A 121896-nucleotide genomic window follows, 5' to 3' on the forward strand; every position below is an offset into this window, starting at 1 on the left:
CCCGGAACGCCGGGATCACGCCCTGAGCCGAAGGCAGATGCTTAATGACTGCGCTACCCAGGCGCCCCGAGATTTCATTCTTTTTTATGGCTGAGTCATATTTCATTGTGTGTGTATATCTATCACATCTGCTTTATCCATTCATCTATGGACGGACACTTGGGTTGCTTCCATATCTTGGCTATTGTAAATAATACTACAGTAAACATAGGGCTGCAGGTATCTTTTTGAGTTAGTGTTTTTGTTTCTTTGGGTAAACACCCAGTAGTGGAATTACTGGATCATATGGCAGTTCTATTCTTAATTATTAAAGAAACCTCCATACCGTTCTCCATAGTGGCTGCACTACTTCACATTCCTACCAATAACGGATGACAACACTAGTTATTTCTTGTGGTTTTGATACTAGCCATTCTGACTGTTTGTTTCATGTACTTTGAGGCTCCTTTGTTTGGTACTTTCATATTTAGGATTGTTTTGTCTTCCTGGTATATTGGTCCTTTTATCATTATGCAATATCCTTTGTTTTTACTAAGGTTTTTTTTTTAAATCTGATATTAATATAGCCACTCCTTTTTAAAAAATTAATGTTTGCATGGCATACCTTTTTCCATCCTTTTACTTTCAATCTACCTATATCATTGTGTTTGTAGGAATTTCTTGTAGATATTATCTGATGTGGTGCTCAATGTATGTAGAGAAAAGATTTAAGACAATTAAATTTAAAAAGTGGGAAAGGGGGCACCTGGGTGGCTCGGTTAAGCGTCTGCCTTCTGCTCAGGTCATGATCTCAGGATCCTGGGATCAAGCCCCACGTCGGGCTCTCTGCTCAGTAGTGATTCCGCTTCTCTCTCTCCCTCTGTGCTCACTCTCTCTCAAATAAATAAATAAAATAAAATAAATAATAAAAAAGTGGGAAGGGTGAAAGAAGTAAGGTTTCTATACTTCATTCAGAGTAGTAAATGCTGATACCAATAGATAATTACATACCTACTGGTTACCTAGAGAAATCACTAAGAAATCTATACAAAGAGATATACTCAAAACACTATAAAGAAATCAAGTTGGAATCCTAAAACATGTTCAAGTAACCCACAGGAAAGTAAGAGAAAGAAATAAGAAACAGAAAACATGCAAAAAACATATTAACATGGCAGACTTAAACTGTAACATATCTATAATGCCCTTAAATGTAAATGATCTGATTCATCAATTAAGAGAGATTGGCAGAGCGGATTGAAAACATGATCAAATAACATGCTAGAACATACAAGAACTCTCAAAACTCAACAGTAAAGGGGCGCCTGGGTGGCTCAGTTGATTAAGTGTCCAACTCTCTCTTTTTTTTTAAGATTTTCTTTATTTGTTTATTTTAAAGAGAGAGAGAAAAAGAGTGTGAGCTAGCAAGGGGAAGAGCGGAGGGGGAGGGAGAGGGGCAAGCAGACTCCACGCTAAGCGTGAGCCCATTGCGGGGCTCGATCTTATGAACCTGAGATCATGACCTGACCAAACATCATGAGTCAGATGCCTAACCAGCTGAGCCACCCAGGTGCCCTAAGTGTCTGACTCTTGATCTCAGCTCAGGTCTTGGTCTCAGGGTCATGAGTTCAAGCCCTGTGTTAGGCTCCACACTGGATGTGGCACATACTTAAAAGAAAAAAAGCCTCAACAGTAAAAAAAAAACAATCCCATTAGAAATTGGGCAAAAAGTATGAAGAGACATTTCACTGAATGGGATATGCAATAACAAATAAACACATGAGAAGTTGTTCAACACCATTATCCATCAGGGAAATGAATATTAAAACCGGAATGAACTATCACCACACACCTCTCAAAATGGCTAAAATAAAAAATAGGAATACCAAATGTTAGCAAGTGTGCAGAGAAACTGGATCACTCATACACTGCAGGTGGGAATATAAAATGGTACAAGCACTCTGAAAAACAGTAGGGCAGTTTCTTATAAACTAAACATGTAATTACCATAGGACCCAACAATTGTACTCTTAGGCATTTATCCCTGAGAAACAAAAACTTATGTTCACATGACAAAATTGTACACGAATGTTCACAGAAGCTTTATTAGTGGGGCGCCTGGGTGGCTCAGTCGTTAAGCGTCTGCCTTCGGCTCTGGGCGTGATCCTAGAGTCCTGGGATCGAGCCCCACATCAGGCTCCTCCGCTAGGAGCCTGCTTCTTCCTCTCCCACTCCCCCTGCTTGTGTTCCCTCTCTCGCTGGCTGTCTCTACTTCTGTCAAATAAATAAATAAATAAAATCTTTTTTTAAAAAAAGAAGTTTTATTAGTAACAGTGAAAACGTGGAAACAATTTAGATGTCCTTCGACAAGCAAACAGGTAAACGAACTATGGTACATCCATATTATGGAATACTACAGAGCGATACAAAGGAACAAAATATTCCAAAAGGAAAACACAACTTGAATGAATCTCCAGGGAATTATGCTAGATGAAAAGAGCCAAACCCAAATGGTCGTGTACTGTATGATTCCATTTGTATAACAGTCTCGAAAATGGCAAAATGATAGATGTAGAGAACAGAGTAATGTCAGGGGTTAGGGACATGGAGGAGGGGATGGAGGGTGAAAAGGTAGCGGATGTGGTTATAAAAGGGCAGTAGGAGAGATCCTGTGAATTATATCGCTGTCAATTCCCTGGTTGTGATATTGTACTATAGTTTTGGAGGGTGTTACTATTGGAGGAAACCGAATAAAGGATCTCTCTGTATTATTTCTTGCAATTGCAGGTGAATGATCTCAAAATAAACAAGTTTCATTTTTAAAAATGCACAGCTCACATTTGATGGTCGTGTATCTCTGGTCATGGCTACAAAATAGTAACCAGAGGGTAGTGAGAATAAAGTGGAGAAGGCAGAAATCTTCTAGAAGCAACAGAGAAAAACAAGCAAGCACATGGCGGCAGGAGCCACATGGCTTGGGCTAGAATCTTGAGTCTGCCACATACTTGTTCTACAGCCCTGGCTAAGTTACTCCCTCCTCCATGCCTCAGTTTCCTCATCATATAAAATGTAAATGAGTTACTGTGGGTAAATCACTTAGAATGGCACCTGATACATAGTTGGCACTCAAGGATTTCTTATTATTTCTATTATTTCACTTAGGAAGGATAATGCTCAACTTCTGACATTGATTCTCCAGCACACTAAAAAAAATGCTAGGTTAACATCTTAAAATAGTACCGTAAAATCACATCACATGAATATTTAACTTATGAGAATTTCATTATTCATGCTCTGGGGATAACTACCATATATTATATATAACCATTAGTATGACTATTCAGATTTGCTGTCTTCTTTTTGTATTACTTCATTCTTCTCCGCCTTTATCCTAATCTGTATGATAAAAACAGTATTAAATTTTAAAAATCAAAATAAATAATAAAAGTAACATAACTCATAGAATAAAATAGGGCATCATGAGCCGGTACTGATACAAATACATGAACAAATTAAATATTTGATGAGGGAGAGGATATCTGCATGATCTCAAAGTGACTCTCCATAAATTGTGTATTAATTACAAAGCGGAAAAGAGTAACTTTACAGTGGAGAAGCCTGACAGATCCATTTTAATCAAGCGATTGCAATAAATCTTATCAGTAACAGGACAAATTGGGGACAAAAGGGATACATTGACATTACGTGCCACCTGATTGGATGCATGCAGGACACAGCATCGCCTCTGTGCTATCCCTGACAAAGATACATAACTTGAACCTGATCATGAAGAAACATCAGACAAATCCAAATGGAGGGACATTTCACAGAATAACTGCCCTGTAATCTTCAAAAGGTTATGAAAGACAAAGACAGACTAGAGAACTACTCTTGATTGATCAGCACCAGTAGACATGAACACATACTCCTAAACTGGATTCATTTGCTGTAATGAACACTGTTGGAACAATAGGTGAAACTTGATGGGGTTTGAGGATTAGATAGTAGGAGTGTTAATTTCTTAATTTTGCTGGCTGTCCTATGGTTATGTAGGAGAAGGTCCTCGTTTGTAGAAAACACTGAAGTATTCAAGGATGACGGGGCATCACATTGACAGCATGCTTTCAAGGGGTTCAGAAAAAAGTCATTTTTATTGAACTTGCAGCCTTTCTATAAGCTTGAGATGGTCTCGAAAAAAAAACCCATTACAACAAAGCAAAATAAAATCTATTCATCTAAACACCATCAAAAAATGAAAGGAAAAGCCACAGACTGGGAAGAGATATTTTTTATGCATCTCATGGACAAAAGGTTAGAAAATATCCAGAACATAAAATGTCATTTAGAAAATAGATGGACAAGGGCACCTGGGTGCCTCAGTCGGTTAAGTGGCCGACTCTTGGTTTCCGCTCAGGTCATGATCTCAGGGTGGTGAGATCGAGCCCTGCATTGGGCTCTGGGCTCAGCACACATTTTGCTTGAGATTCTCCTTCCCCCTCCTCCTCTGCTCTTCCCCTTGCTCATGCAGGCGCTCTCTCTCTTTCTCTCTAAAATATACAAATACAATCCTTAAAAAAATAAAAGAAAAAAAAAGAAAACCTGCATAAAAAAAAAAGAACAAGAAATTGAAATGGGCGATTTTCCAATACCATGAAACCTACTAAAGAAGAAAGGATTATTTTCATTAGCATACATATAAAAATGATTCATAATTAGTATATTCAATGTCATATATGAGTCCATGTAGCTACAGTGTCTGACAATAGTTTAATCTTCATAGTGATCCAAACCTGTCCAGCAATATGTTTTTGTTGTTTCTCTTTTATTTTTATTTATTTTCCCTAGCTGTATTGAGATATAATTGACACGTGACATTGTGTAAATTTCAGGCGTAGGATGTGTTGATTTGATACATTTATAAATTGCAAAATGATTATCACCTTAGTATTAACTACGACCTCCATCCCATCACATAGTTACCATTTCTGTTTGTTTGTTTGTTTGTTTGTTTTACCATTTCTGTTTTGTGGTGAAAACATTTACGATCTACTCTCTAGGCAACATTCAAATATGTGATACAGGATCATTAGCTTGAATCACTATGCTCTACCTTAGGTCCTTCGACTGTTAATCTTATAACTGGAAGTTTGTACCCTTTGACCAATATCTCCCCATTTCACCCACCTCTCTACCCCTGGTAATCAACACTCTACTCCGTTTCTCTTTGTCTTTTTTTAGATTCCACATGTAAGTGATATCACAACAGTATTTGTCTTTCTCTGTCTGACTTATTTCACTTAGCATAGTACCCTCTAGGTCCATCCAGGTTATTGCAAATGGCAGGATTTCCTTCTTTTTATGGCTGAATAATACTCCAGTGTGTGTGTGTGTGTGTGTGTGTGTGTGTGTGTGTGTATTTTTTCTTTATCTATTCATCCACTGATGGACACTTAGGTTGCTTCTATGTATTATAAATAATGCCGCGATAAACACAGGGGTGCATAACTCTTCTTGAGTTAGCGCTTTCATTTCCATAGGATAAATACCCAGAAGTGCAATTGGTGGGATCATATGCTAGCTCCAGTTTTAATTTTTTGTGGAGACTCTATGCTGTTTTCCACAACAGCTGCACCAATTTATATTCCCACCAACAGTGCACAAGGGTTCCCTTCTCTCCACAGTCTTGCCAACACTTGTTCTTTCTCAGCTTTTTTGATAATAGCCACTCTAACAGGTGGGAGGTCATATCTCATTGTGGTTTGATCTGCAGTTCCCTGATGCTGAGTGATGTTGAGCACCCTTTCACGTACCTGGCGGCCACCTGGATGTCTTCTTTGGAAAAATGTCTACTCAGGTCCTCTGCCCACATTTAAATTGGATTGTTCATTTTTTCCCTTTTGAGTTCTAGGAGTTCTTTATGTTTTAAATGTTAATCCTTCATCAAATACATAATTGCAAATATTTTCTCCCATCCCATAGGTTGCCTTTTCATGTTGGTGGTGGTCTCCGTTGCTGTACAAAAGCTTGTTAGGGGCGCCTGGGTGGCGCAGTCGTTAGGCGTCTGCCTTCGGCTCAGGGCGTGATGCCGGAGTCCTGGGATCGAGCCCCGCATTGGGCTCCATGCTCCGCTGGGAGCCTGCTTCTTCCTCTCCCACTCCCCCTGCTTGTGTTCCCTCTCTCACTGGCTGTGTCTCTCTGTCAAATAAATAAATAAAATCTTTTTAATTTGACATAGTTCCGCTTGTTGATTTTTCCTGTGCTGTTTGTGCTTTTGGTGTCATATCCAGGAAATCACTGCTGACCAATGTCAAGGAGCTTTTTCCTGGTGTTTTCTTATGCGAGTTTTATGGTTTTGGGTCTTCAGCTTAAGTCTTTAATCCATTTCGAGTTCATTTTTGTGAGTGGGGTATGTCCAGGAATATTTTTTTTTACCCAACAGCTTTACCTCGCAAATGGGTAAAGGAAACACATATGATAGTTAGCGGCCTTCCATTCCGTTGTTCAAGACCAGAGAGCAAAACTTACTTGTACTATTATTTCAAATGACTCATCTCTTATAGACTCAAGATGAAGGCAGTGAAAGCCTTTTTCTGCCTTACCAACTTAGAGATTTTGATGCCAAAATAGCATGTATTGGGTGCCTGGGTGGCTCAGCCAGTTAAGCGTCTGTCTTAGGGTCAGGTCACGATCCCAGCGTCCTGGGATCGAGTCCTGCATCGGGCTCCTTGTTCGGCGGGGAGCCTGCTTCTCCCTCTGCCTGCCGCTCCCCCTGCTTGCGCTCTGGCTCGCAAGCTCTCTCTCTCTCTCTCTCTGACAAATAACTAAAATCTTTTAAAAAAATAGCATGTATTGCCAGGTGCTGTGGCTTTTCCCTACTCAAGTAATGTTCTGACATGCTTCTATTTTGGGTGGTGATTAATTTAATTGCCTGTTCTGTGGGATTTCTTCCTCTACATCTCACTGCTTATAAAACAGCAAATATTCACAGGGTTCTGAAAATTTTCTTTGATGAAAAGTCTTCACTCTTTTCCCTATATGCTATTTTCTGCACAAGTTCCAATGAATTTCAAATATTTCTAGCGTATGTAGTAGTTATTTGGGGGGAAAATGAAAACCCAAGATCTATCTTAATCCACATACCAACAGAAATTCCGTTGGGATAGAAGCTTTAAATGCTAAAAACAAAACAAAACAAAACAACCCAGACAAACCTAGAGAAAAAAAAAACACATTGGAAGTATTAAATTAAAACAAAGGCGAAGATTTTTATAACTGACAAATCAGATGTCATGAAAGAAAAAAAAAATCGCTAAATTAGGCCTCCTAAAAATATAATTGTGTATGCTTCTGAGCATTTAGCTTTTTTATACCAACATAATTTTTTTAAGAAAATGAGATCAGTGAATGCTTATTGCTTTGCAACTTATTTTTATTCACTTGGCAATAAAATAATGACATCTTTCCAAGTTAGGGCCTTTGTTTCAATGGATGTAGAAATATCTCATTACATTGAAATCGAGAATGTATTCTCTTTCATATTCTTCTCTTTTGTTAATATCTTAACTAACTAGGTTACAGGACAAGCAAAGAATAAGCCTACTCCAATATTTATAATGCCTAGAGAGTCTTGTCAAAGGGTTTCAAAGCACCTAGTCCAATGGTTTTGTGACATCCTCTGCTCCAGTGCATGGCCAGAGATAAAGGATTCTGAAAAAAAAAATGTTGAGTCACAGAACATATATTTTTTTTCACCACCCCCAGGTGGATATGAATTTTAATATTAAAAAAATAGTAAGATTCTGAAGACAATAAAGCGATGAATGTTGGAAAATTACATAGTTTTGCTTTCCAGAGTGATGATAAAAGTGTGCCATTTTAGTTACTAACTTTGAAAAAGAAACAACACATCAAAACATGTCAGGTGTTGCTAACAAACAGGAGAGAGGGAAAATGAGCTAACTTTATGATCTAAATATTGTATCCTCTAAGCAGTTTTCAAAATGCTAGCAAAGTCAAACGAATACCTCATTGTTTTCTTCGGGTCTTGGAATTTTTCCCTTACGCTGGCCATGGCCAGTTTCTTTCCAGAAAATTCCCTGGATGGGATTTTGCACATAGCCCAGTAGAGGGCCCCGTGTTCTGAGCCGCTATCAGGCCTATATTTAAGACACTGCAGACACCAGTTAGGAACTCGGGAATGAGGGCTTCTAACCTCCCACACTCCACCCACAGGGCTATCAGTTTTCAGTTCCAGCTGTTCGGCTAACAACAGATGGCTTCTGCGCTTCCTTTTAATCAAGGAGGCAGAAGAAATGGTTTCTAAGAATAACTAGCAGCTTGGGAAAATATCCCCATTATGTGAATTACCATGCAAGTATTTTATATTGCGGCTTTTATTCCCCTAAGATTCCTGGCCTCATTTTAAAATGTATTTGAAAGCTATATAGACACGTAATATGAATGCTTAGGAGAAATACATTAAAAAGGAAGACATCGCAATGGTCAAGGATGGTCATTACTGAAGAGATTATGGCTGATTTTTGCCACATTCTTTTCGTTTCCTGATTTTAAAGGTAGCACATTTCTTTTGTTTTGAATATTCCATTTTCCAAAAGAGAGAACACAGAAGAAGGAAAAAAGCAAGTCAATTCAAGGGTTTCCTGGCTGGCTCAGTCGGTAGAGCATGTGACCTTTAATCTCAAGGTCATGAGTTCAAGCCCCAGGTTGGGCGTGGAGCCTACTCCAAAAATAATAATAATGAAATTAAATTAAATTTAAAAAATTCACGGGGGCGCCTGGGTGGCGCAGTCGTTAAAGCGTCTGCCTTCGGCTCAGGGCGTGATCCCGGCGTTCCGGGATCGAGCCCCACATCAGGCTCTTCCGCTATGAGCCTGCTTCTTCCTCTCCCACTCCCCCTGCTTGTGTTCCCTCTCTCGCTGGCTGTCTCTCCCTGTCGAATAAATAAATAAAATCTTTAAAAAAATAAAATAAAATAAAATAAAATAAAAAATTCAAAACATTTAGATCAACTTTTAAAAATGTTTATTAAAAGCATTTTAAGAACAGCATAATATATTGCACATGAGAATGATTCATTTAGCCTTTATTTAATTGGCCGTTTTTAATTAATTAATTTATTTATTTCAAAGATTTTACTTATTTGTTTATTTATTCGAGAGAGAGAGAGAGAGAAGTGCAGAGGGAGAGGGACAAACAGACTCCGTGCTGAGCACTGAGCCCTACCCGGCTTCATCCCAAGACCCTGAGCTCATGACCTGAGTGGAAACCGAGAGTCCGCCACTTAACTGACTGAGCCACCCAGGCGCCCCTAATTGGTCATTTCTATCCTTTCAGCAAAAAAGTGGAAGAATGTGCTTATGTGAAGAAGGCATGGATCGCTTTTCCAGAAGGACATTTTATCTTGATTTCAAGGAGGGGGGAAAAACTGTCTGAGGACTTTCTGTCGGTAAAGTATGTTTTGAATTACAAGATCATTTACTTATTTTTTCCACAAATATTTACAAATTCCTTTTATGCACCAGGGACATTTCATTCCATTAATTCTCTCCCCACCCCTACCCCCCAAAAAGATTTGCCCGCCTAATCGAGATCACAAGCCCTACTTCTCAGGAAACTAGCAGTTACTATTTTCATTCCCTCTGGTAGATCTTCCATCTCCCCAACCCCAGCTGTCACTTGGCTAAGGCCCCTTCATTCCTTAGTTCTTCAACTATTCTTCAGGGAGAACTTTTCATGTCTCCGTCGCAGCTGGCTTCTGCCCTTCAGGCATTGGCTTTCTCAGTGCCCCTGGATAGGCGCCTTCATCAAACTCCTTGCAGCCACCAGGTCTTCTGCTTAACTCTGGGCACCAGGAAGGAAGGCCAGGAAACCCTGGAGCCCAAGCTACTGGCATGGAAGTCCCATGTAGACATAAGTGGGCTGTACTTACAGAATGAGTAGCTTTGTAGGCATTCCCTAGTTCCAGGATAGGATAGTTCTCGTTCCCACCATATTTTATTTTACATTTTTTAAAAAGATTTTATTTATTCATTTGACAGAGAGAGAGAGACAGCCAGTGAAAGAGGAAACTCAAGCAGGGGGAGTGGGAGAGGAAGAAGCAGGCTCCCAGTGGAACAGAGAGCCCGATGCGGGGCTCGATCCCAGGACCCTGGGATCACGCCCTGAGCCGAAGGCAGACGCTTAACGACTGAGCCACCCAGGCGCCCCTATTTTACATTTTTTAAGAAGATTTTATTTATTTATTTGAGAGAGAGAAAGAGAACGAGCCGGGGGGAGGGACAGAGGGAGAGGGAGAAGCAGGCTCCCCACTGCACAAGGAGCCTGATGTGGGGCTCGATCCCAGGACCTCGAGATCATGACCTGAGCCAAAGGCAGACGCTTAACCAACTGAGCCGCCCAGTCGGGTGCCCCTATTTTACATTTTTAAATGTTTATTTTGGAATGATTTTAAATTTAACAGAAAACTTGCAAGAATGGTCCATAGACACTTTGATAATGAGTAGGATGTTTTGTAGACTCAAACTCCTCCCTCCCACTTAGTATTCATTGATTATTCTTGCATATTTATTTAAATTTTTGGTTTGCCTTATACCTTTTTTTTTCTTTTTTAATTTAAAATCAATTAGCCAACTTATAGTACATCATTAGTTTCAGATGTAGTGTTCAATAATTTATCAGTTTCGTATAACGCCCAGTGCTCATCCCATCACGTGCCCTCCTTAATGCCCCTCACCCAGTCCCCCATCCCCCCCCCCACCTCCCCTCCAGCAACCCTCAGTGTGTTTCCCAGAGTCAAGAGTCTCTCATGGTTTGTCTCCCTCTCTGATGACTTCCCCTTCTGTTTTCCTTCCCTTCCCCTGTGGTCCTCTGCCCTGTTTCTTATGTTCCATGTATGAGTGAAACCATGTGATAATTGACTTTCTCTGATTGACTGATAACTTTTAAATATCCATATGGCCTGTTTTTGCATTTTTGCTTTAGGACCCGCTAGGAGTGGGCTTAGATTGTATAGATGTTCTTCTTGCAGAAGAGCAAGTTTGGAAGACTTGTTCCGCCAGATGTCAGAATGTATATAAATTAGGGCAGTGTGGTAATGGTGCAGGAATAGACAAGCAAATAAACGAAGCCGAATGGAAAGCGAGGCAACACGCCCAGCATAGAACCTTGATCTGTGATCAAGGTGTTACTACAGAGCATTGGGGGAAGGTAGGCCTTTTCAATAAATGGTTCTGGGCCAATTGTGTGTCTATATGGAAAAAACCCGAAATTGGTTCCCTATTTCACACTATCTGCCAAACATCAACTCACAAGGCATTATAGATCTAAATAAGGGGGCACCTAGGTGGCTCAGTCAGTTAGGCATCTGACTCTTGATTTTGGCTCAGGTCGTGATCTCAGGGTCACAAGATAGAGCCCTGCATCTGGCTCAGCGCTGACCGTGGAGCCTGCGTAGGATTCTCTCTCTCTGCCCCCGCCCTTCCCCACTCATGCTCTCCCTCTCTAAAACACCCCCCCTTCCAAAAAAAGATGGTAACTATGGAAGGTGATGGATATGTCACATAGCTTGGTTGTGGTAATCATTTCATAATGTATAGGTATATCAAATCATTACGTTGTCCATTTTAAATATATATAATTTTTATGGTCAATTATACCTCAATAAAGCTAGAAAAAGTCCCCAACCCACCTACGGTGGATACTCTGATGTGTGCCTAGATGTCCCTTCAAGCAAGAACTTGTGGCCCCAGCCACTGGGAGCGCTGGGTGCACAGTCCTCAGCCAACAGCCCCTGCAAGGGTGCTCATGGCTGCAGAGAGCCACGTTGTGCAAAGCCATGCCCTCCCTAGGGCTGTCCACACCCAGTCACTGACTAATGAGGGGGTAGAAAGGCCTGGCTATCTTCAGCCCAGCTCTGGAAATCTCTGATGGGCCACCCTCCATCCAGAGCTTTCCTGCGTGATCAGCCAAGGCTGTCCAAGGGACTGCACATAACGGCTCAACTTGTCCTTCAGTCCAATCCGGCCTCTCCCATCTCTTCCATGTGCACCGATGCCAAGAACATTCCTGAATAAACAGTCTGCACGCTGAACTCCACTGCAGGGCCTGTTTATTAGAAAACCCAACTTGCAAGATCACTTTTCGATCTTGCGGACTATGCTGTCAGATTTTAAAGGAAAGGACAGACATTGTGACTACCTGATCAGATGGACGACTCCTTGGCTTCAAGGTATATGGTTTCAATACATTTCTGTATATAATACAGTTAGTATTGTGTATCTAGATTGTACCTCAAGCTGCAAAGCTTCAGCCTACTGTGAAATGTGTGCATTTTGAAAGAACACATAAATGGAAAAACCTTTAACCTAGTTTAGATTAATATTAGTTTGCACAAATACTAAGGCACACGGACTCTTGGATTAAACATGAAAATTTGCCTGGTAATTGTGAAGAATGTTGGTGCTCTAGAAATGTTTGTAAGGGTTTTATATGAATTAAAACCTCATATGCGGGGCGCCTGGGTGGCACAGCGGTTAAGCGTCTGCCTTTGGCTCAGGGCGTGATCCCGGCGATATGGGATCAAGCCCTACTTCAGGCTCCTCCGCTATGAGCCTGCTTCTTCCTCTCCCACTCCCCCTGCTTGTGCTCCTTCTCTCGCTGGCTGTCTCTATCTCTGTCAAATAAATAAATAAAATCTTAAAAAAAAAAAATAAAACCTCATATGGAGGGGGTCCTGGCTGGCTCCGTCGGTGGAGCATGCGACTCTTGACTCTTGACCTCGGGGTTGTGAGTTCAAGCCCCACATTGAGTGTAGGGATTACTGACAAATAAAATCTTTAAGAAAAAGCCCTCAGGATGCCTGGGTGGCTCAGTTGGTTAAGTGTCTGCCTTCAGCTCAGGTCATGATCTCAGGGTCCTGGGATCCATCCCTGCTTCTCCCTCTCCCTCTGCTGCTCCCCCTGCTTGTGCGCGCGCTCTCTCTCTCTCTGTCAAATAAATAAGTAAAATCTTTTTTTAAAAAAAGAAAAAACCCTCATACTGAGGATAAAAGTGGTTTTCACCATCTTAGCCTTTTTTGTTTCTTATTCTTTCATATGACATAAAATTTAAAATTGAATAGAAATGTTTAATATCAGAGTAAAATATTTGCATCTTCTTGAAATTGTATTTTAGTACAATACACATGCAATATAAATGACATATTTTGTGCAATATAAATATATATTTATAAAAATATAAATTTTTAGTGCAAGTCTCTTGAAATCTTTCAATAGTGCCACTAGAGGGCCTACCCTGAAGCAAACATTTGGTACCATAAACGTTGTTAGGTTTAGCAATTGCTGGTTTTAAGAGCCTTAAAAGCTTTTTTTTTAAAAGATTTTATTTATTTCTTATTTATTTGAGAGAGAGAGAGAAAAAAAAAGCACAAGCAGGAGGGAGGGGCAGAGGGAGAGGGAGAAGCAGACTCCCCACTGAGCAGGGAGCCCGATGTGGGACCCAATCCCAGGACCCCTGAGATCATGACCTGAGCCCAAGGCAGACACTTCATCAACTGAGCCACCCAGGCACCCCCTTTCTGAATTTTTCTAATAGTCCTTTTTAGAAACTTTTAAAATTTTTTATGTTTTTAATTCCAATGTCATTAACACACAGTGTTATATTAGCTTCAAGTGTACAATATAGTGAGTCAACACTTCCATACAACACCTGGTGCGCATCGCAAGTGCCCTCCTTAATCCCCACCCCCTATTTCACCCATCCCCCACCCACCTCCCCTCTGGTAACCATCTGTTTGTTCTCTATAGTTTTTTTTTTTTTATAATAATGATTTTTTATTATATTATGTTAGTCACCATACAGTACATCCCCGGTTTTCGATGTAAGGCTCGATGATTCATTAGTTGTATATAACACCCAGTGCACCATGCAATATGTGCCCTCCTTACTACCCATCACCGGTCTATCCCATTCCCCCACCCCCCTGTTCTCTATAGTTAAGAGTGTTTCTTGATTTGTCTTTTTCCCTTTGCTCATTTGTTTTGTTTCTTAAATTCCACATATGAGTGAAATCATGCTTATTTCACTTAGCATTATACCCTTTAGCTCCATCCATGTCGTTACAAATGGCAAGATTTCATTCTCTTTTATGGCTGAGTAATATTCCATTGTATCTATGCCACTTCTTTATCCGTTCATCCATCAATAGACGCTTGGGCTGCTTCCATATTTTGGCTACTGTAAATAATGTTGCTATAAACACCAGGGTGCGTGTATCCCTTTGAATTAGTGTTTTTGTATTCTTTGGGTAAATACCCAGTAGTGGGATTGCTGGATTGTAGGGTAGCTCTATTTTTAACTTTATGAGGAACCTCCATACTGTTTTCTGCAGTGGCTCCACCAGCCTGCATTCCCACCAACAGTGCGCAGTTGGGAAACTCAAACCTTCAAAGAGAAAGTTTTGACAGAAACTCGTCCTTCTGAGGCGTTCTCAATAGCTTTGGCACCATTTGTCTTTAACACCAATTAAAATTCTTCGAATATTACAATACAAATTACATTACGTTCAGAGCAATACTGGGAATAAAGGAGTGGACACACATTTAGAGACGTGGGCTCGGCTCCACTGGGAAAGGCAAGTCTAGGTCCCCTCATTCTGTCCTTGGCAAGTTCAGCTTCCTTATCCTTGAGACCAGGGAGGGAAGAAGAGGGGTCTGATTTTCTCATTTACCTTTGCCGGCCTCTGACTGGACTGATCCCCAGTTGGGACATCTCACTACATTAATGCCACAAGACATCTCTTTTCCTTCTGTATTGGAAAAGGGTGCCCATGAGATAGAATGATATTTAGACTAGAAAAATAGGCATCATCTATAAAATTGTAAAGATTTTCAAATGAGTGTGCATTTGTGAGTATCAAGAACATGTTCCTTTTTAGTGATTTCCCAAAAGAATCACTGATAAAAAGGCGTTTTGGGGACGCCTGGGTGGCACAGCGGTTAAGTGTCTGCCTTCGGCTCAGGGCGTGATCCCGGCATTCTGGGATCGAGCCCCACATCAGGCTCCTCCACTGGGAGCCTGCTTCTTCCTCTCCCACTCCCCCTGCTTGTGTTCCCTCTCTCGCTGGCTGTCTCTATCTCTGTCAAATAAATAAATAAATAAAATCTTTTTAAAAAAAGGCGTTTTGAATAGTTTCCTTCCATGCCATTTCATAATATTGTCTTTGCTCGCGTAGGTATTGGGAACGTGAGTCTGAAACAGGAATGTGTAATCTAGAGGAAAGAAATGTTCCCAGATTCCCATCCTTGGATGAGAAAGATGGTGTATCAGTCTTCTGGAACCGCCATACCAAAATACCACAGATGGGGGGGGGGGGCGCTTAAACAACAGATATTTCTCTCTCACAGTTCTGAAGCTGGGAAGTCCAAGATCAAAGCATTGGCAAGGGAGGTTTCATTCTGAGACCTCTTCTTTTGGCTTGTAGATGGCAGCCCTCTCATTGTGGGCTCACAGGACCTCTTCTTTGTGAAGGGGAGAGAGGGAGGCAGGCAGGGAGGGAGGGAGAGGGAGAAGGCTGGGGGTGGGGAAGAGAGTACATGAGTGTTCTCTGGTGTTTCTTTCTTCCTATAAGAACACTAATCCATCAGATCAGGGCCCTACTCTTACGACCTCACTTAATCTTAATTACTTGCTTAGAGGCCCCATATCCAAATACAGCCACACTGGGGGTTAGGGCTTCAGCATATGAATTTTAAGAGGACACAACATTCAGTCCACGGCATACAGTGAGGATGCCCACATTCTCTTCCATAAATAAGTCGAATGTAGCACATGTGTCTGTTCTCCATAAATAGATTGGTAAGTCTCTTTAAATATTAAGGCTGATGATGGAATTCCACAACATGGGAGCATTTTTTTCAGAAGGTTCAGAGAGTATTCATTCTATGCCTAAAGGTATTTGTATTTCAAAATTGCTGATGGACAGAAATATCATGTGGAAGCATATGGTACACCTAGACTATTTCTTTCTTTTTTAAGATTTTATGTTTAAGTAATCTCTACAGTCAACGTGGGGCTCAAATTTACAACCCCGAAGTCAAGAGTTGTACCCTCCACTGACTGAGCCAGACAGGTGTTCCTAGACTATTTCTATATCAAACATTAAACTGTGAACTCAGAATTAAACCCAGGGATGACAGACAGGTCTTCTCAAGAGGAAGAATGTTCTGTGTAGAGAAACTTCTGCCAGTGGGGGGGGGGGGGGAGAAACAGTTTCGGGGAAACAGCAGCTTTTAAAGAAACTGAAGCCCATTATATCATTATTTTGGAAAAAGCACCCAAGCTCTTGGTTTTGGGGATTGTGTGGAGTCATTAAGAAAAGGAGTAAACACCTCTGTTTCCAAGCAAGATGAAGTCACAGGGGATAAATATAACCTCCCATCTGAAAGAGCCAAAAAATCCCAGACAATATAAATAAAACAATGGTTTTTGAGATACTGGACATCATGAAATGAAGGACAGTGATCCCCAAGAAACAGGAAATAAACAAGGTGAGCCCTGGGATTGCCCCAGTTTACTGTCTTGAGAGTTTCCAGACCCAGCAAAGGGCCAGGGAATGAGATGGAGCCCAGTGGACTCCTTGAGCTGAGGAGGTCCCCTGCTTCCGATAGTATGCTATAGCTTTGCGAGGTGTTACCATTGGGGAAAATTGGGAAAAGGGGGCACAGATCTCTCTGTACGATTTCTTACAGCTGCATGTGAATCTACCGTTATCTCTAAATGAAAACCTTAAAAAAAACCTTAACTTTAAAAGTAGGAAAGTGGTGTCTGGGTGGCTCAGTAGTTTAAGCTTCTGCCTTTGGCTCAAGTCATGACCCCAGGGTCCTGGGATCCGAGCCCCGCATTGGGCTCCCTGCTAAGCGTGGAGTCTGCTTCTCTCTCTGCCACCCACCCCCGGCTTATGCTCTCTCTCTCTCTCTCTCTCTTAAATAAATAAATGAATAAATAAAATCTTTTAAAAAGTAGGAGAAATAAAGTTGCTTTCAGATATACAAAAGCTGAAAGAATGCATTGCCAGCAGACCTTCACTACAAGAAATGTTAAAGGATGTCCTTCAGGTAGAAAGCAAATGATACCAGATAGAAATCAGGACCCACACAAAGGAATGAAGAGCACTAGAAGTAATGACTATATAGGTAAATAAACAAGATTTCATATAGTTAAATCTCTTTAAAATGTTATTTAAATCTCTTATTTTTTTTTAAGATTTCATTTATTTATTTGATGGGGTGGTGGCGAAGGGAGAAGCAGGCTCCCCACTCGGGGAGCCTGATACGGGACTCGATCCCAGGACCCTGGGATCATGACCTGAGCCAAAGGCAGACACTTAATCGACTGAGCCACCCAGATGCCTCTACTTAAATCTCTTTAAAAGATAATTGCCTGTTTAAAAATAATCATAATAATGTGTTATAGGGTTTTTAACATATGTAAAAATATAATGAATGACAGCAAGAACATAAATCTCAAGAGGGGAGTAATAGAAGTATACTATTGTAAGGTTCTTGTCCTGTGTATGAAGTGGTATACTGTCACTCAGAGGTAGACTACGATAACTTAAATATGTTTATTATAAAGCCTAAAGCAACAGCAAAAATAATAAGTTCATAAGTCTGCAAAGGAGACTAACATGGAATCATCATGAAAATACTCAATCCATGGGGCGCCTGGGTGGTTCAGTTGGTTAAATGGCTGACTCTTGGTTCCAGCTCAGGTCATGATCTCAGGGTCATGGGATCAAGCCCCACATCAGGCTCCGAGCTCAGTGGGAAGTCTGCTTGTGGATTATCTCTTCCTGACCCTCTGCTCCTCCCCCTGCTCATGCTCTCTCTCTGCCTTTCTCTAAAATAAATAAATAAATAAATAAATAAATAAATAAATAAATAAATAAATCTTTAAAAAATACTCAATGTGGGACACCTGGTTAAGTGTCCAGCTCAGATCATGATCTCATGGATCATGGGATCGAGCCCCCCAGTCAAACTCCAGACCCAAAACTTCATGTTTCCCCAATTCAGTACTTTCTAAGCTTGTAAGATTTCTAGAAACCTGTGAGGCCAAGGATACCTATAATTCTTGACTTCTCCCAAGCTTAAATCCTTCTGTTCTGCAAGGAAAGAATCCCTGTTCTCAGAGACCCAGTCCCAAGTCCTCAGAGACCCAGTGTCCTATCCACAAGATACCCGCAGCTCTCCAGACCCCAAAACCCAGAGTACCCTAGTTTCCCCCAAAATGAGCCTCCAAAACCCCTTGAGACCCAGAATTCCCTCAGCTTCCCAGCTCCGGCCCCCAGATCACCCCATTCCTGTCCCTCCAGATTATCTTTATGGTGGGCCATGGCTATCTGTCCCCGGACCTCCCCTCACTTGCTCTCTCTCACTCTCTCACTCTCTCGAATAAATAAATAAATCTTTAAAACATCTTGAAAATATTCCTACAAGGAAAATTCCAGGCTCAGGTGGCTTCACTGGTGAATCTACCAAATATTAAAGAGGAAACAATAATTCTATGCAAACTCTTCCCCAAAATTGGAGAGGTGGCAAGACCTCCCAACTCATCCTATGAGGCTGGTGTTACCCTCCTACCAAAATCAGACAAAAACATTACCAGAAAAGGAAAAAAAAAGAAACTACAGACCAATATCCCTCATTAATATAGATGCAAAAATTCTAAACAAAATTTTGGCAAATCAAATTCTATAATATATTAAAATGATAATACATTATGACCAAGTGGGTTTTATCCCAGAAATGTAGAACTGGCTTAGCATTTGAAAATCAATGAATGGGGGCGCCTGGGTGGCTCAGGTCGTGATCCCAGGGTCCTGGAATCAAGCCCCAAGTGGAGCTCCCTACTCAGTGGGGAGCCTGATTCTCCTTCTCCCTCTGCCTGCTGCTCCCCTTGCTTGTGCTCTCTCTATGTCAAATAAATAAACAAGTAAATAAAATCCTTAAAAAAAAAGAAAATCAATGAATGGAATGCACCACAGTAAACACAATAGCAAACTAAAAGAAAAAACCATATGGCAGAAAAGCATTTCACAAAATCTAACACTTATTTTCATAAAAACTCCCAGAAAACTAGGATAAAAGGGAATTTTATCAACCTTCTAAAGGGTATCTTCCAAAAGGAAAAGGAAAGAAGAAATGGAGCAGACCTTCTCAAGGCTGTAGCACAGGCTGAGCCAGTTACCTGAAGGCCCCCAGAACGGCTCAAACGTCTGTCAATGCTGGAACTAAGCTGTCTGAAATGAAACTAGCATTCATATTGGATTCTTTCGGATGTTTAATCTTCTGTAATCCTGTCAGCGTCCTTGAACTTGGGTCATACAAGTTCTGCCAGGGGACATAGATCTTTGCTTTAATACTCTAATAATACTGATGGTAATGATAGTGATAACAGGAATAGCTAATAATTACTGCTTAGTCGCTGTGCATCGGGTACTGTGTAAAGTTTGATATAGATTAGTTCACAGAGGCTTACAACCTATGACGGAAGTACTTAAAAAATATTAAAGATAAGCCTGAGACACGTGGAGAGAGGAAACAACTTGTCCAAGGTCACACGGTTACATAGCAGGACATGGGGATACTGGCACACTCTAACTAGACAAGTGGTCAAATCCTAAGGCATTCTAGGTAATTCTAGAATTGATTTTCTCAGACCACATGACCATACATAACATTTACGGAAGTGGCATAAAAGCTATGAGGAATTTTTTTTATATATGGAAAGGACTATATATAATATGCGTATTGTATCAAGAATGATATAGTAAAGACCATATATGGGTCATTTAATGAAAGAAATAATGAAAACTTACTTGGAGTACATTTGTGTGAAATCTCATTTACAACAGTTTTAGATATTGACTAGAAATTTATTAAATATGTGTGACATATAATATCATTATATTAAAAATTTTTTCCACCTATGATGGGCTGGTAGTTCAGTGTATATGTGCTTGAAATAAATGTATTAACCTTGAGAAAATTTTTTCCAGATGCATTTCTGATGAAATCCAAAGTAGACACTTCTGAACCACTTCCTTTGGGGAAATTACTTTTTGTTTGCTCCTTCTTTGCTTCTTCTTTAATTAATTAAAAATTTAAAAATAATTGCCAACCATATTAAACTGTGGTCCCTACCTAGGGAGCTACCAAGGAGGACCAGAGGTGTATGTTACTGTCCATGGCACCTCTAAAGGTGGTTCCATCGCTCAGTTTGTGGGTTTATATTGATCCTTTTGCTTGACTACTAAATATTTTCATACTTGACTTTTGTTTTATTTCTAAGAAATAAGCACACTGACCAAAGGATTCCCTCATCAGAGTAAATTTTTAATAACAATTACAGGACTCTTATTTGCTTTAATTATTTTCCCCCTTTATCGAGAACTAATTGACTTTTTTTTTTTTTTTACTCCTCTGATCCTTAGATTTGGAGATTGAAGATACACAAACCTGCATGTTTGCTTAATTTTATGAAAGCATGGAAATGCCATATGTAGCATATAATGAACTCAAAAACTTTTTTAAACACAAGAATCCTGTGTTGGTTTAATGCTGTGTTTTTCATCAATTTGGATCACAGGGATAGCAAATTCAAATTCCTGCTCGATGCATTTTGTTAGAAAGATTTTTTAATGAGGAAAATTTATGTTAGAAGTAATGTTCTGGTTCACAGGTAAATTCCCCACACTTCTTACCCCTGGGCTGTATATTAAAAATCTCTTCAAGGAATATTCGGAAGTGGAAACTTCCACACTCTGCTTTAGATGGACCGATTACAGCTGCATTCGATTACAGCTGCATTGCCATTAATTTAAAAGTAACGTGAAGTTGCTGGTTTGTAGCACGTCTCGGGCTTGCATCACCTCCCATTGGCTGGGATGGCCCTAAGCCCACCTCCTGTGCGTGGCTATTGGTTTGTCAGTGGCTCCTCGGCGTCCGGACGTCCTCTCTCTTCTCATTCTTAAACGCCCAGGGTTGCGGTAGAACCTATCAATGCCCGCGGCATCCCAAAACCCACCCTCCTCTCCATTGCCATTGGCTGATCTCGACGCCTGCCGAGGGCCTGGAGCGCCGAGTGGCTCCCCGCAGACCACCAGTGGCCTAGGGGAGCCGGTAGGTGAGGGTCCTGAGTTAGGCCTGTGGGGCGCCTAGCGAAGTCTCCCTCCTCAGTGAAATGTGTATATACGTGGTCATCTCTTCCCAAATGGATAGCTGAGAGGGAGGCATTGCGATCAGGTCTCAGAGATGGCATTCTCCAGGCGGCGGCAGCGGGGGAGGGAGGCGGGGGGGGGGCAAGGGCGTTGGCTTTGGGAAATGGGCGTGGCAGGTTCTAGACTCGGGCCTCAGGCCGTCAGGACTGCTGGGGTGGATCCAAGATTCCTTAAGGAGGTGTCCCTGACCTGCATCCCTGTTAAACAGTTTTTATCAAACTTGAATTCCTGGACTGAGCTCTCCTCCCTCTCCCTCCAGTTAGGGCGGTCTGAACCTCAATTTGCTCAGCTGGAAAATGGGTAGCATTACAACAGCAGTTGGTGAACACTTCAAATTTTATATATAGTTTTATTTTTTTAAGATTTTATTTATTTATTTGAGAGAGAGAGAGAGCACAGAGGGAAAGTGAGAGGGAGAAGCGGACTCTCTGCTGAGCAGAGCCCCATGTGGGATTAGATCCCAGGACCCTGGGATCATGACCTGAGCCGAAGGCACACGCTTAACCGACTGAGCCACCCAGGAGCCCTCTAAGTTTATATGTTTGTAGACACGTTTCTAAGACTTCTAAATCAACAATAATAAAAACCAACAACCACTTTAAAATCGTTTAAAATTTCTAGCTGGATAATTTCGAAAAAATCATAATCAGCTAGTTCTGGTTTTAATTTTTGTTTTAACACATGGTGCTTCTGATGGTTTTAAATGTATGATGACGCTGATGTGAAAAACCCAAATCACTTTAAAGGCCTTCATGGCTTGTCAGGTACCTGTGAAATACTTGGCTGAAGTCATGCCAGCTGGGATGGGTTCGAAGTGAATCTATGAGTCCTTGGGAGAGAAAGGATTGCCCTCTTTCCACCATCCGTCTCCTCCCACCCCCACCCCCACCCCCACCCCACCCCCAGCGCCTGCGCAGTGAGTTTATGGAGGGATTTTTTTTTTTTAAGATTTTTTATTTATTTATGTGACAGAGAGACAGCCAGCGAGAGCGGGAACACAGCAGGGGAGTGGGAGAGGAAGAAGCAGGCTCCCAGTGGAGGAGCCCGATGTGGGACTCGATTCCGGAACGCCCGGGATCACGCCCTGAGCGCGCTTAACGACTGCGCTACCCAGGCGCCCCCATATATATATATATTTTTTTTTTGCAAAGGTCGTGCAACACAGCGAGAAGTCTGTCTTCAAATACTGTCTAGAAATTAACATTTTTAAACAAATTAAATAATACATAACTAATATTTCAATGAATTGAAATTTAAAATGTATTCCCGGGGCCCTGGAAATTATTCTTAGTTGGAGTGAGTATTTTGGGCTGTGGCACTGAGGTGGCTGCCAGGGCTCTTGCACTGAGAAATGGAGATTGGGGCCCAGGGATTCAATTTCAGAAAAGAGAATTTTTAAAAACTTCTCTAACCAATAAGAATTTGTAAGAAATCAAGATGTTTGGGATTATATTTGAAGCCACTTTTTTGCCATGCGTTTTTTATGAGGTATGTTTTACATACAATAAAATGTCCCGTTTCAATACAGACTTCAACGAGTTTTGACAGATGCATACTGAACAGTCCAGTCACCTCCAAAAGTTCCTTCCTGCCCTTCCCAGTTATTCTCCCCTAAGACAACTAGTCTGAAATCCCTCATTATAGGTTAGTTTTGCTCGACTTAGACTTGCATACAAAGGGAATGATACAGTATTTCTCCTTTGAGTCTGGCTTCTTTCACTCAACTCTATGTCTATGAGATTCGGAGACAAAGGAAGTAGTTTGTTTCCTTTCATTGCTAAATAGTATTCCACGATCCCATTGTTGCGTTTCTTGTCAATTCTTCTGTTGCTGGACACCTGTGCTGTTTCCAGTTTTTTGTTATTATGAATAAGCTAATATGAACATCTGAGTGCAAGTTTTTGTGTGGGCATATTGCAATCACATGCTGTGGATGGCTCGAGCCGATTTTGCAAATCTCAGCTGTGGTTCAGTGATGTCATATTAGTAGCTTGAAATAAGTCATGGTGGGAGTGTTTACACCATAGTTGGCAAATGCTACAAAGCAGAAGTTGTTTTTTTTTTTTTTCCTGGAGAGCTGGTTGTTAAACATTTACCAACACATCACTGGACATATGTTCTTTTTTTTTTTTAAAGATTTTATTTATTTGACAGATAGAGATAGCCAGCGAGAGAGGGAACACAAGCAGGGGGAGTGGGAGAGGAAGAAGCAGGCTCATAGCAGAGGAGCCTGGCGTGGGGCTCGATCCCAGAACGCCAGGATCACGCCCTGAGCCGAAGGCAGACGCTTAACCGCTGTGCCACCCAGGCGCCCCTGGACATATGTTCTTATTCCTTTGACTACCTAGGAGTCAGATTGCTGGATTGCATGTATTTACCTTTATAAGAAGCTTCCGATCTGTTTCCAAAGTGGTTCACCATTTTACACTCCCAATAGCAATGCTTGAAAGTTCCAGTTGCCCCACATTCTCAACGACATGTGGTATTTATTGTCAGTCTTTTTGACTTTTGCCATTGAATGGTGAAAATCCAAATAGAATGGGGTGATGGGAAATGGAGGTTATATGACAGCCCAGTAAGCCAAACTTTTGTCTCTCTCTTTATAGGCAGAGAAACATTAAATACACATTGAAGCATGTTGACGGCTCCATTACTAGTGACTTTGCTCTGCTCTTTCCCATTTCACCACATAAGGAATGCTCAGGATCCAAACAGGAGAATGGAGCCAGTTCGAACACCACAGGCCGTTCTCACTGTCGGGGAAATGATTAAAAAATTAAATCTTGTGCCAGCCTGTGAATCCTCTCCACAAAGGTAGGAAAGAATGAAACAGTTTTATTTTCGAATAAACACTAAACCAGATGGCAGTGTGCAACTCAAGCAACGCGCTTAGGAGCTTTCAAAGACAGAAAGAAACCTTATCTTTTACGTCGTCGGGCAGCTATAACCCGTTATATACATGTTCTCAAGAACGACAATAATTTGTCCTCGAGCATTTGCTATACATGGTTCATCTCCAATTTACCTGGAGATCGAGGTAGCCATCTGCCTTGACCCAAAGGAAAAATAAAACACCTATCTCTTCGACGAACAGGTAACAACTCGGGGCCAAGAGCCTAGGTCAAATTCCTACGGAGACGAGGAGATGAGGAGATAAGGGTGCTAGACTAGTTGATGTTTACATTTCAAAGAGATGGCTCCAAGGCCCTTCGGAACAACATTCCTGGGTAGTGAAACCGACTGGAGGCCTATTTAGCTTTTTACAACGTTTACATACATCAGGAAGGGACAGGGAAAATTTTTACAAGTTTTCTAAAGGAAATGCTCTAAGAAAAGGGAGGATGGAAAACCTCGTTCACTTTTGACACCAGGGAAAATTCAACTGTTGAAAAATTTGTTTTGCCCTACAGTTGCCTTCACACATTTCCCTGCTCGGTGCCCTATTCCAGGTCCACACTTCCCTCGCCTCTTCAACAGGGTCATCTATGACTATAAGCTCTCAAAATCCTTAGCAACTCCATTCCTAAAGTAAACTGCCCAGAACAGCAGGCCGCTCCTCCCAGGACCAGACACTCCAGCCCCGGCCCCACCAGAGATCCGCTGTTATCAAAGGCTATGACTACAAGTTTCTTAGAACTGGCAGACGTTGCAGTTCCGCGGTCTGATTGCTACTCATTTCAAATACGGTAAAACCGACACACAGGAAAAGCCCAAATGGGTACCTAGGGCTTCGGGTCCCTGGCCAAAAAAAAGGGCACTTAAGGATTCCCCGCCCAGATTCAGGAACCCCTCAAGTCAGCCCCAAGTGACTGAAAAAAAATTCGGGCTTTACTCCCCCACGGTACGGTTGGGGTTAAAGTCCGCGGCACGCAAGTCTCCATCCGACTGCGCCTGCGCAAGTCAGGACGTGCGAATTCGCCTCCGACCCTGACGTTTCAGGTGGCCCCTCCTAATCCGGAACACGACCCACATTCCGCCGGTCCTGCCTTGACAGGCGTGACCCTAACCCAATAAGGATGGAGGGCTGAATCCAGCGGAGCCAATGGTGAACGTCCGAGGGGCGGTGGAGGCGGACTCTGCAAGGAAACAAGAAGACAGGCCCAAGATGGAGGCGGCGGTGGCCGTAGCGGCGTGACAGGTGAGGGCGGGTCCGGCGGGGTTAGGTTTCTGGAGCGACCGCCGGGCACGGGCAGGGAGCCGGGACCGAAAGCTTAGCCCCAGGATGGCTTCGCGTGGGCCCCGGCGCCCCCCGCCCGGAACCGGAGGAGTGGTTTGACCTGGGGCGAGACCATCGTCGACAGCGGGGGTGGGGTGGGTAGACAGGAATAGGGGTGCAAGGCTGCGGGGGATGGTTTCGCCCGTCGCGTGTGGCAGTGCGCCTGCGCAGAGCTGGAAGGCCCTCAGTAGGCGGGGCCGGGCTGAATGGAGCCTGGGCTGTGGTGTGGTGCCCGGTCTCCCTCTAAACCTCCTTGAGGTCTCTTGATGACCCTGCCTTGCCGGCAACGGGGAGTGCGTGGAGCTGTGGTTCGCTAGTCGCGACCCATTAGAATGTTTGAGGATTCCCCCGTTACTTCTCTTTATCCCTCCCCAGCCTCCTTCCATTGTCACCAGTAATATGTCCGTGACCCCTTCGTTAGTTAGGGGGGATTTTCGACCCCTCCACCCCCGCTTGAAACCTGTTTATCTCACCTGCACAGTGTTCGGTAATGCACCCTTACCCTCCATTCCCCCGTGACAATGTCTGGTGATCTCCATTATCCACTCTTCTCCCCATTACAGTCCCTTCAGCACAGTTTCTGCTGAGTCCCCATCAGACTGTCGGTAGCCACCTAACACAGTGTTCCAGAGCCTGCCATCGTGACAGCCCAGGGCTTAGGGATTCCTGCAGGGCCCTTAGGAACACTGTTTGGTGCAATTCGCATTTCCCCCCAACTAAGGGCAGTATCTGATGATCTTCCATTTCTTTCCCATCATCCGGCTGTGACTCCTCCCTCACCACAGTATCTGGTAACCACCCTTTCTCCATTAAAAACCCAGGACAGCCTGTTCGGGTCCTTTCTGTACCTGACACACCCAATTGCAGTGTGGCTTGACTTCCTTGTTACCCCCCAGCACAGAGTCTTGGTACTCCTGTGCCCTCCAGGACAGTGTGTGCTGCCTTTCCTTATGTCGTTACTACCCCCCTCCTCTGCCCCCACCCCATGCAGCGAATCCTAGACCTTGACCCTTAAGAGTGAGACATACAAAAGGAGAGGCTGAGCAGAGACTGGATGAGTTCGAGGTGTTTACAAGATCCCTTGGCTGTTGTGTGTAGATTGGGCAATGGGGGTGGGGTGGGTGGGTAATGTGGAGCCTGGAGATTGAATTTTTTTTTGTCCCCGCCACTTTGCTTCCAGACTTTCATTACTGGACCTCTGAATTCCTCCTGTGTTCTAGGAGCCCCATGGCACCTGCTAAGCCCCGCCTCAGCCCATCTTGACAAAGTCCTAGGCTCCATGGAGCCACCACGGGGCCCCCCTGCCAACGGGGCCGAGCCGTCCCGGGCAGTGGGCACTGTCAAAGTATACCTGCCCAACAAGCAACGCACAGTGGTGAGTCTGACCGGGGCAAAGTTGGCAGGGGGTGGGAATGGACCCAGTTCTAAGTCTTGGATCAGAACGCTGACTGGGGGTGGGGGGAGGAGGCTTTTGCAGAGGCCCGGGAAAGTCAGCTGGGTCCCGTGTTGGGCACTGACCGCCTGTCTGCACACACAAACGCACAGGTGACTGTCCGGGATGGCATGAGTGTCTACGACTCTCTAGACAAGGCCCTCAAGGTACGGGGTCTCAATCAGGATTGCTGTGTGGTCTACCGGCTCATCAAGGGGTAAGTGTGCCCCCCTCGCCACTTCGCCTCCCTCCACTGGGCACCCAGCCTCCCATCCCCTCCTCAGAGGCATCTGACTCCTTCCATCTGTCGTGTGGTTTCCGTTAGTCTTCCCTTAAGCTCAGGGAATCCATGAGTGCGTGCAGCTTTTGTTTCATGACTTTATTCGTTCATTGGCCTTTGAGGCCAGCAGCTCGTCTCTCCCTGGCCCTCAGGTCCTCGCCCTGCTCCCGCACCTCATGCTGGAGTTCATCTGTGGTGTTCTTTCACGGTTTCATCCATTTGCCAGCTCTCTGCACCCTCCGCTTCCTCATTCTCGGTCTGCCAAGCTGGGCCACGCTGGCCTTCCATTTATTCCTCTGGCCTGGGCTTCCTTAATTGTTTTATTCAGCGCACACGTGGTTTTTTATTTGTCGTCTCAGGGCCGCGTCAGCCACTTTTTCAGGGGCTTGCTGAGTGCTTCTGAGATTTCGTGGTTTATTCACTGTCTCCTTTGCTCCTCGCCTTGTGGTTAAGAGCATGGACTCTTCATGCTGGCCAGCCACTCAGTCCTTTGTGGTCTTGGGCCAGTCACTTTATCCCTCTGAGCCTCAGTTCCCTCATCTGTAAGTTGGGGGCCAGGATAGTAACTAGTTCCCAGAGTTGCCATGATGAAAATTAAACACGTCAGATGTTGCTCCATGGATGGTGGGCGTGGAGGGACTTTTGGGGGTTCCCTGCCTCCCATGATCCCTGTCCACCCTCTCACTCCCTTCCATGCCTCCTACAGGCGAAAGACAGTCACCGCCTGGGACACAGCCATTGCCCCCCTGGATGGAGAGGAGCTCATTGTAGAGGTCCTTGAAGACGTCCCACTGACCATGCACAATTTTGTGAGTGTGGGGTGGAAAGTCGGGGCAGACTGTGGGCATGGGACAGGGAAGGTCCTTGACCAGTCCTCAACCTTCCCTGCTCTGTGGCAGCAGGTACGGAAGACGTTCTTCAGCCTGGCTTTCTGCGACTTCTGCCTTAAGTTTCTGTTCCACGGCTTCCGCTGCCAAACCTGTGGCTACAAGTTCCACCAGCATTGTTCCTCCAAAGTCCCCACAGTCTGTGTTGACATGAGCACCAACTGCCGACAGTGAGCCTGGCCTGGCGTGGGTGGGGCAGTGGGGACGACAGAGGCCACAGGGTTCTTATAGATAGCTGACCCTTGTCCCCTTGCTGTATCCCCTCAATGCCCTCAAGGTTCTACCACAGTGTCCAGGATTTGTCCGGAGGCTCCAGACAGCACGAGGCTCCCTCGAACCGCCCCCTGAATGAGCCGCTAACCCCTCAGGGTCCCAGGTAGGGATGCCTTAGGTGAAGGCCCGTTGTGGGGAGAAAAAGATCTGGAGGCCTTTGTAGACCACAAGCCATACTTGATTCTTTTGTTTATTTGCACACACTTATTGAGCACCTATAGGTGTGGAGCTGTGGGACCTTGGCAAGTCACCTAATCTTTCTGGGCCTTTGTTTTCTCATCTACAGAGAGGGGATAATGATACTTTTTCCACATAGGGTTCTGGTGAGAATTTAAATGTGTTAAAGCATATCCAGTGCTTAGAATGAGATCTAGTACAGAATAAGAAGTCTTTATTAATTACAAGTACATATATATAAGTATCTAACTGTTCCGTTAATTCTTGCAGTATGACCATGCTCAAGCCTTTCCATTTTGAAATATGTATTGTTTCATCATAAATTCCCTTTTATTTCTCCTTTATGTTAAGTATTATAATACTGTAGTAGTTCTATATTAAAGTATATTACTGCTCTAAGATAGCATAGGTTTATAAAATATGCATTTTATCTGTCTACGTGTCATAGAATGTATACGGTACATTCTATCACTACATCATGTGTTCTATTTATCCTATTTTTATATAATATAAAACACATTTTTATGTAACATAAAATGGTAAAGTTAGGATGTTATGTTATTTTTAATTATGGGCATATGTGGATTAATTGCATACGCATTTCAGGATAGTGAAAGGTACATTTAAAATACATTTGTGACATTAAAGTATATATAGTATATATCTTTATATATTAACATGGACATCTATGTATAGCATATACAGTTGACCCTTGAACAACATGGGCTTGAACTGCGTGGGTCCACGTACACGTGGATTTTTTACATGCAGTACCATAAATGTATTTTCTCTTAACGATTGTCTTAGAAACATTTTCTTTTCTCTAGCTTATTTTATTGTAAGAATACAGTATATAATAACCTAGAACATACAAAATATGTGTTAATTGTTTATCGATAGCGCTTCTGGTCAACAGTAGGCTCTTAGTAGTTAAGTTTTGGGGGGAGTCAGAAGGTACACATGGACGTTCAGCTGGGCAGGGGGTCGGTGGTGCCCCTCATCCCTGCGTTGTTCAAGGGTCAGCTGGTTAATAACGTTAGTGTAATATGCATATTCGGAAACGTTGGCATTTTAATACAGATAATATGCTGTATATTCTGTAACAATATATCTGAGTAGTACACACACTTAGAAGATATTATGTATAACTCTTTCCCCCACTATCTGTGTGGCTTGCTGCTCCTCCGTTAGGTCTTTATGCAGACGTCCCCTCAGGGAAGCCTTCCCAGACGTCACCCGTGACACTTTCTGTCTCCTCGTGTTGCTTTATTTTCTCCTTTATTGCCCTTGTCACCAACGGACATATTAAATGCTCTTTGGTGGTTTTTGGCACTCTCTCCTCACTGGAACATCAGCCGCACGAGGGCAGGAACTTGTTTTCGCTTTGCCCACAGTATTAGTTCCACTCTGTAGGATGGGCTCCGCCACAGGGCAGGCGCTCCGTAAGTGTTCCCGAGGAAGTGAATAGCAGTGATAACAGCAGACAGTGACTCTGAGCTAAACATACGTTTACCGGGGTGGGGGGCGGCTTTGCTTGTTCTCTCCTTCGTTCGACAGTGATTTCACAGCCTTTCCCCTGCCAGCTCCTGCACCCCGCACCGCGACCCTGAGCACTTTCCCTTCCCTGCCCCTGCCAACGCCCCACTCCAGCGCATCCGCTCCACGTCCACTCCCAACGTCCACATGGTCAGCACCGCAGCCCCCATGGACTCCAGCCTCATCCAGGTTGGTGTTGGGGGGTCATTCCCCGAGGGCGCCAGGCGGAGGGGAGAGCCGTTCCTCTTGGCTCCCGTGTCCCCTCTCTGACTCCCGTCCGTCTTCTTCCAGCTCACTGCCCAGAGTTTCAGCACCGATGGTGAGTCCACCCCCCACCCCATGCCTGGGCCCTGCGCCCCCTCACGCCACCCCCCCTTGCCTCCACTCACATCCCCTCCATGATTGCAGCTGCTGGTAGTAGAGGTGGTGGCGATGGAGCCCCCCGGGGGAGCCCCAGCCCGGCCAGCGTGTCCTCGGGGAGGAAGTCCCCCCATTCCAAGTCCCCGTCGGAGCAGCGGGAGCGGAAGTCCGTGGCTGATGACAAGAAGAAAGTGGTAAGCTCCGGGGGAGCCTTTGGCGGGGGCGCCGCAGGCCGAGTGATGAGGGAAGCGGGCAGGCCCCTGAGATGCCGCCCGTGTGGCCCACAGAAGAATCTGGGGTACCGGGACTCGGGCTACTACTGGGAGGTGCCGCCCAGCGAGGTGCAGCTGCTGAAGAGGATCGGGACGGGCTCGTTTGGCACCGTGTTTCGCGGGCGGTGGCATGGTGATGTGGCCGTGAAGGTGCTCAAGGTGGCCCAACCCACAGCTGAGCAGGCCCAGGCCTTCAAGAACGAGATGCAGGTGCTCAGGTGAGGCTGCACATGGGGGGGGCGGGGCAGCTTTGGCGCCTCCCCGGGGAAAGGCCGCGCTCGGGGTGCTTCCCGCACAGGAGTCGTGTTTGTGCTGTGTTACAAGCATCATTGAGAGCTGTTTCTCAATCGGGGATGTCCCTTTCCCCTCTGGGAAATGGCTCTGTTTAGAGGCCCTCTGATGATACTGTTGTTTGGGTTTGGGTTGATACTGATATTAATTCACGCCTCCGCCTCCAAAACGTGGGTCTTCTCATTTGCCTGGCATGAGGTGGGTATGGCCGTAGGCCATCGACGTTACTGCGTGCCCTCGCACTGCCAGCGTGCTGTTAACCACAGTGCCAGGAAGCCTCCGCTCCCTCCTTCCCCTCTGCTTGTATTACATCGTTAGTATTAGGCTTATGTGTTGGATTCCTGTTATTAATCCTAGTAATGCCATGATTGAAAGAACAGTACTATTTAACGTAATTGAGTCATTGTTTAATTAACGGCTGTAGTTGCTCTACTTAATACATCATTAATACTATATTAGTTAATTTGCACTGAGAAACCCTGGTGTTCCTTTTCTGCCACTCTAGTTACTACCACTCCTGGGGTTGCTGATGTGGACTTGCCCTCTGACAAATGGGCACAATTATGTTACAGAGTTGATGTTATCATAATTTCTTGTGCTATTTTAACATTTATCCTCGTTATGGACACTGCAGTAAGAAAACTTTTATTCTCTGCTCCTCTCTGTGAAATTATTTGAGCGCGCTGTTAGTTTGCATTGTATTAATATTTTAACCATAATCGGACCACTGTGAAGAGCGCTCCTGTCCTCTGTTACCCACTCTGACGTGAGCAGAATTGCAGAGCATTCTCGATGTTGTTTGCATTTGTGTTACCATTATACCTGCAGTTACTCTCCTGTAAGGAGGAAAGGTTTTCTTCTAAACCAGAGGGGGATCTGTTCATCCGTGACGGAGTTTCTGTGAGGTAGACTTAGGTACCCAGTAGCAATAACAAGGACAGTGACATTTTCAGGGTGCTTAGCTGTGGTGGGTGCTGTTCCAAGTGCCTTACAGATTATTTGGTAACTGTTCTTGCCAACATCCCTGTAAAGTAGCTAATATAACGATCACAGTTTTGCAGTTGAGGAAAATGAGGCACAGAGAGGTTAGGTGTCGTCCCTGAGGTTGCACAGTGAGTACCTGGGGAAGCCTGGCTTGGAATGCAGGATCTAATCTGAGTCCTAACTCCAAGCTCTTTACCTCTGAGCTTCTCATGGTGATTAACAGGATATAATCACACGTCGCTGGTATTTTTACCGGCGTCTATCAATATTAGGCTGCCGTATCAATGAAGGTTGGCGTTCCACTTTCTTGTCTGTAAAATGGTCACAGGCCCAGGTCATGGTCAAGGTCAGATGTTGGCAGGTGTTGATGATGGAGAGCCACTGGTCGGTAGAGGGGTAGGGGGCGGTAGGCTCTCCCTCCTGCTTTTGTTGGGAGACTTGGCTGAGGAGGCTGGGGACATAAGCCCCCGGGACGGAATCCTAGTGCATCAGACTCATCTCACGAGTGCATCGAGTCTGGCCACGGTCTGGCCCTTAGCTCCTGATAGACAGGACAGAGATGACGACAGAAGGCAGCAGTGCACAGCACTATTCCTGATGCTCCGAAAATGCATAACAGTTGCTCTTTCTCCTTCCTGCCCTGGTACCCCCCTTCCCTGCCTACAGGAAGACGCGTCATGTCAACATCCTGCTGTTCATGGGCTTCATGACCCGGCCGGGATTTGCCATCATCACACAGTGGTGTGAGGGCTCCAGCCTCTACCACCACCTGCATGTGGCTGACACACGCTTCGACATGGTCCAGCTCATCGACGTGGCCCGGCAGACTGCCCAGGGCATGGAGTGAGCCTCCCGGCCTGGGGACAAAGGGAGGGGGCCGGGAGGCTTGGGGTGGGGAGACGAGGTAGCACCCGGCCGATTTGCCCTCTGCTTCCACCCCTACAGCTACCTCCATGCCAAGAACATCATCCACCGAGATCTCAAGTCTAACAGTATCTGCCTGTCCCCGTCTCCGGGCTTGGGTGGGGCGGGGGCTTAGCGGGGTTGGCTCTTGTTGGGGCCTTCTGGAGATGTATGGGGAGGGGCAGGTGTCACGTGACTTAATAGGGGCTCTAATGAGGGTCTCTTGGTCAGGACTCAAGGTTGTGGCTGGTTCGGGTGCTATTGTTGGGGACTTTGGTCAGGGTCTGAGGTGTGGAAGCTGTGGAGGAAGTGGCAGGCCCAGGTGCCACTCGGGGCTTCCTGGTCAGGAGTCCCGGGGTGGGGGCAGGCGTAGGGGGCATTAGTTGGAGTTCCCCACCTAAGTCAGGATTGTAGCTAGTTTATGCGGTACTGGGGGGCTTCTGGTGAGGGTCAGAGGCACGATTGGTGTGGGGGCATCAGTGGGAATCGCCCAGTCAGGATGGGAGATGTGGCTCTTGGGAGCTCCTGTAGTGGCCCTTGACCCTGGTGGACATCTTCCTACATGAGGGGCTCACAGTGAAGATTGGTGACTTTGGCCTGGCCACGGTGAAGACACGGTGGAGTGGGGCCCAGCCCTTGGAGCAGCCCTCAGGCTCCGTGCTGTGGATGGTGAGTTGGGCCAGGCTGGACCGGGGCCATCTAGATAGGGGCCTGGGTGGCTGGGGCACGATATGGGGAGCTGAGTGGGGATGGGGATGCTTGGGCCAGATGGGGGTGTCAGACGGCTCGTGTTTTACCTCACGTGGGTGCTCTGAGTTGTACCCAGTGTGGCTAGTGGGATCTGGGACTATGGCCGGCCATCTGCTGACTTCCATGGTCCCCCTGCCTTGTCTTCCCTATTGAAGGCGGCTGAGGTGATCCGTATGCAGGACCCGAACCCCTACAGCTTCCAGTCGGATGTCTATGCCTACGGGGTTGTGCTCTATGAGCTCATGACCGGCTCGCTGCCTTACAGCCACATTGGCAGCCGTGACCAGGTGAGCCCCACACCTTACCCACAATCTCCCAGGCAGAGGAATCCCTTCAGCCTCCAAACTCCACATTGCCTCCTTTGTAAAGAAATGCCACACTTCCCCCAGAAACCCAAACTCTTTTGGGCTGAGAACTCTCAGAATTCTCTGGTCTTCCCTACCTAGAATCCCCTCCTTCTCTGCACATCTGCAGTCCTCTGGGTCCTTGAAGTCCAGAATCTCCTGAATCCCCTCTACCCAGAATCCGCCATGGCCCCCAAACACCCAGAAGCCCTCTGGAGCTCTGGATACCTACCGTCCTCTGGCCTGGGTACTCAAAATCCCCCAAGTCCCAAAGCCCAGAATCCCATTTGTCCTAGCGACAGAAGCCATCTGTGCTTCTGGAATACTCACAGATACCCACAGTCATTCAGGCCTTGGGTATCTGGCAGGCTTTGGGGGCCCTGGAACCCATGATACTCTGGGCCCCAGGCTCTCCTAGTTCTCCAGGTTTAAGGCATGGAGTCTTCCAGGCCCTCAGAAACCTGGGATCCTCTAGGGTCTGAGCACTCACAGTCTTACAGGCCATGTGGACCCATAGTTCTCTAGGCGCCAGAGCCCTAGAGAAATACAAGCCCCTGAGGTTTAGACTCCTTTAGCTCCTTCCAGACCCAGAACTTCATGTTTCCTCTGACTTAGTACTTTCCAGGCTTGTAAGCCCCCTGTGAATACCAGGGGGTACCTGTAATTCTGGACTTCTCCCAAGCTTCAGTCCCTCTGTTCTGCAGAGGATCCCTGTCCTCAGAGACCCAGTCCCTGTCCTCAGAGACCCAGTGTCCTTGGGTCCACAAGATCCCCGCGGCCCTCCAGACCCCAATACCCAGAGGACCCTAGTATCCCCAAAAATGAGCCTGTAAAGCCCCTTGAGACCCAGAATTCCCTCAGCCTCCGAGCCCAGGCCCCCAGAACACCCCATTCCTGTCCCTGCAGATTATCTTTATGGTGGGCCGTGGCTATCTGTCCCCGGACCTCAGCAAAATCTCCAGCAACTGCCCTAAGGCCATGCGGCGCCTGCTGTCTGACTGCCTCAAGTTCCAGCGGGAGGAACGTCCCCTATTCCCCCAGGTGGGCCGGGTAGGGGGGCTGGACATGCTGGGAAGGGTGAGTCTGAGGAGGAGGAAGACTCCGGGATGTCCGTGGGAATTGTGCGAGTCAAGGCTCAGAAGTGTACTGTGTGACGGTGTGTGTGTGTTTGTGCGTGCGCGCGTGCTCGTGCGCTCTTCCCCCATAGGCTGGGGTTTGTGGGTGTTGGGGTGCCCATGTGGCGCTGGACACCCCCCCCAACCTGCCCCTGCCCCCAGATCCTGGCCACGATTGAGCTGCTGCAGCGGTCACTCCCCAAGATTGAGCGGAGTGCCTCCGAACCCTCCTTGCACCGCACCCAGGCTGATGAGTTGCCTGCCTGCCTACTCAGCGCAGCCCGCCTTGTGCCTTAGGCCCTGCCCCCCGCCACCAGGGAACCAGCGTCAGCCTGCCATGCCAAGGAGCCCTGCCCACCAACCAATCAATGTTCTGTTTCTGCCCTGATAACTGCCTCAGGACCCCCATCCCCATCCTGGGAGATGAGGGGGTCCCCATGTGCTTTTCCAGTGCCTCTGGAATTGGGGGACCCCCAGAGACCGAGACCCCTGCTTCCTCCATAATTTGGTTTCCTCTTGGCTTTGGGGATACTTCTAAATTTGGGAGCTCCTCCATCTCCAATGGCTGGGATTTGTGGCAGGGATTCCATTCAGAACCTCTCTGGAATTTGTGCCTGATGTGCCTTCCACTGGATTTTGGGGTCCCCAGCACCCCCTGTGGATTTGGGGGGGTCCCCTCTGTGTTTTCCCCACCATTCAAGGACTCCCCTCTTCACCAAGAAGCACAGAATTCTGCTGGGCCTTTGCTTGTTTATTTTGCTTCCCGACTCTTCTCATGGGGTTCAGAGCCGCTGAAGGGTGGGGGTGAGTCCAGGCAAGGAGTGGTTGGGGGGAAGTGCGGACCACACAAACAGCGCCACTGCACGCATCACCACAGGCGGCACGATGAACGAAGACCACATATGCCAAGCACGGCACGAGAGGAGGCCACGTCAGTCACAGACACAGACATCACGGCAAAGGTGGGAAAGTGGAGGACCGCTGGCACTCCATGTGCAAAGGATTCTGGGAGGATGGGTGGAGTTTGCATATTTAAAGATAGCTGTCAGAGGCAGGAAAGTGGGAGTATGGGTCCCTGGGGAACAGAAGGGTCCTAGCAGTGGGAGGACCTCCCAGTGTGTTGAATGCGGTTGGGGGCGGTTTGGAGATATTCTTGGGCTGGATAGTGGCATCTGAGGAGGTGATCTCCAGAGATTGGAGGTCTGTGGAAAGGGGCTCCAAGGCAGGGGTATCTTAAGGATTTCGGAAATTCTGATGCGTCCTTGAGAGACGTCTCAAGGTGTCCTTGAGAGATCTGGTATCAGGTGTACGGTTTTCCAAGAATTTCAGGGCTCCAGGAGGGGACTCGGTGGTAGGGCCAGAACGGGTTGCCTGGTGTTTGGGAGCTTCTGGGAAGGAAAGTGCACTCTGGGGGGCCAGGAGTAGAGGTCTTCAGGAATTCGGAGGTTCTAAAACTGAAAAGTAAGTCTTGAGGTGTCCAGGAGTGGGCTTTTAAAAGGACTTGGGAATTCCAAAAGTGAGAATTGGATTTAGGACCAGGAGTGAGGTTTCCCCAGGGACTTGGGCATTCAGCCGCGTGAGAAGAGGGAGCTCGGTGGACCAGGAGAGGGCTTCTCAAGGGATTTGGAGACTCCAAAAGTGAGAAATGGATTCAGGGCCCAGAGAGGGGTTGCCCAGGAGGAATTAAGGGTTCTCAGGGTGGGGTGTCAGTCGGAGAAGAGGCTGGCGAAAGACTTCCTCAGGCTGCGGATGGTCTCAGCTTTCACCTCGTCCTGGCTAAGGCTGGGCCTGGGCGGGGCTGGCTCTGGAAGGTTGAAGGCATTGGTCAGAGACTGGGATTTGCTAGAGAGAGACAAGGTGGAGGCATGGGAGGAAGGGGGGGTGGAGGAAGGGAGGAAGGGGAGAGAAACATAATGTTACCCCAGGCCCGGCCCAGCCCTGCCCCTCTAGTCCTGGGGCTGTGCCTGTGACCCTCCCACCCACCATCACAGGCCGGGACCCTGATGGATTCTCGGGTGGAGTGGGGAAGCCCTGGGCCAGGCTGGGACGACTGGGTCCAAGGTGAAGCCTGGGCTTAGGGGGCAGAGTCCCGGGCTGAACGTCCTCTGCACATTCTAGGCCAGACTGGGAGGAGTGGGAGGTGCAGGTGAAGATGGGCGGGGAGTTTTCCAGTCTGGGTGAGGAGTCTCGGAGGGACCACGGTGGGGCTGGCACCCAGAGCAGGCTGGCAGAGGGTGGGGGGTAAGTCTAAGGGGGAGCAGTTGGATGTGGGGGGGAGGTCTGGAGTGGACCAGTAGAAGTCGAGAGGATGGTGTGATGAATTGGGGGGAGACTGAGGTGGCCCAGAAAGGAGCCTAGGCTGTAGGGAAAGCGTGAGGGCAGCTGGGAAGAGTGTGAAGTGACAGGAGGACTGTGAATTGGGCCGGGAAGAGTTTGGGGGTTCAGCTGGGAGGAGTCCGTTCGGGCAAGAGAAGGGTGCGTTTTGCTGGGAAGGCTCCAGACGGGCGGGGAGGAAGATGTGCTGGGCAGGGCGGTACTCAGGGAGGGTCAGCAAGGCGCCTGGGTTGGGCCAGGAGGGGCTGGGGAGGGGGCTTTCCCAGGGGCCTGTTTGGAGGACTCGGAACTAAAAAGGGGTTTCTCTGGGATTCTGGCATGAGTCTGTGGGATGGAGGGCAGGAGCCTCTGTGAATGGGGGCAGTCGGCTGGGGGTGGGGGGGTGGTGTGGAGGGGTGGAATAGCTCGGAGGAGGGTTCTGCCCAGGCTGGAGATGGAGCTCTTGGGACTCCCGTAGGGGGCCTGGGTCCGAGAAGCCTGGGAGCTGGGGCCACTCTCCTGGTGCAGGAGCCTGTTTTGTGAGCAGCAAGGCGAGGGCTGCCGTGGGGTCCTCTTACTTGAGCTGGGGGTGCGGGGGTCCCCCGGCAGTGGCGGGTGGTGGCACGTCCTGGCTGGGTTTCTGGGCCAGCTGTGGCTTGGTGGGTCGTCCAGCAGGGCCCGGACCACTGGGCCGCGGCTGCTGCGTGGTGGGTGGCCCAGTGCGGGGCATGGGACCCGCCTGGCTGGCCTGGCGTGTGGGGCCGGCAGGGCCCGGGGGTTTCTGGGGTGGGCCCTGGCGCTGCTGACCGCTCGGTGGGGCCCCCGAGGCCTTTGGCGGAGCCTGACCCGAGACGGATGTCTGACGGGTAGCCTGTGGGGGGCCCGCCTGGCGCTGGGGAGATGGGGAGGCGGGTGGGCGGGCTGCTGGAGGTGCCCCAGGTCCTCCTGCCACCGGCCGGGATTGGCGGCCTTGACCCTGGGTCAGCGGTGGGGCCTGGGACACAGGCTGCTGGGGCGCCGATGTGGGACTTGGTAGGCGCTGGGGCAGGGGACTGCCAGCTGGGGGTCCAAGGCCCGAAAGGTGCTGTTGGCCCTGCGGGGGCGGGCGCTGCTGCAACGGGGGTCCCTGGCGTTGGGGGCCTGGGACCGGCTGTGGAGGGCCACCTGAGGGACAGAAAAAGCACACACGTGAGAGGTCGGGGGGTGGGGGTGGGGTTGCCAGTCCAGTAGGGGCCCAGGAAGCTGGTCCCCCCCACTTACCCTGTGGTGGGGGTCGTTGCTGAGCCGGAGGCCCCGAGGGCTGCTGGGAGGTCTGGCGGCCCAAGGGCAGGGCCCCTGGGGACGGAGTCTGCGGCAGAGGAGTGGAGCAGGAGAGGTTAAAAATAGTCACCGGCCCGCCTGAGCCTCGGCCAATCAAAATGACCCGGGCTGCCCTGTGCTGGGTGTTGCCGCCTCTGTGGCTGCGCGGAGGGGCTGTCAGGCTGGGTGTGGGGCAGGGGGGACTAGTTCCCAGGGGTGGCGGGAGGCACTCTGAGAAATCAGGAGAGCGGCCCTTTGATCAAGTTTTACAACCACTGCTAATCGCTGCCGCACGTGCGGCAGGGCAGCGCCCGGGGCCTGGCCCCCCGCTAGCTTCCTCGGGCCGCCTGGGGCCTCTCTCTGCACGGGGAGGGGGTGGTGGGGGGGCTGACCTGGCTGTGGGAGCCCCGGCCGGGGGAGGCGTCCCGCTGCCGCTGCCGGGGCAGGGCCTGGGCCATCTTGTTGACCACAAGCTCCACGATGAGCTGCTTGTCTTCATCCTGGTGGTCCCCGATGAGCGGCATGGAGGAGCCCACCACCTGGGGAGGCAAAGGGGTCCAGTGAGGCGAGAGGCTGGAGAGGTGCCCGGGAGGGTGACCGTGACCAAGTGCCTTCAGTTGGGGAAGGGCATGGCTGCTGCCAAGGAAACGGAGGCTCAGCTGGAGAAGCAGCAGTTCTGCAGTGTGAGGAAGGCTTGTCCTTCACAAGGTACCTTACCACTCAGGAGGGGGTCCCCAGCTTAGAGCAGAGTTGCTCGGATCAGGGCTGCTGGGCCGCATGCGGGATGGCCCCTGAGCTAAGGGATGGGTTTTACATTTTTTTAATTGGTGGGAAAAAACCAAAAGAGCTCAAGTGAAAATAGATAAAGTTTCAATTGTTATGTCCATACGGTTTTAGGCGAACACAGCCATGCTTTTTTTTTTCTTTAAACATCATGTCTTTGGCTGCTCTTGCCTAAAACGTACGCTGTCTGGCCCTCGACAGAAACATTTACCAGTCCCTGCTCTATACTTTGCTAAAATAGGTGCCCTGTAGTTCACGAAGAAGTTGTGGCTTATGCAGTACTTGACAGTTCACAAAGCTGTCCTTTTTCAAGGGACATGGGGATATATGGTGTGTTGAGAGTTTGGAAAGTGCTTTGTTAGGGCACCACTGTTTACAAAATGCCTTATCACGTATAAAGCGCTATGGGTTACCAAGTACTCCGAATTTTCAAGGCACTTTAGAGTTTATAAATGGCTTTACTGTTTCCCGGGGGCACCGCTGTCTACAAAGAACTTTGGAATGTTGAAAGTGCTTTGCTTCGATAACAGGGACCTCCCGGTTTACAGAGCTCCTTTTTGTAGAAAAAAAAAGTTGTATAAAGCACGTTGCCATTCACCCAGCACTTCCTGCTTTAAAGGTACTTTACAGCGCACAGAGCCCTTTAGTAGCCGCCTTCTGCGCCGTGGAGAGCGGCGCAGTTCCCGGCACGTCGCTGCCGTGCACCTGCCCCTCCCTCCATACCCTCCGCTTCCTGGGTGCTCCCACCTCAATGATGTGATCCCTTCCGTCCTTGCCATGCAGCGCTTCCACCGCGCAGATGTCCAGTCCCCCAAAAATCTCCGAGCAGGTATCCACCCACAGCTTGTACCTGCCGACACAGGGGGCAAGGCAGCTGGTCAGCGCCCAGCTTGGGGCGCGCCACGCTGCCACCCGACCTCCCCTCCGGCCGAGCCCGGGCCACCCCCACCTGTCAGACATGGCAATCTGCTCGAGCATCGCCGAGCCGGTGTTGGTCTTCCAGTTTCCTGACACGGACGTCCTCCTGCGGGGAGGGGGAAGAGCAGAGAGGACCGAGGCTCAGGGGAGCCTGGGCTGCACGGGGCAGGGGACCCCGACCCCAGCCCTGTTCTCTCTGCTCTCACATGTAGGCTTTGTAGTTCTGCCCAATCTTCTGGACGCGCACATCATATTTGGCATCGATGAAGGGCTCGGCGGTGGCATACGTCTTGGTCAGGGCCACGACACTCGCGATGTCCTGGAAGTCGTGCTGGTTGTCCACCTTGACCTGTGGGGGTGGGACGGGAATCGGGGCGGCTGAGGACAGGGCAGCAGCGGGCGGGCGAGGGGGCGTTGGGGTGGGGGCGTCCACACCGATGACCCAGGGGAGCTGAGGACGTCACAATTCTGTGGCACTCAAGCATGCAGGAGTCTGGTCTCCTGGTCTTCACATGGACACAGCAGACACATGGGGTGCAAGTTGGAACACAAACGACTGAACTGTCCACTTCAAGTGGGTAAGTGGTATGGGAGGTGAACTGTATCTCCGTAAAGCTGTGGAAAATGGTGTGTACACACAGTCTGCATGTGAGCACACAGACCCGAAGTCGGTGGTACACACCATAGGAAAGCATACAGAAGCACAGACACAAACGTACACATTCCAAGTTGGCTTCCTACATACACACAGCCAGCTTCGGGGGGCTGGAGAGCATACAGGACTTCAAGAGCCTTGAACATCAAAGATCACATCGTGTGTGGTCAACACAGAGCCATGCATATACACAGACACCATGCCGGATACACGAACAAAATAACAGGACACACAAAACTGGTTGAATGTCTGGCAGAAAATTGGGCTAACAGAATCTAAGAATGTGAGGGGAACAGTACACGCCGATAAAGATGCCCCAGGACACACAATCATACAGAATGACAGGTGTGTGTTGGAGACGCAATGTACACGTACGCACGCTGCCAGGAGCGTGCACCATTTACACACACACACACACACACACACATCTCATCTGGGGACTCACCTTGCCCATCCCGGAGTGCGCATGCCCCATCTTCACCACCACAGGGTACGTAGTGCTGCTGAGCTGGTGGGGGGAAAGGCAGAGCACGGTCAGGGCGGGAGGGCCGATCGCCAGGGGTGGGGATGGTGCTGAGAGAAGCCCATCCAGTGGGAGCCACATCAGGAGCCATTTCCCAGAAGAGGCGAGTCAGAGACAGACAGCAGCCGGGGGTCACACAGCGTCTCTGAGCCCAGAATCGAACTCAGAGCCCTGCCTGCCTGTCCCCCCCCTCCACTGCCTCCAAGTGCCAGACATCCGCCTCTGCTTTCCCGGGCAGAGGCATGGGATAGGGGTGGGGGACTTTTCCGGAAAAGGGAAAGTTTGTTTAGACAGTGAATGGATGATAGAGAAGTGAGTGTGTGCCTGTGTGTGCATGGGGGTGTGGTGGTGAGCACATAGTAACCGGACCCCTCAGCCAGGCCTCGTATGTGAGCCTCATTCATACACAGACACAACCTACAGACCTGCACACAAACCCTCAGAACTCAGCCCTACACAAGCAAACCCAGAGATTCCCATGCATGTCGAGACCCACAAGATGGAAAGACCCACAACCAGCAAGGCTCAGAGCACACCCTGCTCTCCGGCTGCAGAGATCCACACAGTCGTTCAGCCAGCCAGGTGCTCGTGGTGTGGGGCAGGGGCCGGGGCTCGTGGCCAGCCTCATTGCCCAGCAGTGTACACACACACACACACACACACACACACAGCCCCTTTCCTCTCGCCCAAACCCACACGGCAGAGGGACGCACAGCATGGAGGATTACCCATGCAGTGCAGAGACACCCCTCAGAGGCACGGCCACAGAACACAGAGGCACACACGACTCTCGGCAGGCGTGCGCGACAGAACTGGGCACATGCTCAACAAGGACGCACATGCAACACTCCGAGGCATCCGCACAACGACCAGGACCCACGCCACATGCAGAGGTACCCACGCTTCTAGGTGTTCATATAACCACCACGACTCACACCACGCACAAAAAAAGTACATCTAGGGACACACGCATACACAACATGCCTTGCCATCTATACAAACGGAGAGGCACACACACAGCCAGAGACGCCCACAACCTGCCTAAGTCGAAGACAGCACTCCTGGGTGTGTGTGCGTGCGCGCGCGCGCACACACACACACACACACACACACACACACACATACACATTCGGGTGTGGGGCTACAGCGAGGGCCGCGCGACCCTGGGTGGGGGAGGGGGCCGGGCGCCCCCAGCCCCAGCACGCGCCGCCCCCTCCGCGCAGCCGGCGGCCCCGCGGGGCACAGATGGCATTCCCGGAGGGGCTGCTGGGGCGGCGGCGGTTCCCAGTTCCCGACAGGCACAGGAAGCCCGCAGGCTCAGGGTGACCGTTTGACCTTCAGGCCTCACCCTCTCTCCCCGCACCCCCACCTTCCTCATTTCCCAAATGACTGGCGTCATGACGGGGCCCTGAAAGGCACGGTGTCGGGACAGGGGTTACGGGGATCCTCTGCTTAGCATTCCAGGGCGACAATGCAGAGGCGGCGCTTGACGCAAGGCTGGGCGCGCACGCAGCTCAGAGGTGAACAGCACGTCCACAGTTATACGCGCAACCTCGGCCCGCTTTGCAGAGACTGACATGCAACTCCCAGGAGCGGCACGGAACACACAGGGCGACACCCAAGCCCCAGGTACACACGTGCACCACGCAGAGGGGCACACACCACCTAAAGGCACGCGCGCGCGCACACACACACATACGCGCGCGCGCGCGCGCGCACACACACACGATTCTCCGAGTCAGAGACTCAGGAGAGCTGCTCACTCGTGCACGCGCACTGCCCCCCGCCCCCCGAGGTTTCTAGGCCCCTCTTTTCATAAACACTCCTCGTTTCTGCGGGACCTGAGTCTGAACACAGCCCGTGTGTATGTGTGCGACTGCACCCGCACATGTGTGCAGGCGGGGAGCTGTGCACTCTAGGATCCCCTGGAGAGCCCTAGGTTTGACCCTGGGCCTCTCCTCTTCCTCAGGCCACGTGGAACCCCAGGCAGGTCGCTTAACCTCTGGGCCTCAGTTTCCTGATCTGTACAAAGGGCACCACGAGGCACAAGCACTTGGCATGCTATGGAGACGGTCGGGCCTCTGCTCTGCACACCCAGCCGGCCCCCACGGTCCCCCACAGCACCCCGCCACCGCCCATCCAGGTCCCCAGGTGGTCACACATCTGGATACCCCTCCTCAACACCCCACCAGTTGCGAAACCTGCACCAAAAGCCAGCTGCACAGAACCCCTCACGTGTGGACAGTCAGCCCAGCCCGGTGCTGACTCAAGCTGGGGAGTCAGAGCTGGCCTGGGAAGCAGGGTCCGAGGGGGGCTTTCCCTTCCTTGCTAGGCTCCCTCGGCCAAGCGCCGACTTACTCAGCCCCTGCCTCATTCACTCTCCCTCCCCACTTTCACAACCGGCTTCCCCAAATTCCTGGTTTACTTCCCTTCCCCCCATCAGGGTCATTTCTTCATTCTCATTCCTGGGTTGGTGGCTCTTGACCCCTTGGTGTGTCGCACTTTCCTCATCTGCATGAGGAGATACGCAAGTCTCTCACGACCCGGCAGTGGGGAGGAACAGATGAGTTATTTCAGGGAAAGAGCTTCGCGCAGTATCGGGCACACAGGAAGCCTCCAACCTCAAAACGTGCGGTGCCGTTATCAGCGCGGGCGCAGGCGACAGTCATTACCAAGGAGGCACTTGGGATTGGCTGAGAGATTAAGGCACTCAGAAAGATTGGAGAACAGGGTTTGACACCCATAAGAGCTGCTGCTGCTGGTGGTGGGCGAGCCAACCTCCCTGAGTTCAGCAAGCTTGGGGGGGGGGTGGTCAAGAAGACCGAATGGGAGAATCTACATAAAGAATATAGGGCACGGCGTGCAGTAAGTGCCCAGTAAGTGGCTGCTAGCGTCGCTCCCATCACTGTTATTATTGGTCTGCCTTCCCTGAGTAACAAAGGATGTTAATGAGCCCTTAGAGCCCTTTCCCAGGACCCCAAGGAAGATTCAGGCAGCATCTGGAAGCTGGTGGGCAGGGATTGCCTCACCAGCTCCCCCCCACTCCCTCCCCTCCAGAGGTGTGGGAGGGTTGGTGGGGAAGGGGCAGGGCAGGATGGGAGGGGATCTGTTTTCTACTGACTCACTGCCCTCTTTCCCTACCAGTGAACTCCCCCCCACCCCAAGGCTCACTAATTCACTGGCACATTCCCCACTTGCCAGGGCTGTGCCACACCTGAGGGTAAGATGCTGGCACCAGTTAGCCTGGGTTCAACTCCCAGCTGTGCCCTGCAATCCTGGGAAAGTTCTTCAATCCCTCTATGCTCCTATTTCTTCGTCTGTAAAATGGGAATAATACTGGTACCCTTCTCAGAGGTGTGCTGTGAGCTTTAAGTGAGAAAAAATATGCCGAGTGCCTGGTACACAGCTGGTTCTATATAAATGCTGACCATTTGCCTGTGTGGTTTTTTTTCTTAAAGATTTTATTTTAAGTAATCTCTACACCCAACGTGGGGCTGGAACTCACCACCCCGAGGTCAAGAGTCACAGCTCCGCGGACTGAACCAGCCAGGCGTCCCTGCCTGTGTTTTTTGAGAGGGGTTAAGATCCAGGCTCTGGCTCCAGGCCACCTGAGTTCAAATCCCAATTCTGCCACTTACTAACGGTGATCTTGGCTAAGTCGCTTAACCCCTCCGTGCCTCAGTTGTCCCACCTTGTACTCCTCCTCCACTCACCTGCCTTATCTCTCTTCACTGCTTCTACTCAATTTGTGTCCTCTCTGCCTCGCTCCCCCTTCCCGGGACTGTCAGATCTCCCAGGAGAGGGAATTCTGTGTGTGCTTGGCACACAGTAGGTGCACAAACAATGTTTATTAAAGGGACGAACTCATTCGGGCTTCAGCCACGGGGAACTGGGGGGAGGGGGTGCGGGTGATTGGATAGACCTTGGAGAGAGTTTGGAGACTTCAGGGAATGGCCCTGGGTGGGGGGGTAGTCCTGCCTCTAAGCCCTCCACAGAGGCTGCCTGGAAGGACTGGTGACTGATGTGGAGATGGGGGTGGGTGGCCAGGGCGAGGCCCAGAGGGAGGGGGAGGAGGAGGGTGCATCTCCTTTTCGGCAGCCCTCGGCCCGCCCCTTGGCCTCCACCGAGGGTGGGCGGATGAGTAATGCATCCAGGAAGCCTGGAGGCCTGCGGTTTCCGCACCGCTGCCACCCCCGCCCCTCGCGTGGACATTTATCCCCCGCTGCTCGGGCCCTGCCGCCATCGCCGCAGACCCAGCGCCCCGAGAGATACGCCGGAGGTAGGCTGGGGCCCCGGGCCGCCCCGCAGGGCCTGGAGCCAGGCCGGAGCTTTCCTGCCAGACTTCTGGCTGCTCAGCCGGCCCGGCGGGTTCCAGGATCCCGGGCTGGTCAAGGGGAGGAGGGCGGGAGGGTGCTGGAACGGCTTCCCCGATACCCGCACTCCAAACTGTTTGGAACCCCGACCTCTATCCCCGAATCCTCCGAACTTGTGAGCGCCTAATAGCACAGCTGCCTTCCAGGCCGCCAACTCCCTTAAATTCTGCTCCCCCCAACCCTCCAGACTCCTAAATCCCCAACTCCACAACTTTCTCTGCTCCCAAATCCCTCAGGCACCCCGCCCCCTTAAGTCCCCAAACTTCCTGAACCCCCAACCTCCTCCCAATTCCTCCAATTCACTCCCCATCTCAATATGCACAACCCCGAAACCCCAAATTCCTCCACCTCCCCAAACCCCAAATTCCTCACCCCCAGCTTCTCGACCTTCCAACTTTCCAATGTCCCTAAATCCTGCAACCCCTCTGCCCCCTTATTCTTCAAACACCACCATCTCGTGGCCCCCGACTCACCCGGTCCCTAAAATTGCTCAGGCTCCACAACTCCTAGACTTTCCCAACCCCCAGCCCTCTCAGCTCCTCTGGGCTCCCAAATCCCCACCGCCCGCTTAAAGTCTCCACACCCCCCCAATCCCTCAAGCCCAGAGTGCAGGGGCTTAATCCCCTTCCAAGCTGGCTGTGTGTGTGGGGGGGCTGCCCACGTCCGCAGAGGACCACTGACCCCTCCTCCCCGCCCCGCAGAACCCACCATGGCCCCCTTTGCGCCCCTGGCCTCCTGCACCCTGTTGTTGCTGTGGCTGACGGCCTCCAGCAGGGCGTGTACCTGTGCCCCGCCCCACCCGCAGACGGCCTTCTGCAACTCCCAGATTGGTGAGTGCACCCCACTCTGCCCTGCACACTCTGCGCTCTGCTTTCCCCTCAGTCCCGCGGGGTTCGCAACGGTGTCCGCCTCTAGAACGATCCCACTCAGCCCTGCACTGACTGCTGCAGCCACACCGGCATCCTCGGGCTTCCTTGATTACTCCAGGCCCAGTCCCACCGCAGGGCCTTTGTACTGGCGGCTTCCTCGGCCTGGTACACCCTTCCCCGAAGGTATCCACATGGGGGGCGGCCTCGAATGTCAGGATGGCCTTCCTGGACCAGCCCGTTCGAAACTTCAACCCCTACCCCCGAGTACTCCTGATCCGCGTCTCTAAAATTGCTCATCACACTGAATATCTTGTAACATTCCATATACTTATTTATACTTATTGTGTTGAGTCTCCTCCTGGTTAGAATGGGAGCTCCACAAGGGAGGGGGGCTTCTGTGTTTTGTTCACTGTTGTGTTCCTAACACCCAGAACAGTGCCTGGCACACGGTGGGGCTCCGAAATATTTGTTGAGCGAATGAACACACGAGGAATATATGAGAAAGGCTTAAAGCAGCTCCTGGCAAAGAGTAGTCACTCAATATACAGATTAATCAATTAGCCAGTGTGTACGTCGCTTAGCGTGCCATCTGGCCTTCCGGCGGCCCCTATTGAAGTATGTGCTTATTTTATTTTATTGGCTCATGCAGTCCATTTGACTCGTCTTCTCTCCCCCCCACCCCGCAGTCATCAGGGCCAAGTTCGTGGGGACCGCAGAAGTCAACCAGACCGATTTAAACCGGCGTTACGAGATCAAGATGACCAAGGTATCCCTCCTGCCCTTTCCGCAGCACTTCCTAACCTCTCCCTTCCGTCAAAGTCAAAGCCGAGGAAGTTAGCCGTGACGTCAGGATGCTAGCGAGGACTTCAGGGAAGAGCGTGGAGTGGGAGGACAGTGTCAGTAAAAGAGACTCTTGCCCTCATCCGACAGATGTTCAAAGGGTTCAACGCCTTGGGGAATGCCTCTGACATCCGGTTCGTCGACACCCCCGCCCTGGAGAGCGTCTGCGGATACTTCCACAGGTCCCAGAACCGCAGCGAGGAGTTTCTCATCGCCGGTGAGGCCCCGCCCCTCGCCCCGTGCCACACCAGCCCGTCCCTCCGACGCTGCCGGGCGCCGGGAGGGGGCGAGGCTCCGAGGGGCTGGTCCCAGTAGAAATGGGGACCGCCCCGATTTCAGCCTACCAGAAAAGCCGGGGCTTTGCCCAGCGGGGGTCTGTGCGCCCGGGAGGCCAATCAGGCGCCGCCCTGCCCCCCCACCCCGGCCCAGCCAATCAGCTGCTGTCTTTTGCCTGCCCCCCCCCCGCCCCTCCCCAGGAAACTTGAGGAACGGACACCTGCAGATCAACACCTGCAGTTTCGTGGCTCCCTGGAACAGCCTGAGTAGCGCTCAGCGCCGGGGCTTCACCAAGACCTATGCTGCTGGCTGTGAGGAGTGCACAGTGAGTGCCTGGGCCCTGCCCGCCGCCCGACAGCGCTCCTCGGGCTCTTCCCCAAACCGTGGCTTGTTTCTTGCTCCCTCTGGCCATTCCTTGTCCTTGTGGCTGCTCCCCCAACCCTAGTGCTGTCCCTGATCTCTCTTGCTGTTCCCCCAAAGCTGACACTGTTCCCTGGACATTCTGGTTGTTCTTTGCTCTGATTCCCAGGGATTCCTCGTCCCCTGGACTTTTCGGGCTGCTTCTTTCCCCTTCTAAATCCCCCTGTGACAATTTTCTAGCTCCTCTGGCTATTCCTGACCCCCCCCTCCCCAGGGATTGTTTCTTGGTTCCCTAGAATGTTCTCCAAGAACTCAAAGTGCGGATCCCCCAACCCACTGACTCTTCCCCAGCACATCCGATTCTTGCTCTGCCTGCCTCACACACAAGGGTGTGGTGCTTTGCCCCTGTGACTATTTCAAGGCTGTCTCCTGATGGCCCTGAATGTCCTCTGGTCCCAGTGGCTGTGTCTGAGCCCCACGGCTCTTGCCTATGCCTAAGTCCCCCCCTAGCCAGCTGTTCCCTATCCTATGGGATAGGTTCCCTGGAAGCCTGCCTGCGCCCCCCCCTCCATGACTGTTCCCCAACCAGCATTCCAGGAAACTGATGGCAGTTCACTGGATTACCGTCACCTTGCCAAGCCCAGTGACTGTTCCTCCAAGGGAGGGGCTGTTCTTGAGCCTCTCCCCAGGTGGGGCAACCCCAGGTCTCCCTAGCAGTTCCATGTCGAAAACTGAGGAGGTGGAAGGTTCTGCTGTGTGGGGGAGGTAGGGGCAGGGGGAGAGGCCCTCAGAGTTGTGCCTCCCTCCCCTCCCCTAGGTGTTTGCCTGCTCATCCATCCCCTGCAAACTGCAGAGTGACACTCATTGCTTGTGGACGGACCAGTTCCTCACAGGCTCGGACAAGGGTTTCCAGAGCCGCCATCTTGCCTGCCTGCCAAGAGAGCCTGGGCTGTGCACCTGGCAGTCCCTGCGGCCCCGGCTGGCCTAAATGCCACCCCCAGCGGAAGCCGAAGCCTGCACAGTGTTCACCCCATGTCCCGCTCCTGTCTTTCTTTATCCCACAAGACCATGAAATAAAGAACTACCATCCAGCAGGCGGTGTCCCTGTGTCATGTCTGGGAGCAAACCCATGTCGTTGATGGCCTGGTGGGAACACCCGGGGAACGAGGCCGAGGGGGAGGGGGGATGGATGCAAAATGTTGGCTTTTTGATTTTCACCTAAAATTTCAGGTATTGGTAATCACTCTCTACACTGGCATTAGCGTTGGTGGTCAGCTGCATGGGTGAGGGCCATTTGACCTGCATTAATCCACCACAACGTATGGGCTAATCTCTCTGCTCGATACTTTAGAACATTTTACCAGACTAATTTATGATTCTTATTTGTGCAGTGCTCTCTAGAAAATTATCCCACTACTGACAAATCACTACCTCACTGGCAAATGCCTCTATTCACAAATCCCTCCAGCTGACAAGCTCGCGGACAGATGTCTTATCTGATTGGCAAACAGCTCTCTTCCCCTGGGCACTGTCCTGCTGTCATCCGGGAGGCTGCCCTACTCCATCCACACCTGCGGGTGTTACCGTCCCCACCTGTAGGTTTTGTACTGTGAGTCTGACTTGAGTGAAAGAGAAAAGCTCCAGGGGGCTCAGAGCGCCCCCCTTCCTCTCCCCTCCCACCACATAACCCAGCCAGAGACTCTGGAACAAGGGGTAGCCCTGGCTCCCCACCCATGGCCTGCTGGAGATTCCTTGGAAGTGGCTGTTTTGGAGGGATGAGGAGAAGGTGTGATCTGGAAATCCCCAAGCTCTGCCCTTCTCCCCCTTCCCCTGCCTCTCCTCCCCTCCCTTTTTTTTTTTTAAGATTTACTTATTTGAGAGAGAGAGCAAGAGCAGGGAGCAGCAGGCAGAGGGAGAGCGAGAAGCAGACTCCCCTCTGAGCAGGGACCCGATGCGGGGCTCGATCCCAGAACCCGGGGATCATGATCTGAGCTGAAGGCAGACGCTTAAGGACTGAGCCACCCAGGCACCCCTCCCCTCACTCCTTCGACTAACACTGAAGGCAGTAGGGCAGTGAAATACAGATAGCGTTCAAAGTCAGGGCCAACCAGGTACGTCAGCTTACACGGGCCACATACCTCCTATACTGCGGCTCCCTTGCCCAAACTGGGGCCTCTAGACCCAAGCCTCACCTTTCTGGTTCATCTTGCCCCATAAAACCTGCGTGACAGAGCCTCCAAACACTCCCTTCCTCAGGCCTTCTTGTTCCCCAGCTGGGCCCTTCCCAGTTCCTGCCTTCTGTCCCCTGTACCCCAAAGATCCTGACAAGTGAGCCCCTGGGACTCAGACTGGTGCACACATTCGACAGAACACTCGAGCGTCCCGTTGACCTGAACCTGCTTGCAAAAAGCCTCCAACGCATCTTCTTCGGTGAAGGAAAGAACCCCCAATTCCCTCCCATCAGACTACCCACCACTCCTCACAAGAAGCCAGGTCTCTGGCAGGGAATTCCAGGTCAACGACCTGCCCCCCCCATCCTCTGGGGCCCTGTCCTCTCGCACTCCTGGGAGATGCCCCCAGGGCCCAAGCTAGGTCCTAAATCTGGATGGGTAGATTTTGAGCACTCAGGGCCCCTCTCTCTGCCTGTGCAGGGGACGCCCACGGCAGCGACAATTTCTGTGTCAGCATCTGCACCTTGGCTGTGCCCTGGCAGGATCTAAACCCGGTCCACTAAAAGGGGCAAATGGCAGCCTTCGCTGGTGGGTATGACCGTAAGGGCCCTGGTGGCCTTGTTGCTATTGGCTCAGCTCACCAAATCCTAGTAGCAGCTCCCTGCATTCTTACGCTGCTGTTCCCGGACCCCAGGGCCCATTCCCTGAGCCGTCAGCTACTTTGATCCCTGGGAGGAAGGTGAAGCAGAGTGAGGCAGTGGAAAGGGACGGAGCCCAGCGTGGAAGCCGTTCTCCTGCCGACCTGCCCACCAGCAGGTGGTGCCCTGGTTCGAGACGTCAGTGCTTCAAGGACAGGGCTGACCACCAGGCCCTGCTGAAGCCAGAACAGCATACAGACCCCCGCAGGAACCCCTGGCCAGATTTCTGTAGTCCTGGGGTCACTACATTCCCCCCATAGCTCTTCTAGAAAATCTACTCGAGTGACTAAAGTGAGTTACCAACCCCCCCGCCCCCCCGCAGCATTCCATGTGAATCTCTGCTTGGGAGAGACGGATGGATGAGAGGAAGCACGTGTGGGGGGGTGACAGCCCTGTGAGGTGTACAGCAAGGAGGGGGCGGTCCAGCTCAATGGGTGGCCTGGGGACCGGCCTTTCCCTCACCTGAGCCTCCATACTTCTCCCTGAAAAATGGGCCTCGCAGTCCCGACCCAGAATCCTTCTGAGGTCCGTGCTAGGGTTGGAGGATGATTAATGGGGTGTGTTTGTCCCTTGTATTTTTTCATGTCAAAACACAAAACTCTCATAAATAATAACTTCACGGGTAATATTACTCACAGTGACTTAATTTCTAGACAGGTGACATGTGCGGTTAAGAACACAGGGACGCCTGGGTGGCTCAGCTGGTCAAGCGTCTGCCTTCGGCTCAGGTCATGATCCCAGGGCCCTGGGATAGAGTCCCGCATTGGGCTCCTTGCTCAGCGGGGAGCCTGCTTCTCCCTCTCCCCCTGCCCCTCCCCCTGCTTGTGTGCTCTCTTGCTCTCTCTCAAATAAATAAATAAAATCTTAAAAAAAAAAAAAGAACATGAATGTTGGAGCCAGGTCATTTGTGTTCAAGTCCTGCCCCTTCCATGTACTAGCTCTGTGTCCTTGGGGAGATCACATTACCTCTTTGTGCCTCAGTTTCCACATCTGTAAAATAGGGATAAAAAGAATGCCTACCTAGCAGGGACAACATGAGCAATAAATGAGGTCGTCCACGTATAATGCCTGGAACAGTGCACGGAACATAGCACTTACAAGTACTAGTTATTATTAGTAGTAGCAGTATGATAGATATAATTTAACATATAACATGAGTAGTGATGATTCTTATCAGTAGTGATTATTTATAATATTGGAAATAATGTCGAATATCAGTAGTAATAATTTAATGCCCTCTGAAAAACCTTAGTTTAACTTGTGACCCTGAGAATCTCCCCCAGAAATGTTACAAATATTTAGTATGCTCATTTGTGATGTTTTTCTTATCACCCTGAAACTTGTATACTTTTTCCCAGTGTCCAAGTCTCCCCAACTGAAAAACACCAACATTTTCGAAGACTTCTAAGGAAACCCCTCTCCCCAGTGATAACGTTCCCCACTACAAAGTCCTCACTGTGGGTGACGAATCACCACACTTACAAATCTCTTCTGTTGCCAAGACTGCAGGTGACGAATTTCTAAGTCCTTGGTAAATCTTTCCTTGGAAAAGTTCCCTCTCCTCACTGTACAAATACCCCGTAACAAATACCTCTGTTGAGCTACTGCCTTAGTCATAAATATCGCACTGACATATCCCCACTGATGACCCCCATTGGCAAATCTCCCCATTTACAAATACCTGGCAGCAATCTGTCACCCAGTGATGGATCCCGGTGACAAATATCTCTCTTCATAATTACCCACCGCTTGCCTATCCCCAAATGACCACCCCGTTGACAAATCTATTCATAAACGATATATTCCCTATTTATGACATAATTCCCATTGACGATCTCTTTTTTTTTTTTAAAGATTTTATCTATTTATGTGACAGAGAGACAGCCAGCGAGAGAGGGAACACAAGCAGGGGGAGTGGGAGAGGAAGAAGCAGGCTCCCAGCAGAGGAGCCTGATGTGGGACTCGATCCCGGAACACCGGGATCACGCCCTGAGCCGAAGGCAGATGCTTAACGACTGCGCTACCCAGGCGCCCCTGACGATCTTTTTTTTTAAAGATTTTATTTTGGGACGCCTGGGTGGCTCAGTCAGTGAAGCATCTGCCTTTGGCTCAGGTCATGATCCCAGGGTCCTGAGATCAAGTCCTGAGTTGGGCTCCCTGCTCGGTGGGGAGCCTGCTTCTCCCTCTGTCTGCTGCTCCCCCTGCTTGTGCTCTCTCTCTCTGACAAATAAATAAAATCTTAAAAAAGGGATTTTATTTTAAGTAATCTCTACACCCAACCCGGGGCTTGAACTTACAACCCTGAGATCCCAAGTCGCACGTTTCATCTCCTGAGCCAGCCGGGCACCATGGTCTGTTGACAATGTTTATCGACAACTCACCCTATTCCTGTATCTCTATCCACAGACGTAGCTCCTCATTCAGACATGCCCGTCAAAACGCTCCCACTGATAAACCCCCTTGTCAAATCTTCCCATTCAGAAATACCCACCATTGATACCTATCTCATTGATAAGCCTGTTTGAAAGTCCTTCCATTCATTGAACCTCATGCCTCCATATAGCCCCCCATTGATCGACCCCCACTGAAATCTCCCCATCCTTAGATATCTCCAGTTGGAAAATCTCCGTGCTGGAACAGCTCCCAGTGTATTACCATATTACCATATACGTTGAAACATCTTTCCCCACCCCACCAATGACAGATGAAGAGGTAGGTATCTTTTTTTTTTTTTAAGTAATCTCTACACCCAACCTGGGGCTTGAACTCACACTCCACTGACCGCACTGACTGAGCCAGCCAGGCGCCCCAGATGAAGAAGTAGAGTTCTATAATAAGACCAGCCCTTTCTTTTTCTCGGGAGTGACTGACACCTATGTGTCACTACCCGGCCCCGGACACGTCCTATACAGTAGGAGTGAAATCTGAGGACCAACTCCCATCACACTGTAGTGCTCCCACCAAAGCAAACAGTTAGGGCACAAGTTGTCTTTCAGTGTGGGAGAGAAGGTGGAGCTTTTTTAAAAAAAGAAGATAGACTGAAAGTCTGTATAAGAAGCCACTAGAGCCTCAGATACACTGCCCAACTCCTAATCCCCACTCCAGTAGAGGCTGGAGGTATGCTCTCCTGAAAGGATAAAATAGAGGGCTCACGTGGGCGGGAATGTCCACGCCGTATCTCCTTCTTGTTGCCTATTTATCTACCCCTGAACTTGGGCCTCTTGCTGAACCTTCGTGGAGAGCTACAGCTCTGATGGATGGAGGTGGGGCCATTGGCCAGAGTCCCAGACTCAGCGTCCTTTCCCCTCACAATGGGGGCCTCCCCCTGACCCCAGGCCCCTGGAAAGCAGTAGTGCTAGACAGATGCTCCCTGAATCCTCTCCTGATTAGGGGTGAGCTGGACCAGAGAAAGGCCATTTTTCAACTTCTCCCCCCAACCCATGTTGCTTAGGCTCCTGCCATGAGTCCTGCCTTCCCTCTGCTGGTCCCTGCTTTGTTCCTGGCTCTGTCCTTGACCACCCTTGGGCAAGCCTTTGGATGCTACCATCCACACATGCATGTTATTTATAGTAACTCAGACATGGATAAGTCTGGGCAGACCTTGGAGAGGCCTCCAACATAGGGGCTCACAGTGAGGTTCCAGAAGGGTAGGTAAAGCCCCCTGAGGTGGTAGAACCTGGAGGGGAGGTGCTCTGCAAACTTTTTTCAGGAGTCTTAGGGATGGGGGAAATCTTGTCTCCACCCAAAAGGGTTCCCTGACACATTTCTCCCATCCCTAGTTCTCATGGCTTAATTCCTGGGGTTCACCCTCCTCACCGAGACCATGAAGCATCATGAATTCAAATCACCCAGGGACTTCGCCAACCTCATCCTCACACCTGTCTCCCCACCAAAATACAAGCCCCTGACCCTGATCTGGCTGAGGAAATGGGGTGGGTCCCTGAGACCCAAAAGCTACTGATGTGATACTAAGCCCTCGGTCCCTCACCCCATAAATGCTCCTCAGTCTCAGTGTACCCCGCCCTTTCCTGTTTCACAGACAATCAAGGTTCCTAAAGGGATCTTGAACCTCTGGTTCATAGGAGTACCCAAATGTAAAGAGCAATGCGGCTCTATCTATCTCCATGCCCACCAAGAACAGCTGCGGGGACATCCATGAGGAGAGTCTCTACCCTGCACGGACTCCTCATCCTCAGGCTTCTCCCCATCTCAGCCCTGGAGCCAGGTATCCCCTCCCCAGGGTATTTTCCCATAAGTGCCCCACCCCCCAGGGTACTGTGCCCCCAGTTTAGGCCAATCACAGCAAATTCTGTCCCCAAACCATAGTGTGCTAAATCTTTGGGACTGACCAGTTGCAGATCACGGTCCTAGCCAAGGGACATCTGGTCACACTTGACTGACCTCCAGGAGTCCGGCATGGCATCTGTCCCCTCTAGGCTCTTTGAGAGATGGCAACTTGCACTTCAGGAAATGAGTAGTGTCTCTTTGGAAGGGGCTCCGAGAGGAGCCTGTCAGGGAGGCTTCCTGCCCGGGGTCTTGAGTGGGCCTCTCAGGTATATCTGAGGCCACAGCGCCACTCTTCCTTGTCCTTTCTGCTCCCTGCTCCCTCCCACCATCCCCTGCTCCTTCGCCCTGCTCCCCATGTCTCTCCCTGCTCCTGCTCCCTCCTTTCCACCCTGCTCCCTGCCCCTCCCTGTTTCCTCGCCATGAGCTATTCCCTTTCACTGTTCCCTGGCCCCTCTGCCCATCCTTAGTGCCCGCCACCCTTCTCTCCTTGGAACAAAAGCTATGAGAGGAGGTACGAGGAGCGGTGCTTTATCCAACCACTTCTACGTGCCTCCCTGCCCCCCCCCACCCCCCCACCCCCCGCCTCCCCACAAGATCAGATCACGATCCCAGGGTCCTGGAAGTCTGCTTCTCCCTCTCCCTCTGCCCCTCCCTGCTGCTTATGCTCTCTCTCTCTCCTCCCCCTCTCAAATTAATAACATCTTTAAAAAAAAAAAAAGAACATGAAGCCATGAACTTGGCTGCCTTCCCCGGTGACCCAATATCAGCTCTTGAATCCTCATGCACAACAGCTTCCGGACTTGGACTCGGACTTGGACTCAGCCACAGTGAGTCGGGGTCTCTCCACCTTTCTCAAACTCGTAAGTCTCCTCAAGCCCACCAGCTTCCCGCAACTGGCCCCTCAAGCCTCCCTAAGACCTTCAACTTCTAACTGCGCTGGGGACCGACCCATCGGGTCATGTCGTGTTTCTTGATCTGGATGCACGCGACAGGAATGTGTTCACTTTGTGAAAATTTAAGGAGCCGCACCCTTGGGATATGTCCTCTTTCTTGGACTTGTTATATCTCAATGAAATTGGCCCTTGAAAAGCAAAGTCCCCACCCTATTGACGCGTCTCCCACGCTCCTGCCTTCACTCGCTCGCTTACTCCTGCCCTCTCTTTTTCGCACAATCCCCACACCCCTGACTCTCTCGATTCTCACTCCCAAGCACCCTCTCTTTCTCCGTGGCACGGGGACCACGAATCCCGTGCCCGGAGAAGGGACTGGATCCTGAGGGGCCTTGGGCTCAGACTCCACCTGTTCCATTGTGAACCCTCTATGAGTATCTGCCGAGCCATCAATCACCTAGAGTGTAGGAAGCAAGGGAGGGGAAGTCCCCATTCCTGCAGCAGCCCCCGCCCCTGGGTCTGCACCACCAGGCTGATGTAAGCAGATCGCCACGCGCTAGGGAAGTTGGGGTGAAAAGAAGTCAGACTGTGCTTAACAGAGCCCTCCCATGTGCCCCGTGCCGGACTGGTGACTATTTAGACACGCTGAGCCGAGCAGCCCTGAGGATTCCTGGTGGCCTGCAGCCTGGATGGGAACAGACCGGGGAGCAGAGCCAGACAATCCATATGGGCCTCCCGCCGCATGATGGAGGTTGGGCAACCTTCCCACCAGAGCTTCGACGCGCAGGGTGGGGGAAGACCGCTTCCACAAATCCAGGCCTAGCTGATGCCCCTCCACGCTGCACAGTGGGGTGGGGTCCAAAAGAGGACACGTGAGTGGCAAGCTGGCCAGCGGGAAGTCGAAGGCCCCTGCCATCCAACCGCCCCCATCGCCCACCATTAGCTCTGTCTTCTTCCCAGCCTCTTCCGTCCTGTTCTTTCTGCCTCCATTCAGCCACAGAACAGCCAGGAGGTGTGACTGCCCTACCGCATATCAGTGGTTACTGAGAATATATAGTTATTAAGACAGTACTGCATTAGTACAGGTATAAAGAAAGTGACCAATGAACCAGACCTTGCCCCATAAATACATGAGATTTGAGGACCCGACAGAGGCGGCACGCCGGATCGGTGGGGGAGAAAAGGAAAAAGATGAAACTGGATCTCAACCGACTTCACGCTGTATATGAAAGTCCACTCCACAGAACACACGTAATAAAGGCGTTTGTAAGAGAGCTACATGTTTGCTATGTTAAGAACAGTGTTACATAAGGGAGTGGACGTGACAGCCATTCTGTCACGCGTGTAGAGAAGTGTTCAAGAACACATGGAATAAAGATGTCTGTAAGAGTGCTAAAAAAAGAGAAAAAAATCCATTTCGGATAAAGAATTTAAATGTCAAAAACAAAGCTTGCCGCTTTGATCATCCACTAAATTTCCATATGTACATGAATCGTCTCTGGACTTTTAATGTTTCTTTCTTTAGTCTGTCAGACCGCCTAGTCACGTGTCAGCATCATACTGGTTAAGTTACAAAACCTTCACAAGACGTTCGCTGGCAGAGGCATTAGATTCCATGTAGGCTGTTAGGGCTACCCCCCCCCCCCAACTTATAGCTTTTCTTTTGTTTTAATGGATATTCTTGCATGTTTGCATTTTCTTGTGAAGTTCACTGTCAACTTGTATCAGTTGCAGATAAAAGCTTATAGGTAAGGGGCGCCTGGGCGGCTCAGTCATTAGGTCATGATCCCGGTCCTGTTCAGCGGGAAGCCTGCTTCTCCCTCTCCCTCTCCCCCTGCTTGTGTTCCCTCTCTCGCTGTGTCTCTCTCTGTCAAATAAATAAAATCTTAAAAAAAAAAGCTTATAGCTATGTGTTTGGGGATCACGTTGCATTTATAAATTAAGACTTGAGAAGGAAAACTGACGTCTTTATGATACCAATTCATCGTATCCGAGAACAAGGAGCGTCTTTGCTTTTGTGTAAGTCTACCTTTGTGTCTTCCAGGCGTGTTTTAAACTTTTCCTCATACAAGTTTGCATTACCCCTTGTTGACTTTATCCTGACATATCTTATCCTTTTTTGTTATCATATATGCAGTTTTTCTCTTCTATTTTACATTACAGCTGGTTCTTTGTGTATACGAAAACTAATTTCTATATGTTGATTTTATATTCCACTACACTACTGAATTCTTTATCATTTGAATTAGCTTTATCATTGGTTCTCTTGTAAATTTCTAGGTATACTATTGATATTGTCTTAAATAGAGATATTTTGGGGGCACCTGGGTGGCTCAGTCAGTTAAGCGACTACCTTCAGCTCAGGTCAGGATCCTGGAGTCCCAGGATCAAGTCCTGCATCGGGCTCTCTGCTCAGGAGGGAGTCTGCTTCTCCCTCTGACCCTCCCCCCTCTCGTGCTCTCTCTTTCTCACTCTCTCTCTCCCAAATAAATAAAGAAAATCTTTTAAAAAATAGAGATATTTTTGTGTCTTCTTTACCCATTCTTACATCTATAATTATTTTTCCTAGTCTAACTGCATTGGTCCAATGCCTCCAAGTACAATGTTGAAAAAAGGAGTGGAGACAGAGGGCATTGCCTTGTTTCTGGTCTTAGTGGAAATGCCTTCCATGTTGCCCCATTAAGTTGATAACTTTTGGATCGAGGTATACAAATTTTATCATGTTAAGAAGTTATCAGTTGATTTCTACTTTTGAATGATCATATCAGATTTCTGCCAAAGTCTTTTAAAAATATCTATGGAAATGATCATATGAGTTTCTCCTTAGATCTATTACTACGTTGTATTATATTAACATAATACCTATAAAGAACCATCCTTGCATTCCCAGAAAGAAACTCACTTACTTGGTCATGCTACATTAATTTCTTAATATAGTTTTGAATTCATTTGCTAAAATTTCATTTAGGATTATGCATTGCTATTCATGAGTGAAAATATTCCACGCTTTTTTGAGTGCAATTAATGTTATAATTGCCTTAGAAAAACCATGTGAATTTCTTTTCATTTTCTGTTCCCTGGAACAATTTATTTGGCATTGGGATTAAGTGCTCTGTAAGTTTGGAGAATTCTCCTGTAAAACCATCTGGGCCTGATGCTTTTTTATGAGGCAGGTTTTTTTGTTTTTTACTCACTTTGTCTTTTGTTTTATGGAAATTGGTCTGTTACGCTCTAACGGGGTCAATTTTGGTAAACTGTGTTTCTCTAGGAAATTATTCATTTCATCTTGGTTTTAAATTTTATCCACGTACGCCTTTTTATATTTTGACTTTTGGAATCATGCTAATGGCTTACGTGAAAAAAATATATAATTAAGTCATAGATAGGGAAAAGACTAAAACTTAAGTCAAAGAGAAACACATTATATTTGAAATACAATGAATCATGTAATCACGTTGAACAAAAAATAAAATGAACTAAACCAAGAAACTTCTGAATACAGGACTTTGACTGTATAGCCTCATCTACAGACCTCAAAAGGGCAAGCAAATTTCAAGCTCTCCCTTACTACGTTTGTTTTTCACAGTGGTGTGGATGCTGAAATTCTAAAAATACATTCTGTGTATTGTAGGACGGAGCAAATGCGTAAACACACTGATGATATCAGAGGCTAGGGCTCCCCTTGCTATAGAAGAAAACTGTGACGTATAGAATGGGGGGGGGGCTCCTGTGATGTGCTGGATTAGAATCAGAGGTATCAGTACGAACACGTGAAGCTCCATCCATAAAAATTTCTTAGCTCTGGGGTGCCTCGGTGGCACAGCGGTTAAGCGTCTGCCTTCGGCTCAGGGCGTGATCCCAGAGTCCTGGGATCGAGCCCCACATCAGGCTCCTCCGCTATGAGCCTGCTTCTTCCTCTCCCACTCCCCCTGCTTGTGTTCCTTCTCTCACTGGCTGTCTCTCTCTCTGTCAAATAAATAAATAAGATCTTAAAAAAAATTTTCTTAGCTCTATATTACGAGAGGGCCTAGAAGCAAAGATATTACAGTATCAGTGAGTACATCTAGCTCCCATACCCTGGCTTAGAAATACTATTATCTTAGGGCTGGGGCTGGCAAAGAGGAAGATATGTCTGGAAGTGATGTCAGTGGAAATGCCAGAGTAAGGGCCAATAAAAATCTTCTCTTCCATAAAAGCAATGAGAATACTGGCAAAAATTGTCAAAATTAATTTTTTTCCGAACTCTAGAAATTGACCAAAGGTTTATAACAATTCAGGCAGCATCTATTCAAGAAAAATGGCTGGATCTCCGGAAGAACAGTATGCTTTGTGGCATTTGAACTTTCTCTGTTTACATCCCCTTCTCCCTACCTACACAACAGCCTTGAAAATCAACAGCCTTGTAATCCTGATGAGAACCAGCAGCCTAGATGCCAGAGGGGAGGCAGAACAGGGTTGGAGTCTCCTCCAAAGTCCCATTGCTAGAGATCTATCTTCATTTGACCTGTCTGGCACTTTCCTAGAAAACTCCATTCACAGAGCTTGTCTATTTGATTTGACTAAGAGTTCACCTAGTGTGAATAGCTTTCCCTGGGTTGGTTGGTTGGTTGGTTTTTTTTCAAAACCAATCAGCAGCGATTGTTTAACATAGCAAGTGCCTGAGGCAGTGGTTATGGTTAGGACATACATTACAAGCTGACCGAAACACCTAACAGGAAAAGTTGGGTAAGGAGATCTTCATAGGAGGCTTTGAAAAGCACTGACAAATTCCCAGGAATCTAGAAAACCACAAATACACATAAGGCTGTGTGCCGCTCAGGATCTCTGGCTGACCTTGAGGCTCTGCAAAACCAGGAAGTAAAGGCTAAGGCAAAGTTGTAAACTGCCTGCCAGAGCTTTTGAAGGCATGCCCCCACAGGTGCACAGCATCCATCAGCAAAAGCTTGGAGACTTAATGATTCTAGATGTTTATTTATTTTTTTATTTTTTTAAAGATTATTTATTTTTTTATTTGACAGAGAGACAGCCAGCGAGAGAGGGAACACAAGCAGGGGGAGTGGGAGAGGAAGAAGCAGGCTCCCAGCGGAAGAGCCTGATGTGGGGCTCGATCCCAGAACGCTGGGATCATGCCCTGAGCTGAAGGCAGACGCTTAACGAGTGAGCCACCCAGGCGCCCCGGTTCTAGATGTTTAAAGAAATATCTGTCATTCATTGTCTGACCACAAAGCTAATGAAGCAGAGACTTCAGTGGCCACACAGGATGAAGAATACAACCTTTACAGAATTAGTTTAGGAATGTCACTGAAAAAACAAAGAGCAAGAAAAATAAACCCTGGAATAGGGGACAGAATCTGATCTTCAGAGCTACCATGTAATATTTTTTACAATGTTAAGTTTTCAACAAAAATTTATAAAACATGCAAAGAAATAATAAAGGATGACCCAAAGAGAGGAAAATGAGGTAGCCAATAGACATGGTTAGATATTGGAATTAATAGACAGACTATAAATCAGCCATTGAAAATATTTTCAAAGAACTAAAAGAAATCATGTCTAAAGAACTAACTGAAAGTATGAGAATGATATTCTAACAAATAAAGGCTATCAATAGAGAGAACGATAAAATACTAGAATTCCAGAATCGAAAAACAAAATAACTGAAATTAAAAATTCACTAGAGGGGCTCAAGAGTAGATTTGAGCTGCCAGAGGAACGAATCAATGAATTTGAAGGTAGGTCAACCAAGATAATCCATTGTGAGGAACTGAAAGAAAAAAAAATAAACAAGTGAACAGAGTTTCAGAGGCCTGTGAAACACCATCAAACATATCAACACACACATACTGGGAGTCCCAAAAGGAGAGAGTAGAGAGAAAGGTGCAATAAAGAAAATTGAAAGGAACGATGGCTGAAAATCTCCCAAATTTGATGGAAAATATTCATCTATACGTTCAAGAAACTCACTGAACTTTAAATAAGATAAACTTGTAGAGATCTACATTTAGACACATCATAAATAAACTTATGAAAGTCAAAGACAAAGAGAGAATCTTGAAAGTAGTAAGAGGAAAGTGGGTCATCACAAACAAGGGATCCTCAGTAAGATTAGCAGCTGATTTCTCATCAGAAACCTTGGAGGACAGAGGCAGTGGGACAACACATCCAAAGCACAGAAAGAAAAAGAGCATCATATCAGAACTCCACATCCAGGACGCCTGGGTGGTACAGTCGGTTAAGCGTCTGACTCTTGGTTTTGGCTCAGGTCATGATCTCAGGGTTGTGAGATCAAGCCCTGTGTCTGGCTCTGCGTGCAGCACGGAGTCTGCTTGAGATTCTCTCTCCCTCTCCCGCTGCCCCTCCCCCCAACACTTGCTCTCTAAAAGAAACAAATAAATCTTTAAAAAATATTGAACAGCTAAATAAAATATTGAGCATAAAAAGCAGATCTAGACAAATGGATGAAAAATGTGACTTGATCATACGCTATCTACAAGAGACACACTTTAGATTCAAAGACACGAATAAGTTGAAAGTAAATGGATGGAAGAAGATTTGCCACGCAAACTGTAACCAAAAGAGAGCGGGCTACAGAGCCTCAGATAAAATAGACTTTTAAACAGAAATTGTTACTAGAGGTAAAGAAGGACATTTTAAATTGATACAAAGGTTAATCTATCAAGAAGACATAACAATGATAAACACATATGTACCTAAGAACAGAGCCCCAAAATAAATGGAACAAAAAGACAGAGCTGAAGGGAGAAATAAACAATTCAACAATAATAGTTGGAGACTTCAGTACCTCACTTTAAATGATGGAGAAAATAACTAGACAGAGGATCAACAAAGAAAGAGAAGACTTGAAATACCGCTATAAACCAACTAGAGCTAACATTCATCTATAGAAGGGTCCGCCCTACCACAGGAGAACACACATTCTTCTCAAGTGCACGAAGCCAGAAAACAAGTCCCAATAAATGCAAAAGTACTGAAATCATACAAAGTATGTTCTCTGACCACAACTGAATGAAATTAGAAACTCTAAACAGAAAAAAACAATGGAGAATTCCACAAATATGTGGAAAGTAAACAACATGTTCCTAAATAGGGAAATTAGAAGATACTTTGAGATGAATGAGAAAAAACAACACAACATAGCAAAACTTACGGTATGCAGCTAAAGTGATGTTATAGGGAATTTCATAGTTATAAACGTGTATATTTAAAAAGAAGAGAGATATCAAATCAATAACCCATTCTTCCATCTTCAGAAATTGGAAAAAGAAGAGCAAATTAAGCCCAGAGCAAGCAGAAGGGAAGAAGTAATAAAGATTAATCCCTATTCTTGTCAAGCTATTCCAAAAACTAGAAGAGGAAGGGAAGCTTCCAAATTCATCGTAGGAGGCCAGCATTACCCTGATACCAAAACCAGATAAAGACACAGTGAAAAAGAAAACTACAGGCCAGTATTTCTGATGAACATAGATGCATCAATTCTCAATAAAATATTAGCAAACCAAATTTAACAATACATTAACAAAATCATGCACCATGATCAAGTGGGATTGATTCCAGGGATGCAAGGTGGTTCAGCATTCACAAATCAATGGGTGTGATACATCACATTAACGAGAGAAAGGATAAAAACCATATGATCATCTCGATAGATGCCGAAAAAGTATCTGACAAAGTAAAACCAACACCTATTCATGATAAAAACTCTCAGCAATGTAGGTTTAGAGGGAACAAACCTCAACATAATTAAGGTCATATATGAAAAACCCACGGCTAACATCATACTCAATGGGGAAAAACTGAGAGCTTCTCCTCTAAGATCAGGAACAAGACAGAGATAGCCACTCTCACCACTATTATTCAACATAGTACTGGAAGTCCCAGCCACAATAATCAGACAAGAAAAAGAAATATAAGGCATCCGAATTAGTAAGGAAGAAGTAAAACTTTCACTGTTTGCAGATGAAATGATACTATATATAAAATGTCCTAAAGACTCCACCGAAAAAACTACTAGAACTGATAGCTGAATTCAGAAAAGTCACAGGATATAAAATTAATACATAGAAATCTGTTGCCTCTCTATACACTAACAATGAAGCAGTAGAAAGAGAAACTAAGAAACTAAGAAAAATTAACAATCACATTTACAATTGCACCAAAAATAATAAAATACCTAGGAATAAACTTAAGCAAGGAAGTGAAAGACGTAGACCCTGAAAACTATAAAACACTGACGAAAGAAACTGAAAATGAAACAAAGAAATGGCAAGTTATTCCGTGCTCGTGGATTGGGAGAACGATTACTGTTAAAATGCCCATGTGACCCAAAGCAATTTACAGATTTAATATAATCCTTATCAAAATACCAACAGCATTTTTCACAGAACTAGAACGGATAATCCTAAAATCTGTATGGAATCACAAAAGACCCCCAATAGCCAAAGCAATTTTGAAAAAAAAAAAAAGAACAAAACTGATCGTATCACCATCCCAGATTTGAAGATACACTACAAAGCTGTAGTAATCAAAACAGTATGGTACTGGTACAAAAATAGACACATAGATTAATGGAAAAGAATAGAGAGTCCAGATATAAACCCACACTTATACGGTCAATTAATCAGTGAGAAAGGAGGCAAGAATATACAATGGGAAAAGATAATCTCTTCGACAAATGGTGTTGGCAAAACTGGACTGCTACATGCAAAAGAATGAAACTGGACCACTTTCTTACACCATGCACAAAAATAAACTCAAAATGGATGAAAGACCTAAACATGAGTCCTGAAACCATAAAATTCCTAGAAGCAAACACTGGCAATAATTTGACACCAGCCATAGAAACACTTTTGTAGGTATGTCTCCTCAGGCAAGGGAAACAAGAGCAAAATTAAACTATTGGGACTACATCAAAATAAAAAGCTTTTGTACATCAAAAGAAACCACCAATTAAACAAAAAGGCAACCTACTGAATGGGAGAAGATATTTTCAAATCAGTAGGGGTTAATCTGCTAAGGGTTTTATATCCAAAATATACACAGAACCCATACAACTCAACACTAAAAAGCCCACAAATAATCCAATTAAAAATGGGCAGAGGACTTGAATAGACATTTCTCCAAAGAAAACATCCAGATGGCCACCAGACACATGAAAAGATGCTCAACATCATTAATCCTCAGGGAAATGCAAATTAAAACCAGAATGAGATATCACCTCACACCTGTCAGAACGGCTAAAATCAAAAACACAAGAAATAACAAGTGTTGGCGAGGATGTGGAGAAAAAGGAACCCTCGTGCACTGTTGGTGGGAACGCAAATTGGCGCAGCCACTGCGGAAAAGAGTATGGAGGCTCTTCAAAAAATTAAAAATAGAATTATCATGTGATTCGGTAATTCCACTACTGGGTATTTACCCAAAGAAAAGGAAAACACTAATTCCAAAAGATATCTGCAGCCCTATGTTTACTGCAGCATTATTTACAATAGCCGGGATACAGAAGCCGCCCAAGTGACCATCGGTAGATGAATGGATAAAGAAGATGTGGTATCTATTTACAATGGAATGTTACTCGGCCACAGAAAAGAAGGAAATCTTGCCATTTGCAAAGACAGGGACAGGGCTAGAAAGGATAATGCTAAGTGAAATAAGTCAGAGAAAGACAAATACCATATGATTTCACTCACATGTGGGATTTAAGAAACAAAACAGATGAACACAGGGGAAGACAGGGAAAAATAAAATAAGACAAAATCAGAGAGGGAGACAAACCATAAGAGACTCCTAACTCTAGAAAACAAACAGGGTTGCTGGAGGGGAGGTGGGTGGGGGGATGGGGTGACTGGGTGATGGACATTAGGAGGGCACTTGATGTCATGAGCACTGGGTGCTGTATGCAACTGATGAATCACTAAACTCTACCTCTGAAATTAATAACACACTATATATTCATTAATCGATTTTAAATAAAAATAAGAAACAAAAAAAGAATAAAGGGGACAAACAAAACACCCCTAGGGACCCCTGGGTGGCTCAGTTCGTTAAGCACCTGCCTTCGGCTCAGGTTATGATCCCAGGGTCCTGGGATTGAGTCCCGAGTTGGGCTCCTCGCTCAGCAGGGATCCTGCTTCTCCCTCTGCCTGCAGCTCCCCCTGCTTGTGCTCTCTCTCTATCTCTCTCTCTCTCTTTGACAAATAAATAAATAAATAAAATCTTTAAAATTGTTCATAATTTAAAAAAAAACCACCCTAGACTCTTAAATACAGGGAACAAACTGGTGGTTTCCAGACAGGAGGTGGGTAGGGGGATGGACAAAATAGATAAAGGGGATTAAGAGTACACTTATCTTTGATGAGCACTGAGAAAGGTACAGAATTGTTGAATCATTATATTGTATATCTGAAACTAACACGTAACACTGCGTGTTAATTATACTTCAATAAAAAATAAGTAATAAAGATTAGAATGGAAATAAATGAAATAGAGAATAGAAAAACATTAGAGAAAATCAATGAAAACACAAATTGGTTCTTTGGAAAGATCAACAAATTGACAAACCTTTAGATTAAGAAAAAAAAGAGAACTAATTATTAAAATAAGAAATGATGGGATGCCTGGGTGGTTCAGTCAGTTAAGCGTCTGCCTTCGGCTCAGGTCATGACCCCAGGGCCCTGGGATGAAGCCCCACATTGGTCTCCCTGCTCAGCGAAGAGCCTGCTTCTCCCTCGCCTTCTGCCCCTCCCCCTACTCATTCTCTCTCTCTCTTTCTCTCTCTCTATCAAATCAATAAATAAAATCTGGGGCACCTAGGTGGCTCAGTCGTTAAGCATCTGCCTTCAGCTCAGGTCATGATCCCAGGGTCCTGGGATCGAGCCCCATGTCGGGCTCCCTGCTCAGCGGGAAGCCTGCTTCCCCCTCTCCCTCTGCCCCTGCTTGTGTTCCCTCTCTCGCTGCCTCTCTCTCTGTCAAATAAATAAAATCTTTTTAAAAAATCAATAAATAAAATCTTAAAAAAAAGGAAATGCTCAGGACTAGATGTCGATGTCTTTACCCGTGCATTCTACAAGTATTCAAAAAAAATTAACACGAATCTTTCACAGCTTTTCCCTAAAATAGAAGAGAAGGGATCCAACTCATTTTGTGGGGCTCCTATTACCCTGATACCAATGCCAGACAAAGACATCATAAGAAAACAATAGATCAATATCTTTTCTGATTATAGATACCATAATTCTCAACAAAATACTAAAATACTGAATCCTAAAAAGGATTATACCCCAGACCATGTGAGACTTGGTCCACGTATGCCAATGTGGCTCAACTCGCACGGAACTCAAGTAATGTGATACACCATATTCACAGAATAAAGGAAAAAAACCCACATGATCATATCAATAAATATACGAAAAACATTTGACAGAGTTCAACATCCCGTTCATGATAAAAGCACTCCACAAATTAAGAACAGAAGGGAATTTTGCTAACACTTAGAAGGCAGTTAATATATGCCGGATGCACTGTTCTTACCACTTTCCATTCATTAAATAATTTAATTCTCACACCAACTCTGTGAGGCAGGAACTATTATTACCTACATTTTGCAGGTTGGGTAAACTGAGGCACAGAGCATTAAGTAACATTTTCTACGTTAGGAAGCCAATAAGTTGTAGGTCTAGGATTCCAATATAGCAATTCTGGCTAGAGTCCATGCTCTCAATCAGTCAGCTGCTCTATCTCTCAGAGAACGTGGAATAATAATAGTGATAACCAAATTGGGTTTCCTAAGAACGAATGATTTGACCTTCATCTGTAAGTAAACTTAATTCATAACACTTAACTTATATCAATGACCATAATTTGTGATGCTGGTAAGAATTTTTAATATTAATACCAAGGTTTATTTAACCAAGTTGGTAACATTGGGTCAATATTGACATTTAACTGTAATTTAACTCCAAAAGTGGTGATGATTATTTCTATAAGCAAACATAATTTATAACACTGTTAAAAATTTATGAAGTTAGTTGTAAAATTTGATGGCATCAGTAATGGTGATTCAATTTCTATCTGCAACTAAAATTTGATTCAAAACTGTGGCACTCCTAATTTATATTAGTAATCATAACTTTGATATTAGTCATTGTGCATAATATAAACTGGAGTGTTAACCATATTAATGATGATTTCTATTAGAAGCTATCAGATAATTCAAAACATAGTTACTCATAATTTATATTAGTAATCTTAATTTGTAACATTGGCAATAATTTGTAATATTAGTTAGAATATTTGATGGTATCAGTAATGATAATGCAACTTCTATTAAGGATAGTATCATTCAAAACAGAGACTTATAATTTATACTAGAGCATAATTTATAATAATAGTTATAATCTTCAATGACACTAGTAATGATCATTCAATTTCTGTTAGGAACTGCAATTTGACTCATAGCATTGATAGTCATAATTTACATCAATAAGAGTAATTTGTAGTATTCGTGATAAGTTGTAATATTAGTGATTATAGTTTACAATAATAGTAACCCACAATTCAATTGCTATTCGTAAGCAATTTAAGTTGTAATATCACTACTGATGATTTTCATTGTTGGTCCTAATTTGCAACATTGGTGACATTTCTATCAGGAAGAATATTTGCTAATATTAGTAATGATGACTTGATTTCTATATGCAATATAATCTGATTCATTACATTGAATCTGTTCATTTAGAGCAGAAGTCGATTTTTAATACTGGTGAGAAAAGATACTACAAGAAAGAGGATCGATGATTGAAATCACACTTGTAAGCACATCAGTAAATTCATGGTATCGGTAAGCCCTGTCTCGAAGCAACTTCAGCCCCCACAGGCACACACCGGCTGCACTTCCATTGCTAACACACCCACTGGCAATAATGTCGCAGTGGGCACGATGCTTTTCCCTCCTGCCCATCCTACGTCCCCCGGACTCACCATCTCTTTGTGATTGGGGTAGAAGGTCTGATCGATAAGAGGGAATTCCTCTGTCCCCAGTTTCTTGTGCAGTCGAACCATCTGGGCGAACTAGGAGAGCCAGGAGAGATGGGTCAGCACGCCCTTCACCGGGACAGTCTCCAAGTGGGGATTCCGAGCTTCGAGCTTTCTCAGTTTCCCCCGAATCACAGTGATTTCGAGCTCCCACAAGCATGCATGCATGTATGAGCTAGTCCCTCCGCCAGCAGCGCCCTTCCCGTCACTTACCACCCAGGGCTTGTCACAGAAGTTGTAGACAGAATGCAAAGAGTTCACGCTGGGGATTCCAGCATACTGCAGCCCAATGACCAAACTGCGGTAGTCTCCGTTCCGGGCCATGCTGAAGGCGTGCTGGCGGATCAGCACAAAGTCCGGCTTCAGAGACCTGGGGTGGCAGGAGGAGAGGTGTCGAGGATGTCCCCCCAGAGCTCCCCACCACCCTTAGAACAAAAACCAGGTTTCTAAATCTCCACAGCTCCTAGAAATTGCGAAGGGGTTGCTCAGCTCAGCACACATGCACAGGTTGTTTCCTCCCACACCAGCATCCTTCCCACCGTTTCCCGGTCTGGTGATCCCCAGGTCCTGGGATCAGCCTGGTATGGAGCTCCCGGCTCAGCCGGGAGTCTGCTTCTCCCTCTTCCTCTCCCTCTGCCCCGCCCCCTGCTTGTGCGCGCATGCGCACGTGCTCTCCCGCGCTCTCCAAATAAATAAATAAATAAATACATACATACATACATACATACATACATACATAAAACCTTTAAAAAATGTCTCTCACAATATAGGTCTTCCTCATGCAAATTGCAGACCCCTCCACCATCCAACGATTCCTTTATCGCTTTGCTGCTATATATTTTTTCTTAGCACCTTTACATTTTCTGATTTGTTTATTTTATGTATCCCACAGTAGAATATAAGTTTCATGAGGGCAGAGGGATTTGGGGGGGGCGCGGGCGCTCTTATTGGGGGTCGGTTTTGTTAACTGCCCGGTCCTCAGCATGTACAAGAGGTCCTGGTGCACAATAGGTGTTCAATAAATATTTGTTGGATGTAAAATGCTAAGGGCACCAACTGGCATACAGCAGATGCTCAAGAAATAGCTGCTGATTTAATAACTAACTGAAAAGTTTGGCTTGTGGTCTGCTAGGATCCTTGGCTCTGCAGAAGACAAGCTATCTTCCCACATTCTGTACCTAATTTTATTTCATTTTATTTTATTTTTAAGATTTTATTTATGTATTTGACTGAGAGCGAGCACAAGCAGGGGGAGCAGCAGAGGCAGAGGGAGAAGCAGGCTCACCGCTGAGCAGGGAGCCCGATGCAGGGCTCGATCCCAGGACCCCGGGATCATGCCCTGAGCTGAAGGCAGACGCTTAACTGACTGAGCCACCCAGGCGCCCCCCTAATTTCTTTTTAAATTGACATATAACATTGTGTAAGTTTAAGGCGTAAAACACGGCAATTAGACACACTTACATATTGTAATAGGATCGCCATTGTAGCATTATTTAGCACTTCTATCGTGCCACATAATTATCATTTCCTTTTTGTCAGTGAGAATAATTAAGATCTGGTCTCTTAGTAAGTTTGATAATTATGATACAATATCGTTGTCTATATTCACTATACTGTGCATTAGATCTCTAGGACTTATCTTCCAGTTGCAAGTTTATACCCTTAAACATCTCTTCTATCTTTTTAAAGATTTTATTTATTTATTTTGAGAGAGAGACAGAACACGAGCAGAGGGAGGGGCACGGGGAGAGGGAGAAGGACAAGCAGACTCCCCACTGAGCAGGGAGCTGGATCCCAGCAACCTGAGGTCATGACCTGAGCCGAAGGCAGATGCTTAACCGACTGAGCCACCCAGGTGCCCCTAAACATCTCTTCTATTCTACCACCCCTCAGCCCCTGGTAACCACCATTTCACTCCCCGTTTTTACGACTTTGGCTTTTTTAGATTCCATAGACAAGAGATATCCTACAGTAGTCGTCCTTTTCCATCTGATTTATCTTACTTAGCATAATGTCCTCAAGGTCCTTTCACGTTGTTGCAAATGGCAGGATTTCCTTCTCTCTCGTGGCTGAATAATATTTCATAGTGTATACAGACCACATTTTCTTTATCCATTCATTCACTAATGGGCACTTACGTTGTTTCCATACCTTGGCTATTGTAATACACCCAAGTCCTTGCTCACAAAAGGATGGGTGGGGAGGTGGGGGCCTCTCCCTCAGCTCTAAGGGAGTCCTTGTGCCCCCCCATAACACCAAGTTAACCTCTGTCTACTTACCGCATGACCTTCACCCCATTCCGAAGAACTTCCATGTCCACAGAGAATCCACCGTTGGCGTGAGCCACGAGGTTGAGATCAGAGAATTCAGCCTAGGAAGGAGAAAAAAAATCGGTGATTCACCCACATCACACAAAAATGACCATCCAGTTTTCGGTCTGGACGGCTGACCCCCAGGTCCATCTGCCCCAACTAACCTGTTCTACTTTAATGTCAATTTCTCCATGGATCTTTTTCCCTTTGAAGTATTTCGCCCTGGAGAGAAAAAGCAGAGCACAGCCATCAATCTCAGGAAGACAAAACCCAGGCCAGTCCTTTGACCGTTTCGCCCCTTCAGAGCCATAAAGTGCTTTGTGCTTGTTGAAACACTTTGCAAAGCTCAACAAGTCTTTGGGTACAATACGGTCTGTTGTGATGGCTCACGGAGGTGTGTAAAAGTCAGAGGACACTGTGAACGCTGAACTAAGTCCTCAAACCACACACAGCAGGCAGGCATTCCCCAGAGCGTGGTCTGCCCCTCACACCGCTACCATAAATGTGTTTGACAAGTTGTGCCAGATGAGGAGGGCTTCGTAAGTACTCTGGAATTGCAAAGGAGGCTCGTAAATGGCCAAAAACACAAAAAAACACAAAAAAACACAAAACCCCGTAGAGAATACATATGTATGAAGCGTTGCCGGGTGTGTCTCAGTTGCCTGTGTCTGCTTGTGCAGCCCGAACCACTTCTCTGCTTTCTGGCCCTTTCCATGGAGGATCAGACTTGTCCACGCGTGGCTGTGCGCTGTGAGGGGCACAACTGTGGGTGGGCAGCTATATAAAAAAGGGGGAGCAGATCGAGGGGGGCGGGCTGGCGGTGGTTCTACGCAAGCCCCAGGGCCAGCAATGACGGCGGCGGGGAGGGATGCGCTGAGGGCCAGGGGGAGCCATAGGAGGGAAGAGGGGGTAGGAGCAGCAGATGTAGCATGAATGCGCGGTCACCGTCCCTGGGCCGGGCCCCAGCTGGGCTTGCTTTCCAGAGGCATCCTCTCCCCAGCCCAGGATTCCTAGCTGGCAGGCTTCTCCCCACACAGAAGCTCACCTCCAGTCAGGTTTCTCATACAAGAGGCATGAGGAGAGGAGCCACTCCCAGGCTTGCCTCTGACACAGCCGCGCAGCACAAACAGGCCCTAGCGACTTCACCCACGAACCCCAAAGACCCCAAGCACAGCCATTTTCTCCTCTCCTCTCCCTCTTTCTCCCTCCCCCCATCTCGCACACACTCCATTACTGACACTGTCCCCCCACAAGTGTTGGAAGAGAATTTCTCTGAGACCTGCACATTTTTCATTTATAAAATAATGATGAGTGTAGACTCTATCATTGTATTTCAAACTTAAAAAAAGATTTTATTTATTTATTTGAGAGAGAGAGAGACAGAGAGAGACAGAGAGCATGAGTGGGGAAAGGGGGAGAAGCAGGCTCCCCGCTGAGCAGGGAGACCCATGTAGGGCTGGATCCCAGGACCCTGGGACCATGACCTGAGCCAAAGGCTGATGCTTCACTGACTGAGCCACCTAGGTGCCCCATATTTCAAACTCTTTTGACCGTAAGTTACAGTGAATACTGTGGCTCTCTGCTCAGATGTCCTCTTCACGGCTGGTGCACCCTGAATGTCAGCCGTTCGCAGCTGAGGGTCATGTCCCACTGGGAACTGTCTTCTCCCACAGAGAACCACCTTGGCCAACGTCATACCTACTCAGGCAGCCCGAGTCTTATATGTGGTCTCTGAGCGAGTGCAAAGGCTGGCCTCTTTGCCTCAGTATAGGCTGACTCTAAGGGACCATCCCACCCCCCGAGGTCCCCCTAGGATCAGCCGAGGCCTCTGCCGCAGCTGCACTGTGGACCAGCTTCCCCCCTGCCCAACCCTGCCCTCCTTACAGGCATTGATCCTAAAGGCCCTCCCCCGCAAGCCTCCCGCATACAGATGCCTGCCTCAAAATCTGTTTCCAGAGAACGCAACCTAAACCAGTGTGCCAGAGATGGCAAACCACAAAAGAGACTCTCACGCCGTTCTGGAATCGGGGCACCCAGCAGCCAGCAGGCAATGAGGAACCATCATTTGTGGGGGGTGGAGCATGGGGAGCCCCCACCATGCTGTCGCTGCATAAAGCACTCAGCAGCCAGTCTGCGCGCTGTGGTACCAGCAGGATGCCCCTTGAATCATACGATCCGGCAGATTCCATGATACTGGACATGTCAGTGTGGGAAAAGATGCAGCGTGGAGTTCATTCTCACGAGTGTGAGAATTACAGGGTGGGCCCCTGGGGTGTGGGGGCAGCAGTAACTTTTACTGATGGTGAACTGGAATGAGTTACTGGGGGAAGGGAATGCACCAGTTGGTGAAATATCCCTGGGACTTGAGAGGCATGAGGGAAATGGGAAGCAGATGCGGGTGACTTTTTGTTAAATGCCATTGATTAGCTGAAGAAAGATCTGACATGCTCAGGGTGAGTAATCTCTAATCCAAAGCAAAATGTGAAAGCCAGAAGACTCCCTTGGCTACATTTAAGGAAACCCCAATCTTATGCAACTGGGGGGAATACAGGGGGGAGGACCAGGGGCTTAGGGCATAATCTAAGTGTAGCAAAACTTCAGAGAAGGTTGAATTCTCAGGCCTAGCACATCTCCTATGCTATGATCAGGGCCTTAATAGGACAAGAGTGAAGCCCTTAGACCTGGGGTAGGGATATCTGGGAAGATGCATGTAACACCTCGAACGTATTGATTCACCTGAACCCACTGGGCCTGCGGAAGTAGCCCCCTCCTCCTTGTGAGAATATAGACCTTCCCTGTGCTCGAAGGTCATACAGAGGCACTGAATGAAGCAAGTGCTTTATCAAACAATGCTTGCCCCTTTCAGAACCTACCCCCCCCCTTAGCAACCAGATCAATAAGCTGGGTCAAATCCTAGCACACCTGATTGGGGAGGTTCTAAGCTCGCAAAGGAAGGAAAGAAACATGACACAGAAGCTGAAAAGTCTGGCCAATATGTACTGACAGGAGCTGTAAAAGTATGCGTGAACCTGGGCCCCAAGGACAATGGACCAAGGAGGTGGAACATGAAGTTGGAACAGTCTCCCAGGACCCAGAACTTAAAACCCTGGCCAGGACCCTAGGAGATGTTGCTGATACAATATTGGGTGACTTGCGGAAGCTTGGAGAAAACAGCGGTCCACACCAACTGAAGCAGAAATGTCAAATCTTCCATGGCAGCCTGCGGAAGAAAGGATCAAAGGACTCAAAGAAGTAGACCTGTTAGAGAAGATACACTACGTAAGCCTAAGCAGTTCATCAGCTGACTCTGTTCTAGGGAAGGTCCAGAGGGTTTACCCAACTTACAAAATCAATAAGGAATATGCTGGTAAGAGTGGCACCAGCCACGCTGAGATGCACACCAGGGGTAAGGTGGTAAACGAAGTCCTGTCCCAGGTCCCGTTCGCAGTGGGTCCACTGGGTCCATAGGTCCACCCCGTGGTCCCTGCCCCAGTCTGCAAATGCATAATTAAAATGGACATATCTGTAGTTGTCAAAACCCCTCCGTGGGTTCCTTGGCTTGTGGGGTAAGAGCTATTGTAGTGGGGAAATCCAAATGGATACTTCTGGAACTACACACCCCTCCCCTGATCAAATCAGCAAATCAAAGCTAATATTATACATATCCCAAGGGTGATGGTGGAAACTAGAGCTACTTTGAAAGATCTAAAAGATGCAGGGGTGTTCGTCCCATCTTTTCTCCCACTGAATTGACCAGTTTGGCTCCTGGAGAATGTTCATAGACTCCTGCAAGCTTGACCAAGAAGTGTCCCCAAGGCAAGCAGCTATACTGGACAGGCTGCCATGGCTGGAGCAGACCTCAGGGACAGCAGGTGGCCGCTGACTTAGTGAACGCACTCTTTTCTATTCTGGTCAGAAAACAGGATCGGCAACATTTCACGCTCACACAATATTTGTTGATGGTCTTGCCATAGGCCAATGCTGTCTTTCTCACCCTGTGTCATCATATGGTCCAAAGGCACTGAGCCATCTGGACATCCCACAGAATATCACACCGGACCACTACATCAGGGACATCATATTGATTGGGCAAGATGAGCGAGAGATGAGTAGCACCTTGTCCTGATAAGACGCGTGCACTCCAGAGGGGAGGAGATCAACCCTACAAAGCCTTGGGGGCTTGCCACATTAGTGAACGTTTTAGGGATACAGTGGTCCAAGGCAGGCCCAGGACAGTCCCTCCAAATAACAGGGCAAAGCATTGCATCTCACACCTCCCGCCATGAGGAAAAATGCACAATACTCGGTAGGCGTCTTCAGGTTCGAGAGGCAGCCTATTGCACACCTGGAGATACTGCTCTGCTTTATATTTCAGGTGCAACATAAGGCCGCCATCCCTGAATGGGGGCCAGAGCAGAAAGGGCCCTGCAGCAGGTCCGGACTGTGGGGCAAGCAGTCCTTCCACTCGGGCCATATGACCTGGCAGATCCTATGATACCGGATAAGTCAGTAGTGGGAAAAGATGCAGCATGGAGCTTATTGGAAGTTTGAGTGGGAGGCCCTTGGGGTTCTGGAGCAAGGCCAGGCCATCTGCAGCAGAGACTGACATGACTCTTGAGAAACGCTTCCTGGTGCAATACTGGGCTCTGGAAGAGACAGAATGCTTGACTATGGGGCCCCGAGTGATTGTGCATCCGGGTTCCCCTCGTGAGCTGGGTCCTGCCAGGCCCACCAAGTAATAATGTCAGATGGACCCAGCAGCTGGGATCAAGCTCAAAGAGGACTGAGCAAGCTGCTTGAGCAGGTAGTCCAGATGCCTGTATCACCCACACTGATGCCTGCCTCCGCTCACCGAGGGGACCCCTTACAACCAGTGGAAGAGAAAGCCTAAGCCTGGTTCACACATGGACCGGCTAGGTATGTGGGGGGAGAAGCCAAAAAGGGACAGTGGCTGCCCTACAGCCCCGCGCGGACTGGTCCTGAAAGACAGTGGCAGAGCTCCCAATGGGCAGAGCTTTGGGCTATGCCCCCCCGGTAATCTACTTAATAGGGAAAGGGAAATGGCCCAAGATTAGAATACATATTCACTGATGGGCAGTGGTGGATGGCTTGGCTGATCAGCAGCCTTGAAGGAAAAATATTCAGAGATCAGGACAAGGGGTATGACGCTAAGCGAAACAAGTCCGTCGGAGAAAGACAAATACCACGTGATTTCACTCATAGGTGGAATTTCAGAAACAAAACAAATGAGCGAAGTGAGAGAGAGAGAGAGGCAAACCAAGAAACAGACTCTTAACTACAGAGAACAAACTGATGGGTACCAGAGGGGAGGGGGTGGGGGTGGGGGGATGGGTGAAATAGGGGGTGAGCACTGGGTGATGTACGGAAGTGTTGAATCACTATATTGTAGACCTGAAACTAATACTACACTGTGTGTTAACTAATGGGAATTTAAATAAAACCTTAAAAACAGAAGATCAGGACAAGGCGGTGTGGGACACAGAAATGTAGGTGGACAGGAGGGTGGGCAAAAAGTGAGGAGTGAAGATCTTTGCATTGTGTGTTAACACCCACCCGACAGCATCCACAATGGAAGTGGTGCTAAACAACCAGGTAGACAGAATGAGTCAGCCCGATGATGTCAGCCGGCCTCTCAAGTCAGCCACCCCAGAGCCAGCAGACGGGCACATGAATGAAGTGGCGAGGGGAGCAGAGAGAGAGGCTGTAAGCGGGGCCTGTGGCATTATTGCTAAATGTCCAGTCTTCCAGCAACAGAGACCAACGTTGAGCCCGTGACATGGCACCGTCCCTTAAGAAGCCCAACCAGCCACTTTGTGGCACGCTGACTCCTTTGGGTCCCTTCCCCCCTGGAAAGACTTTAATGAGTCATTTTGACTGGACTATTCTACATGGGGGGTTGCCTTTCCTGACTGCAGGGCCACGGCCGTATCAGTGCCCAAGGGCTTACACAGTGTGCGACCCACCAGTGTGAGATCCCTCATGACGCTACATCAAACTGAAGGATACGCTTGACAGCAAAGCAGGTGCCACGGTGGGCCCGTGACCATGGAGTCAACGGATGACGTTGTACACCACACCACCCAGAAGCTGTTGGCCTGGAACAACTTGCAGCCACAGCTAAGACCCTAGCTTGGACATGATACCACGAAAGAATGGGGCACCATCCTCCAAAACACCCTAAATCAGCGGCCCGTTCTTTGTGCTGTGTTCCCAGTAGGTAGAATACCTGGGTCCGGGAGCTCGGAGGTGAAAGCAGAAGAGGCCCAGCTTACCATCAGTCCCAGCGATCCACTTTTGGAATGTGTGCTTCCCGTTCCCTCAAGGCCCTGCAAGGTTAGAGGTCCTGGCTCTCCAAAGGGAAACCCTGCTACCAGGGGACACAGCAAGAATCCTGTTACATCCTAAGCTATGGATGCCGACTGGACACCTATGTTTCACATGCCGATGGATACCAAGAGGAATGAATCACTGTCTTCGCAGGGGTACGTGACCCTGAACATCAGGAGAAGGTAGGGCTGCTGTTACATAGCGGGAGCGGGCGGGAGTATATTTGGCACCCAGGCGATCCACCTGGCCGTCTGTGGGTACTCCTTGCACAACTCTGCAGGGAAATGGACAGGGACGGCGGCCACAGCCTGGGAAGGGCATGGGGACCAAGGGCTCAGGGATCCCTCAAGGATGATTGAATGGATCACTCATCAGGGAAGCCACTGAGACCAAGAGAGGTACTAGCTGAGGGTGAGGGGGATCTCGACTGTACGGCAGAAGAAGGAGATGATGCGTATCATTTATTTCTGCCGCTTTCATCAACGGCAGCAGCGGAGGCTGTAGCTCAGCCCGCTAACTGCGCTCTTTCAAGACTCCCCCGGAAAACCAGACCAATTACAATCCCGGAATCCTGGAAATGCTGTGCCCAGATGGGGCGGACTTACTGGAAGAAGTAACTGAATCTGAGCAGTACAAGGAGTGGACTCGGTACTCGCCTCTGATCCTCACCGTGGCTCCCCCCAACCCCACCCCTGCTCACCTTCAGGCCTTCATATCTAGTTCCCAGTTTCTGGGGAGATTCGCTGCTGAAGGCTCACGCTGCTGTCCCTCCCTGGGAATTGCTTTCTGCAGCAGGGATTTGCCTTTCCCAAGATTATGCCTCCTTCCGGGGTGGGGGACAGCCTGTGCCTAATGATTGACTGATGTAAGAATACAAAGGCCTGGATACCCCACCTCAATGAGGGTAACGCTGAAGGTTCATCCTAGCTCCAGAGCTCCCCCAGAGGATTGGCTGAGGCTTCTGTTGTGGCTGCATCATAGCTCAACCTTTCCCTCTGCTGAATCCTGCCTCCCTCACTCCTCCCCCGCAACAGGTGTTGGTCCCAAGAGCTCTCCCCAATAAATCTGCACACAAACCTCAGAGTCTCAGGGCCTGCTTCCAGGGAAGTCTAAGAAAAGAAGCCACAAGAAGAGATAGAGTTTATATAACCCACTATATACATAGATACATAATAACCTATCCTATATATGTAATATATATTATATGACACCTCTAATGTTATACAGCAAATATAATATAGTATGGCTTATGTAACATATAATTTATTGCATATTACATACTAAGTGTATCTGCACCTAGAAGGTACATAAACAGACATATATAATTGGAATGAAAGTCTCAGTAAATGATTACTTTTACTATGTGCAACGGAGTCTGATATTTCCTATTCTATTTTATTCCGCTTGATGAAGAAAAACAAACACGTTTATATTATTATATACTATAAACCTATTATATAGCAAATGTATGATAGAGCATATGTCATATATAATATATGGCGTACGTTACTGATTATATTTCTTGGAGTAACGGTTCCACTAAATAGTAATAATTCCACTTACTATGTGTAATATATTCTTGTTAGATTCTATTTTCGTTTATACTACTGCATGAAGAAAATGAAATGCTGGTCACAAGCCAATAGGTGACCCACGGTTTGAACTAAACACTGGGCTAAATTATCTCTAGAAAGGGAGATGATTCTCAACTAGGAGTTCGCAACCGTGAGCCACAAGAGGACTTGAGACCCAGGAAAGAGTGAGAGGGGTGAGGTTTGGTGGACAAGGTGTCAGACTCTGTCAAGGTGTACTATCCATTACGGAGTTTGCACAACACCTCCTTTATTCCAGGCTGAGATCCCCGGAGCTCGGATGGTACTCTTAGTATCTGCAGGCAGGTGATGCCGAGGTCTCCGTTCCCCACCCTGAGCCCACTGTGCGCACACTGGCCCTCTCCCTTTGTCCATCCCACCCATCTATGGTAGACACTAAATAAACATTCGCTAGATCAACTGGAAGAAAAGACTAGAGCAGCTGCTGGGATAAAGGGGGGTTTCTGAGATGCAGAAGGGGGAAGGGAAGACTTTTTCACTGAATTTAACAGGTGCTCAATAAATGCTTGCCAGACAACTTCAAAAAAAATGGAGAACACTGGAGTTGTAATTGTGGAAAGGGGGAGGGTCTTGTCAGTATTCGGTAGATAATTAGTAAATGTTTGCTGGAACAAAGGAAAATGCAGCAAAGAAACTTCCTGGAGTGTAGGAGTGGGAAGGGAAGTCTAAAGGAGAGTGGTTACCAATATACAGCAGGGGCCCCATTAAGGTTCTTTGACTTCAGTGGAGCAAATTTCGCCAAGAAGATGGCTCCTGTGTGAGTGGGTGTTGGTGAAGGAACTGCTTTATAGATTGATGGAGAAAAGAGGGATGTAGTTGTTTGAAAAGAATACAGTCAGAGATTGAAAAATGCTTTTGGATTAATTGGGGGGAGGGGGAAGCAGTCGGGAAGATGGCTTCCAAGTGGGGGAGGGGACCTAGCCAGAATACAGTAGGTGTACATTGTGAGCTTTCCACATTGCGTAGTGGCAAAGGTCAGATGGAGATTGTCGAAGGGGGAATTAGGGCTTCAAGAGGGGGAGGGAAAGAGGCATTCAATATGGGGTCCTTAGTATACAACAAGTGCTCATTAAAGGATCGTGGGGTTGAATGGAGAAAAAGGTATAGAGAATCCAGCTGGTGGTTGGGGTTAGAAGGAAGGGGAACTTAAGGAGGAGGGTTCTTCCTAGTATATAGTAGTGCTAAATGGATGTCTCCCGCACTCTGACACATGGAAACTAAGCAATAAATACCTGTAGAATGAATAAATGGCTCTGAATAGAGAGAAAGGCTTCTGGATAAAGGCTCCTGGGGGGAGGGGTGATCTTGCCAGTAAAAAGCTGGTACTCAATAAATGTAGGCTGAGGTAGACCCCTGGAGAGAGAGGTCTTGAGATGGGGCAGCAACTTTCAGACTTGGAAAGAAGACGTTGAGGATGGCCCTTATATAGTAGGAACTAAGTAAGTGTTTACTGGCTTAGGTAGAAGAAAGACCTTTTGGGGTACAGACTTAAGATTGGGAGAGGGAATCCTAGACACTGAGGGGAGTAGAAAAGGGGTAATCCTTATAAATTGGGCTCTAGATTTATCAAAAGAAGCTTAATGACCTGCACAGTTTCTTCTAGGGGTAAGGAAGGGGTGTCTACTCCCTCCACACAGCAGGCACTGTATATATGCTTACCGGGTCCACTAAAAGAAAGACTTTGGGAAGAAGGTGTGAACATAGAGCACACAAATGGCACTCCATAAATGCTCACAGGAGCCACTGGAGGAAAAGGCCTTTGGGGGAAGGTGGTTAGAATTGAGCACCTGGCAGACAATACCTACCTAAATGCTCACTGGATCCATTAAAAAGAAAGGTCTTTGTGGGAGGGGGGCTAGGGATGGGCATACAATCACTGGATCCATTGGAGGAAAAGTCTTCAGGGAAGGGGAATGGGGATGCAGAAGCTTGATCTACGTAGGCTTGATTCTCCATCCATGAAAGGAAAGGCTTTTGTGGAGAAGGCACAGAATCAGGCACACAGTGGTACTCCACAAATGCTCCAAGGAGTGATTAAAAAGAAAAGGCCTCTGGAAAGAGGATTGAAATGGTGCACACAACAAGTGTTAGATATTTGATCACTGCATTAACTGGAGGCAAGCCTTTATGGAGAAGGTCTAAGGTTGGTTCATGCAGAAGGTGTTCAACACATGCAGACTGAAGCCGCTGGGGAAAGGGTATGGGGATGGGGTAAATAGCAGGCACTCGATAAATGCTTGCTGAATACACTGGAGGAAAGAAGCTTTAGAAAAGGCTCACATGGCAGGCAGGCAGGCGATAAATGCTAGGTGGCTCACCAGAGGAAAGGTCTTTGAAGTAGCTTGAGAATGGAGGATAAATGAGGCACTCAATAAATGCTTTCTAGATCCACTGGAGGAAAAGGATTTGGGGGAGAGTCTGAAGATGAGTCACACACAGAAGGTTCAAAAATGCTCATGGGACTCATTTGAGCAAAATATGTTTGAGAAAGGGGTTTGGAGATAGGGCATACACCAGACACTTAATAAATGCTTTCTAGATCCTTTGGAGAAATAAGCCCTTGGAGAGGGGACGTAGAGTTGGGACACCCAGAAGGCATTCAATAAAGGCTCACAGGATCCATTAAAGGCAACACTTTCAGTGAGAAGAGGTAATGGAATACGCAGCAGGCAATCAATGTTCACTGAATAGCTTAAAAGGTCTTTGGGGGAGTAGGGTTGGGATGGGGCACATACCACACTCGGGATACATGTTCGCAAGATCTATTAGAGAGAAGGCCTTAGGGCAAGGTTTGAGGGGGCAAGACACATAGCAAGCTCTCAATGAATGTTCACAAAATTCATGGAAGCCCAAGGCTTTGGGGAAGGGCTCCCGGATAAGGCACACTTCAGGTACTTGATAAATGCTCACAAGATCCATTAAAAGACAAGGCCTTTGGGGTGAGGGTTGAGGAGGGCAAGGCACATTAGGCTCCCGAATGCTCACAGGATATAGGAAGGAGGTACACAGCTGGCGCCCGATAACTGCTCCCTGTATGGATCGAGAGGGCCGGGTGGGGGGCAAGGGCGGGGCACACAGGAAGCACCCACCTTAATAATTTAAAGGAAAAGGGTTTGGGCTAGGGGGCCAGGTGCCTGGCACACAAGCGGTGCTTGCTAAGTGCTCCTGGTGGAACCATCTGGGGACCCAGGCCCGCGGGAAGACGTCCGCGGCAGTGGCTTACCAGTCGGTGTGGGGCTCGTCGATGACCAGCAGCACCCTGGCGGCAGCGCCCCCACGACCTGCGCCCCCAGAGCCGCCGCCCACCTGCTCGCTGAAGGTGGCCGCCGCGGCCGCCGTGGTCTGCTTGACCGCGTTGGACAGCGACGAGAAGAAGCCACCACCCCCCGAAGACCCGGGACTAGGGGCAGCCGGAGAGGCCACAGGGGCGGACCCGGAGGCCCTCTCGGCAGTGGCAGTCGCGGGACCGGGCGTGGCTCCGGGGCTGGGGGCAGCAGGCGGCGGCGGGGGCGGCTGCGGGCGCTGCAGGTCTGTCATGTACCCATTTGGCAGATTGGCCATGAAGTTGCTGTCCGACAGGCGGCGCCGCAGGTAGTTCATGGCTGCGGCGCGGGGCAGGGGGTCCTAGGAGCAGTCTGGTCAGGAGCCGCGGGGGCGGACCGCGCGGGGCCCAGGAGCACAGCTGCGCTCTCGGGCACGACGCGACTCTTCGGTTGCCCGCTGCAGACTGAGGCAGCGCTGAGTCGCCGCCGCCGCAGCGCGGATGGTCGCGCCCGTACCCCCCTATCTCGCGCCCCTCGTGGTGCTGTCCAGCTGGGCAGGCGGCGGCGCGGACGCGACCAAGGCGACCGGGAAGGGGAGTTTGGGGAGGAACGGCGAGTGACGTCAGCGCGCCTTCAGTGCTGGGGAGGCGGTGGCACGCGCCGGTAGGCGGGGGCGAAGGAGCTGTCCGTGGTGCTGAAGGCGGCAGTGCGCACGCGCCACGCCGCATCCTGGTTCCCCTCCCCCTCGTCCGATAGGGGATGCGCAATTTGGGGAGTGGGGGCGGGGTAGATACTTGTCGGGAGGGTCGGGGTGAGTGGTCAGGCAAGACCCCCACCCAGCCAAATTCTGCTCTTCACACCCGGTCGCACCCACACGCAGGATTCTCTGCAGATACTGTTTCCAGGGTCGATATTCACCACAGAAGGCATGTGGAGGTGTGTGTGTGTGGGGGGGAATGGAGGCACACGCAGAGACTTAAAAGTAAAGAAATAACCTCCTCACCGCGACAGATGGGGGTCACAAGCAGTACCCTGTGAGGGGAGATCAATTTCCCATATCCATACGGGCTCAGCTAGTCAGAGAGGGGGTGCGGGGGCGGCACAGACAGCATCAGACAGGCTGACTTGGACACTTGGGCGGGGTACACACCCTTGCCCTGGGTTGCAGGGGCCTGGAGGCATACAGGAATGACACACACGTGGAGATACATATAGACACACACAAAAATAAAGAAACACACGGAGGCACGTACAGACAGAGAACACACGGATCTAGGTATCTATATGGACATACACAAGCCCAGGGTAACATATGGGCATGCATGCATACACACGTGCATATATGCGTATACACACAGGAACCACACCTACACACAGAGACCCAAGGAAACTCACACGAACATGCACACCCAGACAAATCACCTACCCACAGACGATCACGATAAACCTAGATCTGCCACACAGACACATTCCCTGAAGCTCCAGACCTGATGTGTGTGTCCATCTCCGTTCCCCCCACCAGGGCCCTACACACACACACACACACACACACACACACACACACTCAATCTATATGCCCCTATCGCTCTGCCCTGGATAACCCAAAACCCACCATAACCACCTGATATTATCAGTGCCCATGACTCTGCAAAGGGGAACTTTCCACAGACAGAGGCAGACCCATCCTAGGGTATGCACACAGTAGATGCCAAATAATGTTTGACTCATGAGAAAATGACCTTTATGGTCCAGGCAGAGGGGGGCTGTGGAAGCCATGCTGTCAGCTCCTGTAAGATCCTGACTGCAATGAAAGCACGAATCCATTTAAAAACAATCATTTGTTGACAGCATCCAACTAAGCTGCTTAAGTGTATTGTTTCATCCAACCAGTACAACAATACTATCGGGTGGGGAACATTCCCATTTTACAGATGAAGGAATCCAAGAGCTCCAATTTATTCCCAAAGGGCCACGTTCACTTTGTGATCCGTGCATTTTTTTAAAAAAAAGAATGTGCTAGAAAGAGGTGCCAGTGTGGCTGAAACAAAGTGAGCAAGGGGGATTTGTGGCAGGAGATGAGTTCAGAGAGGCCAGCAGGGACCAGACTGAGCATAGTGAGAGATGTTGGTGGACCAAGTGAGGTAGAAGAAGACATGGTAAGAAACAGGCAGATTTGGAGTCTTTTCTGCCTGCAGGGTTTTCAGGTGAATCGTCCACTTATTCATTTGTTCATTCTTTATTTATTAAATCCTTGGCCTGTTTAAACAAGGTAGTAAAGGTGTGGAGTCTAGAGTCAGAGTGCTAGAAGTTCAAACTAGGCCTCCACCATACCCCTGGGAAAGTGACTTAACCCCGCTGAGACTTGGTTTCCTCATCTGTCAAGATCATCACCGACCCATCTCTAAGGGTGTGTTGGTGGGGAGAGGAGACAACCTCTATATTTTCGCCTGTGCTGTGACTTCTGCCAGGAATGTCCTTTACCTTCTCTCAAGGATCATCTTTGGCCAAGGTCTCCAGGAAGTCCCCTTCCCCAGAACTCATATTCCATCCCCTCTTTCCCCTAGCCTCCCCAGTCCTCAAGTCCAATACTTCCAAACCATTCTCTACTCCCTCCTCCATGCCAGGCAGCTTCAGTCCCACCTCCAGGCCTTTGTTTTGGCCTTTCCTTCCCTCTCTTTCCTGGCTGCTCTTTCCAGCATTCCATATCTCAGTGTTGCCCAGATGGGGAACTCTCATGAATCACGTATTTTCCAACATTTAGAAGTCTGTGCTTCTCAGTTTTTTGCTCAGTAACTGAAGTAAACAAGCTGTGCTGGACGCATGGTGCCCTCTCTGGGGGATAGGAGCAGCTGCAAGTCTACAGACTTCTCTGGTTCCTCTGGGAGCCAGAAGTTGGGCTCCTTAGGAATCTGTCTCTAGAATGCCTCTTCCTAGGGCCCCTATTCCCACGTTTCTAGTACTCATGACCCCCAACATCATTCCCTTTCTCCAGGTGGCTCGGTTTCCAGAAATTAATGTTTTGGAGATTGTTTTGTGGAAGAATGAGGATTCCCCTCAGAAGTGTCTCAACTCCCTGAGGCAGAGGTAAGTCTCCTCTGCACTGTCTCCATCTTCTCCAGCAGGAATGAACAAACAGAAAGGGCTCCAGGAGTGATTTTCTTTGTTGTGCATCAGTGAGCAATGACTCTGAAACACACACCCCTGACATATGCTTGTAATCGGTATCGTACCCACATTTATAACTCACACATATATACCCACGACACCTTAATGCACATGTACATGTGTGCACGTGTACACAAACACACACACCTGTAACTCAGATTGTTATGGTGCACACATGGTTGTAACTTTACACGCATTCCACATACACTCAATACATCCTTAATTCTTGCACAGACCCATAGGTCTGCATATCACACATACACAAAGGTATGTGTCTCATGATGCACAAAGTTCCACTCTCTTGTAGACACATACCTCTCGTACCCTGTGGTAAACAACCAGAATCACTCCCTTCAGCTCATTCTTCCCAAGATGGCCAAAAATTCAACTTTGTCTTTACTTCAACCCATCAACTGACCCGTTTTATGGGGGGAAATCGACCCAGAGACGTGAGCACCTTGACAGAATCCAGGTGTCACTCATCTCCCATCTGAACGCTTCCACAGAGGGGTCCCTCCACTCACAGCAGACACCGTGCTTCAAATGTCCAGCCCGCTACCTTTCTGTGCCTCAGTTTACTCCTTTGTAAATGGGATAATAATAGTGACCCTCATAGGCTTGTTGTGGAGTAAGCGAATTCATGCTGTGCAACCTAAAACACTACCAGGCACGCAGCAAGTACTCTCTAAGTATTAGCTAATACCATAATTATGATGATTCTTCTGATTTGCCTCATCACCAGGGGCTCAGCATTCAGTAAATGCTAATTAGTGCAACACTGAATGAGCAAATGCTAACAGCATTAGTGTCGGGGTTTGTTCCCTTCACTGTGGAGACACGTGCTGTTCTGACTCCTCTATTCTCCGTGATGTCCAGCGCTATTGTTAGTATACAGTAGGCGTTGATAAGTGTTGAAAAAAATGTTCAACGAAAGGATCGCATATTCTGAGTTTGTTCCCTCGCTCACATGTCCTCTCCTTCTACCAGTCCTCCTCCACCCCAGATGCCCAGACTTCGTTCTAGTATACAGTAGACGCTATAAAGTGTTGAATGAATGCACCAATACTAAAGGAATCTGTGTCTGGGTTTGTCTCGGGGGCTCCTTCTGGCAGGTGCTGACTCTGGCTTTTCGCTCCCGCCCCAGCTCAGAGCACCTCACAGGCACTTCCTCGGTCCACCCCCGGCCAACTGCCACCCCCCTTTCGGTCTTCGCTAATTGCGGCATTGGAGCTGGGCTGTTGGGAGTGGGTGGGTGCAGGTGTTCGCGCGGCTGGGTGCCAACCCCAGCCACGCCTCTGCCGCCTCTGCCGCGGCTCAGTGCCGGATTGATGCGGCACCCGCCAGCCGAGAGGCTCCGGCGGGTGGGAACCTAGGCACTCCGGCCAATCAGAAAGTGCCGGCCAGGGCGAGTAGCCAACCAGAAAGCCCGTAACGCGGAGCTCTGCAGAGGGACGTGCTGGAGGGCCCCGGGACACTGCGCAAGGGGTGGGGGGCAGACACGGGGGCTAAGGCAGCGGCGAAGGGACGGATACTCCCCTTCGCTTCTGCCAAGCTGTGACCACGGTGGACGAGAGTTTTCCACAACGAGCCACCGCGACTCTGCCCCCGTGCCGTGCCCTTTGGCCTAGAAGATGCTATTGCCCCACTCCTGGGGAAGAGGCCCATTTATTGAGGTCTGGGGGGGGGCAGAGGGTCGGAGCGGGAGAGGGAGGTGTTAGAGCTTCTCATCCTCAGGGTCTTGGCAGACAGGCACGTGTAGACATGGCAGTTTCTCCTCCACCACCAACTTCTGCCCCTGCAGCGCCTCGCACCGTGGTGACGGTTTCCCCCAGAAGGTCACGTTCTTCTCACCCTGACCTTCGACCACGGTAATGGTGGGCCTGGGGCATTAGAGGGGGAATGGAGGGGAGAAGCTCAGGGAAGGCAAGAATGCACTCGACAAACTCTTATTGAGTGCCTACTGTGTGCCCAACACTATTTGTCAGCTCTGAGATATTGGGCAATCTCTTTACCTTCCCTGTGCTCATCTGAAAAATGGTAATAATTGGAAGAATAGTAATACCCACCTTACTGGGCTGAGTGAGGATAAATGACTTAATTTTGGTAAAAGGCTCAGAGTGGTGTCTGGTACACAGTAAGTACTCAAAAAATGTTAGTAATTGTTACTCATTGACAAGAGCTACCTTCTCTTACCTCCAAAACCCTTTACGTCTCTCCCCACTGCCCAGTGGGGGAAAAAAAACACCAAAATGCCTTGCCCTGGTATTTGAGGCCTTGTTTCTGGGTCTGCATGCCTGCCCCAAGCCTATCTCTCTCTTCCACTTTATTCGGACTTAGTCCCACGTCCAGAATGGTCTTTGCCTGGCTTGTTCCTCCCACGAGACAAGCATTCCATTCATTCACTCTCACCCCCGTTCCCTCAGTCAAATCCATTCATTTCCCTACTCTGTCACGTGCTTCCTGCCTCCACTCAACGCCTCTAACTCATCTTCAGGACCCACTAGAGACCCCAGAGCTGGAGACCATTTCCCAGATGGCAGGCCTTTCATGAGTTGAAAATAGCCCACTTCCTCTAGTGGCTTGATGTATGTGGAAATAAAGAAGGGGGGGAGTGAGTGTTTTTACCCTCTCTAACACCTGGGCCACCAGGAAACCAGCTTTGGGCAGCTGGTCACCAGTGTCCAGGACTCTGCTCACACAGTCTTGACACTGGGAGTACCTTTCCTGACCCCTTCCTGCCTGGTGAGACCTGACCAGTTTCCTGGACCCGGGGCAAGGTGTCAGTCCCTTTTCCATGTGCCATCTGCCCTGCCTCTGCCTTCTGTCAGGGCCCTGCTGACCTGGATCCCTCGGGGGACCCACAGGACCTGGGTTCTGTGTGTCTGCAAGTGTTGCCGAAAAGGCCTCAAGTGTCCTGGGGCCGTGAGACGTTGAGTGAGATGTGGGTGGCTGAAGGAATGAGTCAGTGGATGAAGGCCTGAGTGACTGAAGGAGCAAATGGAAGCGTGGGTAACCGAGAGAGCTGAGCGCGAGGTCACAGGAAGGACTGGGTGAGTGGCCGGGTGGCTGAGGGACTGAATGAGAGACAGAGGCGCACAGAGGCTGCTCATTCTCCCCTCAGGATCCTCTTTCTTGGGTGCTTCTTTAGTGTCTCTCCTCTTCCGGCAGGAGGGAGATGACACTCGTCAAGGCAGGCACCTGAGACCCAGAGGTGGCTGCCCTGCTTGTGGGGAGCTGAACTGACTCTCCCACCCTCACTGCCCACATATGGATATCATGACCCCCTCCTGGGCACGCTTTGCTCCCCCACTCACGAGAAGTTGGGGAGCTGGGCCGTGCAGAGGCGCTGGCGGATGCGGACGGGGTTGGGGCCACAAGGGGGCATGCACAGCCCCCAGGAACTCCACTCAGACCATGAGCCTTTCCCTGCAATGAGTCAGAATGAGAGGTCTCAGTGGGGTGGTGAGAGACAGAGAGAGACAGAGAGGTGGCAGGGCCACGGGGTCCAAGGTGAAGTCAGAAACCCCCCTCGCTGCACAAGCTGCCCCATCCCCACAGTGGGGTCTGCGGGGGGTGGGGGGCACTCACAGCCACAGCGCTGGATGTTATAGCAGTGACGGATATCTTGTTGCTCCCCAGGGCACCGCCGTCCATCAAACTTGCGGCCCTTGCAGCTCCTCGAGCGTGTCTGCTGGCCCGGGATCTCCTTACAGCTGATACTGTTTATGTTCCGACGGATGCAGGGGCTCCACTCGTCCCAGGACCCCCACTCTCCATCCACTGCAGAGACAGGGGCAACCAGGGCTTGCACCAAAGAAGGGAGCCAGTGAGGGGATTCAGAGCAAGGAATGGCGACCAGGGGAAGGAGCGGCGGTGATCAGAGGTGGGGCCGAGGCATCAGGGCCAGGAATAGGGGCATCCGAGGCAGGAACAAGGCATTAGCAACAGGAACTGGGCAGCAGGGTTGGGGGAGGGGCTTAGGCATGGAGATGGTGCATCTTGAGGTACTGACCAGGGCAGGGCACAGCCGTGTTGCAGATGTGGGTCCGGGTGGCCTCGCCAGCACAGGGGGGACCCCCATGCTGGGGCACAGGGTGATCGCATTTCCGTCTTTCCAGGGTCTGGCCCAGGCCACAGGTCACAGGGCAGGGGGTCACAGGACCCCATGCCCCCCAGCCCCCAGCCACTGTGGGGGTGAGAAGAAAGGAATGAGAAGAAAGGCCACCTCCATCTCCCCCTCGGCCCCTAGACCCTTGAGGTGGACTGCCCCAAAATGAAGAGCTCCATGGTCACATGGTCTAAGGTCTCTGTCCCCTGAAATGGCAGAGCATCTGTGCCTGAATCGAGAACAGCGTGTCAGGGGCCCCATCCCCGTGTACCTGGGCAGGGTGGCAGGCCGGAGCAGGGCCGGGTTTCGTGGTCCAGCCCCGGGCACGGCTTCCCAGGAGGTTCCTTGGAGGGCTCAGGTGCGGAACACTTGCGGCTTCGTCTCTGGGTAGGTGCACTGGGTCCACCGTGGCAGGACCCCGAGCAGGAGCCCCAGGGACCCCAAGTGGCCCAGGCCCCGTGTACTGTGGTGTGATGGGGGTGGGGGGACACCAAGTATGGTCACGTGTGCCGAAGTCCTCCCACCCTGGAAGTTCCCTGCTGTAACCCCCCAGCTCTGCCCTGGGTGCCCGCCTCCGTGCCCGCATCAGCGGCCTTCACTCACTGGGGCAGACCTGCTGGGTGTCACAGGCCTCGGACTCCCGTGGCTCTCCTGGGCAGTGGCCCCCACACTTGGGGGTGGGTTGATTACATTTTCGCTGACGGGTCCGGGTCCCTTTGGAACAGGTGACAGAGCAAGGCGTCCAGGGCTCCCAGTTGGACCAGCCACCCATCTCTATGGGAGAGAGGTGAGGGGGACAGGAGGGAAGCAGGGGCATCATTCAGGGGTCCTCACTTCCTTATGTGCCCCACGTCCTCTGCCACACCTGGTCCACCATTGTCGCTTGTCTGGACGACTGCAATAGCCTTCACGCTGGTCCCGCTGCTTCAGCACTCACCACAGACCATCCGCCCTCCTCCGGACAGTGAGAGGGATCTGTCACACCCCAAGTCCGATCACATTTCTCCTGCCCACAACCACACAATAAAAGCCAGCGTCCTCACCGTGGCCCACAAGGATCGGGCCCCCCTTTGGCCTTGCTTCCCACAGCTCTCCTCCAGCCACACGGGCATCTTCCTTAGCGCCTCACAAACATCAGGCGCGGTCCTACCCTCAGGGCCTCTGCCCTGACTGTGTGTTCCCCGGGGCCAGGCGACAGGCTGTGCTCGCCTGCCCTGCTGAGCTTCCTCACCAGGACAGCACTTCTGGTCCTCACAGGCCTGCAGCTGCCACTCAAGGGTCCCAGTCTCCACCTTCTCGGCACACTGCCCATCATGGCCTATGCAGCGCCGGTGCCGCAACTGGGATCCCTCGGAGCAGGTCACTGAGCAGGGGGCCCACGCAGACCATGGGGACCACCGCGGGGACCTGTAGAGAGGAGCACACGTGTCCTACCCTAGCTTGAGCTGGCAAGGATGGGGTGGACTGGACTGCAGGGCGAGGGCAGGCACAGACAGGGGTGCAGGATACATGTACGTGGGATGGATTGATCAGAGTACCTACCCCTTGGGGATGTTGAGGATTGAACGGGACAAGGAGCGCACACAGTAAGTACTTAATAATATCACTGACCTTCATGACTGGGGATCTGGAACACTTTGAAGTCCCCCAAGGCTAGTGCCAGACATTCAGTAAGCAAATGTGTGGCCTAAGGGCCCAGAACTGCTTCAGAAACCTATCAGGCCACCACCATGCTCGGTAGCTGGCAAACAGAAAGTTCTTAATAAATAGGGGCTATCGTCCCAGTTAGCTTAGAGACCCCATCAGAGATGCCCCAGATCTGGGGCGGCTGGGTGACTCCGTTGGTTAAGCATCTGACTTTTGATTTCAGCTCAGGTCAGGATCTCACGGTCATGATCTCGGGGTCATGAGATCGAACCCTGCATCAGGCTCCACACTGAGTGTGGAGCCTACTTAAGATTCTGTCTCCCTCTACCCCTCTTCCCGCTTGCATGCTCTCTCTCTCAAAAAAAATTTTTTTAAAAGATAAATACTCCAGATCTATCCCCAACCCCATGTGCAGCACAATACTAAATTGATGTGAATGGTTGACATTACTAGGGTCCCAGAACGGCCTTCAAAAACCCTCAAGCTCCCCATCCCCATGGTGTGTGTATCTGGGATATATGCTAAGCTGTTAGGAAACATGTCTGGCATACACTAAGGGCTCATTACATGTAAGCTGGAGTCATGATTAGGAGACTAGAGTCACCCTCAGAAATCCTCCAGCTACCCCTGACCTCTGCAATGCATCCAGTAGGCTGGAAGTGATCAATGAACGTAAAGTGTCATAATTAGGGGGCTGGAGCTGCCCTCAGAATTTCCCAAACTCTCCCACCCTGACACGTCTGTATGCAGTAAGCACTCAAGGTGAGCTGGCATCACAATTAGGGGACTTGAGCTACCTTCAGAACACACCTGACCTGTATCCCACCCTCCAAGGCTTCCAGTACACAGGAGGTGCTCAGTAAATGGAAGCTATGGCAGTGGGTCTCAACCAGGGGCGATTTTGCCCCTGGGGGGGACATTTGGCAATGTCCGGAGGATTTTGGTTGTCGCAATTGGTTGGGGGGAGTTGCTACTGGCATCTAGTGGGAGGCCAGGGATGCTACAAAACACAGGTTTTGCAATGCACAAGTCAGACGCCCACAACAAAGAATTTTCTGGCCCCAAACGTCAATAGAGCTGAGGCTGAGAAACCCCAAGCTATGGTCATGATCGGGGCCTTGGAGTCACCCTTGGAAACCCCAGAGAAGGAAAGAGCCCAGTTCTGGGTGGCCCTGTACCCCAGGCTCCCCCTCACCTGCATGCGTGACAAAGCTTGCTGCCAGGCTCCTGAAAGCCATAGGCAGGGTTGAGACAGCAGTCTTCCACACTGACACCTCCCCCCAGGAGGCCCTTGCATTTGCCGGAGGATTCCTCATACTGGGTGAAGCAGAGTACGGGGACTGAGCCTGGAACGGGGCGGGGGGGGGGGGCACCGTCAGCGGTGTGATGGATCCGGGCACCCCTGCGGGCCTGCGGGGCCCTCCCGCACTCACCTGTGGCCGGAAGCAGGGTGAGCAGCAGCAGCAGCAACTGAGGAGTCTGCCCTGGGGCACGCATGTTGAGCGCTGCACCCCTGCAGTCCTGCCGCCCTGCCAGAGAGGAGGCCTGGCTTTGTATGGGCTGACCTGGCTCTGGGATCAGTGGCAAAGAGGAACTGGGCCAGGAGGAACTGGGCGGGTAAAGGGCTGCGGGGTGGGGTGTGGGTGGGGGGCGCCGTGCAGGGTCTCTGCAGTTCCAACTTCTCTACTGGCACCTTTGCCCTGGAGCCTCCTGCCCCCCTCTCCCCTCCCTACTTCCTGTCTCACTCTTGGTCCAGTCTCGCTTGTCACTGTATCCCCAGTAACTCTTTAGCACTCAATGCTCCCTGGACACATTCTTACTGAGAGGAAATGGAGCATAAACTTCGTAGCTGTGTGACCTTGGGCAAGTCACTTGAACCTCTCTGGGCCTCAACTCCCCCCCCCCCCGCCCCGTAAAATGCCATCTCTACCACAACGATGGGGTCAATCTCATGCGGATGCTGAACGAGGGTGAAATGAGCTCCGTGTGTCCCTCCTCATTGAGTGGAGCAGGCATTGAGATAATTGCTTCATCCTCTTTCCTGAAAGTGAGGTTGCCTGTGGTCAGCAGGGGCAGGGGAGGTCAGCAGTGGGGGAAGTGAGAAGGGGAAGTGAGAAGAGTGTGGGGAGAAGGGTTTGAGAGTGAATTGGGGATATCCACTGCCCCAGGGCTCCAGCTGGGAACACCCCCCCAACACACACTGGCCCCAGGGGAGGGGGTGGCTGGGAGGGAATCAGCTTGGCCATGTTCTATCAGAGTAACTGAGGTAGGTGACAACCCCCTCCCTGAGCCTACAGCATAGAGTTTGTTGCAAACATTGGGAGTTTAAGATTTTTAAAAGTCCTCAGAACAGTGCCTGGCATACAGTAGGTGCTGTTTGTTAAATACATTCATTCAACATTTGCTAAGCGCTTATTGGGTGTCAGATGCTGTTCCTGGCACTGAACAGAGCAGAGAGTAAGACAGCCAGAAACCCTGGCCCTCGAGGGGCTTATGCCCTAAAAGAGGAGACAGATCAAAACCGTCCTCTCTCACAGAAGCCTTCCCCAGCTACCCTTTTTGTACAGGACCCCTGTCATTCTGTAGCGCAGGGGCTCTCAAACCTTACTGTGCCTGAGAATCATCTGGAAGATGTGTTCAATCCTGTTTCTGATTTCGTAGGTCTGGGGTGGGACACAAGAACAAACATTTCTAACAGGCTCCCAGGTGACGCTGCTGCTGCTGGTGTGGGGAGCACACTTAAGAGCGATTCTAGCCAGTGACACCTCTTTTTCTTTGTAGGTGTCGTCTATAAAAATAATGCTATGTGCTCCTTCTTTTACTAAGTCCTCTTCAGCCCCTTTTCTGTGCAGGTAAAAGGTAAAACCAAGCTCCACGGACCCGCTTTTTTTTTTTCCTTTTTTTCCTTTTTAAGGAATCTCTACACCGATCATGGGGCTCCAACTCACAACCCCCGAGATCCAGAGTTGCATGCTCTTCCGACTGAGCCGGCCAGGAGCCCCTCTTTCTTTGTTTCTTATTAGCCCTGATGAGTGAAACTCCAGAGCTCACTTTAAAAGCAGGAATCTCTATAATGAATAAAAAGGAGTCTAAGAAAGGAAGGCAAGGTTTCGTTTCCTCTGCATTCGTGGAGGGAGAGGTACCATTCTGCAAATTCGCACAATGTAATAGAATTTGATTTGGTCAGATGTTAAAAGAGAACTTTCTCAAGAATGTTGGTCTTGTGTTATGGGGCAATAAGGTGTGTTGACATCTGTATCCTTCACACATGTATTCTGTTTCCTGATCATACAGGCCTGTCTTTGGAAGTATGCTTTGAACAAAGGAGTTCTGTTAAGATTCCAAGACTTCAGACATCAGCGCTGTGTTACCCCATGGAAACAAACTCCCCCGGAAACCTGTGATTCTGGTTGGCTGTGTTTTCTAATCACCGGCTGCCCTGGTAATAGTGTTATAATCAATACTTCCTTTGTGCCTAAACCTTATACTCCAAGGACGTCCTGTGGGAAGAGGACTGTTGGTGCTTTCTTTTCCCACGTTTGTGCAATAAAATGACTGCAGCTTTTTTATTTAAACAGAGTGAAAAGTCTTGTCTCACGAAATTATTGCGCTGCTACCTGATGATGATGTACTTAACTGTTTCTTGTCCGTCGCCCTCACTGAAATAGCTGCTCGCCGAAGGGCAGGGATTTGTGTCTGGTTTGCTAACTGCTGTTGTCCGCAGGGCTCATAATCGGGTGCCGAATGGATCGATCAACTGTCCAAACTCTAGACAGAGCCTGACATGTGCGATGAAGGGTCATGGGGGTTGGAGGTAAAAAATGTGGGCCTCACCGGTGGGGGGGATTGAGTTGTGTCTCGAGTGCCGGAACCAGACCGGAGCACCCTGGAGCGGGCTTGTGGGAAGAGGGAAGGGAATCCTAGGTGGAGCCCTGGGAAACTCCAGAATTTCAAGTTTTGGAGAACTGGGGGCAGATAGCACAGGGGATGGAGGCAGCGAGACCAGTGCAGGAAGTGGCTTTCTCCCACGCCTGGCACATTCGATCCGTGGTCTCTCATACCGTCTCATCTGGTCTTGGTCGTTGTCTCGAACTTTTTTTTTTTTCTTAACACAGTTACACACACAGTTCTGGATCTGCAGCCTCTACTAGGAAACTCTTAGGAACAGGCTCACACACGTACTCGGTCCCACAGCCTCTCGGCCTTGCCCTCAGTCACACACTTGGGGTCATTTTTTCTGTCATGGATGCCTAGTGTCCTACTAACAGTGTCTCTCACACACACACACGCACACGTCTCAACAGCCTCCCTCATTCGGCCACGGTCACCAACGTTTCCTCTTGACCAGTTTTGCACACGCACACAAACGCAGTCACGCCTTTAGCTGTTGCTACCACCCAGCCCCTGATTTACAGCCCTGGCTGGTCTCTCGGGAACTTTCTCGCACACGAACTCAATCAGCACCTCTCCCACGTCTTCTCGCGCCAGCCCCCATCTCGCACACCCACAGCCCCTGCTGGTGGCTGAGATGCACACGCACACACCATCACACGCTGCCTCGGACGCTGTGTCCGTCACCTCGTGTCCCATCTCAAGCTGCGTGCTGCATGCCCAGGCTCCGTGCACGGTCTTTCCTTGGGTCTTGCAGAGACGTGGACACAAACCCGGCCCAATCCGTTTCCCAGCCGCCGGCCCGTCGCGGTCACTCGTCCTCGGTCCGCCTCTGCCATCTGCGGTCACTAATCCCCACCGGCTCTGAGGCTCTCGACGTGGTGCGCACACGGTCTCCCCCGGCCGCCTTGGTCCTTTCCGCCACCGTTCGCTTAGCAGGGACACTCGGGCAGGACGATGGCCCCGGTCGCTTCTCCCACGCAGCGAGGCCCCCGATCCCACGGCCCGGCTTCCCCTCTTCACACCCACAGAGCCTCCAACTGCAGTCCCGCGGGAGCGGCTCCGCACACGCGCACACGCGCACCCGCTCGCGCACCGCCCGGCGTTGATGTTTCGCTCGCGTGGCGCCATGTTCCTCTCGCGGGCTGTGTCAGTCGCTTGGCCCCACCGCCCTTTTCCCTCACGCTGTCCCAGTCCCTGAGCCTCCGGGCCAGACGGGAGTAGTAACCGTCATCAGTCTGCCGCTCGTCTGGGGTACACACACTCACACGTGCACGCTCGCAGCCTCAGACTCCCCCAGTCGGAGCCCGTTTCTCTCACAGCCCTCGCCAGTCTCACAGGAACGGTGTCCTCACACTTGCTCCCGCGTTCTTGGAGCTCGTGCCTCACGGCCATTTTCCCTCACGCTGTCCACTCTTTTCCACCAGGCTTGCAGGACTTCAGCGGCCACGGCAGCCTTGCACGAGGTTGCACACACCGTCCCCTCCCGCCACAGTCCTGATGCTTCCGTACAGGGAAGCTCGTCGCCCGCGCCCAGTCCCCGACCCTCCCCGCCGCACCTGTGCACCTGCACAGGCTCGCGCGTCGTTTTGGTCACTTGGTCCGCCGCGCTCACCATCGTCGGCCTGTCAAACGGTGCGGGAGGTGCCGTCCCTGCCACCTGGGCCTGTACAGGACGTCACGCTTACCTCCAGGCTCTCGTACAGCGCCTTTCCCCGCACTCGCTCTCGCGGTGCTTTCCTGGCACCCCGCCGCCGTTTCCGACACAGGCACGGCTGCCGCTCTCTCTCGCACACACGGCTTCACCCGCGTACACACGCGATCGCAGCTTCGCGCACTCTGTCTCGTCCCCACACACCTGCTCACCAGCCCGCGGTCTCCCCGCTGCTTCCGACACACACCGTCCTGCTCTCTCTCACAACAGCGCCCTTCACACCCTCGCTGCCCTGCACCTACAGTCATGCCTGTCCCAGTCAGGCCCAATGGCTTCGGGGGCGAAAAAAGGCTAGCGGCCTCCAGCATCACCTTTAAAAATATATATTTACAGGAACAATTCCCCATTCTCTGGGACTCTTAGAAAAAAAGATCCATTTTCGGGGAAGTAAAACAAACAGCGGAGACAGGTGTAGCACCGTCCCCCATATCACCAACCCCCAGGTCCCCAGGCCCGGGCTGGGCCGGTGCTGACAGGAGGTGAGCCCAGGAGTCCTTTGAACCCACCCTCTCCAGCCTGGAATTCAGATAAGACAGGCTTAATGTCCCCCATTCCTCCCTCCCAACTCCAGGGACACTTAAAGGGTCCTTTGTACCCGCCCGCAGGAAATTGGGGGGCTGGGAGGGAGGGAGCTGAAAATACACGTTTGGTATCAAAAATAAACACTTGGGGGTGGCAGGAAGATCCCCCCCTCAAATCCCTTCCTTCCCACCCACCCCATCTCAGATATAGGAAGAGATGCTCCCCTCTCCCCTATTGAAAAGCCCTGTTTAAAAATAGATTATACTATCAAAATGACAGGGGGTGGGGGACATGGAGACCTGGAGTACTGGCTGGAGGGGCCCCCCAGACGGGGACCACTCCCCCAAAAAAACCCTCCATTGGGAGGTAACAGGCAGGACCCCAGGAGTTTGGCAGACACAGGAATGGCTTCTCAGGGGGAGAAGAACAAAAGGGGCATTCCTCCCTGGCCAAAAAGGTGGTATCTGAGAGAAAGGCTGGGGAGGTGGAAATTCCTATTTCAAGGGTGTGAGTCTTTCCTTGGCCAAGATTCCCAAACCGTTAAACGGCACAAATTCTTCCTGGACCCTTGGGTATGGCCGGGAATAATAAACTACAACAAGCTACCTCTTCTACTCACACCCCAAAATGGAGACAGGGCTCCCTCAGCTTCCCAAGGGCAGGCTGAGAAATAAATAAAGAAAGGTCCTTCTCAAGCCAGGCCCCGATTGTCTCATCTTGGGGAGAAAATGTGGAGATGGGGGAGATGTCCTCACCAACCCCCCAAAAGGTTTGGGCCAGGCTCCTCCCAGTGGCCTTCAAAAAATAAATAAATAAACCGTCTCCACCACTGCAGTAGGGGACGCGTAAGGGCGGCCACTGGGGAACTGACCAAGAAGAGAGAAGTTGTATGTTTCCTGTGGAAGGGTTACTGTGAGATCTTTCCTAAGAATCCCTACCCCACCACATCTAGAGCACAAGTCTGTCAGCTGAACTATGTTTCTCCTTGAGACGGCTGGCTGGAGAGAAGTTCAGGGCCATGGATGGAGTGACCCCAGAAGGGGGTGGTGGTGGTGGTGTTGGTGGTGGTAGTCATGGCTTCTGGGGCCCTGGGGAGAGCACCACGGGGGTTGAGAGGCCATCCACGCTGATGGAAGGGATGTGCACCTGGGCGCTGCCACTGGACGGAAACTGGGGACAGAAACAGGGAAAGATCATGGATGGGGACCATGCTAGGGTCTCTCACCCTCTCCGAGGTGGGGGAAGGGGATCCTACCTGGAAGGAGAGCTTGGCTGGGCTACGGGGTGCAATGGGACTCAGGGTGCTCCAGAAGTGAATGCTGGGGGGCAGCGAGCTGGGCGTCAGCAGCACCGGGGTCTGTGGGGAAGGGGTAGTTGGAGCTCAAGTGATTAGAGGGCAGGTGTGGAAGGATGGAAGGAACTCGGCTCCAGTCCCACCAGATCTCCCACTCAGACTTCTGAGATCACCCTCCCAAAGTGTACAGGCTTACCCACTAACTGCTAAGGTCAAGCCCACGACAAAATGTTACAGACAACGCCTCCCAGCTCCCAAGAGCCCACCTCCAGCTTCACTGGGCGAGACCACCTACAAGACCCCATCCACAAGTCGCTTTCAAACCTCACAGGTCACTATCCCATCAGCTTAGGATCAACCTCCAACTCTTACATCCCACCAACCCATATACCTCACAGGAAACCCACTAAGGAAATCCCAAACCAAAAAGCCCCACGCAGGATCCCCAAGCCATGGCGCAACTCGGAAAAGTTTCCCTAGAGTAAAGCCTCTCAGTCCCCGCCCACCACCCCCCCGGCCCCCCGCCCCCGAGACCTGCCCTTCATTCCAACAGCCCAACCCTCAGCCCCGTCCCTCCAGCCAATCCCACTCGAAGGCTCCACCCTCCCGCTCACCCAGAGATAACCACACTGGCCCTTGCAGTCTAGCTCCTCCCTCACCCGCCCCACCCCTTCACAGGCACTCACCAATGTGTGCGTAGGTAGCAGGGACGGGGTCAACGCTGGCCCCGGCGCCTGCAGCCCGGAGCCGGTTCCCGATCCTGGAGTCCGTTCGGGTCCTGGCCCACCCAGCAGGCTCGGGCTGAGTGGAAGCTCCAGGTCCCGGGGCTTCCGGCCCTTCTGAGGTTGGGCGATCTCTGTGCTGGAAGCAGTGGAAGCCGCGAGGCCGCCCCCCGGTGCTGCAGTCTCCATGACGACCGCGGGCAGCCGGGCCGGCGCGCCCTCCGCAGGAGGGACTTCCGGCCCGGCCTTAGCGGCTTCCTGCACAAACCCCGCCTCCCCACCGACTGCGGCTTCCAACTCTTCCTTGGGCCCGTCCACTTTCACTTCTGGGGGCAGTGGCCTGCCCAACCCGGGCTCCACATTCAGCTCTTCTGATTTAGGGTTCTGGGCCTCGGGTGGGGTCAGGATGACCTGGGAGAGGAGGGGGGCGGGCAGAGGGGGTGCGTAAGGATTGCTGGGCTAGTGAAGCCAAGGACTTGTCTCGAAAAGCAGGGCTTCGTATGGCGGGGGGGGGGGGGGGCTTGACTACACATTAAGGCAGGTCCACCAACAGGACGTGAGACTTTGCCAAGGATGTGGGGCTTCTCCTGGGGAGGCTTCTCTCTGGGAGACAGGGCTTCCCCTCAGGGTGGGGCTCTTGGGGATACCGTCCTCATTCATGAGAGCAGTGGTTCTCAACAGTTTGCTTTAGGGACTAGCAGCGTGTCCCTCATCTGGAAACTAAAGAAGCAAGTTCTCGTGCTCATCCCCCGATCCACAGAATCAGAAACTCTGGGGGGTGGGCCCCAGAAATCTGTCGCTTAAAAAGCCCTCCAGGTGATTCTGATGAATGCTAAGCTGAGAGAACCTATGCATTTAGCAAAAACATTCTGGGCATCTGGCATAGCTTCGTACTTGCATGGCTCTCCTCCCCCACCCTTTCTCCCAGGGAACTTCTGTGTCCCTCCTTCCACCACATCTAAATAGGATGTTTGTGTCCCTTCTACCAGCACCCTCCTCATCTAGGAATTGTATACCCACCCTCTTACTGAATTTCCATATTCCAGTCCTTACCTGCAGAGGCAGGCCGGCCTCCTCAGCCTCCAGGCAGGCCTCTAAGGGGCTTGGACTGGTGCTCCTGCTCCCAGATGGGGGCACTGCTGCTCCCGATGGGGCGGTGTTGGGGAGCACCGAGGCAGGCCGAGGATGAGGGGGCGGCTGTGGCTGTGGCTGCAGGGACTGGATGGTGAAGGTGGAATAGAGGCCCGAGCGCATGTACTCGTTCCGGCTGCTGCGTGCCAAGCCACCCGGGCCTGCCATTCCTGCTCCCTTCGGTGTGCCTGGTTTCCCAGAGGCAGTGTCCCCGGGGACAGCATGTACAGCAGTAGGGGCCACATTTGCCACAGTAGAGGTGATAGACACCTCGGGCTGGGGCGGGCAGTCCTCAGTGGAGCACCTCGCGACTTCGGGGTAGGACACAAACTTGTAGACAAACTTCTGGCCGCTCACTTTGCGGATGATGTTCTGGGAAGGGAGGAGATAGGATAAAGGGCCTCAGAAGGGAGGGCCTGAGTGGAAGGAGGGCATGGATGGGGGGCAGAGGGGTGCTTCTCCTAGGGTCCTTCTTGCCCCTCTCCTGTCTTTTTACATATACACCATTCTACTTCCACGTCTGCCCCCAACTAGGTACCCCCCCTCCCAGCCCACTTCTCACCCAGGTCTTTCCCAATGTGGGGGCTCCTCCCTTCTCCTCCTTCCGTTTCTACCTCTCCTCCCCATTGTGATTCTCCTCTCTGTATTCTTCCCAGTTTCTCCCCTTTCCCTCTTCTCCCTTCCACAACTCTTCCTTTAGTCTACGGCCCTTCTCCCCTCTGTCTCCGCTCCGTGTCTCCTTCCCATCCAGCCCTCTCTGCGTCTCCTTATCACTCTGCATCTCCATCTGTCCAATCCCCCCACCCCCACCCCCACCTCAGAGACAAACACCCACACCCCGTGGCACCTCTCCACCAGGGGGCCCACCTAGCAGAGTCGATGCAGGAGCAGGCTTTCCTCCTGGCTCCCGGAACCAGGGTGTCTGTGGGCTAACAGGGCCAGGCCTTGGGGGTGGCTGCCAGGACAGCTGGGGAGTGTGGCTGATGCAGTAAGATAGGAAAACGAAGTAACTGATGTAAATGTTGGAAGAGACTAAATTAATACAGAAGAATGTGGCAAGGAATTATTAATACAGAGGATTATTTAAAGCTATCAATGTAGATGGAGAACAGGGCAAGGTCACTAGGGAGAACAGGCGGAGGAGCGTCATTCTTGTTTTTGTTTTGGGGCTTTTTGTGGTTCTCACAGTTTTATTTCTTGACTTAGCTGTAACTGAGGAGCCTCATTGTTAATACTGTAGTACAGGTTTAAGGGGTGCCTGGGTGGCTCAGATCATGATCCCAGGGTCCTGGGATTGAGCCCCGCATCGGGCTCCCCGCTCAGTGCAGAGTCTGCTTCCTCTTCTCCCTCTGCCCCTTCCCCCTGCTCCTGTGTGCTCTCGCTCTCTCTCTCTTGCTCTTTCAAATAAATAAAATCTAAAAAAAAATACTGTGGTACAGGTTTAAGCTAAGGCAATTAGAAAATGAAGTGACTGCTAGCAACCAGATAAGACCATTAAAATACTGGTATAAATATTGGGGGGGGGAATCTCAAGGCTGGCTGGCTGGATTGCAGAACATGTCTGAGATATTTCAGGATAGGTCTGGAGACCTCTCTCTCTCTCTCTCGCTCTTTCAAATAAATAAAATCTAAAAAAAAAAATACTGTGGTACAGGTTTAAGCTAAGGCAATTAGAAAATGAAGTGACTGCTAGCAACCAGATAAGACCATTAAAATACTGGTATAAATATTGGGGGGGGGGGGGAATCTCAAGGCTGGCTGGGTGGATCACAGAACATGTCTGAGATATTTCAGGATAGGTCTGGAGGGTCTCGGGGATGTTGTGGTGGTCTCAGAGCACAGAATGAAGCAGCCTCAACATTGTTTTGGAGGCTTCAGCTAAAGGAATAAAATACGAGAACGGAATAAATGCTATAATTTATGGTGTGCAGCACAGGTCCAGGGCTGTTCTGGGGGACAAAAGGCATCTGGGGGCACTAGGGTACCCTAGAGACATCTTAATGCTGGTCAGGTATGTCACAGGGTGGGTTTGTGTTTCTCAGAAAAGGGATGAAAAGGGATACTCAGTACTGTTTTGGAAGTTTCAGATACAGAAGAAAATGAAGTAACTGGTATATTGTGAGGGATGGGAAATCCAGCACTTCTCTGGGAGTCTGAGAGGATGAGAAAAATTGAAAATTTTAGCTATAGGAATACGATGATAAAATAGTAAATGCCGGGGCGGACCAGTGTTGCTTTGGGAATGCATGAGAGTGGGGTGTGGAGCTCGCATTACATGTGTTCTGGAGGCTTTAGCTAAAGGAATGAGAGAAGAAAAGAACTCACAAAAGTGTTCAGTATCATAGAAGATAAGGTAAGGAAAGGTTAGTATAATATTGCCATGGCCATTTTGATGCTAGGAATAAGAATATTCTGGAATTCTTATTCTGGAATAAGAGCAGATTATGAAATAACTGACGAAGTCCAGGACTGGTCCAGTGCCAGAAGACAGGATAAGGAAGTCATTATTAATACTGTTTTCCAAATTTTTAGCTATAGGAATAAGACAAGAAAATGAAATGTTGTGTGGGGTGTAGTGGAACAGCATGACCTCAGGGGCCTTAGAAAGTGGGTGAGCAGGGTATTAGTATTACTATGAAGGTTTCAGCCTTAAAGCAGCAAGACAAAGAAAATACCTGAGACTGGGGAGCCTGGGTGGCTCAGTTAGTTAAGTGTCTGCCTTCGGTTTAGGTCATGATCCCGGGGTCCTGGGATCAAGCCCCCTGTCAGGCTCCCTGCTCACTGGGGAGTCTGCTTCTCCCTCTGTTCCTCCCCCTGCTCGTGCTTCCTCTCTCTCTCTCTCTCTCTCTCTCTCTCAAATAAATAAATAAAATCTTAAAAGAAAAGAAAAAGAAACTACTTGGGATAAATGTTTGGGGTGCCCAATATTGGTCTGAGAGTACGAGAGGATAGGGTAAAAAACAGTAAATTCTGTTTTCAGAGTTATAGCTGTGACAATGAAGACAGGAAAACGAAATAACTGACGTAAGTGTCGGCGGCTCCCAGTCCCGGGCCCAGAGGCCTTACCTTGTCATAGTAGTACCGCAGGGCCCGGCTGAGCTTGTCGTAATTCATGTTGGTCTTGTTCTTACGCAGCCCCCACAGCCGGGCCACCTCCTCAGCGTCCACCAGCTTGAACTCACCGCCATCCCGTGAGGTCCAAGAGATGATGTGGCCGTTGCCTTGTTCTCTCAGCAGCTGCAGCAGAAACTGCCACAGCGTCACAGAGGGGTCCATCGCTGGGGGAGTGCTCACGCCATCCCAGGGGTACCTGGAGGGCAGATGGCTCAGAGCTGAGAGGCTGTGAACGCAGAAGGAGGCAAAGGTCAGCAGGAGGAGGATTCTTTTCTCGCCATCTTGTCTCCACCTCTATTCCCAAAGCCCACCGTCGTTCCCTAGACACCCCCAGACTAAATTCTAAGCTCCTCAGCCTGGCTTTGGACGACTCCCCATAATGGTAGGAGCCTTTGGGGACAAGAGGATGGTGTGAATGTATTTTGCGTGTGGGACAAATGTGAATCTTTGGGGGCCAGAGGGCAGACTGTGGTAGGCAAAATAATGCCCCTCTCAGAAACGTCCACATCCTGATCTCTGGAACCTATATTATGTACATGGCAAAAGAAACTTTGCAGGTGAACTTAAGGTTACAGTAGTTCCCTCTTATCTGCAGGGGATATGTTTCAAGACCCCCAGTGGATGCCTGAAGCTGGACAGTACCAAACCCTATATATACTATGTTTTTTCCTATGCATATACACACAATAAAGTTTACTTTATAAATCAGACACAATAAGAGATTAATAATAACTAATAATAAAACAGAACAATGATGGCAGTATATTAGAAGTTACATGAATGTGCTCTCTCAAGATCTTATTGTTCTATACTCACCCTTCTTCTTGTGATGATGTGAGATGATTAAATACCTATATAATGAGATGACGTGAAGTAATGATGTGGGCACTGTGACATAGTGTTAGGCTGCCACCGACCTGATGAGAGGTCAGGAGGATCACTTCTGCTTGATCGCGGGTAACTGAAACCGTGAAAGCAAAGCTGCAGATAAGGGGGGGGGTACTACTGTACGGACCTTAGGGAGATTGTTCTGGATTATGTGAGTGAGCTGAATCTAATCACAGGAACTCTTCCTAAAAAAAGCAAGAGGCGGAAAGAGAGCTCGGAGAGATGCAGTGACAGAAGAGGCAGGAGAGATTCAAAGCATGAGAGGTACTTGACCTGCCATTACTGGCTTTGAAGATGAAAGAACGGGGCTGGAGCCTGGGAATTCAGTGTCCTCAGAAAGGTGGGAATGACGCTCCGCTGATCGTAAGGAAACAAAGACCTTAATCCTACAACCTCAAGGAACTGAATTCTGCCAGCAACTCGAAGGAGCAGGAACCAGATCCTGCCCTGGAGCCTCCAGAAAGGAATGCAGCCCTGCCCACACCTGGGTTTCAGCCGGGCGAGGCAGTGCTGGACTTCTGACCTCCGGAATGCCAAGAGAGTAATTTGCATGGTTTTAAGTAGCTATATTTGCAATCGTTTGTTATAGCGGGAGTAGAAAACTGGTATAGTGCCCCTCACCTGAACGTTTTCATTTGCATTCTCTGCCACATCAAATATTAAGTTTTCCAGGAGGTTCCTTCTGCTAGCCCCTTGCAAAAGCTGTTCACGCAGTGTGGGGCTCCCTTCTGCCTAGAAGTCTTCCCCGTCATTCCAGTCCCAGCCACAGGAGCCTTGCCTTTCTGAAGACTTCCTGAAACTCAGTGCCTGCTCTCTTCTGTCTCTCTATCTTGCACTCCTCGGGACTTTTACTGTCCCTTTGTGTTCTCCTTCTTGGTAACAGCAATAACTGACATTTGCTGAGTTCATAATACTTGGCTGGCATTGTTCCAATCAGGCAATACGGCCTACCAGACAATCACTCAGGCTCTAGAGCCAGATTGCCAGGAGTGGAATCCTGGTCCTGCTACTTATTAGCAGTGTGACCCTGGGCATATTCTTTAATGTCTTTGTGCCTCAATTTTCCCATCTGTAAAATAGGGATAATAACATGCTCACCTGTGATATAGGGATAATAATAATACCAAGTTCATAGAGTTATTGTACAGATTAAGTATCACGTGGTTGGAGTATGATAAGCTTTTAACAGATATTAGTTTCCAATTTGTTCAAAATTCTTTATCTGCTATTCCAAAATCCAAAAAGCTCTAAAAACAGAAAACTTCTTGGGGCGCCTGGGTGGTACAGTTGGACAAGCACCTGACTCTTGGTTTTGGCTCAGGTCACGATCTCAGGGTCGTGGGATCGAGCCCTGCATCAGGCTTTGTGCTCAGTGCGGCATCTGCTTAGGGATTCTCACTCTCCTTCTCCCTCTGCCCCTCCGCCCCGTGCACGCAGGAGCTCGTGCTCTCAAATAAATACATAAATCTTAAAAAAAAAAAAAACCAACCCCACCCCCAAAACAGAAAACTTCTTTATCACCCTTTGGGCAGCAAAACCAGATTTGAAATGAACGAGGCCTTTTCTGGTCTTTAGCAATCCTCACTTAGTGTGGCTGTTCATACATTCTGCTACAGAAATCTGAATGTAGCTGATTACCGAGCCCACTGAGGGCGTTATGTAACATTTTGTACGTGCACCTTGTTACCTTTCTAAAATCTGAAAAGTCTGAAATTTTGAAACACATCTGGCCCCCAGGGTTTTGGATAAGGGCATGCAGACCTGTACTGCTATTTTTGTAGGTACTGACTCATTTATCTTTCATCACAACTCTGGAAAGTAGGTGCTCTTTATCATCGCTAATTTACAGAGGAGGAAGCTGAGGTACAAAATGTCCAGATGACGTCTATGGGCCACAGAGCCCAAGTGGCACAGCCAGGATTTGGACCCCACGCAGTCAGATTCCCGCTAAGCATGTGAACCATTAGGTTAACCACCGGCCCCCGCGCCGCTCCCTCAGTACGTCCTGTACAGAACGGGCCCCTCCCCGCCCCCCCACCCCATAACTGCCCTCCTTGCTGAATGGGAGGGTAAACTGGAAATCAACATGAAGCGTCCTCTTCCTTAAGGAAGGAGCTTTCATCAGTCAACTGCTCACTGGCTGGGACTGCTGGGTTAAGGGTAAGACCTTCCAAACCAGGTTTTAAAGAACCTTCCCTCATTCTTTAATGTGTAATGAAATATACAGTATGATCAGAATGATCCTCTCGTGTCTGAGCTGGTTTGCAGTTCATTGGGTGGACATGGTTTTAGGCTATTATACAAGTCACAAAGCCATGAAGTGTCCATGTGTGAGAGTCCTGTCATCAGAGACTTCACTGAGTTGACTTCAAAGACTTGCTTGTTTCAGAGGCACAAAGAGTTCAGTGTGACTCCTGGTGGTGAAGACAGACAATTCTACCAGTTCCTCTTTGAGCCGCGATAGAACCTATTAATTAAGGTAAAATCTGACCGTTTGCTCCAAGCCTCAACAGCACACAGCGTTTCACATTGTGTTTATTATCGTATTTCCCACTTGACCCCCTAATAAGAGGCCTAGTAATTTGCCTTGCTCGGGTGTGCTTACTTCTCTTCGTCTCATTCATTTAGCAAGCCTCTATTGAGAGCCTACTGTGGGCCAGGGGCTGGGGAAACAGCAGTGAACAAAACAAAAATCTCTGCTCTAGTGGAATTCACATTTTCGTGGGGGAAGACAGTTAAGAAAGAACATAAATGAGTCAAAGAGTACGTCAGATGGTGAGAAGAGCTATGGAAAAAATGAGGCAGGGAAGGAGTTGTTATTTTTGACAGGGTTGTCAGGGGAGGGTAGGCACCAAGCAGGTGACATTTGAGCAAACACCTAAATGAGGTGAGCGAGTCAGGTCCACGATGACCCGGGGAGCAGGTCAATCCAGGCAGAGGATGGCCAGGGTGAACAACCCTGAGGCTGGAGCGCGCTGGGCAGGTCAGAGGAAGAGAAAGGAGCCAGGCAAGGTCAGAGAGGAGGGAGTAAGGGTACAAACAGTAGTAGGGAGGTGAGAACAGAGGGGCCATGGGGGCCAGACCAAGTGAGGCTTTTTCGGGCCCTGCAAAGACTCTGAGTGAGAGAAGAGCCACATGAGGGCTGTGAACAGAGGGGCAACAGGCCGTGACTTGGATTTGAACAGAATCCTTCTGACTGCTGTGAGGAGAAACCGGCTGGAGGGGCCTGAAGAGGCCACTGCGACAGGCCGAGTGAGTGATGGCGGCGGCAGCAGGGGAACTGGGGAGGAATGGCTGAGTTCTGGATAAAATGTGAAAACAGAATGAGCAGGATTTGCTGACAAAAAAGAATGGGGAGGGTTGTGAGAGAGAGATCATCAAGGGTGATTCTAGGTTTGTGGCCCGATCGCCTGGAAGGACGGAGCTGGGACCGACTGAGATGGGAGCACCCCAGGAGAGCAGGTTTTGAGGCAACATCAGGAGGTCAATTCTGGAGATCGTCTCAGAGGCCTGCCAGACGCCTATATGTACCCTACGAATAATACTAATTTTTAAAATAGTCATACAACCCTTACTGTGTGTCACACGCCATTTTAATCATTTAACTCATGTAATCACCACAGCAACACTGTGGGGCGGGCAGTGTTATGATCCTCCCATTTTCCAGATGAGGAAATAGGGGCAGAGTCAGTCACTTGCCCGAAGTCACACAGCTGGAAGCTGGCAGAGAGGGGGTTCAAGCCCAGACAGTCTGGCTGCAAGCAGCGATCCCAGTGCTTTACAACTGACGCTCTCTATCAAGAGAGACCGAGAGGGAAGACCCTAGAGGGTGACAGGGGTGGTATTTCACACAGGGTGAGGAGGGAGGGTTCCCCGAGGAAGTGATGTGCAGGCAGAGACCTGAAGGAGGGGAGGTGGCGAGTAATGTGGACATCTGTGGGAAGGGTCTTTGTACGAAGACTCAAAAGTGCCCACGAGCTTGGCACCCTACATCATGGGCACTGTGTGTTCACCCAGTTCCCACCTCTGAGGATATGTATGTACCCTTCCCCCTTCTCACACCTGATAAACTCTTTATTATACGGTCATCAAGTTCTGCTATCTCCCGGGCAGAATGAATTCTTCCTCTGTGTGATCCAGTGTGCCGAATAAACCTGTCTGTTCTTGCAAAGCTCTTCTCTCTGGGTCTTCAGTCTCCTACTCCTCTGTCCTGTTCTAGCTGTGCGATCTCGAGCAAGTTACTCAATCTCTCTGGGTCTGTTTCTGCATCTGCAAAATATCCTCAAAATACACTGTTCTCAAAAGCTTTTGTGAGGATTAAGTGCCAATATATGTAAAGGACTTAGAAAAGTATCTCTGGCATGTGGTAGACACTCGAACAAATGTTAGCTCTTAGCTCGTGTATCAGCCTTCTCCCTCCCCCCACTTCCCAACCTTATGTATCACCATGGACTACACCATCTGGCTCCCATCACTGCTCTAACCTTGCCTCCTACCTGCCTCCCTCCCACCCTCCCTCCACTCTGCTCTAGCCACATTGGCCTCTTTCACGTTTCTTGAATGCACCAGGCACAATCTCATCTTGGGGCCTTTGCACTGGCTGTTCCTTCCGTCCCTAGAACACTCTTCCCCTAGACATTACGGCTTCCTCTCCAATCTCCTTCAGGCCTTAATTCAAGAGTCACCTTCCAAGTGAGGCCTGCCCGGTGCCTACGATTTCAACCACCCCCATACTCTCTCCCTGTCTTCCCTACTTCATTTTCCCCCTTAGCGCCTGTCTAACATACTATCTAATTTTACTTACTGTTTTATTTATATAGTCCGTCTCCCCCACTTTTAGCAAACGTCTGCTCCACAAGGACAGGAATTTCTGCCTCTTCTGTTCCCTCCCCTATCCCCAGCACCTAGAAGAGTGCCTGGTACTCATTAGGTGCTAAGTGTTTGCTGAATGAACAGTCCCAACTAGCTTCTTTAACTAGCTCTCATATGCCCTCTTCATCTCCATGTCCCCCCATCCTGATTTGTCTGAAATAATATTTTTCACATTCATTCATGCAATAAATTCTTACTGGGCACCTACTATATACTAGGTATATTTACCCAGCAGTAAGTAAATGAACAAGAAACTGTAAGCCCTCATGGGACTCCCGTTCTAATGGGGAGGGACAATAAACCGGTAAACTACACAGTGTGTCTGAGAGCAACCGAGGGCAAAGGGACCAATAAAGCCAAGAAGGGATCTGAGGCCTGCTAAGTATGCAGGTTCAGATGGTCAGGGACAGGCTGACATTTGAACAGAGCTCTGAAAGGAATCATGCAGAGATCAGGGGTAGAGTGTTCCAGGCAGAAAACAGAGCCGATGCAAAGGCCCTCAGGCTGGACTGCATCTGCCGTGTTTGAGGATGAGTGAGGAGCTCAGTGTGGCTGGCACAGAGCTGGGGGGATAAGGTGCAGGAGGTGAGGCCAGGGAGGTGACTTGCTTTATTAACTCCCAGGGATGCTTCACACTGGAGGGGATTCTAGTTCTGATTCCTCCATTTTACAAAGGAGGAAGCAGGGGCAGAGACAGTGGTTAAATCACTCAGGTCACACAGCTGCTGTGACTGGGGGTGGATGGGTGCTGAGACAAGGTGTGGAATGGAGACAGCTCTGCAGGCAGGGGGAGCGGCAAACACAAAAGCTTGCAGATGGCAAGTAACTGGGTGTTTGAGGAGCGGGGTCTCCTGTGGGATGGGATGAAGCGAGAGAGGGAGCCTCAAAAATTACTCTGTGTTCTGAGGGGCAACCTAACTGGGTACTTACCTCCGAATAAGGTATTGAACCCCCTATGCTGAACTTTCCTGAGTACCTCTCTCACAGGGTTGTGGTGAGGACTAAATGAGCTCACTGATATAAAACACTCTGCCAGGTTCCTAGTAGGTGCTCGATAAACATTAGCTCCTGATGCATTATCATGATCTCCGAGGCATCCACTTACTGTAGTGAGGCAGAATGTCTTAGGGGTTAATGATGTGTATGAGGCGGTGTGTTCTACAGTAAAAAAGACCTGGGTTCAACAAGCACACAGGATGATCCACTGCTAAGGAGGGAGGGGGGCAGGGAAGGCCAGGGACTGATCCACCACAAGGGAAGGAGGGACAAAATAAAAGCCCCCTCCTGGAGGAGGGATTCCAAAGCACTGGACTCGGGGGAGGGCATGGGGGTGTGTGCCTGAACGCAAGCACATGGGTAGCAGGAAGGCCAATGAACAGATCCACCGCAAAGGCGGGGGTGGGGGGAGTGCAAAGGCTCATCTTATTTAGGGGGGCAAGGGGGGAGCAAGGGGAGCAGGAAGGCATACTGACTGTGCAACAGTAGATGGGGTGAAAAGCCATCACACAGACTGATTAAAAGGAGAAGGGAACGAGGCCATGGACTGGGCTACTGAAAATGGGGAGATAAAAAGCACTAAGCTGACCCACTATTAAAAGGAAGGGAGAAGCCCGAGGACTGGAGCAACAGTCTACAAAAAAAGGATAGGGCAATGGGCTGATCACTAGGGGGATGTGAATAGAAGCATTTAGACTGGTACACTGTAAAACAGGGTGTGTGATAAAACCATGGACTGATGCACTGGGGGACTGGAGGAGACAGGAATACAACTTCACAGATTAACTCACTGTTAAAAGGGGGTGGGGGGGTGTACAACGCCACGGATTGATTCACTACAAGGAACGGGAGTGGTGGAACAAACAAGGCCACAGACGGGGCCCTTGAAAGTTGAGGACGGGAGAAAAACAAACATTCAGATGCACCTACTGTCAAGGAGTCGGACAATGCCAGAGACTGCTCCCCTATAAGTGGGGGTGGGGGCAGGACCACGGACGAGTCCACTGTAAGGTGGGGTGGGGAGAAAAGACAAGCACGCAGACCGATCCATTATAAAACAGGAAGGGGGGTCAGGCCACGATCAGATCCACTACAAGGGGCGAAGGGAGGGGACAATACCACAGGCAGGTCCACCACCCGTGGTGGTGGCGGTGGGCAGTCGAACACCAGCAGGCCACGGGCCAAGCCACATCCCTCGCGCGGGGGCGGGAAGGATACGTGGGGTCACGGACGGGCCCTCCACCCTCCCGGCCCCGGGCTCACCTGTGTGCAGCGCAGCGGCAGTACTGGCAGCTCCGGGGGGCGGGGGCTCCATGCGCAGCCCCACCGCCCCCCAGGCCCGGGCTCCGAGGCGGCGGCGGTGGTGGCGGCGGCGGCGGTGGCGGCGGCGGCGGCAGCACCTAGAAGCCGCCCCTGCGTTTCCTCACCGCTCACGTGGGCCTACGGAGGAGGAGCGGAGCATCCTGCCGCTCGTTGATTGGACAGAGCGCCTTGGCTCGACCGCGCGGCTGCCAGGGTTGGGGAGGCGGGCCCTGCCCCACAGAGCTGCGCCGTGACTGGCCCAGGGGGAACTGATGGAACTCAGATGGCCGCCCGGGTTCCGAGGGGGTGTGCTGGGCCCCATCGGTGCTTCACGCTGATTGGCTCAAGACTGACAGCCCGCAGGCGATTGACAAGATCCTGGGGGCGCCTGCCTCACAATGATTGGCCTATATGGAAGACAACCTCGGAGGACAGGGGTGGATGGACTCTGCTTTCTGCTGATTGGCGGATGAGGGACTCCAGACAGCTGCCAAAACACCGACGGGGAGGTGCTGCACGCCACGCGGCTCAGCGGAAGCAGGACTTGTATGGAAGTGGGCGTAGCAGCAGGCTGGGAGGGGGTCGGGCCAGGGCTGTGCGTAGGTGGGCAGGGTAACTCTACAGTGATTGGCTAGAAGAGACATGTTTAGAACGAAGCCCAGATAGGAGGGTTGGACAGCCGCCAGGCACGCAAAGGAGCGTCGAGTGGCGGAAACTAAATGCCTAAGAGGAGGTCAGCGTGGAGCAGCAGCCAGTTATAAAGGGGCGGAACCTGGCTCTGCATTGATTGGCGGAAGCTGGACTCAACCTAAAATAGGGGCCAGACCAGGGAGGGCGGGATCGGGCTCTGCGCCCATTGGTGGAAGCTGGAACCATTTAGAAGCGGGGTGAGGCCAAGGTTGGGCCGAGACGGGCGTGGGTGTAATCTAAGGTACCCCAGTCATGATTGGGGTGGAGGAGACGGGCAAACCTTAGGACCAGGAGTGAAAGTCTACCTGTCTTGGGAACAAACCTCCACCCTGAACCGCCCATTCTCTATAAGTCAGAATTATGTCCAGGAAAAGAAATAGAAAAAAGAGAAGGGTCAGGTGGGAGGCCCAGGTCGCCAAGGCGACAAAAAACAGGACAGAGCAGAAAGTCAAGTGGCAAATGCTGCCAGGCAAGAGGCTGGAGGAGGGACTTCAGGGGTGCTTTATAGGTTCCACACAGAGACTGGATCTCTGGGGCTCCCGGTAACTTTGTGCTTTAGAAACAGGGCACCTTAGCAAACAGCAGGGGTTGAGGTGGGGGAAAGAAGGGCCATGTGACTCAAAGGCATTCAGGCTCTTTAATGTCTGAGGAGGCGGGGAAGAAGTCAGTGGTGAGGTGTCTCCGGGAAATTCTGCAGGCCTTGTAGTTCTCTAAGCCCCTGAAAAAGAGGACAGAACAGATTGAACAGAGACTGGGTCCAGGCCTCCACCCAGGCTTGCTCCAACACCTCCCTCAGAGCCAGCCTGGCTCCAGCTTGGCTCCAGCTTAGAGAGAAAGATGGTCCTTCCCGTCCCTGGCTCTCTCCCTTCCTCAGGTCACACCACCCTGAACACATTTGGAGACAGAGTCTGGGAGTGGGGTGAGCTGCTCTCACCTCTAGCAACATGTGGATGTGGGCCTTGATATTCATGGAGTCCTTGGTGAGGCTGTCGCTGAGCCTGGAGAAAAGAAACAAGAAAGGGCAAAGTGGGCCCCACTTACACTCATGAGGAGGATGCTTCCTCATTCCTTCCAGAACTACCTACGCCCTGGAGGGCTTCCACATGGCAGGTAGCAGGACATGCTACGGCCTGACCTGCTCCTGTGCACAGATGCCGGGACACCATCTGGGCTGCATTGATTTGGAGACATTTACTGAATCCCTACTCTACGCCAGGCCATCTCAGGTACTGGGGAGAGAACAGCAAACGCAACAAACAAAAATCTTGGCCTTATGGAGCTCGAGTTCTCGTTGAGAGGGACAAATGATGGAGTAACATCGCTCACACGTCAGATGGTTATAAGTAAAAAAAGAAAAAGTTAAATGATAAGAGAGGAGAAGGAGTGCAGGAGTGGGGGCCGCAATTCTAACGAGCTTACTTACAAACGGCTGCACTGAGAAGCATCTGAGTAACGACTTAAAGAAGTGGATCATGTGGATAGATGGAAGATGAATGTTCCAGACACAAGGGCCAGCACATGCAAAGAGGCTGGTGTGGCTGAAGAAGAGTAAGTGAAGGGGGAACTGTAGGAGCTGAGGTCAGAGAGGTAAGCTGGGAAGGCAGATCGTGTGAAACCCACAAGGCTCTGACTTTTACTCTAAGTGAGATGGGAGCCAAGGGAGGCTTGTGATTAGAGAAGGGATGTGAACTGACAGGGTGGTTTTTTTTAAAGATTTTATTTATTTATTTGAGAGAGAGAGAGCAAGAGCGAGTGCACGAACAGGGGGCGGGGCAAAGGGAGAAGCAGACTCCCCACTGAGTGTACAGCCCCTGATGCGGGGCTCGATCCCAGGACGCTGAGATCATAACCTGAGCTGAAGTCAGACGCTTCACTGACTGAGCCACCCAGGCGCCCCACTGACTAGGGTTTAAGAGGTTCCCTCTGGCTGCGGTGTGGATGACTGGGGATAAGGAGAGCTAGTGTGGAAGCAGGGAGTCCAGTGAGAAGGCTACTTTAATAGCCCGGGTGAGAGATGGAGACTCAGACCAGTGTCAGCAGCTGAGGTGATGACTAGTGACTGGATTTGGAATATATTTTGAAGGCAGAATCAACAGGATTTACCAAACGGTTGGAATGTCAGGTGTGAGAGAGAGGATTCAAGTAAGATCCCAAGGCCTAAGCAACTGGGAAGCTGGAGTTGCTGGAAACCACTGTGGCCCTGACTGTGGAGTTACATAAGCCAGTCAACCCCGTATATCTTCGAGGCTGACTGGGATCAGCCTCACCCAGAAGAATCCTAATTGGTACAAAGGATCAAGGAAGGCCCTTCTGAAGAACGAAGAATGAGCAAGAGTTAAACAGTAAGAGACGGTCTTTTCCCCAAAAAGGCCAAGAGGCGGGAAAGAGCTGTTGGAGGAACAGTCTGGAAGTCAGAGTGTTAGGAATTAAGTGAATGGCGGAAGGAAAGTGATACAAGAGAAGGTCTGAGAGGTAGGAAGGGGCTGGATCACACGGGGTCTTGATACTGTGATAAGGAATGTGGATTTTATTGTGCTGAACTGTTTGTCAAAGCAGAAATCAATTTTAGACAAACTAGACATGGTAAGGAAAATAGAAGGTAACATCATAGAATGTTAAATTGGAAAAAAAGTTCAGCACTATGAACCTGTTTATATATCGATATAGCCCAAATTTGTATTTTCATTCCAGACCCCTCTCCTGAACTCCAGCGTTGGGAGTTTTAACTACATCTTCAAAAACTACTTCAGTGTTTAATAAACACCTCATACTTAACAGGTCCTAGGCTGAAGTCTTGGGTCTTCCTCTCCAAAGCTGCTCCTTCTCTATTTTTTCCCCTCTCAGATAATGGCAACTCCATCCTTCCAGTTGTTCAGCCCAAAACTCTCACACCCCACATCCCATCAACCATTCTATTTAAAATTGCAACTGCTCCGTCATAGGCAATGTCTCATTTCCTTTTTCAATTTTTTAAAGATTTATTTATTTGGGAGAGAGAAAGCAGGGGAGGGGCAGATGGAGAGGGAGAGAGAGAAACCTCAAGCAGATTCCCTGCTGAGCGTGAAGCCTGACACAGGGCTTGGTCCCAGGACCCTGAGATCATGACCTGAGCCAAAATCAAGAGTCTGGCAGCGTAACCAACTGAGCCACCCAAGCACCCATCCTTTTTCTAATTATTAAAGTATAACTGGGGCGCCTGGGTGGCTCAGACGGTTAAATATCTGCCTTCGGCTCAGGTCATGATCCCAGGGTCCTGGGATCGAACCCCGCATCAGCTCCCTGCTTGGAAGGGAGCCTGCTTCTCTGTCTCATTCTACGGCTCCCCCTGCTTGTGCTCTCTCTCTGTCAAATAAATAAATAAAATGTTTACACAAAAAGTCTGACATGTAACATTGGTTTCAAAGGTATAACATAATGATTCGATATTTGTATACATTGTGAAATGATCACCACAATAAGACAAATTAGCATTTGTCATCATACAATATTGCAAAAAATTTTTTCCCAGGCAATGTTTCTTCTCTCTGTTCCCTGCTGTTCCCTGTAGCACTGCCAACGTGTCACATACTACATCATTTACCTATTTTTTATTGTCTGGCTCCCCTAACTAGAATGTAAGCTACATAAATGCAGAGAACAGAGACTGGTCTGCTTTGTTTCCTGCTGTATCCCCAGGATGCAAACAGTGTGTAGCACATAGTAGGCGCCAATGTATGTTGAATGAATGACTGAATAACTACTCCAGTCAAAGGAACCTGAAGTCCTCAGGAGACAGTTGAGTCCATGTTTAAAGGCAAAAAATCAAAGAAGCATGGTACTGCTGCCGGAGAGCAAGAATGCTTTCAAGACTATCTGGGGAAGTACTCAAAGAACAGAGTAATGAACCTGATCAGCTTCTAAGGGCAATCTGAACATCAATAAAGAGAACAAACTTAGTTAATGGTACACGAATAGTCTAGGAAAGGCTATGAGCTGCAACACTTTTAAAAAAGGAGAAAAATACAAAGTCCACCAAATGCTAGTTGTAACACAAACAAGAGATGTTTAATTTTTTGCTACTGATTTAATATGTAAGGCAGTGTTAATAGTCCAATGGTTACTCTGTCTCTTCTCTTTTTTTTAAAACATTTTATTTTTAAGCAATCTCTACACCCAATGTGGGCTTGAACCCACAACCCTGAGATCAAGAGTCCCACGCTCCACCGACTGAGCCCGCCAGATGCCCCTATTCTGTCTCTTCTATAGTTACGTGTCTGTGGATGTGTACTCCTTTCTGTAATCACACAGATCTGATCCTCCCACTCCCCAAAGAAATACGCTAAAAGTAAGAAGGACTGATGGTCCTTTTGGTTGCATAAAATAACCTGAAAGTTAGTTCAAAGTGTGTCCCAAGTAACAAAGTATTTTAAAGAGGAGCGTGAGCTACCCAGACTCAAATCTTCATCTCCTAGAAAGATCAAACTTCTAAGAAGCCCTCCTAATTATAATAAGAGATTCAATCACATTTCTCATTACACTAATAAACCAGATAAATATATCAAAAGTATCAGACGAGGGGGCAGGCACTGACAATTTAAATATATTTCTGGGAAAGACATCAAGTCTCAAAAAATTAAAAATCTCTATCTGAAAGGCTTAGGAATCCTGCGACATAACAAGGAAAGTTTTGTTATAAAAAATGGATGTGGTCTAAATGACCACTAGTTCAGAACTGTGTTGGCCCACGAAAGCAGGCCCCTTGACCCCTTCGCCAATTGGTCTGATCACTAAGATTTAGAAATCTCAGCAGATCTGAGGTCTTTTGGGTCTACTAGCACTGCAACCTTGGAGTGGTTTGAAAAGAGAAGAGTTACTAAAACCATGAGAGAGGCAACTCTGGAAGAAATGAATGTAGGACTAAATATAACCCAGAAGGCATTTTACATCAGTGGTATTCATTCTTGTGAGATAGTATTCATCTAAGTATATTGCTCGGTGTCCCCTCTGTTGCCATGTTTGCCTCTCTTGGCAATTCTGCTAATGTGGCAGTCACACCGGTTCCCTTGACAGGAATGCTCTCCCCAGATAGCCCCACTCGACCAAGAGACTCAAATGTCACTTCCCCTGGAAGGCCTTCCCTAGCTACATTTCAAACCTCTCATCCACACTCCCAATTTCCCTTCCTTGCACAAAGCCTTAAACTCAATTGGAGCCCATACTTTCTCCCCACATTACCTTCCCCCGCACCACCAGAGATCTGTTTCAGTTCCCCCTTCAATCTGGTTCCAGCATACCCTTTTAAAGTCATTCAACAAACACAGAGTGCCTACTGTATTCTATGTACTATTCTGGTCTCTCGGGGGCATAGACAAAATATCTCCCTTTGTAAAGCTTACATCCTAATGGGCAAGGCAATGAAGTTTAGAAAGAAGTGAATTACACAGTAAACATTAAGAGGTCATATGTAGAACAAGGGAGGGGAATGAGGAGTGAGAGGGGTTGCAATTTTTAAAAAAGACTTTACCCATTTAGAAGGGGAGAGAGAAAGAGAGAGTGCAGGGAGGGGCAGAGGGGGAGGGAGAGGGAGAGAATTTCCAGCAGACTCCCTGCTCAATACAGAGCTTGATGCGGGGCTCTATCCCAGGACCCTGAGATCATGACCTGAGCTGAAACCAAGAGTCAGATGCTCAATCGACTGAGCCACCTAAGTGCCCCCAGAGGTTGCAATTTTAAAGTCAGGTTACAGAAGGCGTCATTGAGGAGGTGACATTTAAGAAAGACTCAAACTGAGTTAGGAGAAAGGAAGCCATGTATGTACCTGGAAAAGCGTGTTATAGGCAGAGAGTACAGCCACTGCAGTTACCCTAAGGTGGGATCACTCTGGGGGTGTTTTGAGAAGTCTGGGAAGGTCAGTGTGGTGAGAGTACAGTGAACAAGCAGGAAAATTAGTAGGAGGTAATTCAAAGGAACTTGTTTTACTGTTACTGATTTATAGGTCAAAAACTCCTAGGTCTGGTCAAGATTAGGCTTTCAAGGAACCCTTCTGTCTTGTTCACTGCTGCCTCCCCACTGACAAGTACAGAGTTTGGCACAGAACAGATAGCCAGCAAATGTGTGTGAATGAACACTATAAAGACCATTTACTTAGTGGTTACTATGTGTTATACTTGGGGCTAAGCTTTGCGTCTCCCCCTAGTCCTGAGGAGGAGGGGAAATGGGCCCTGAAGTCTCATCCCAGGGAGCAATGGGGAAAGGGAGAAGGGTGTTGCAAATGGTGGCATCTTTGACACTATCCGCATAGAATAGACTTACTCTGTGAGGAGATTGCTCTTACGATCAATGAACTTGAGAGCTTCTGCCAGTGTCAACTCCAGGAAAAAACCATATCCGAGGGCCACGTAGATTCGTGAAGTGTCTGGGCTGAGGAAACAATGGTTAGAGGAAGTGGGGGAAGTCCTTATCACTGTTTGGCATACTATACAGTTTATTGAAGATTTTTTTTTTTTTAGTCCACTCCCCCACCTTCCCCAAATTGAAGCTCTGGGAAGGCAGGGATTTTGTCCTATTCGATTTGCTGTCATATCCGCAACACCTAGCACAGTGTCTGGTACATAGCAAATACTCAAAAAAATATTTGTTGAATGAAGGAAGGGGGAAGCTGAGCCCTGTGGGCTCAGAGGGGCAGGCAGACACTCACACAACTGTGTCAACGAAGAAGTTACAGCCCAAATCCACCTGCATATATAACTCCGAGGGCTTAGCTTCCTGTGGGGCCAGGGAAAAAGAGGTAGGGGTCAGTGGTCAAATTTTAGGTCAGCTGACAGGTTTTGGTATGGGGTCTCTCCTCCCATCCCCCTCCCTTGCCCACACACACCAAAATGGTACCTAACCTTGGTGTTTTTACCTGAAGTCGCTCAATGACATTTCTCAGTTGAAGGTATTTGGCCAGCTGCTCATATACCTTGTCGCGATGGTCCAGCACTTTTCTGATGGGACAAGAGGATAATGGTGACCAACAGGAAGCCCTGGCCCTCTTAGAATACCTCATATTATGACTGAGACCCCCTCATGTTGCCGTGCTCTAAAGAAGCATTTTAGTGCAGAAGCTAAGATTTGAATTTTGAGTCAGACTGCTTGGGTTTAAATCCAGGCCCTCTTTTTTAGTAGTTGTGTGACTTTGGCAAGTAAGTAACCTCTTTGGGACTCCATTTGCCTGTCTATAAAAAAGGGATGACAAGTATTACCTCACAGAGTCATTAGGAGAATTAAATGAGTGTTTACTACAAAGTACTTATAATAGTGTCTAACCAAATAGTAAGCTCTATATATGTATTAGCTATCATTTATTAGTACTATTATCACACTCTACTCCCAATGCCTCCCTCCCATCAGAATATCCCATTCTCAAAAAAAGTGTCCCATTCTCACCCTAGAAAAATCTTTCATCCCTTCTAGAATGTTCATTATCCTACTTCTGAACACTCTACCTCCTGCTCAGATTAATGATAGTTTTTCATACTCATTGAGCCCATAGTATCCATGTTAAATCCTTTACAAGGGCTGAACACATTAAAAACTCAAAATCACCCCATCAGGAAGGTTCCACCAATTTTCCCATTTCACAGATAAAAAAACCGAGGCACAGAAAGGTGAGGCAGGGTACAACGTCTTCACATGGACGGCGAAATGGCCAAGCCAAGGAAGGATTCGAACCTGAGAACTCCCGCTTTGGACTCTAGCTCAGCCCGTGAGATGGGAGGCCGCACAAGCGCGGACACACCCTCCACTAAGACCGCCCACATCCCAGCCCAAGTCACACCCCGGATGTCGCCCCCCTCCTTCTCGCTGGGTCGGCGCACGGGGCCGGGCTCCGAACGCCTCCGCCACCAATCAGAACACTAGGCCCTGACTTCGAACGCCCCGCCCCCCCACGTGGAACGTTCCACACGCCCGGCCCTCCACGCTGTGACTCACCGCAGGTCCCGCTGTAGCACGTCACAGATGAAGGCCTCATAGCGCAGCACTTTCTCCCCCGTGGTTTCCACCGCCCGCCGTTTAGGGGGCGTCGCCATGATGGGCTCCTGAGGAATGGGGAGGGGGTAGACCACGGTGACCACTCAGTTTGGCCTCCGGCACAGTACATCTGCACCCTCTCAACAGCGGGAGTGGGCTCGTCCGGCTTCTGCCGGGGGTTCTGCCTTCTGCCCCTCCCAACTCTGGGACCCGGCCACCCAGGGACACCCAAACGCGGCCCTCACCTTAGAGCCGCCGGCAATAAGAACGGTTGCTATAAACCGCGGCTTCCGGGTGGCGCGGGTGAATGACGTACGACGAGGGCGCTGGCCAACCAAATAGCCAGGTGGGCAAGGCGGTTCTAAGTGGCTGAAAGTGGGAGAAGCCGAGGAGAGAAGGGCGGGGCTTCAGCGAATCCGAAGAGAGTTCGCGCGACTGCAGAGCGTGGGAGCGGGGAGGCGCGTGGAACCTGTGGGGACTGTGCGTGGCTCGCGGGGGCGGACTTTAATGGGATTTGGCGGGTTCTGGGGGAGGCGGGGCGTACAGGTGGAGGTAGAGAGACTAAAGATTTTAGTATTTAAAAGAGCTTCGGAAGCAGATGGGCGAGGATTGATTATGGTTCTGGTTTGTAAAAGGGAGAGTACCTCCCTGTGAACTATCGCTGTGGAATTTGATTTTTCACACGGAGAGTTCGGTTTGACTCCCGGTAATAGGAATGAATGTGAGCATTAAAAAAAATTTTACACGGAGACAGATTTCCTGAAAGTCATCTTTGATAACTCCAGTTTTGCAGCCTGCAATCCAAAACTAGGATCCGAACAGAAGTGACAACGCACTATTTCTATTACCTCGTTTAATAGAGGCGTCAAGTGGAGGGTCGCTGAAGTCCTCTGCTCAAGATCGGCTATTC

General features: G+C 49.3%; 6 protein-coding genes across 12 annotated transcripts; 2 read left to right on the forward strand and 4 right to left on the reverse strand.

The window, feature by feature from the left end:
* The first annotated feature begins 25316 nt into the window (after positions 1-25316).
* ARAF (A-Raf proto-oncogene, serine/threonine kinase) lies at positions 25317-35837 on the forward strand. Of its 2 annotated transcripts, none has more exons than XM_026513489.4 (16): positions 25317-25415; positions 26714-26868; positions 27039-27142; positions 27912-28014; positions 28108-28262; positions 28370-28468; positions 30126-30267; positions 30370-30397; positions 30487-30632; positions 30726-30928; positions 32652-32828; positions 32931-32977; positions 33439-33557; positions 33794-33925; positions 34889-35023; positions 35260-35837. In XM_026513489.4, the coding sequence occupies exons 2-16, from the start codon at positions 26773-26775 to the stop codon at positions 35392-35394; spliced, it is 1821 nt and encodes a 606-aa protein (XP_026369274.1). In that variant the 5' UTR covers positions 25317-25415; positions 26714-26772; the 3' UTR covers positions 35395-35837. The 2 variants fall into 2 exon arrangements, with proteins under 2 accessions (XP_026369274.1, XP_044245321.1); XM_044389386.3 differs by having other exon boundaries at positions 25341-25415; positions 26674-26868.
* Positions 35767-83275, reverse strand: SYN1 (synapsin I). 2 transcript variants are annotated; one of them, XM_044389385.3, is made up of 13 exons: positions 82899-83275; positions 71879-71936; positions 71682-71773; positions 69616-69772; positions 69349-69438; positions 41511-41573; positions 40617-40759; positions 40442-40516; positions 40240-40342; positions 39102-39248; positions 38671-38758; positions 37989-38574; positions 35767-36903 (listed from the first exon to the last, which is right to left on the reverse strand). In XM_044389385.3, the coding sequence occupies exons 1-13, from the start codon at positions 83273-83275 to the stop codon at positions 36804-36806; spliced, it is 2079 nt and encodes a 692-aa protein (XP_044245320.1). In that variant the 3' UTR covers positions 35767-36803. The 2 variants fall into 2 exon arrangements, with proteins under 2 accessions (XP_044245320.1, XP_026369251.1); XM_026513466.4 differs by having other exon boundaries at positions 35767-36939.
* TIMP1 (TIMP metallopeptidase inhibitor 1) lies at positions 42402-49400 on the forward strand. The gene is made up of 7 exons (XM_026513517.4): positions 42402-42481; positions 43045-45867; positions 46663-46791; positions 47517-47596; positions 47761-47887; positions 48147-48271; positions 49124-49400. The coding sequence occupies exons 2-7, from the start codon at positions 45618-45620 to the stop codon at positions 49292-49294; spliced, it is 882 nt and encodes a 293-aa protein (XP_026369302.3). The 5' UTR covers positions 42402-42481; positions 43045-45617; the 3' UTR covers positions 49295-49400.
* A 4474-nt stretch (positions 83276-87749) lies between the features above and the next one.
* CFP (complement factor properdin) lies at positions 87750-93540 on the reverse strand. Its single transcript, XM_026513494.4, has 9 exons — positions 93292-93540; positions 93054-93204; positions 91443-91618; positions 90815-90985; positions 90483-90674; positions 90116-90289; positions 89692-89883; positions 89418-89529; positions 87750-87983 (listed from the first exon to the last, which is right to left on the reverse strand). The coding sequence occupies exons 1-9, from the start codon at positions 93353-93355 to the stop codon at positions 87818-87820; spliced, it is 1398 nt and encodes a 465-aa protein (XP_026369279.1). The 5' UTR covers positions 93356-93540; the 3' UTR covers positions 87750-87817.
* A 4230-nt stretch (positions 93541-97770) lies between these two features.
* ELK1 (ETS transcription factor ELK1) lies at positions 97771-112443 on the reverse strand. Of its 5 annotated transcripts, none has more exons than XM_057311202.1 (7): positions 112266-112443; positions 105063-105207; positions 104199-104472; positions 101055-101504; positions 99966-100412; positions 99241-99342; positions 97771-99155 (listed from the first exon to the last, which is right to left on the reverse strand). In XM_057311202.1, the coding sequence occupies exons 3-7, from the start codon at positions 104406-104408 to the stop codon at positions 99057-99059; spliced, it is 1308 nt and encodes a 435-aa protein (XP_057167185.1). In that variant the 5' UTR covers positions 104409-104472; positions 105063-105207; positions 112266-112443; the 3' UTR covers positions 97771-99056. The 5 variants fall into 5 exon arrangements, with proteins under 5 accessions (XP_057167185.1, XP_044245322.1, XP_048069667.1 ...); XM_044389387.3 differs by lacking the exon at positions 105063-105207 and adding an exon at positions 109197-109403; XM_048213710.2 differs by lacking the exon at positions 105063-105207 and adding an exon at positions 109197-109426.
* Positions 112444-113612: 1169 nt separating this feature from the next.
* Positions 113613-121336, reverse strand: UXT (ubiquitously expressed prefoldin like chaperone). Its single transcript, XM_026513521.4, has 7 exons — positions 121232-121336; positions 120948-121054; positions 119878-119959; positions 119671-119738; positions 119286-119393; positions 113929-113992; positions 113613-113712 (listed from the first exon to the last, which is right to left on the reverse strand). Exons 2-7 carry the CDS (start codon positions 121043-121045, stop codon positions 113659-113661), a joined length of 474 nt encoding a protein of 157 aa, XP_026369306.1. The 5' UTR covers positions 121046-121054; positions 121232-121336; the 3' UTR covers positions 113613-113658.
* Between the last annotated feature and the right edge of the window lie 560 nt (positions 121337-121896).

The sequence above is a fragment of the Ursus arctos genome, chromosome X (assembly GCF_023065955.2).
Source record: "Ursus arctos isolate Adak ecotype North America chromosome X, UrsArc2.0, whole genome shotgun sequence".
Classification (NCBI taxonomy): domain Eukaryota; kingdom Metazoa; phylum Chordata; class Mammalia; order Carnivora; family Ursidae; genus Ursus; species Ursus arctos.

Coding starts and splice junctions, on each gene's coding strand:
- ARAF (XM_026513489.4), top strand. CDS start 26,773: ATGGAGCCACCACGGGGCCCCCCTGCCAACGGGGCCGAGCCGTCCCGG. Junction 26,869..27,038: donor CCAACAAGCAACGCACAGTG/GTGAGTCTGACC, acceptor ACAAACGCACAG/GTGACTGTCCGGGATGGCAT. Junction 30,268..30,369: donor TGGACTCCAGCCTCATCCAG/GTTGGTGTTGGG, acceptor GTCTTCTTCCAG/CTCACTGCCCAGAGTTTCAG.
- TIMP1 (XM_026513517.4), top strand. CDS start 45,618: ATGGGGGTGGGTGGCCAGGGCGAGGCCCAGAGGGAGGGGGAGGAGGAG. Junction 45,868..46,662: donor CCCCGAGAGATACGCCGGAG/GTAGGCTGGGGC, acceptor CCCGCCCCGCAG/AACCCACCATGGCCCCCTTT. Junction 46,792..47,516: donor CTTCTGCAACTCCCAGATTG/GTGAGTGCACCC, acceptor CCCACCCCGCAG/TCATCAGGGCCAAGTTCGTG.
- SYN1 (XM_026513466.4), bottom strand. CDS start 83,275: ATGAACTACCTGCGGCGCCGCCTGTCGGACAGCAACTTCATGGCCAAT. Junction 40,760..41,510: donor CGCACTCCGGGATGGGCAAG/GTGAGTCCCCAG, acceptor CCACCCCCACAG/GTCAAGGTGGACAACCAGCA. Junction 39,249..40,239: donor GAAGGGATCACATCATTGAG/GTGGGAGCACCC, acceptor TTGCCTCCCCAG/GTGGTGGGCTCCTCCATGCC.
- CFP (XM_026513494.4), bottom strand. CDS start 93,355: ATGCGTGCCCCAGGGCAGACTCCTCAGTTGCTGCTGCTGCTGCTCACC. Junction 93,205..93,291: donor CACCCTGCTTCCGGCCACAG/GTGAGTGCGGGA, acceptor GCCCCGTTCCAG/GCTCAGTCCCCGTACTCTGC. Junction 90,675..90,814: donor CACCCAGCAGGTCTGCCCCA/GTGAGTGAAGGC, acceptor ATCACACCACAG/TACACGGGGCCTGGGCCACT.
- ELK1 (XM_026513495.3), bottom strand. CDS start 104,408: ATGGACCCCTCTGTGACGCTGTGGCAGTTTCTGCTGCAGCTGCTGAGA. Junction 99,343..99,965: donor TGCTACCTACGCACACATTG/GTGAGTGCCTGT, acceptor CCTTCCCCACAG/ACCCCGGTGCTGCTGACGCC. Junction 99,156..99,240: donor CAGCCAAGCTCTCCTTCCAG/GTAGGATCCCCT, acceptor TTCTGTCCCCAG/TTTCCGTCCAGTGGCAGCGC.
- UXT (XM_026513521.4), bottom strand. CDS start 121,045: ATGGCGACGCCCCCTAAACGGCGGGCGGTGGAAACCACGGGGGAGAAA. Junction 113,993..119,285: donor AAGAGCAATCTCCTCACAGA/GTAAGTCTATTC, acceptor TCTTTTCTCCAG/GCTCAGCGACAGCCTCACCA. Junction 113,713..113,928: donor ACATCCACATGTTGCTAGAG/GTGAGAGCAGCT, acceptor CCTCTTTTTCAG/GGGCTTAGAGAACTACAAGG.